Source organism: Somniosus microcephalus, chromosome 6 (genome assembly GCF_052327205.1).
Source record: "Somniosus microcephalus isolate GS21.2 chromosome 6, FLI_Smic_1.0, whole genome shotgun sequence".
NCBI lineage: Eukaryota > Metazoa > Chordata > Chondrichthyes > Squaliformes > Somniosidae > Somniosus > Somniosus microcephalus.
The window spans coordinates 8008094-8142403 of record NC_140992.1 but is presented as its reverse complement, the minus strand read 5'-3'; the positions used below and the strand labels follow the sequence as shown (position 1 = coordinate 8142403).

At 46.9% G+C, this 134310-nt stretch overlaps 1 protein-coding gene and 1 pseudogene across 2 annotated transcripts; one reads left to right on the top strand and one right to left on the bottom strand.

The window, feature by feature from the left end:
- The first annotated feature begins 37905 nt into the window (after positions 1–37905).
- Positions 37906–54734, top strand: LOC147115430 (membrane-spanning 4-domains subfamily A member 5-like; annotated as a pseudogene). The gene is made up of 6 exons (XR_015078622.1): positions 37906–38077; positions 38506–38616; positions 40373–40429; positions 45089–45235; positions 46927–47052; positions 53972–54734. The product of XR_015078622.1 is annotated as a membrane-spanning 4-domains subfamily A member 5-like (transcript).
- Positions 54735–81486: 26752 nt separating this feature from the next.
- Positions 81487–113490, bottom strand: LOC147115429 (membrane-spanning 4-domains subfamily A member 8-like). The gene is made up of 7 exons (XM_085989583.1): positions 113470–113490; positions 111561–111713; positions 105554–105688; positions 99006–99062; positions 85897–86001; positions 85681–85800; positions 81487–83374 (listed from the first exon to the last, which is right to left on the bottom strand). Exons 1-7 carry the CDS (start codon positions 113488–113490, stop codon positions 83249–83251), a joined length of 717 nt encoding a protein of 238 aa, XP_085845709.1. The 3' UTR covers positions 81487–83248.
- Positions 113491–134310: the final 20820 nt, after the last annotated feature.

Below are 134310 nucleotides of genomic sequence, written 5' to 3'. Positions count from 1 at the left end.
GGCTGCAGGGATCCGAGACCACCGTTCTGTCACAACCCCCGACCATCGCCCGTCCGTCCATTCTGGGGTCGGTAAACTGCTCTCATCTGTTATGTGTTGTTTGTCTATTATGTTTATCCTGATTGCGTTTTGTACTTAACTATATTTGAACTGTCTCTCCTTCATAAAATGACCTATGACTCCTAAGACCCTTTGGTGTGTGACCTGTGACCCAAATCTTACACGGTACACTAATAAGGGGATTGCAGAACATCTGGGGAGGTCCTCTCCACGATCTGATGGAGCAAAGTGTGCTGTTTAAAGAGGTTTCAGGCCCTTAGTTCTACTATAAAGAAGGAAAGAAAGACTTGCATTTAGCAGCGCCTTTTATGACCTCAAGACGTCCCAAAGCACTTTACAGCCAATTAAGTACTTTTGACGTGTAGTCAGTCACTGTTGTAATGCAGGGAAAGGCATTGATATACATCTCCATAAACTGAGATACCCAGGTGAAGGACTGAGGCCCCTAGAGCCCCAAGATTGAAAAGGGTGGGAGAGAAAACAAGATGAGGAAATTCATTGAGACAGGATGCGATCCACAATGTGTACATAGTCTGCTGACCCTCACTGTCTGCAGTCTCACATCAGAAGTTGTCATTTGAATGAGATATCAACACTCCTATCTTCCAGCATCCATCAGTATGTTGACTGAAACACCTCCCAGGGGTAATGTTTGTCCAACGTGATGAATGTCCTTCACTTCTTCCTGTACTGGAAGAATTGTAACAATTATTAAACACATTCAGTTGAATCACAATCAGAGTGGAGTCTTCACCTGAACACAGCTTCAAAGAACTAAAGAACTTGCATTTACCACCTATTCCTCTTCATTCGAATGATGTGTCAACATAATTCTTTTTCAAAACACAAAATGCTGTCGTGAATAAAAGGGATGAATTCTCAAGAATCAAATTTCTGAGCTGCGTGATATACACTGACTCCATTCCTCTCCCTGACCACTGTCTGAATCTGAACCAGATGGTTCGCAACCTCAGCAACCCGGAGCTGAGCTGTGACCCCATATTCTCTCCATCACCAACACCGCCTATTTCCACCTCCACAACATCGCCCATCTCCACACCTACCTCAGCTCATCTCCTGCTGAGACCTTCATCCATGCCTCTGTTACCTCTAGGCTCGATATTCCAATGCTCTTCTGGCTAGTTTTGAACCTTGCACCCTGCATAAAAATGAGCTCATCCAAAACTCTGCTGCCCGTATCCTAACTCGCACCAAGTTCTGTTCACCCATCACCCCCTGTACTCGCTGACCTACATTGGCTCCCAGTCCAGCAACACCTCGATTTTAACATTCTAATTCTTGTTTTCAAATCCCTCCATGGCCTCGCCCCTTCCTATCTCTGTAAACTCCTCCAGCCCCACAAAGATCCGAGAGCTCAGCGCTCCTCCAATTCTGACCTCTTGCACATCCCTGATTTTCTTTACTTCACCATTGACGGCCGTGCCTTCAGCTGCCTGGGCCCTAAACTCTGGAATTCCCTCCCTCGACCTCTCTGCTTCTCTACCTCTTTCTCTTGCTTCAAGATGCTCCTTAAAACCTCCCTCTTTGACCAAACCTTTGGTCACCTGTCCTAATATCTCCTTACGTGGCTCGGTGTCAAATTTAGTTTGGTAATCGTTCCTGTGAAGCACCTTGGGACAATCCACTGCACTATTTCGAAGAACAGCAGGGGAGTTCTCCCCGGTGCCCTGGGCCAACAGCCCTCAACCAACACCACCAAAACAGATTATCTGGTCATTATCATATTGCTGTTTGTGGGAGCTTGCTGTGTGCAAATTGGCTGCATTTCCTACATCACAACAGTGACGACGCTTCAAAAGTTAACTGGCTATGAAGCGCTTTGGGATGTCCTGAGATTGTGAAAGGCGCTATATAAATGCAAGGTCTTTCTTTTTAAATTACAGAACATGGAAAGTCTCGACTCTGATTCAGGATAGGAGTTCTGTTTATCTTTATCTCCCCATTTTTCCTCCTCCTCTGAAGGCGCTGACCTTTGTTGGGTACATTGGCCACCAGCAGCCCTCCAGTACCGAGTGGACATTCCTTGTGGAAATTTCAGGACAGTATGTTTGTTGCTGGACAACAGGCTGTCATCAGGCTATTCAGTCATGGGGGGCGGTTTACTGTGGCCGAGCCTGATTATTCCCTCAGCAAATGAAAACAGAAGTCCAGGTTCTCTCGCACTGACCGCTGCTGGAAAGTCTACATGTGTGGACATGGAGGAGGTCCTCTTAACTTTCGTCAATTGCAGAAAACAGGCGATATCAGATTGACCGCCCGTTATACACCCCGTCCCATCGGACAGCGAGTATAATGGACGGCTGGTCCACTACCACCCATTATTCACCCCCACCGATGTTGAATTTTACCCCCAGCCCTGAATGAGGGGAGGGCTGGGCTCAGTTGTGATGCTGTCCATGGTCAAATAGCATGTGTCAAGATGTGACAAAAGGGCGACTTGAGTGAAGAGCATCTGTGCACCTGTACCCCAAGATTGAGTCGAATAGAAAGACTCGCATTTCTCCAGCGCCTTTCACACCCTCAGGATGTTCCAAAGTGCTTTACATCCAATGAAGTACTTTTGAAATAACAGAGAATGCTGGAAATACTCAGCAGGTCAGGCAGCATCTGTGGAGAGAGAAACAGAGTTAACGTTTCAGGTCGATGACCCTTCGTCAGAACTGGAAAAAGCTGGAGATGGAACAGGTTTTTAAGCAAGTGTGGGGGGCAGGGAAAGTGGGGAGGGGAGGAAAGAACAAAAGAGAAGGTCTGTGATAGGATGGAAGACAGGAGAGATTAACTGACAGAAGGGATGATGGTGCAAGGCAAAAGGAGATGGTAATGGGACAAGTTAAGAAACAAAGATGGCTCTAGATGAAGTGTAAATGGCAGGATGATCGACAGCGGCCATGTGAGAGAGAGAAAAAAATAAATGGAAGAAAAGATTGGGGCCGAGGTTATGGTCTGAAACTGTTGAACTCGATGTTGAGTCCAGAAGGCTGTAAAGTGCCGAATTGAAAGATGAGGTGCTGTTCCTCGTGCTTACATTGAGCTTCATTGGAAAAGTGTAAGACGCCAAGGACGGTGAGATCAGAGCGGGAGTGAAGCGGAGAATTAAAGTGACAGGTGACAGGAAGCTCGAGGTCCCCCTTACGGACTGAACGGAGGTGTTCCGCAAAGCGGTCACTCAATCTGCGTTTGGCCTCCCCAATGTAGAGGAGACCGCATCGTGAGCAGCGAATACAGTATATTAAATTGCAAGAAGTACAAGTAAATCGCTGTTTCACCTGGTAGGGGTGTTTGGGGCCCTGGGCAGTGGGAAGGGAGGAGGCAAAAGGGCAGGTGTTGCATCTCCTGCGCTTGCATGGGAAGGTGCCTGTTGTGTATGTAATATGTGTGCTACTTTGAACCTATGGACAGGACTGCACTACTTGTTGGGCATAGTGATACGCAGTACCACTCCTGGCCATAGGGGTATAAATAGTACTGTGGGTACTGATCCCCCTCAGTTCCCGCCTGTGGGCATGAAGTAAAGACCTACGTGTAGTCCCTACCTCCAACCAGTAAAGACTTGTTTTATTGTTACTGATTAAGTCTGAGTATTAATTACTTGAACAACTCACAGATTTAACACTGGCGACGAGTCTGATTCGGACCCTGCGGCAGTCACTCCACGGCAGCTTCGTCCACAGCCAGGACGTTGCAGAGAGGTTTCCACCCTCTCCACCCCACTGGAAGACACCCTGACCTCGGAGCCTCCATCGGCGACCGTCAGCTTCTTCTCCAGCTTGGTGGTGGGTAAGCCGTTGTCTGAGCCGGGCAGCGACGCGACAGGCAGTCGACCGCGTTGGCCGCACGAACGGGGCTGGGGGAGCTGGAGGAATAGGGTGCGAGAGCCGCTTCGAGCGGGAGGCGTTTCAACAGAGCGATCGCATCTCCTGATAAGAGCCGAGAGCCGCTTCGCGATCCAGCGATCGCATCCGCTGATAAGGGCCGCTGAAGGGAGACGGCGTTGGGGGACGGGTGAAGACCGCCAAGCGCGGGAAAACCGCCATTTTGTGGGCGGAGGACGACGGCAAGAGCGGGAAGCTGCCATCTTGGATAGCAGTAAAAAAAAAAAAAATCTGAGAAATTGCAAATCTGATAAAGTACTACAATGCCTAAACACGGGAATATTAGCAACTTTGATAGTGACATCGAAGATTGGGCCATATATGTTGAACGAGTTAAAAATTATTGTAAGGCCAATAAAATTCATGAGGCTGATAAAGCACTAACATTATTAAATTTAATGGGTGCGAAGACATACGGGCAATTGAAACACCTGTTATCACCAGATGAACCGGCGGATAAGACGTTCGATGAGATTGTTACTGTCCTGAAAGATCATCTAAACCCCACACCGCTGATGCTAGCGGAACGATTTAAATTTTACGACAGAAGGCAGCTACAGCATGAAAGCAATGCTGATTATTTGCTGGAATTGCGTAAATTAGCGAAATATTGCCAGTTTGGAACGGGACTGACAGAGGCACTTCGAGACAAATTTGTGTGTGGTTTATTTAAACAGGATACACAAAAGCGACTGCTCGAGGAGAATGAGCTGACGCTTGAGAAGGCGGTCACTATGGCAGCAGCACATGAAGCCGCAGCGAGAGGCACGGCAGTAATGCAGCTACGGTCACCGGAGCTCAGTGCACACAAATTGGGTGGGAGTTCTGGCAAATGTTATCGTTGTGGAAAGACAACGCATGATCAGAACCAGTGTTGGTTTAAAAACCAAGAATGTAGAACTTGTGGTAGGCTTGGACATATAGCTAGAGTATGCAGGTCAGCGAAGAAGACCAGCAACAAGAAGTCACCGCAAGGAAAATACGCAAAGGTACACAAGGTGACCGAACAGGAGTCCGATTCAGACGCTAGCAGTAATGAACTGGCTAGCTTAAGAGTACTCAACGCTGGTAAGGGTGCAGACCTCCAGACAATTTGGGTCACTCTTCAGATAGAAGGAGTCCAAGTAAAACTGGAATTGGACACTGGATCGGCATTGACGGTCATAAATAAGAAAGATTACGGAAAGTTATTACAACATATTCCCCTACAGGATACGGGGATTATATTGGAAACATACACGGGGCAAAGAGTGTACCCCATCGGGAAAATAGAGGTTGCAGTGGTCCACAAGGGCGAAGACAGTCAAATAATGGACTTATATGTGATATCTGAAGGAGGTCCTCCACTACTAGGACGGGAGTGGATTAGGAAAATGAATATGGACTGGCATTTCCTACAAACAATAACGAGTGAGAACTCGGTGAAGATAGTCGGCCCAGACTCTGGAACGGATGATGGTAAGCCCAACTCAGGTGCAAAAGACAAAGTTTCAGCACAGAATTCCACTGAGCAACAACAACATAGTTTAACTGTGGATTCTGAGTCTGGCAAGTCTACTGATGTGCCCATTTCTGAGGGACACCGGGCTCGAACTCAACTCCATTTCAAACTACAACAGCAATTAGAACAAATGCTTCGCCGTTGTGAGCAAGAGTTGAATGCAACGAAAGAGTTCTTTGATATAGAGTTGGAGAATCTGGAAAGACAACAGAAGCAGCTGATGGAGAAAATGGAGCAGGAGCACACAAAACGTCTGACGTCAGAGGAGTTAACGGTCAGCCAACTCCTGCATATGCTGAAGGACAGGACTCTGAAATGGGAAAAACTTGAACACGAACTTCAATATTCAAACGAAAGGGGTTCGGAGCTCTCAAAGGTTATTGGAAGAGCTGAGGTGGCAACACAGACTGAGATGACTGCAACAGAGCAGCCCTTGGATGCCAAAAGTACGCTGACTCACGTCAACATAGAACAACAGACCGCTGAAACAGCTGCTCCGGTAGAGGGATTGAATAGTCCGATCAATCAATCTCCAAAAGAAGTTGAAGTAGTAAAATCTCAAATGAGGTCATTAGTAAACGACTTGCTGAAAGCCCAGAAAAAGCTGGATGAAGAGGTACGCATGAAGAAGTCTCTTCAGGAAAGATGTCTGGACTTGGAACAAAAGCTGGCTAACGCCCAGCTGGGTATGGAGGAAATAGAAGACCCTCTCGCTGGCCTAGATCAGGACGACACCGAATATTACTATGTCCTGTCCTGCCCAACTTGTAACTTCGACTCCCACCATACAGAAATCATGGAGGAGCACCGAAAGTCTACGGAACATCGGGAGAAGGTGGCTCTACTACGGAAAAAGGAGGGAGAGAAGGAGGAACTGCGCATGCAGCTGGCAGCTGACAGTGGAGCCCAGAGAGTCTCCAAGAAGCAGAAAAGGAAAAGTCGAAACAGAAGATGACCCATCTGAACCATTATTACCTCTACCAGATCACACACGTGGTCCCTCCGAACGGAGCCAATTCAGTTCGGAAGTTCAAACTGTTAAATCCATGGAAGGACTATTGAATGAGTCACTCCAGCAACGTGAACCGACTCCACCACAGAGATTGAATCTGTGAACTGTTTTCCGCAGAGACTGAATCTGTGATCTGTTTTGACATGAAGTTATCTATGTATCTATGTTATTCTGTTATGTAAACCTGAAGTTATATATGTATATATGTTATTACGTTATGTTAAATGGGGAGATGACTGTAAAGCTAGGAAGGGAGGAATGTTGTGTATGTAATATGTGTGCTACTTTGAACCTATGGACAGGACTGCACTACTTGTTGGGCGTAGTGATACGCAGTACCACTCCTGGCCATAGGGGTATAAATAGTGCTGTGGGTACTGATCCCCCTCAGTTCCCGCCTGTGGGCATGAAGTAAAGACCTACGTGTAGTCCCTACCTCCAACCAGTAAAGACTTGTTTTATTGTTACTGATTAAGTCTGAGTATTAATTACTTGAACAACTCACAGATTTAACAGTGCCGTGTGGAGAGGAAGGGGTGTTGGGGGTGATAGAGGAGTGGACCAGGGTGTCGCGGAGGGAGCAGTCCCTTCGGAATGCTGAAAGGGGAGGTGAGAGGAAGATGTGTTTGGTGGTGGGATCATGCTGGAGGTGACGGAAATGGCAGAGGATGATCCGTTGAATGTGGAGGCTGGTGGGGTGAAAGGTGAGGACCAGGGGAACCCTATCGTGGTTCTGGGAGGGAGGGGAAGGGGTGAGAGCAGAAGTGCGGGAAATAGAACGGACACAGCAACTGTGTCCGGCTCCGACTTACTCCACTTGGATTCCAACTGAAATTCCACCCTTCGTGTTTTGGATCCACCCAGGACTACAGATATCTCTGAGATATTCAGCGTTCCTCGAACCACTGCTCTTGCCATATCCTGAGATCCACGCTGAATGCCAAGCGCCGCCACATGAACACTCTCGACCTCTCTCTTCAGCAGCACCAACTCACTATCTCAAAGCTGTCCTGGTCCGCAGTTCCATTTCATCCTTCGCCTCATCCGGCGCTTTAACAAAAAGCTTTTTTTCTTCCTTTCAGGTGTCAAGATTCGCAAGCTTCAACAACTCTTGGACACCAATGCCCCTCCGGAACATCCTTCCCCTTCACTTTCCTCTGACCCCATCCCTTCTTCCATTCTCACCCCCTGCCATGTTTTCACTATCACCTCTGACCTTCCCCTCTCTGACCCCGAACGTTCAGTCCTCAGCAAAGGCCTGAGCTTCATCCCCTTACGCCCCCACCTCAATGAATTTCGAGCTCAGCATGACACTGAGCTCTTTTTCCGCCGCCTTTGTCTCCGTGCCCACTTCTCTGGCCAGGAGTTTTCCCCCCGCACAACTGACCCTTTCTCCCGCTTTCAGAATTCTCGTTCTGCCTGGACCCCTCCCTCTGGCCTCTTACCCTCTCTAGATCTTTTGTTGCAAACTGCTGGTGTGACATCGGCCGTCTCCATTTCTCTGCTCCCCTCACTCACTCCAACTTACCTCCCTCTGAACTTTCAGCACTCCATTCTCTCAGATCCAACCCCAACATTGTCATTAAACCTGCTGACAAGGGTGGTGCTGTTGTTGTTTGCTGAACCGACCTCTACCTAGCGGAAGCTGAACGCCAACTCTCCAACACCTGCTCCTACCTCCGCCTGGACCATGACCCCACTAACGAACATCAAGCCAGCGTTTCCAAGACCGCCACTGACCTCATCTCCTCTGGAGATCTTCCCTCCATGGCCACCAACCTGATAGTTTCCCAACCCCGCACAGCCCGCTTCTACCTCCTTCCCAAGATCCACAAACAGGACTGCCCTGGTAGATCCATCGTTTCAGCCTGTTCTTGCCCCATGGAACTTATCTCTTCCTATCTCGACTCTATTTTTTCTCCCCTTGTCCAGTCTCTTCCCACCTACATCCACGACTCTTCCAACGCCCTCCGCCACTTTAACCGTTTCCGGTTTCCTAGCCCCAACTGTTGCCTTTTCACTATGGACGTCCAATCCCTCTACACCTCTATCCCCCACCCAGATGGCCTGAGGGCGCTCCGCTTCTCCCTGGAACAGAGACCCAACCAGTCCCCATCCACCACCCTCCTCCGCCTGGCTGAACTTGTTCTCACATTGAACAACTTCTCCTTTGACTCCACTCACTTCCTCCAAATTAAAGGTGTTGCTAGGGGAACCCGCATGGGCCCTAGCTATGCCTGCCATTTTGTGGGATATGTGGAACATTCTTTGTTCCAGTCCTACTCAGGTCCCCTCCCTCACCTCTTTTTCCGGTACATTGTTGACTGTATCGGTGCTGTTTCCTGCTCTCGCCCTGAACTAGATAATTTCATTCACTTTGCTTCCAATTTCCACCCTTCCCTCACCTTCACATGGTCCATCTCCGACTCTTCCTTCCCTTCCTCGACTTCTCTGTCTCCATCTCTGGGGATAGGCTATTGACAAACATTCACTACAAACCCACTAACTCCCGCAGCTACCTGGACTACACTTCCTCCCACCCCGCTTCCTGTAAGGACTCTATTCCATTCTCCCAGTTTCTCTGTCTCTGCCACATCTGCTCTGATGATGCCACCTTCCATACTAGTGCTCCCGACATGTCTTCCTTTTTTCTCAACCGCGGATTCCCCTCTACTGTGGTTGACACAGCCCTTGACCGTGTCCGTTCTATTTCCCACACTTCTGCTCTCACCCCTTCCCCTCCCTCCCACAACCACGATAGGGTTCCCCTTGTCCTCACCTTTCACCCCACCAGCCTCCACATTCAACGGATCATCCCCCGCCATTTCTGCCACCTCCAGTGTGACCCCACCACCAAACACATCTTCCCCTCACCTCCCCTTTCAGCATTCCGAAGGGACCGCTTCCTCCGTGACACCCTGGTCCACTCCTCAATCATCCACAACACCCCTTCCCGTGCAAGCACAAGAGATGCAATACATGCCCTTTTACCTCCCCCTTCCCACTGTCCAGGGCCCCAAACACTCCTTCCAGGTGAAATAGCGATTTACTTGTACTTCTTGCAATTTAGTATACTGTATTCGCTGCTCACGATGTGGTCTCCTCTATATTGAGTAGACCAAACGCAGATTGGGTGACCGCTTTGCGGAACACCTCCGTTCAGTCACCAAGCATGACCCCGAGCTTCCGGTCGCCTGTCACTTTAATTCTCCGCTCCACTCCCACTCAGACCTCTCCCTCCTCGGCCTCTTACACTGTTCCAATGAATATCAACGTAAGCTCGAGGAACAGCACCTCATCTTTCAATTAGGCACTTTACAGCCTTCTGGACACAACATAGAGTTCAACAATTTCAGACCATAACCTCTGCCCCTATCTTTTCTTCCATTTATTTTTTTATCTCTCACATGGCAGCTGTCTTTCATTCTGCCATCGCCATTTACACTTCATGTCGAGCCATCTTTTGTTTCTTAACTTGTCCCATTACCATCTCCTTTTGCCTCGCACCATTGTTTCTTTTGTCTCTTAATCTCTCCTGCCTCCCACCCTATCACAGACCTTCCCTTTTGTCCTTTCCTCCCCTCCCCCCTCTCCCTGCCCCTACACTTGCTTAAAAACCTGTTCCATCTCCAGCTTTTCCCAGTTCTGACGAAGGGTCATCGACCTGAACCATTGACTCTGTTTCTCTCTCCACAGATGCTGCCTGACCTGCATTTTCTGTTTTTATTTCAGATTTCCAGCATCCGCAGTATTTTGCTTTTGTATCAGTACTTTTGAAGTCTGGTTACTGTTGTAATGTAGAAAACACAGCAGCCAATTTGTGCACAGCAATGTGACAATGCCCAGATAATCTGTTTTAGTGATGTCGGTTGAGGAATAAATATTGGCCAGGACCAACATTTCCTCTAAGCTGTGCGGCCACCCAGCTCACTGCCAGTCCTGCGTAGCTCGGGACCTGCTTTTCCAATGTTAAACTTCACACATGTGTAAAATTGTGAATGGGCTGTGCAGCCCCTTAAAGGGACCGTGCACCCAAAAAAATATTAGGGGGCACTTCGGCCAGGATGGTAGGGGAACATGGGAAACATAGTTACGTGGGAACAGGAAGAGGCCATTCAGCCCCTCGAGCCTGCTCCGCCATTCAATTAGATCATGGCTGATCTGTATCTTAACTCCATCAACCGCCTTGGTTTCGTAACCCCTAATACCCTTACCCATCAAAAATCTATCAATCTCAGTTTTTACATTTTCAATTGCTATCCCAGTCTCAACAGTTTTTTTTAGGGGGGAGAGAGTTCCAGAGTTGAATTCCAGGGAAAAAATTAGAAGGAAACATTTCAGGACAAAGAGATCTGAAATACGATAGACATGTTGCTGGGATTGTGCTGTACATTTTTGGAAATTAGCAAAATAAAGGTAATTAATAGTAAAGAAACATCAGGAGGAATAAATTATTGTGAACTTTATCACGGAGGCACAACACGTTATAAAAAATATTGTCAGAAGAGTTGAAGTGAGATTAATTGAAGCTTATTAATTAAACAACAGGGCTTAAGGAAATAAATGAGGTGGTATTGGAACAGCTGGGTCCCCATCAGAGTGTCAATCTTTCTTTTAAAAAAACAATAATTTAATCAGCATTAACACTTAAGTCACAGGTGCTGACAACAGACAAACAGGAAACTCTGAAGAGTTGAACAAAATCTCACAGCGAGTGCCCCCCCCAAGCAAGTATTGAACTGATAATTGGAATTGCATTGGGAATCTTTAATTAATTTGCCCTTTCCTCTCTTATTTAATGTCTCTGCTTTGTGGAGTGTGTGATTAGAAGCGGATCAACTTATTAAGCTGTGGCAGTCAGGATATTTGAATCATGAAATGTTCGGGCGCAGTGAACAGTAAAAACAACAGCCCGTGTGTCAGATTGACCTGATGTAAAGGTGCCTCGGGTTATATGTGAAATCATACAATAACAGTGGAAAAGATGTGACGGTCGAATGGTTCTGTAAGGTATCAGTTTAAGACCAACAATTTTTTAGTGTGATTGTCAGCAGGATACTTCTCCGAGCTGGTACCACAGCTGAGACCACATCCTGTCCTCACTCGATACACACACAAGCTTAGTTATGGTCAGGTGCGGTGGTTTCCCCTCTCGATAGACCAGTAGAGAGAGAAAGAAAGGAAGGAAAGAAGGAAATAAAGAAAGAACCTTAAAACCTCTCTCTTTAACCAAGCTTTTGTTCACCTGTTCTAATTGATAATTGCTCTTGTGCAGCACCTTGGGACATTAAAGGCACTATATAAATACATCTTGTTGTTGTAAAGGCCCTGGGTGACCTTGTCACTATATTTAAATCCAGAATTTTTCTGTAAAATATTTATATTGTAAACTATAAATTCTCAAATCTGATTTACTGATGTTAAGGAGATTGCTTGGTGTCAATTGATCGGAAATTGCATAAAACTTCTGCTTCAATCCTGTTAGAAATTAAGCAGGAGATGAGTCTGTACTGTGTTGAGTTGAACAGTTTCTGCTGGGAGGTGTTCAGCGAACTCCATCTAATGGAGCAAAAGAGAACTGCAAAGCACAATGAACCCAACATCTATTTCAGAGGGAGCACCACTCTCTGTGGGTTTAGAGGGGTCGATGCCCAATCCCAGATGGGCCCCATTCTCTGTTTTCTTTCCCTCGAGATGATTTTCCGTCCTTGTTTCTCATCCGGGTAAACGGGCAGCAACAGGCTGCAAAATCTTGGCACCGTAAATATCCATGGCCGCGATTTTGAACCTTTTTTTAAATTGAAGAAACCAAGCTTGGTGTCACCTAATGCTAAAAGAGAGAAACAGAAGAGAGAATAACAGAGAGGAATGGTGGGGAGAGATGGAAGGAAGGCAGAGACAGAGAACAAAGAGAAAAACTGAAGGACAAAAGCAGAGAAAAACAAGTGGCGGAAAGACAGAAAGGGAGAGAAACAGACATGTACAGAAAAACTGAGACACATCGACGCTAAGCGTTACACATTCTTCATTACTGTACCATTACAATTTATAATTGGTGACAGATACATGCAGATACAGTCAGACACAAATACAGTAGCAGAAACACAAACTCCGACACAGTGACAGAAACTGCTGTGCAAATTGGTATGGGCCTCTGTACTGCCAAATTGGTTATCGTTGCACCCATTTTGGTGCCCTTAAAACAAGTGCAACAATAACAACAACAACTTGGATTTATATAGCGCCTTTAATGTAGTAAAACGTCCCAAGGCGCTGCTCAGGAGGATTATAAGACAAAAAATTTGACACTGAGCCACATAAGTATAAATGAGGGCAGGTGACCAAAAGCTTGGTCAAAGAGGTAGGTTTTAAGGAGCATCTTAAAGGAGGAGAGAGAGGTAGCAAGGCGGAGAGGTTTAGGCAGAGAATTCCAGAGCTTAGGGCCCAGGCAACAGAAGGCACGGCCACCAATGGTTGAGTGATTGTAATCAGGGATGCTCAAGAGGGCAGAATTAGAGGAGCGCAGATATCTCGGGGGGGTTGTGGGGCTGGAGGAGATTACAGAGATAGGGAGGGGCGAGGCCATGGAGGGATTTGAAAACAAGGATGAGAATTTTGAAATCGAGGTGCTGCTTAACCGGGATCCAATGTAGGTAAGCGAGCACAGGGGGTGATGAGTGAACGGGACTTGGTGCGAGTTAGGACACGGGCAGCTGAGTTTTGGATGACCTCAAGTTTACGTAGGGTGGAATGTGGGAGGCCAAGTCTAGTCTAGAGAATAGTCAAGTCTCGAGGTAACAAAGGCATGGATGAGGGGTTCAGGGCGGGGACGGGCATTAAATTAAATTAAATAACATTAAATTTAGATGCCATTATTTTTAAAGGTACAAAATTGCACCAAACTGGCGGGGGTGTAAACCTGGCAGCAACAGATCGAATGGGTGTTTGACGGGCTGGCAATCTGATGCCGCCGGTATTTTGCCCCACTGAGTTGAAAATGAACCCATATGCGTCAAAATTAAAATCTTTTGTTGCTGGGGGCTCATGCCCTAGAATCTCCCCTGAAAATAAATTGCATGCAGTCACACAGTCAATTCTACAGCTACCACTGCTGCCAACTCCACTTTGGGTGCTTTGGTTGTTTACCCTGCAAAACGGTGATTGGATGCCAGCTACCCAACCAGCCTGTGTCCCACTGCACTTTCAGTCTAACTCCTTGCCACCAGGTGTCCGATGGCCTATATGTCGGGCTGTTTGAGTGATTTATTAAGGTGTGGGCTTGTTTTGAAGCTGCTAGTCAGATTTTGTCAGGGCTCTAGGATGGCATTTATGGGTTCACAGAATGTTAGAATCATACAGCACCGCGTGAGGCCATTCGGCCCATCGAGTCTGCGCCGGCTCTTTCGAAGAGCAATCCAGTTAGTCCCACTCCCCCGCTCTTTCCCCAGATCCCTGCAATATTTACTCCTTCAAGTATTTATCCAATTCCCTTTTGAAGGCTACCACTGTATCCACCGCCCTATCAAGCAGTGGGTTCCAAATCCTAACCACTCGTTGCGTAAAAAAGTCTTTCCTTTGGTTCACTCAGTCAATCTCATTATAATCTAACACTTTAGGTTTGAAGATCAATCTTGAGCGAGTCCATTAAGATCTCCATTTGGACTTTCACCGTGTGATAAACACATTTGCAGCTTCACGTTAGACTTCTTTAACAGAGGTGTTCAAAATTACGAGGGATTTTTTGTGCACGTTCAGTCCAGCTAGGTGTCTGTGGAACTTTGGGTAACACTTAGCCCGGGAGGGGGTGAAACAAGTTAGTTGCTCGTACACAGGGATCTGTATGATAGAGGTGCGTTTGAGTTACACCCCATCACTGAGCTCTGCTAAGGATCAGTCAGACCCTCTTGCACCTGTTCAGCATTCGCTTGGGTCAGTCGAGTTTGGAGGAGAAGCAACAGATGGAGAAGAGTGTCAACCAGAGTCTGCCGGATCTGCACAACCCACCACTGGGAGCGTCGACCCTGTAAGATTTGCGAAATTTTCATTAAATAATCACGTAGGAAAATAGGGTTAATAAAACAGCTTTATTGACCAAAAGAAGCTTTAACAGAGAAACCTTTGATAAAAGGGCACACAAAATGGCCGCCAGACCTCGTGACCAGCTTCTGGGACCATTTGAATTTCTGTTACTGCAAGTCAGACAGGCTTGTGGATTGAGGACATTAAAAGCCCACGAAAACCAGTTTCGGGAAGCCGAAACTCATGGAACTGAGCATACATATTGATTAGATTATAAGTACAGGACAGATTTGGGTGGCAGGATGAGACCCATCAAGAAATGGGCGGACAATTGAACGAACGCTTAAACCCATTACACTGTACAAAGAGAAGCCGTTTAACAGCCATCCAGGGCAATCTCCAGACCGATCAATATACAAACCAAGTTACGGGAACAAAGCAAAGACATTATCGGCCCAGGAAGGCCAGTTAAGCTATCACCGACTCCCGTTATGAAGACAGAACACCCCTGCAGAGAGTTCTGCCCGCCAAAATTATTACAAAGACAGGACTATGATTTGGCGGGAGATAAGAATGTTCCAAAAAGGTATAACTGTGGATTGAGTAAGGTCCATCGGTACGCTTCGGGACAGAGTCCATCAGAACTACAGACTCTTCGGTTAAACAGCACTTCGGTTCAGAACGTGTTTGGTGTTCGGCCAGGCAAGGCCTGGCCACGACGAAAAGACGACGAGAAGAATTCGGCTTGGAAGCCAGCTCGGCCAGGCAAGGCCCGGCCACGACGGGAAGACGACGAGGGAGGCCCGAGTACTTTTGTCGGGAGATCATCGACGACCCAGGCCGGAGAAGAAGACACTCAGGTCCTGGAGCCCAGGATCCAGTTCTTCAACATCACATCGGAAATGGATCCATCCGTGGCGAGCGCTCACCAAGGCTGTACCGGCTGCCTACATCGCAGGAGAACCAAGAGGAAAACAAGCTGCGCCAGAAGCTTCCAAACCCACGTGACGACGGAAAGCTGTGTCGAAAGGCTGCAAAGCCTTTTTTCGCAATTCTTAAAGTGGTGAGCATGATCCCGAGTCCCTCAAATCGAAACTTAGTTAGGTTTAGGGGAGGGGGTTAAGGGTAATTGTAATGTGTTACCCCTTTTACGATGTGCCGTGTGTTCCCCATTTCTATAGAGTTAAGTTTATAGATGTGTGCATGCTTGTAGTTGCTTTAATCTGTGCATATGACATGTATTTTATAATGCTGCAAACTGTTCAATAAAGGCATCCATTTCGTGCTATTCGACCTGGTCTATTGAGTTTTTCTCTGCACTACAGCTCCCTGCACCTAAGTCCAAGGTCGAGAACCGTAGGGGCGAGTGGGTCGAACCACTCACGGGTAATTATTGCAAGAAGCCTGGCAGGAGACCAGAGCAAGGCAAGAGAAACCCCCTACAACCCTCATCTGTGTGAATTCCTGGAGACCCGCTATCTGGATGAACAAGTGAAGATGACCAAGAAGCTTGTAGAGACTGGGACCCCTGCCTTGTAGACATGAGGGCTTGTGACTTTGTACAAAGAGCTGAATGAGCTCTGGAAATGTGATTTACTGTAAAATGTTCCATTTTAAAATAAAAAAAACCAGTAGCCTATAAACAGCTGCATGTGATACTAGTGGATGAATACTTACTCCAATGGTGTGACATTTAAACAGAGGTGCTGATGCATTTAAATAGAGATCCACATTCGCTAATCATTCGTCCATTGACATCACAAGTGGTCTATTTTCTAGGCTGTGGTTTACAAAATATTGAGACGGAGGCTTGAGACGACTGCCTTTAGCACCGAGGTTATTTTAAAATACAAGTTTATGGTTACCACAGCCGAGACATCACTGCACTTCAGGATTTACTGCCTGCTATTCTACAGCTGCAAACGTAGCTTCTAACTATCAACTGGATGCACGCAATGGTAGAATTTGCATAGGGCTCTGTTGCGTCCTGATGTTGTTAATTATCATTCCTGATCAGGGAGCATTTGTGGATATAAACCTTTGAAAGGCTTTTGATCAATGCCACATAATAGACTTGATGGCAAAATTGAGCCCATGGGATTAAAAGGGCAGTGGCTGTGTGGATACGTAAGAATATAAGAACATAAGAATTGGGAGCAGGAGTCGGCCATACGGCCCCTCGAGCCTGCTCCGCCATTCAATAAGATTATGGCTGATCATCGACCTCAACTCCACTTTCCCGCCCGATCTCCATAGCCCTTGATTCCCCTAGAGCCCAAAAATCTATCGATCTCAGCCTTGAATATATTCAACGATTCAGCATTCACAGCCCTCTGGGGCAGAGAATTCCAAAGATTCACAACCCTCTGAGTGAAGAAATTCTTCCTCATCTCAGTCTTAAATGGCCGACCCCTTATCCTGAGACTATGCCCCCTAGTTCCAGACTCTCCAGCCAGGGGGAAACAACCTCTCAGCATCTACCCTGTCAATCCCCCTCAGAATCTTGTATGTTTCAATGAGATCACCTCTCATTCTTCTAAACTCCAGAGAGTATAAGCCCATTCTACACAATCTCTCCTCATAGGAAAACCTCTCATCCCAGGAATCAATCTAGTGAACCTTTGTTGCACCATCTCTAAGGCATGTATATTCTTCCTCAGATCAGGAGACCAAAACTGTGCACAGTACTCCAGGTGTGGTCTCACCAAAGCCCTGTACAATTGTAGTAAGCCTTCCTTACTCTTGTACTGCAACCCCCTTGCAATAAAGGCCAACATGCCATTTGCCTTCCTTATTGCTTGCTGTACCTGCATGCTAGCTTTCTGTGTTTCTAGTACGAGGACGCCCAAATCTCTCTGAACACCAACATTTGAAAATTTCTCACCATTTAAAAATATTGGCCTAGAAATTCGGTGGGCTGCGCCACCAGTTAGCGCCTAAAGAGGGCACTCAGTGGCTTTAGCGCCACTGGCCACGCCTCCCGCGATATTTAGCGGGGCGCTAATGGCGGCGTTGCCTGTTGCGCTGCGCCGCCACTGATGACCTCATCGGTGTGCGCAGCGCCCCGCTACCACCCCGATTGCGATATTTGTTAGCGCCCACCTCTGTAACGCCGGTCGCAAATCGCGCCCAGTTCACAGGGCCTACCTGTGGCGGCAGTGGCGCAAATTAAGGTGGAGGTGCGGGGCGGCCATTTTTTTCAGTGGCCACCTGCCAGCACCTCCGTCCCTGGCCTCCTGATCCTTCCCCGGGCAGTGTCGGCTGTGTCCTGAGAGCCCGGCACTTCTCCTCGGTGCCGGGCTCTTTTGCCGGCACTCGCGATCGCTCATCCTGCATGCTAGCTTTCTGTGTTTCTTTCACGAGGACACCCAAATCTCTCTGAACACCAACATTTGAAAGTTTCTCACCATTTAAAAAATATTCTGTTTTTCTATTCTTCCTACCAAAGTGAATAACCTTACATTTCCCCACATTATACTCCATCTGCCACCTTATTGCCCACTCACTTCATCTATCTATATCCCCTTGCAGGCTCTTTGTGTCCTCTTCATAGCTTACTTTCCCACCTAGCTTTGTATTGTCAGCAAACTTGGATACATTACACTCAGTCCCTTCATCTAAGTCATTGATATAGATTGTAAATAGCTGAGGCCCAGGCACTGATCCTTACAGCACCCCACTAGTGTATAAGACATGCGGAAATCGCCCCTCACCCCGTCCAACAGTTTATAGAGTTCAGACTCGTGGAGCAGACAACACAAGACCCAATGGGCTGGATTTTCATTGAGGAGGCGGGTAGGAGGCGGGACTACAACTTTTGGGGTTGTAGTTCCACCTCCATCGAGTTCTAGCCAACCCACGTGATTTTGACTTGATTGACCTTGTTGAGCTCACCCAGCGGGCTCAGCAGGCCAATTAAGGGCCACCCGGCGACAGGTGATGTCACAGATTGACATTTCATCTGTCAAGAGCTTTTGACAGATGAAATATCAGCGTTTGACAGCTGTTTGAAGCCATCAAACACTGACAATCTGTACTCCAAGTTAATTCCTTCCTCTCAGGATGATTTAGAGATCTCTCCAGAACAGAAAGCTGAATGCTGCAATATTTGACAGCTCGCGGCCATTCTGCTTTCTGTGCCGGTGAGATGAGGGACTCCCGAGACCTGAAGGAAGGAAGGCTGTAAAGGTTAGTAAAACTTCTTTAAACACTTTAAACACACCAAACACACTTACCTCTGCACTCATGCACCCATCACTCACCTGAACACCGGACATCTCGACCCCTCCAAGCCCTGCAGCCCGACGACCCGCCTCGCTAACTTAACTACCTGTTATCAGGTACTTAATTGGCACTAATCCCCTTCCCGCCTCGGGTAGGCGGGTCCCAGCGTGGGTCGGGTACCCGCCTCCTTTGAAACTGGCATGGAGGCGGGTTGGGGGCGGGATGGGTTCGTGACCCCCCCCGATTTCGGGATTTTAACCCCCCACACGCCTCCAATCCCGCCTCCACGGCTCAATGAAAATCCAAACTTCTTTTACTTAAAAATCAGCAAGAGATTACAAGTAAGCATCCGACAGTTATGTTGCGTATAATAATTCCAGATTATACTTTAGCGCACACAGGGCTATCCCTTTACTTTAAGATCAAGCGATAATAAGCAAAACACCACATACGTACTAACACCAGCGATTGGTCAATTCGGCGATGACTAGGCGTATGATTTCTCACAACTGACCAGGTTGCCTGGCTGCAGCTCCAAGAGTCTATTTACAGCATCTTTTATAACTTAAAACCTGGCCGCCCTCCCACTGCATACGTATCCCAAACTTATACAAAGAACAGTCAGTGGTTGTTTTTCTCTTCTTCTTATCAGTGGTCAGTCAGTCAGTCAGTGGTCAGTCAGTCAGTCAGTGGTCAGTCAGTCAGTCAGTGGTCAGTCAGTCAGTCAGTGGTCAGTCAGTCAGTCAGTGGTCAGTCAGTCAGTAAGTCAGTGGTCAGTCAGTCAGTCAGTGGTCAGTCAGTCAGTCAGTGGTCAGTCAGTCAGTAAGTCAGTGGTCAGTCAGTCAGTCAGTGGTCAGTCAGTCAGTCAGTGGTCAGTCAGTCAGTAAGTCAGTGGTCAGTCAGTCAGTCAGTGGTCAGTCAGTCAGTCAGCGGTCAGTCAGTCAGTCAGTCAGTCAGTCAGTCAGTGGGCCGCTAAGCCGGTTACATTCCAAAGCCTGAAGACATCCCTGCTTCGTACCAGTTGATAGTCTGTTCTTGCTCAAGGTCTGATACTCCCTTAACTGTGATTAATGACTTGATATCACAGCAGTTCTGTAATTTTAAACAAAGGTTCAACAGAAAGTCTCTTGGCCTCACGCAGCATGCATGGCCCATAAAATGTGGTCAACTTTTAAGGTTGGTCAAGTCACAGCAGAAGTTTTAGCAAATGGTGTGTTCTTACACTAGTTACAGCCTGCCAACCCGAACATTACCCATTTATCCCTACTCTCTGTTTTCTGTCTGTTAACAAAATTGGCTAAGCAATAGAAAGCAAGAGAGTAATGATGAAAGAACAACAGAAAACACTGGAAAAACTCAGCAGGCCCGGCAACATCCGTGGAGAGAGAAACAGAGTTAACGTTTTGGGTCAAAGACCCTTCGTCAAAACTGGAAAAAAACAGGAAAGGGGATAGATTTTAAAGCAAGTTTGGGGGCTGAGAAAAGGGGGAGGGGATGAAAGAACGAAAGGGAAGGTCAGTGATAGGATAGAAAGCAGGAGAGATAAAGAGAGATTGAGAGACATTAAGAGATATTCAAGGAATAAAGGATGGCTCTGGATGAAGTGTGAATGGTGCTGGCAGAATGAAGGACAGCTGCCACGTGGGAGGGAAGAAAAAAGCCCAGACTAAAGTGTGGATTAAAAAAAGAGAAAATATATATATATATATATGTGTGATAGGGGCCGAGGTTATGATCTGAAATTGTTGAACTCTATGTTGAGTCCAGAAGGCTGTAAAGTGCCTAATCGGAAGATGAGGTGCTGTTCCTCGAGCTTATGGTGAGCTTCCGTGGAACAGTGCAACAGCCCGAGTACAGTGAGGTCTGAGTGGGAATGGGTAATGATGAAAGGTTGTTTTTCAGACTGGAGTGAAGTGTGCAGTGCTGTCCCCCAGGGTCGGTGTTGGGACCACTGCTCTTATTGATATATAATAATGACTTGGGTATATAGGGCATCGTTTCAAAGTTTGCAGATGACATGAAACTTGGGACTGTGGTAAAGAGTGAGGAGGATAGTAACAGACTTCAGAAGGCAAAGGTACGATGGGCTGAATGGCCTCCTTCTGTGCTTTATCATTCTATCATTCTATGAACCTCAGACCACATGCATTACACACTGAAGGAAGCTCACACCACATGCATTACACACTGAAGGAAGCTCACACCACATGCATTACACACTGAAGGAAGCTCACACCACATGCATTACACACTGAAGGAAGCTCACACCACATGCATTACACACTGAAGGAAGCTCACACCACATGCATTACACACTGAAGGAAGCTCACACCACATGCATTACACACTGAAGGAAGCTCACACCACATGCATTACACACTGAAGGAAGCTCACACCACATGCATTACACACTGAAGGAAGCTCACACCACATGCATTACACACTGAAGGAAACTCACACCACATGCATTACACACTGAAGGAAACTCACACCACATGCATTACACACTGAAGGAAACTCACACCACATGCATTACACACTGAAGGAAACTCACACCACATGCATTACACACTGAAGGAAACTCACACCACATGCATTACACACTGAAGGAAACTCACACCACATGCATTACACACTGAAGGAAACTCACACCACATGCATTACACACTGAAGGAAGCTCACACCACATGCATTACACACTGAAGGAAGCTCACACCACATGCATTACACACAGAAGGAAGCTCACACCACATGCATTACACACTGAAGGAAGCTCACACCACATGCATTACACACTGAAGGAAGCTCACACCACATGCATTACACACTGAAGGAAGCTCACACCACATGCATTACACACTGAAGGAAGCTCACACCACATGCATTACACACTGAAGGAAGCTCACAGCACATGCATTACACACTGAAGGAAGCTCACACCACATGCATTACACACTGAAGGAAGCTCACACCACATGCATTACACACTGAAGGAAGCTCACAGCACATGCATTACACACTGAAGGAAGCTCACAGCACATGCATTACACACTGAAGGAAGCTCACACCACATGCATTACACACTGAAGGAAGCTCACACCACATGCATTACACACTGAAGGAAGCTCACACCACGTGCATTACACACTGAAGGAAGCTCACACCACATGCATTACACACTGAAGGAAACTCACACCACATGCATTACACACTGAAGGAAACTCACACCACATGCATTACACACTGAAGGAAACTCACACCACATGCATTACACACTGAAGGAAACTCACACCACATGCATTACACACTGAAGGAAACTCACACCACATGCATTACACACTGAAGGAAACTCACACCACATGCATTACACACTGAAGGAAACTCACACCACATGCATTACACACTGAAGGAAACTCACACCACATGCATTACACACTGAAGGAAGCTCACACCACATGCATTACACACTGAAGGAGGCTCACACCACATGCATTACACACTGAAGGAAGCTCACACCACATGCATTACACACTGAAGGAAGCTCACACCACATGCATTACACACTGAAGGAAGCTCACACCACATGCATTACACACTGAAGGAAGCTCACACCACATGCATTACACACCGAAGGAAGCTCACACCACATGCATTACACACTGAAGGAAGCTCACACCACATGCATTACACACTGAAGGAAGCTCACACCACATGCATTACACACTGAAGGAAGCTCACACCACATGCATTACACACTGAAGGAAGCTTACACCACATGCATTACACACTGAAGGAAGCTCACACCACATGCATTACACACTGAAGGAAGCTCACACCACATGCATTACACACTGAAGGAAGCTCACACCACATGCATTACGCACTGAAGGAAGCTCACACCACATGCATTACACACCGAAGGCATTTCACACTAAATTCATTGCACACCGCATGCGTTTGTAGTAAACAGGGAGGAGGATAGTAACAGACTTCAGGAGGAGATGGACAGACTGGTGAGATGGGAAGACCCATGGCAGATGAAATTTAACGCAGAGAAGTGTGAAGTGAAACATTTTGTTAGGAAGATAGAAAAGAGGCATATAAATAAAATGGTACAATTTTAAAGTGGGTGCAGGAACAGAGCGACCTGTGGGTGTACGTATGGAGTCTTTGAAGGTGGCAGGGCAGGTTGAGAAGGCATACGGGAACCTGGGCTTTATAAATAGCTGCATAGAGTACCAAAGCAAGGAAGTTATGATGAACTTTTATAAAACACTGGTTCGGCCTCAGTTGAGTATTGTGCCCAATTCTGGGCCCCGCACTTTAGGAAGGGTGTGAAGGCCTTGGAGAGGGTGCAGAGGAGATTTACTGGAATGGGACCAGGGATAAAATACTTCAGTTACTTGGAGAGACTAGAAAAACTGGGGTTGTTCTCCTTAGAGCAGAGAACGTTAAGGGAAGATTTTTCAAAATCACGAGGGTTTTTGATCGAGTAAATAAGGAGAAACTGTTTCCAGTGGCAGGAAGGTCAGGTAACCAGAGGTCACAGAGTCAAGGTAATTGCCAAAAGGACCAGAAGGGGAGGAGGATAATTGTCTGAACCTGCGGTGGTAGCAGATTCACTAGTAAATTTCAAAAGGTAATTGGATAAATGCTCGAAGGGCCACAGGGAAACTCAGGAGTGTGGGACAAATTGGAGAGCCCCTTCAAAGAACCGGCAGAGACAAGAAGGGCCGAATGGCCGCCTTCTGTGTGGTAAGATTCCACAGGTTGTCTCAATGTGGCCTGGGGTTCATCATAAATTGAGAAGGTAAGTTGAAGGGCCAAGGCCCAGAGTGCAGGACGCTAACGTGAAAGGAGAAAGAGGAGGTGGTTGAGGCGGTAGCTGGTCAGGTAACCCCCAAGTCCATGGACTGTAAGGGGAGATCGGGACAGACTATTTCAGTTCGATTCTTTGCAGTTGAAGCAATGTTTCACACGGCCGAGTGAGTGTTGTTCCCCCCCACCTTTCTGGGGGGTTTTACAATGCGGCTGGATGAAAAAAGCGATGTTCCATCTCCCAGCCCCACCGCAAGCGCCTCGAACCTCTTGCTCACCCCACCGCGCTCGCTGCCGCGTCTGCTCCGTGGGAATGTGGTCAGTCTCAAGGTGCAAATCGGGGGACAAGTCAAGGGGGATTTCTGAGGAGGGACTGGAAAAAGGGATCAGCGTGTAAATGCATTTTAAAACATCTAAAAACATTTAGAAATGTTTGTTTTGATGCAGATTTATAAAACAATAATTAAAAATGTGAACTGTCCCTTTTCTCTCTCGCTAGTTGCAATCTCACACATCAGAATACACAGAAATAAAAAGTCTTTGTTGTTAACCACTGCTTGTGCAAATCGGAAACGAACTGAACAGGACATTGTGCAGTGCTCTGTTGCCCAAGAAAATATATCTAAACGGTTGCACAACGTACAGCCCAAGACATCAATTATCACACGTCTAATGCTGCAGACAACTTTGAACACTCGTCCCCTCTGTGGCTCACGGAGTCTGTCCATTCACCAACTGGGACCACCCAAATCCAGGCTGGTTCCTTGGTCTGTGCTCAGGGGGCTGATTTGATAAAGCTGTTGAAGAAAAAATACTTTCGGGATCCTGGGGGGAGATGAGGTTTTTTACGTAGCCAGTTGTTGTGATCTGGAAAGCGCTGCCTGAAAGGGCGGTGGAAGCAGATTCAATAGTAACTTTCAAAAGGGAATTGGATATAGTTTGCCTATCGTGCAAACAGATCAAGGGAGGATGCAATCACAACTGCTCTACACTCGGCACTGAATCACCTAGATGGTAAGGAGACCTACATCAGAATGCTGTTCATAGACTACAGCTCAGCATTCAACACTATCGTCCCCAACAAGCTGGCCACCAAACTCCAAACTCTTGGCCTGAACACTTCCCTCTGCAACTGGACCCTGGACTTCCTAACAAACAGACCCCAGTCTGTCAAATTAGGTAACCACACCTACCCCCCCTGACCCTGAACATGGGGGCCCCACAAGGATGTGTGCTGAGCCCCCTCCTCTACTCCCTCTTCACCCACGACTGTGTGGCTGTTCATGGTTCCAACACCATCATCAAGTTTGCGGATGACACCACGGTAGTAGGCCAGATCACCAACAACGATGAGTCAGCCTACAGGGAGGAGGTCCAGCATCTCGTGAAGTGGTGCACCGATAACAACCTGGCCCTTAACACCAAGAAAACAAAAGAAATCATTGTGGACTTCAGGAAGTCCAAAGGCGGAAGTCACACCCCCATCCACATCAATGGGGCTGTGGTGGAAAGGGTGGACAGTTTTAAGTTCCTCGGAGTGCACATCACGGAAGACCTCTCCTGGTCCCTCAACACCTCCTCTCTGGTGAAGAAGGCCCAGCAGCGCCTATATTTCCTAAGGAGGCTGAAGGGATGTAATCTGTCACCCCTGATCCTCTCTAACTTTTACCGCTGCACTATAGAGAGCATCCTGACAAACTGTATCACAGTATGGTATGGCAGCTGTAGCTACTATGACCGGAAAGCCCTGCAGCGGGTAGTCAAAACTGCCCAATGCATTACCGGCACCCGGCTACCAACCATAGAGCACATATACCATAAACGCTGTCTACGGAGGTCACGGTCCATCATCAAAGACCCTACCCACCCCAGCCACAGTCTGTTCGCCCTCCTGCCATCTGGGAGACGCTACAGATGCATTCGCACCCGTACGACCAGATTTAGGAACAGCTTCTTTCCCAGGGCTGTCATCCTACTGAACTCCACAAATAAACTCTAAAGCCTGCACATCTGCCAATGCACTTTATTATGGTTATATTTATGTTAATATACTACAAGCCAAATGTATGTTGAATGTTTAAATGTCTTAATCCAAATGTACACTCTCGGGAGCCACAAGCCTACATTTCGTTGTTCTGCACTTGTGCACTAACAATGACAATAAAAGTTGATTTGATTTTTGATTTGATTTGATTTGATTTTGATTTGATTTGATTTGAAATACTTGTAAATGTCCCAGACTCCTCCATCACCATCCCAGGGTATGTCCTTTCTCACCGGCAGGACAGACCCACCAGGGGTGGTGGCACTGTGGTATACAGTCGGGAGGGAGTGGCCCTGGGAGTCCTCAACAATGACTCCGGACCCCATGAAGTCTCATGGCTTCAGGTCAAACATGGGCAAGGAAACCTTCTGCTGATTACCACCTACCGCCCACCCTCAGCTGATGAATCAGTGCTCCTCCATGTTGAACATCACTTGGAAGATGCACTGAGGGTAGCAAGGGCACAGAATTTACCCTGGGTGGGGGACTTCAATGTCCATCACTTAGAGTGGCTCGGTAGCACCTCTAGTGACCGAGCTGGCCGAGCCCTGAAGGACATAGCTGCCAGTCTGGGCCTGCGACAGGTGGTGAGAGAACCAACACGAGGGAAAAACCTACTTGCCTCGTCCTCACCAATCTACCTGTCGCAGATGCATCTGTCCATGACAGCCTTGGTAGCAGTGACCACCGCACAGTCCTTGTGGAGAAAAAGTCCTGTCTTCACAATGAGGGCACCTTCCATCGTGTTGTGTGGCACTACCACTATGCTAAATGGGATAGATTCAGAACAGATCTAGCAGCTCAAAACTGGGCATCCATGAGACGCTGTGGGCCATCATCAGCAGCAGAATTGTATTCCACCACAATCTGTAACCTCATGGCCCGGCATATCCCTCACTTAACCATGAACATTAAGCCAGGGAATTAATCCTGGTTCAATGAGGAGTGTAGAAGAGCATGCCCGGAGCAGCACCAGGTGTACCTAGAAATGAGGTGCCAAACTGGAGAAGCTGCAACATGGATCTACATGCATGCTAAAAAGCGGAAGCAGCATGCTATAGACAGAGCTAAGTGATCCCACAATCAACAGATCAGATCAAAGCTCTGCAGTCCTGTCACATCCAGTCGTGAATGGTGGTGAACAATTAAACAACTAATGTGAGGAGGAGGCTCCATGAATATCCCCATCCTCAATGATGGTGGAGCCCAGCATGCGAGTGCAAAGGAGAAGGCTGAAGCTTTTGCAACCATCTTCAGCCAGAAGTGCCGAGTGGATGATCCATGTCGGCCTCCTCCTGAGGTCCCCTCCATCATAGAAGCCAGTCTTCAGCCAATTCGATTCACTCCACGTGATATCAAGAAATGGCTGAGTGCACTGGACACAGCAAAGGCTATGGGCCCTGACAACATCTCGGCTATCGTGCTGAAGACTTGTGCTCCAGAACTAGCCACGCCTCTAGCCAAGCTGTTCCAGCACAGCTACAACCCGACAATGTGGAAAACTGCCCAGGTATGTCCTGTTTACAAAAAGCAGGACAAATCTAATCCGGCCAATTTCCACCCCATCAGTCTACTCTCAATCATCAGCAAAGTGATGGATGGTGTCGTCGACAGTGCTATCAAGCGGCACTTCCTCACCAATAACCTGCTCATCAATACTCAGTTTGGGTTCCGCCAGGACCACTCGGCTCCAGACCTCATTACAGCCTTGGCCCAAACATGGACAAAAGAGCAGAATTCAAGAGGTGAGGTGAGAGTGACTGCCCTTGACATCAAAGCAGCATTTGACCGAGTGTGGCACCAAGGATCCCTAGTAAAATTGAACACTCCACTGGCTTGAGTCATAACTAGCACAAAAGAAGATGGCTGTGGTTGTTGGAGGTCAATCATCTCAGCCCCAGGAGTTCCTCAGGGCAGTGTCCTAGGCTCAACCATCTTCAGCTGCTTCATCAATGACCTTCCCTCCACCATAAGGTCAGAAATGGGGACGTTCACTGGTAACTGCTCAGTGTTAAGCGCCATTCGCAACTCCTCGGATAATGAAGCAGTCCATCTCCGCATGCAGCAAGACAAGGATGACATTCAGGCTTAGCCTGATAAGTGGCAAGTAACATTTGCACCACACAAGTGCTCGGCAATGATTATCTCCAACAAGAGAGATTCTAACCACCGCCCCTTGACATTCAACGGCATTACCATCGCCGAATCCCCCACCATCAACATCCTGGGGTCACCATTGACCAGAAACTTAACTGGACCAGCCACATAAATACTGTGGCAAAAAGAGCAGACTTTCTGTGGTGACTGTCTCACCTTCTGACTCCCCAAAACCTTTCCACCATCTACAAGGCACAAGTAAGGAGAGTGATGGAATACTCTCCACTTGCCTGGATGAGTGCAGCTCCAACAACACTCAAGAAGCTCAACACCATCCAGGACAAAGCAGCCCGCTTGATTGGCAACCCATCCACCACCTTAAACATTCACTCCCTCCACTATCGGCGTACCGTGGCTGCAGTGTGTACCATCTACAAGATGCACTGCAGCATTCGCCAAGGATTCTTCGGCAGCACCTCCCAAACCCGCGACCTCTTCCACCTAGAAGGACAAGGGCAGCAGACACATGGGAACACCACCACCTCCAAGTTCCCCTCCAAGTCACACACCACCCTGACTTGGAAGTATATCGCTGATCCTTCATCGTCGCTGGGTCAAAATCCTGGCACTCCCTCCCTAACAGCACTGTGGGAGCACCTTCACCACACGGACTGCAGCGGTTCAAGAAGACGGCTCACCACCACCTTCTCAAGGGCAATTAGGGATGGGCAATAAGTGCTGGGCTTGCCAGTGACACCCACATCCCAGGAACAAATAATTAAAAAAAAATTACAGTTCACATGAAGATTGAGCCTGCTGGGGTAGAATTCTGAATTGAGTGGCAGTTCTAGACAGGCGGAGGAGTATCGTCCGTCCCCAGCCCCCACCACCTCCTCGCCCTCTTCAGCATAACTGCCCAAGACAAACTTTTACCCCACTGTTTACTGAAAGAGAGAAAAAAAATGGAATAAACCTGAAAAGTGCATTTGGTGGATCAAACTGTGTCATTCCAGAGGCCACATAAAATTTAGTCTCCACTGGCTTGAGTCATACCTAGCACAAAAGAAGATGGCTGTGGTTGTTGGAGGTCAATCATCTCAGCCCCAGGAGTTCCTCAGGGCAGTGTCCGAGGCCCAACCATCTTCAGCTGCTTCATCAATGACTCTGCACTGTCCTCAGGAAATCATAGAATGATACAGCACAGAAGGAGGCCATTCAGGCCATCGTGCCTGTGCCGGCTCTTTGAAAGAGCTCTCCAATTAGTCCCACTCTCTTGCTCTTTACCCACAGCCCTGCAAATGTTTCCCCTTCCAGTATTTATCTAATTCCCTTTTGAAAGTTATTACTGAATCTGCTTCCACCGCCCTATCAGGAAGTGCCTTCCAGGTCACGACAACTCGCTTGATTTAATTCGATCTCTTTGCAGAATTCAATTTTGGTCCAATCAGCCACCGTTCAGAACTACCCAGCCCAGGAACCTCAGGATACGGACTATGAAACAGCCTTGACTCACTTTTCCGATTATCAGGCCCTGAAATTTAAGGGATTTGTCTAATTTCAGGCCGGGAGGATCAGGATTCGCAAATCCACACTTGAAACATCCTTGATGTCATCTCAATATATATATTTCCAGCTTGGAATAAGAAAGAAGAAAGGTAGACTTGCATTTATATAGCGCCTTTCGTGACCTCAGGACGCCCCAAAGCACTTTACAGCCAATAAAGTACTTTTTGAAGTGTAGTCACTGTTGTAATGTAGGAAATGCGGCAGCCAATTTGCACACAGCAAGCTCCCACAAACAGCAATGTGATAATGAAATAATCTGTTTTTGTGATGGTGATTGAGGGATAAATATTGGCCAGGACACCGGGGAGAACTCCCCGGCTCTTCTTCGAAATAGCACCATGGGATCTTTCACGTCCACCTGAGTAGGCAGACGGGGCCTCGGTTTAATGTCTCATCTGAAAGATGGCACCTCCGACAGTGCAGCACTCCCTCAGTACTGCACTGGACTGTCAGCCTAGGTTTTTGTGCTCACGGCTGACTCGTATCAATGTGTAGAGCTCCATACTAATCTGCTCACACCGCAGTCCGACTATTTGGCATGGCCATCAAATTGGCCCCAGGCACATCCGCGACAATACGCTCAGATTTTATTTCCTCTCAGAGATAAGACTATCAAATGTGACAAGGATTTGCACCATTAAATAGCAAACGATCATTTCAAATCTATAATCTGAAGGGAGCGACTCATTGTTGAGGTACAGGTACATGGAGAACCCACAATCCTCTACTACCTCCCCCAACTTGGACTTTTCCCATAAGTGAGTATGGTGCGGTGAGAAATCGAGGCACTTGGTGATTACATGCCAACAATTTGAAGTATGAAATTGCAAAAGAATCAGAATTGAGCCACGCTAAAACATGCTTGCACCATACTGCTTGACCACTTTACAAATTGTATTTCCTGTTTCTATTGCATTTTTCTCTCATCAATGAGTCACATTAAAAATTTAAAAACTTCTACCATTGCATGTTTTTAAATGTAGAATCCTTGGGCTAAAAATTGAGTAGCGCCCCCTTTGGGGCACTAACTTCGCCAGGGCGATACTTTTAGCGCCCCGGAAAAATTAGCACCCCCGCAACGGAAATTGAGTGGTAGCGCCCCAAGAGGGAGGTGCGCCGCTTCCAGTAGCGCCCCAAGAGGGACGCAGGGTGCTACTGGAAGTGGCACGCCTCCCTCTAGGGGCGCTGCGAGGGAATATCACGGCATTATGTGCCACAACGCCACCAGCTGCGACACGTCGTGCCGCGGTATTGCAGGCCTTCCTCCCCTTCTTAAAGGGGAGGGGCCTTGCACAGCACGACCCGGGGCCCAGCTGGGCCCCCGGGGATCGAGAGTGCCGGCAAAAGAATCCGGCACTCAACAGAAGTGCCGGGCTCATGGAGCGCAGCCAGCACTCTGCAGGGGGTGCGGGTAAGGAGGCCAGGGATGGGAGCGGAGGCAGGTGCTAGCAGGCGGCCAGCAACAAAAATGGCCGCCCCTCACCTCGCCTTTAAATAGCGCCTCCCCGGCCACTGGTAGGCCCCCCTGACCCCGTCGGACATAGCGTCCGATGATAAGTCAGGGGGCGCTCCCAAAGATCGCAGCTGGGGTGCGAGTGGGGCACTGTGCCTGCCAATGACACCATCGCCAGCGGCGCAGCGCCGCCGCTAACCTCCCACTGAATTTTGCGGGAGGTGTTGGCGGCGCCGCGCCCGATCGCTAGTTGCTTTGCGCCCCATTTGCACCATCTAAGAGCACTAACGGGAGGCGCAAAGCAACCAAACTTTCCCCCCCTTGAATGATACAGCACAGGAGGCCGCCATTTGGCCCATCGTCCCTGTGCCAGCTCTTTGAAAGAGCTGTTCAATTAGTCCCACTCCCCCTTCTCTTTCCCCAAAGCCCTGCATATTTCCCGACCACATATTTATCAATTCCCTTGTGGAAGTTATTGTTGGATCTGCTTCCATCAGCCTTTCAGGCAGTGCATTCGAGATCATAACAACATGCAGCGTAATATTTTCCCCTTCATGTTGCCTCTGGTTCTTTTGCCAATTCCCTTAAATCTGTGTCTTCTGCTTATCAACCCTCCTGTCACTGGAAACCGTTTCTCCTTACTTACTTACTTACTCATCAAAACCCTTCATGCTTGTGAACATCTCTATCAAATCTCCCCTTAACCTTCTCTGCTCTAAGGAGAGCAACTCCAGTTTCTCTAGTCTGTCCATGTAACTGCAGTCTTTCATCCCTTCTACCATTCTAGTCAATCTCCTCTGCACCCTCTCTGATGCCTTGATATCCTTCCTAAAGTGTGGTGCCCAGAATTGGACACAGTACTGCAGTTGGCTCCTAACCAGTGATTTATAAAAGTTTAGCATAATTTTGCTATTATGTGGTACTTTATCAAAAGCCTTTCGAAAGTTCATATACACAAATGCTCCCTGATCAGGAAGTATAATTAAACAACATCAAATTTCTATGCAAATTCTACCATTGAGTGCATCTAGTTGAAAGCTGGAAACTGCACTGGCAATTGTAGAATTGCAGGAAGTAATTCCTGAAATGTGGGGATGTGTCAGTTGTGGAGACCATTAATTTAACAGTCGTCACAAGCCTCTGTCTCAGTACCTGTAAACCACAGCTTACAAAAGATCACTAGTTAAGTCAGCGGCCAACATTTAGCTAACTCGTGTCTGTATTTAGATGGTTTGCACCTCCGTTCAAATGTCACACCATTGGGTTAAGTATTCATCCACTCGTATCACATGCAGCCATTGATAGGCTACCATTGCTTCTCCTCCAAGCTCAACTGACCCAAGGAAATGCTGAATGTATACAGGAGGTTTGACTGATCATTGTCAGAAGTCAGTGATAGGGTGTAAGTCAAAAACACCTCTATCATACGTTCCCTGTGTACGTGCAACTAAGTTGTTTCAACTCCTCTCGGGCTAAGTGTCAGCTAAAGTTTCACAGATACCTGGCTGGACTGCAAGTGCCCACAATTCCATACAAGCATCTATAATCCAGGTAAACTATCATGATTTCACACAATGTGCCAAGCTTGTTTTGATCACTCTGTTATGTAAATAGATATTTAATATTATATTATGCATTATGCTGTGTCATTATTCTGCAGTAGCTTTTTAAAATTATTTTCATAATTTGTTGCATCTGCACATACAGAATATTTAAAGTTTAATTAAAACTTAAGTCATTATATACAGGCGAAAGTAAAGGGAAGAAAGACTTGCATTTCTATAGCGCCTTTCAGGATCTCAGGGCATCCCAAAGCGCTTTACAGCCAATTAAGTACTTTTTTGTAGTTGCAGTCACCGCGGCAGCCAAATTACGCACAGCAAGCTCCCAGAAACAGCAATATGATAATTACCAGATTATATATTTTTTTTAGTGATGTTGGTTGAGAAATAAATATTGACCAGGACACGAGGGGACAACTCCCCTGCTCTTCTTCAAAATAGTGCCTATGTGATCTTTAACATTCAACTGAGAGTGCCTAATGGTGCGTGAACATTTATCTAATAGTGATCATAATATGATCGAGTTCAATGTAGTGTTTGAAAGGGAGAAACGCAAAACAGCTATTAAGATTTTAGATTTAGGTGAGGCCGACTTCAATGCAATGAGACAGAGACTGTCCACAGTAAACCGGGCAAATCTGTTAATGGGGAAAACAACAGAAGATCAGTGGGAGGTGTTCAAAAAAGAATTTAACGTGATACTGAACCAGTTTATACCCCTGAGGGGCAAGAGCTCTACTTGGCAAAAAAAACCCAGCCATGGACGACTAAAGAGGTAAGGGAAAATATAAAACTAAAAGAAAAAGCATACCAAAATGCAAAACTAGCACAGGTACTGGCAGCTGGGAGAGAGACAAAGTACAACAAAAGGTGACAACACAGATAGTAAGAGATACAAAAAAGGAGTATGAAAAGAAACTTGCAAGGGATATCGAAATCAACATCAACATTTTTTGCAATTATATTAGGAAATGGAGGGTGTTCAGGAGCAATGTGGACCCCTTGAAAACTGATAATGGTGATATTGTCAATGATAATAAGGAAATGGTGGACATGTTGAGTAATTACTTTGCATCAGTATTTACAGCAGAGGAAGAGGTCAGCTTGCCAGAAATCCCAATGAAACTAATATTGAATCAGGGATGGGGACTCAGAAAAGTAACATAAGCAGAATAACAGTAAGGGAGAAAATAATGGCACTAAAGAGTGACAAATCCCCAGGACCAGATGGTTTCCATCCCAGGGTTTTAAAGGAAGTAGGTGAGCACATTGCAGATGCCGTAACTATAATCTTATGAATTTCTCTCGATTCAGGAACCGTTAGATTGGAAAATTGCACATGTTACTCCGCTATTTAAGAATGTCGAGAGGGGGAAACCATGGAATTATAGACCAGTTAGCCTAACCTCTATTGTGGGGAAATTGCTAGTATCTATAATTAAGGATAGATTGACTGAACACATTGAACATTTTCAGCTGATCAGAGAGAGCCAGCATGGATTTGTAAAGGGTAGGTCATGCCTGACAAACCTGGTTGAATTTTTTGAAGAGGTGATTAAAGTAGTGGACAATGTCTCTGGATGTTATTTATATGGCCATCCAGAAGTCATTTGATAAAGTCCCTCATAAGAGATAGTTAGGTGAAGTTGAAGCTCATGGAATTGAAGGCAAATTATTGACCTGGTTTGGAAATTGGCTGAACGGCGGGAGACAGAGAGTAGGGATAATGGGCAGGAACTCTAGTTGGCAGGATGTAACTAATGATGTCCCGCAAGGATCTGTGTTGGGGCCTCAACTATTAACCGTATTTATTAACGACTTAGATGATGGGATAGAAAGCCACATAGCCAAGTTTGGCGACGACACAAAGATAGATGGTATTGTAGGCAGTGTAGATGGAAGCATAAAATTAAAAAGTATTAGTAGATTAAGTGAATGAGCAAAACTGTGGCAAATGGATTTCAATGTAAGCAAATATGAGGTCTTCCACTTTGGACCTAAAAAGGATAGAACAGGGTACTTTCTAAATGGTGAATAGCTGGAAACAGTGGAGGTCCAAAGAGACTTAGGGGTCCAGGTACATTGATCATTAAAATGTCATGGACAGGTACAGAAAATAATCAAAAAGGCTAATGGAATGCTGGCCTTTATATCTAGAGGACTAGAATACAAAGGGGTGGAAGTAAATGGCCTACTCCTGTTCCTTAGCAGAGCTCAGTGATACGGTGTAAGTCAAACACACCTCTATCATACAGTTCCCTGTGCACGAGCAGCTCAGTTGTTACAACCCCTCCCGGGTGAAGTATTACCCAAAGTTACCCAGAAATCTAGCTGGACTGAAATTGCCCACGATTCCATACAAGCATCTATAATCCAGGTAAACTATCATTTCACACAGTGCGCCAAGCTCATTTTGATCACTCCATTATTTAAGTAGATATTTTATAATATTTAATATTATATTATAAATTGCGCTGTGTCATTATTCTGCAGTAGTTTAAAAAAATTCATAGTTTGTTGCATCTGCACATACTTTTTAAAGTTTAAATAAAACTTCAGTCTTTATATAGAGAAAAAAAGACTTGCATTTCTACAGCGCCTTTCACAACTTCAGAGCACCCCAAAGCTCTTTACAGCCAATGAAGTACTTTTTGAAGTGTGGTCACTGTTGTAATGTAGGAAATGCGGCAGCCACTTTGCGCACAGCAAGCTCCCACAAACAGCAATGTGATAATGACCAGATCATCTGTTTTTTTAGTGATGTTGGTAGAGGGATAAGTATTGGCCCAGGACACTCCCCTGCTCTTCTTCGAAATAGTGCCAAGGGATTTTGTATGTCCACCTGAGAGGGCAGACGGGGCCTCGGTTTAAAGTCTTATCCGAGACGGATCTGAAAGCAGCTCTGATGTGCAATAATTGTCAGCTGCAGGTCTAAAGATACAATACCGCTGGACATCCTTTGTGCCTTTAAATTAAATTATATCCTCCATATTGGCTGGTTATATATTTGAAAACTCTGATAATGTCTGCTTGGGTCAGTTGATATCACTCTCGCCTCTGATTCAGAAGGTTGTGCTTCTAAGCACATAATGTAGGGTGACAGTCCAGTGCAGTACTGAGGGAGTGTTGCACTGATGGAGATTAGATGTTAAACCAAGGTTCCAACTATCTGTTCCGGTGGAGATAAAAAAATCTATTTGAACAAGAGCAAGCGAGTTTCCCTGGTGTCCTGACCAAGATTTACCCTTCAATCAACACCACCAGAGACAGTCATCGATCTCTGCTGTTTGTGGAACCTTTCTGTGAGCAACTTACTGCCCTGCTTGCCAAAATAACAGTGACTACTCTTCCAAAGTACTTCATTGGCTGTGAATCACTTTTGTTAGATCACATGGATGTGCAAGGTGCTATATAAATGCAAGTTCTTTCTTCTTTCCCTGATCCATACAGAAAGTGTGATGAAGATTTGCCATTTATATATTTTTAATATGATTAGGGAAGATGAGAAATCTCCCTGTGATCTCTAAAATATCAGTAACATGTGCCCGTTTGCAATATAATAAGACCCATGCTTAATGCATTGGCGGAACTTTGAGCTGTCCCGTATTCAAATGAGAAGGTAAACCACTTAGTTCAAATGGGCAAACATCAATATTAAAAAAGGGGGCAGAGGAATTTGGTAGGAATCTTCCACCCTCCATGAACTGGAGGTCATCCAAAACTCTACTGCCCCTATCCTAACTCGCACCAAGTCCCGTTCACCCATCACCCCTGTGCTCACTGACCTACATTGGCTCCCAGTCCAGCAACACCTCGATTTTAAAATTCTCATCCTTGTTTTCAAATTCCTCCATGGCCTCGCCCCTCCCTATCTCTGTAATCTCCTCCAGCCCTACAACTCTCTGAGCTCTCTGCATTCCTCTAGTTCTGACCTCTTGAGCATCCCTGATTATAATTGCTCCACCATTGGTGGCCGTGCCTTCAGCTGCCTAGGCCCTAAGCTCTGGAATCCCCTGCCTAAACCTCTTTGCCTCTCTACCTCCCTCTCCTCCTTAATACCTACCTCTTTGTCAGTCCTAATATCTCCTTATGTGACTCGGTGTCAAACTTTGTTTGATAACGCTCCTGTGAAGCACCTAGGGACTTTTCACTATGTTAAAGGCACTATATAAATGCAAGTTGTTGTAGTTACCTTGTTTGCAACTGTTCAATGCAGATTAGTTTACTATTTCACCAGAGAGGTCCAACAGAGGAAATCTTCAGAAACCCATTTCTGATATATTACACAAAGTGACCAGAAGAATTCTTACGTTAAGCTGCCAATTTGAAAACATCATTCCACAAACATTGTTGGACACCTGTCGTATCTCTGGATGTTTTGGGGCCATTTTTTAACGGCTGGGTTTTAGTAATGAGTTATTTTAAAATCGCAGGAACTTTCAGCGTAAGCCAGGGTGTAAAACCCGTTGTACACCCCACCTGACTTTCCTTGTGGGCAGAGTGTATAAAGGGTGGCCGATCCGATCTTGACCGGTTTATGCCTGCACCATAGTTGAAAGTTTTATGCAATGTGTTTTGAGTTATTACCTGATTTAAGGAGGTTAGTTTCTCAGGACAGCCCATGGTGAGTTGTGAACCCAAATCAGAAGAATAGTGGTTAGTATGCTAATTGGAAATCGTTTTTCCCAGACACCAAACAATAAACAATTCAGAAGCTCGTCAATAAATTACAATTTGATTAAAAACATAGCTTCCACTATTTACTGTCATTATTCACTGCCTGTTTGAATTTAACGTCTGTAATTACACCCTGATAGTATGAATTTTGGTCTGCTGTAAATGCCTTCTCTGGTTCAGAAGCATCGGCCACTCCTGTAAGAGACCTCAGTGTCTCACTTTCATGGGAGTTGACTCACACTGCCCTAGATCTACTTGTACAGTAGCAGGACCCGACAGGGTACCAATGAAAGTCCCTTGTGACTAGGATTGGATCTCTGTGTCTCTCACACGTGTACTTTTTCAATCTCTCAGAAGCTGGACCAGGTTAGCACACTGAAGGGTTTTGATAGAGTAACTAAGGAGAAACCGTTTCCAGTGGCAGAAGGGTCAATAACCAGAGGACACAGATTTAAAGTAATTGGCAAAAGAATCAGAGGCAAATGCATTACACGCCAAAGGCATTTCACACTAAATGTATTAAGCACCAACGCAGGTTTCTTACTAATATTGGACAGTGTGACTTCGACATCCTGAATGGCCGTTTAGTGACTCTGCTGGAAAGTGCAACTGTGTGGGCAGTGGGTGAGAAATGGATCCACTCTGGCTCTGGCACACCCACTATAAAACTATCTGCCGACTGTCCAGCTTCGGCCATGAATAATGGCAACTTGGATGAGGTGGGGGGGGTGAGCATAAGCATGAGTTGACTCCTTCAGGCGAGGAGGGAAGAATGTTGGAGCGAAAGGAAAGTAAGGTCAGAATGATTATCAATGTTCTTTCAGAGCGTTTAATATTTGCACTGTGTTATAAAGAATTTAACTCGTACTGTTGGGAAAAACTCAGACAAATACTAACAGCGTTTTTGTATCATTACATGAATATATAAGTTGTATCAATTGAACTCATGGTTATTTCTGGCAGATTTTTCAGTCTTTACGTAGGCGATGGCTGCTTTAACCGGTAAAAGTGGGAAACTTCTGACGAATCCTATTGACCCCAAACTGAATGGACGGGACCTCCCAGTAAGACGGGAAGCACCTCGCTCCCATCCAGGAACCGCGGAAATACCCAAACAAAGCTATCCAAAAGGACAACGAAAGGCTCTCGGTGTAAGATTTAACAATTTCTGTCACAGAATTTTTTTTTGCAGGGCTGTGGGGAAAGAGTGGGGACTAATTTGATAGTTCTATCAGAGAGCCAGTACAGGCACGATGGGCCGAATGGCCTCCTTCTTTGCTGTGTGATTCTAATGCTAAATAATCTTACCTTATACTCAGTGGAGTACTTTTTACTTTGATTTTTCTGCACCCAATCGCATTAAGTCATCATCTCTGTTAATTAACTGCAGCAAAATCATTACCATGCTTGGGGACATTTCATCTGCAACTAAACAGGAGTTTTGAGAAATGTTCTACTTTTTCTCCAAAGCTCCTGCTCTCTCTCTCTCTCTCTCTCTCCATCTCGCCCAGGACTATTTTGGCAGAATCTTCCTCTGCGATTGTTTTTTATTCTCATGCAATCTCTCTCTCTGTTCCAGGTGGCCCAGGTTATGTTGGGATTGGTTTTTATAGCATTCGGGGTTCCGTTAATTCTGAGTCCGCAATCATTCGCAGCGGGAATAGGAACGCCCTGGTGGGGCGGAGTGCTGGTGAGTGTCAGCAACACAAAACAGGGATAACTGATCAAAGGGCAAGAACTCCTCTCCTCACTTTAGGGGAGTTTTTCCACAATGGCACTCTTGGCTCGAACAGCGCTTGTCTGGAGTGTGAATCATTGCGCCGGGGTTGCTGTATGTGTAAAGAAAGACTTGCATTTTCTACAACGACTTTCACGACCTCAGAACATCCCAAAGCGCCTTACAATTAATGAAGTACTTTTGAAGTGGAGTCACTGTTATAATGTAGGAAATGTGGCAGCCAATTTGTGCACAGCAAGCTCCCACAAACAGCAGTGTGATAAAGACCAGATAATCTGTTTTTGTTACATTGAATGAGGGATAAATATTGGCCTGGACACCAGGGATAACTCCCCTACCCTTCTTCGAAATAGTGCCACGGGATCTTTTACATCCACCTGAGAGAGCAGATGGGGCCTCGGTTTAACGTTTCATCCAAAAGACGGCACCTCCGACAGTGCGGCACTGCCCTGGGAGTGTCAGCCTAGATTTTGGTGCTCAAGTCTCTGGAGCCACCCACTGAGCACTCTTGTCTCTGAGTCAGAAGGTTGGGAATTCAAGTTCCACTCCAGGGACTTGAACTCACGGGAACTTTATACATATGTTTTTGAAGATTTTCCTCTTTTAGAACTGGGTGTAGAGCATTGCATGGGTGAAGGGGCAGGCCGCATGCTCCGAAGGCTGCCTACATAATTTTCTTTGTCCGTTCAAAGTAAGGGACAGAAAATCAACCGCAGTGGGTGAGCTTAAGTAGAACATTTCTTCCCCAGCTTTACAACATCGGTAGAAGCATTGAGCAAAGAAATCTTCACAAGTGCTCTTAGAGTGTGACCACACAGAGGAGCCAGGCCGCACTTGGTGATTTTCTACTGAGCCCGTCTGCAGCACGGGAGTCTGCATCAGTGATGCGAAGCCTCAACAATTTCCACCCCACATTTACAATCTTGCATCAAGCAGGCAAGAGAAGAACGTCCCCCGGCTATTTCTGCATAGGCTATCGCAGAGTGACCAGAGGAAATTTTCCTCTCCTGTGGTTATTATTCAACAGATCCTTGAGGCTAGAGGTCACTGTTTAAGATAGTAGGGGTGCAACTCTTAACACGTGGCCTGGTAAGACCGTCTGCTGTTTCAGCGAGGGGCTGCCAACCCTCCAGAATCGAGTCTCCAGGAATTAAAGATTAATTTTAATTCAGTGACTGTGAGCAAGGGAAAAAGTAAATGCCTTTTTTTCATTTTCGTCCAACATTTTCATTCACGAGTTATAAAAGTATTGGAGATGGAGAAATAAGGCAGTTTCACTGTCAAGATTCATGCAGTGGTGTTGGCAGGCGGTGTGCTGTGGGGCTGGATGTGTTGAGCGACCAGTGACTGGAGTGTGGGGGCCGTGCGGTTCCAGGCGGGAGTTCACAGGATGGAACCTCCAGGAATATGTCCAGCCAGATTTGGCAACCCTGGTTTCAGCGTCGGAGTCAACCCATTCCAAATGAACAAGCCTTCAGCAAAACAGGGGACAGGGAAATGTACAGAGGTACGGGGTTAAATACTCATTGTCACTGCCCCAGTCGTTTCTAACCAGTTTATGGAGAGCTTTATTTGGACAAAGATAATGTAGACCAAGCATTGCTGACTATAAATGATCAATAAAGAAATTATACTTGTTTTAGTGCAGTTTGGATGCATATATATTAATATTCTACTCTCACTATTCATTTCTGATATTCTTTTCCAGTTCATGATTTCAGGAATCATGTCGATTGCTGCTGAAAGAAAACTAAACAAAACTGTCGTAAGTCTCTCTGTATGGTACGCTGCATGAGGTGGGGGGGTGGAATTTTAGCCTAATTGGCCGGAAACCCATGGGTTGGGGGATGGTGCGCAGGTCAATGTTCCTGCTAATTGTTTCTGGGTGTGCATCCCCTTTAATGGGTCACGCGGCCCATTCACATTTCTGCGCCAGCGCGGTTTTTCCATTTAAAAGCCACCGAAGCGCCTGATCTCCAGACCGCTGCGCGGCCGCGCAGTTAGAGGCAACAACATTGATGCAGGTTTGACACCTTGCCCAATATTACGCTCCACTGACTTAAAAAAGAGAGTAAAGTCAGGGTAAGGTGCGAAACTGGCATTACACCTGATCCCGTCAGTCTCCCCAGGGACAGCACTGCACTGGGAGCGTCAGCCTAGATTTTTGTGCTCAAGTCTCTGGAGTGGGACTTGAACCCACAACCTTCTGACTCACGAGACAAGTGTGCTATCCACTGAGCCCCGGCTGACACCTAATGAAGCTATTCTTCTATTCGGTACTTTGTAGTCTTCCGACCTTAATGTTGACATTAGTAACTTCAGAGCTTAACTAGAGCTCCCACCAACAGGAGATTTTTTTTGGAGGGAGGGGAGAGGTTTGTCACTTGGGGTAAAGACCCTCTTGTTGAAACGCTGTGCTAACAGGGCAATCTTAGACTGGTGGGTCCTCATCTACTTTGCCAGCTACTCCTGTTTCGATGTCAGACTTGTCTCACCCTCCCATATCCCTCCACCCCACCGCCCACCGCCTCAGCTATTCACAGGTTCTCTGGAGGTGAAATTGGTCTGTGGTGAAAGCGAGAAATGGGCGAGAGAAACTCGGCAGTTGGTTTAACATCCCGCTTGACTTTCCGTTCTGTTGACTTCAATATAAAAGAAATCGGCTGCGGTGTTATATGGGCTGCCAATTTGCTCCCGCCCATATCACCCCCTCTATGTCTCTTAAATGCCTCTAATTTCTCTTAACATGCTTCTTCCTATTGTCTCCAGTTACTAACACTTCAGTTATTTAGCTTCAGTAATGATTCTATGAGTATGATTTAACCATCTCCTCTTTTCCTTTAAAGCACTTTACTGCTCATTCTATCTCTCTCATGCGTGCGTGTTTTTGTCCTCCCCCTTCCCTGTGTTCTGTTCATTTTTAAATGCAGTTCATCTTCAAATTTTAGTCTAGTTCTGATGAAGTGTTAGACATAAAATGTTAATGTGTCTGTTCTGTCTTTTTGTACTTAATCATCTCTAACAGGTACGGGGTTACATCTTGCCCTACTCTGCACTGACTGCAATAACAACCAACCACAACAACTTGCATTTATATAGCACATTTAACGTAGTAAAACGTCCCAAGGCGCTTCACAGGAGCGTTATAAAACAAAATTTGACACCGAGCCACATAAGGAAATATTAGGGCAGGTGACCAAAGGCTTGATTCCCACTCGGACCTCACCGTCCTTGGCCTCTTGTATTGTTCCACGGAAGCTCAACGTAAACTCGAGGAACAGCAGCTCATCTTCCGATTAGGCACTCTGCAGCCTTCCGGACTCAATATCGAGTTCAACAATTTCAGACCATAACCTCGGCCCCTATTACACATTTTTTCTTGTAATTTTTCCACTCCTTTCCCCCCCCCCCCTTTCCTTTTGTTTCTCTCTCACACCTGGCAACTATCTCTTGCCCTGCCAGTACACTTTACACCTAATCTCAGCCCATTACCATCTCGTCTAGCTCTTTTGTTTCTTTCACTTCTTTTGTCCGATCGCAGCCCTGCCTTCGATCTAATTTCTTTTCTTTCCAGTTTTGAAGAAGGGTTCGACCCGAAATGTCAACTCAAATTTCTCTCCACGGATGTTGCCTGACCTGCTGAGTTTTTCCAGTATTTTCTGTTGTTATTTCGGATTTCCAACATCTGCAGTATTTTGCTATCGTACTAGGTTTTAAGGAGCATCTTAAAGGAGGAGAGAGAGGTTTAGGGAACGAATTCCAGAGCTTAGGGCCCAGGCAGCTGAAGGCATGGCCGCCAATTGTAGAGCAATTAAAATCGGGGATGTGCAAGAGGCCAGAATTAGAGGACTGCAGATATCTCGGGAGGGTGTGGGGCTGGAGGAGGTTAGAGATAGGGAGGGGCGATGCCATGGAGGGATTTGAAAACAAGGATGAGAATTCTCCATAAATAAATAAAACCTTGGTTACGTCCCATTACAATGTATACTTAATCCTCTCTATGTGATTACAGCTTCAATAGTGATTTGCAACAGTCTTGTTCAATAGTAATAGTGCTACCTCTTTCAACTGTACAACAACTATTTGCACACAAGATCCTACAAACAGGACCTTTGCTTGACGGCTCGCTTGAAGGATGGCACCTCAGGCAATGCAGTACTCCCTCACTACAGCACCATAGTGTGAGAAGAGGCATTCAATAAGGTGCAACCCAGGACATTCACAGAATCACAGAAACCCCACAGTGCAGATAGAGGCCATTTCGGCCCATCGAGCCTGCACCGACACATATCCCACCCAATCCCCGTAACCCCTACATATCCCACCCTATCCCCGTAACCCCACGTATTTAATCCCCCTAACACTAAGGGTCAATTTTATCATAGCCAATCAACCTAACCCGCACATCTTTGGACTGTGGGAGGAAACCGGAGCACCCGGAGAAAACCCACGCAAACACGGGGAGAATGTACAAACTCCACACAGACAGTCACCTGAGGCCGGATTCGAACCCGGGTCCCTGGCGCTGTGAGGCAACAGTGCTAACCACTATGCCACCATGCTGCCATTGTTACACAAGATTAGGGCTCATGGGATTGGGGTTAATATATTAGCATGGAATGAGGATTGGTTAATGGACAGAAAACAGAGAGAAGGAATAAACGGGTCATTTTCGGGATGGCTGGTGTAACTAGTGGGGTGCCGCAAGGATCAGTGCTTGGGCCTCAGCTATTCACAATCTACATCAATGACTTAGATGAGGGGACCGAGTGTAATATATCCAAGTTTGCTGACGATACAAAGCTAGATGGGAAAGTAAGTTGTGAGGAGGATGCAAAGAGGCTGAAAAGGGATATAGACCAGTTAAGTGATTGGCAAAAAGGTGGCTGATGGAGTATAATGTGGGGAAATGTGAAATTATCCACCTTGGTAGGAAGAAAGGAAAAGCAGAATATTTTTTAGAAGGTGAGAGACTCAAAAATGTTGGTGTTCAGAGGGAATTGGGGTCTTTGTACACAAATCACAGAAAGTTAACATTCAGGTACAGCAAACAATTAGGAAGGCAAATGGTATATTAGCCTTTATTGCAAGGGGGTTGGAGTATAAGATTAACGACATCTTGCTGCAATTATATAGGGCTTTGGTGAGACCACATCTGTAGTACTGTGTACAGTTTTGGTCTCCTTACGTAAGGAAGGATATACTTGTCTTAGAGTGCAATAAAGGTTCACTAGACTGATTTTTGGGATGGGGGGATTGTCCTATGAGGAGAGATTCAGTAGAATGGGCCTATACTCTCTGGAGTTTAGAAGAATGAGAGGTGATCTCATAGAAACATATTAAAGCCTTAGAGGACTTTGCAGGGTAGATGTTGAGAGACTGTTTCCCCTGGCTGAAGAGCCTAGAACTAGGGGACATAGTCTCAGGATAAGGGGTCGGCCATTTCGGACTGATGAGGAGAAACTTCTTCACTCAGAGGGTTGTGAATCTTTGGAATTCTCTACCCCAGAGGGCTGTGGAGGCTCAGTCATTGAGGATATTCAAGGCAGAGATTGATAGATTTTTGGATTCTAGGGAAATCAAGGGATATGGAGATCGGGCGAGAAAGTGGAGTTGAGGTTGAAGATCAGCCATGATCTTATTGAATGGTGGAGCAGGCTCGAGGGGCCGTATGGCCTACTCCTGCTCCTATTTCTTATGTTTTTGTTATGTTATGTGCTCAATTTCTGGAGTGGGCCTGAGCGCTATCCACTGAGTGAAACTGACATTCGGGAACTGGGGAGCACCCCTGTAACACCTTCGGGAATGGTTGGACTGAATGAACATAAGAACATAACATAAGAAATAGGAGCAGGAGTCGGCCATACGGCCCCTCGAGCCTGCTCCGCCATTCAATAAGATCATGGCTGATCATCGACCTCAGCTCCACTTTCCTGGCGATCTCCATATCCCTCGATTCCCCTAGAATGCAAAAATGTATCGATCTCAGTCTTGAATATACTCAAAGATCAGCATTCACAGCCCTCTGGGGTAGAGAATTTCAAAGATTCACAACCCTCTGAGTGAAAAAATTCCTCCTCATCTCGGTCTTTATTGGCGTACCCCTTATCCTGAGACTATGCCCCCTAGTTCTAGACTCTCCAGCCAGGGGGAAACAACCTCTCAGCATCTACCCTGTCAATTCCCTTCAGAATCTTGTATGTTTCAATAAGATCACCTCTCATTCTTCTCAACTGCAGAGAGTATAGGCCCATTCTACACAATCTCTCATCATAGGACATCCCTCTCATCCCAGGACTTGATCACATCAGTAATATATTGTCTCTATAGTGCCATTTTAGAACAGTGCATAAGATATGAAAATACCACTTCTTATTGATGCTAATGTATAACAATAACCTTGCTCTTGTAACCTCGTTAATAGCTCCGGACTTGTGCGGTTTTTAATCTGTTGAGTGCCAGTGCTGCCCTAGGTGTCTTCCTGTTGTTTTCCATTGATCTGCGGCAGTGGGTTCCCTACCTGGTTTGTCACAATCGCACGCCCTGTGAATCTGATGAAACAGCTCTTTCTGTGAGTACAAACCATAATTACTGCAAAAAATAATACGATTTTGGTAATAGTTGTAAGTAGGCACCAGGAGAGCAATATCCTTTTGAGCTGATGAAATAGCCGATACTGAGGTGCTTGAGTTACACCCCCGAGCGCTACCACTCTGGGCCTGGAATTCTAGGCTACTCAGTCTAGTTTCCAGTTATATTCTGCTTTGTCCTGTTTAGATTTCGTGGGCTTGGAGGTTTGGAAAGTACTGCTTTTAACACTGATGCCACATTGATGAATAAATGCTAAATTAAGACAAGCTTTGTTTGTTTCTATGATTTGAAATTTGTGCTAAGTAATGAAAATATGGATTTAAACACTTTTGCCCTCACCACGCATCTATGGGTATATACGTTCGGACACCCCTGTGATACAACATTTCCCAAATATTAGTTGGCCAATTATCATAGGATCATAGAATAGCACAGTACAGACGGAGGCCATTCGGCCCATCGAGTCTGCGCCGGCTCTTTCGAAGAGCAATCCAGTTAGTCCCACTCCCCCGCTCTTTCCCCATATCCCTGCAATTTTTTCTCCTTCAAGTATTTAAGCAATTCCCTTTTGAAGGCTACTATTGACTCTGTATCCACCGCCCTATCAGGCAGCGCATTCCAAATCCTAACCACTCGCTGCGTAAAAAAAGGTTTTTCCTCATGTCGCCTCTGGTTCTTTTGCCAATCACCTTAAATCTGTGTCCTCAGGTTATCGGCCATTGGAAACAGCTTCTCTTTATTTACTCTCACCAAACCCTTCATGATTTTAAACACCTCTATCAAATCTCCTCTTAGCCTTCTCTGCTCCACGGAGAACCTGCCTTGTCCCACTCAGCTTTGTCAGGCACAGAGTAGAGGTTGAACCTGGAATCTCCCTGGTCAATATGGCTCACCTACTCATTACATGGAATTATATAGAAATTACAACTTTGAAAGAGATCCTTTGAGCCAGTAGTCTTATTCCCATGTACCTGGAAAACCTTTAAAAAGTGGCTGATCATCGCTGTTTTTAATGGTAGGGTCAAGGTCAATCATACAGAACAAAGTTGAATAGAGCAAGAGGAAAGACAAGCTTATTCATGAACCAGTCGTCATGTGACATTAAACTTGGTTGCGAAAGCCTGTAGATGGCACTAAAGACAGGGCGAGCTGAGAAGATTCATGGATCAGGTCTTGGGAGTGAATGGGGTCGATTTCCAATTTGCCACCCAGGTATAAAACACACAGCTGCTCGTTATAGAAACCACCTCATTTTCCTTTCAATTAGAATCAATCGGAAGGGCCGGTTTTACACCTGGACAGCAAGTTGAAAATTTATCCCAATGAGGTTTGAGCAGGAGAAGGTGTGATGAGTCTTGCCTTGTTGCCACCTATTTCCTTGTTAATTAGTGTGTCCTAAAGCTGAATTTCTAGTTGAGATTTACCTTGTTAAATTTGTTAACAGGACATTACCGTTCAATGCTAAAAGTTTCAGCTTTGAATCTCCACTATTTTGATTTAATTTAAGAATCCTTTTACTTTGTTTCTTGTTAAGTTACAGTCTTTATTTGTTGTGCCCCCTTTAAAAAAAGGGGGCATGTGCTTAACTTTAAACAGACAACAGCCTGTGATAAAGGAAGATTCAGCTTTGACTCTCCACTGTGTTGACCAGCTCTTGCCATTCAATCCCAGGAATCTCAATTCAGTCTGAGGATCATTCTCCTCATTTTTGCAGTGATGGAACTGGCAATATCAATTGCTGCTTTGACCATCGGGTGGAAAGGAGTATGGGACTGTTCTAGAACAAATAAAACTGAGGTAAGTAAAAATAGGTGGAAATTAATTAATTACTGTTGGTTTAATTCTTTGTGCTTATCAAGGTGAAGGGTGGCAGTGTTAGGGAATAGCATCTCAGGCTCCCAATGTCATGGGCTGGATTTTCATTGAGGAGTCGGGTAGGAGGCGGGACTACAACTTTCGGGATTCTAGTGCCGCCTCCATCGAGTTCTAGCCAACCCACGCGATTTTGACTTGATTGACCTTGTTGAGCCCGCCCAGGTGGTTTCTATAACGAGCAGCTGTGTTTTATACCTGGGTGGCAAATTGGAAATCTACCCTATTCACTCCCAAGACCTGATCCATGAATCTCCTCAGCTCGCCCTCTCTTTAGTACCATCTAAGGATAAGGCCTTTTAGGACAGAAATGAGGAGGAATTTCTTCACCCAGAGAGTGGTGAACCTATGGAATTCTCTACCACAGAAGGCAGTAGAGGCCAATTCATTAAATATATTCAAGAAGGAGTTAGATATATTTCTTAAGGCTAAAGGGATCAAGGGGTATGGGGAGAAAGTAGGGACCGGGTACTGAACCTGGATGATCAGCCATGATTGCATTGAATGGCGGAGCAGGCTAGAGGGGCCGAATGGCCTACTCCTGCTCCTATCTTCTATGTTTCTGTGTTAGGTGACATCACAGATTGATATTTCATCTGTCAAGACCTTTTGACAGATGAAATATCAGCGTTTCACAGCTGTTTGAAGCTGTCAAACACTGACAATCTGTACTCCTTCCTCTCAGGATGATTTAGAGATCTCCCCGGAACAGAAAGCTGAATGCTGCAATTTTTGACAGCTCGCAGCCATTCTGCTTTCTGTGCCGGTGAGATGAGGGACTCATGAGATCTGAAGGAAGGAAGGCTGTAAAGATAAGTAAAGGTTAGTAGAACTTCTTTAAACACTTTACACACACCAAACACACTTACCTTTGCACTCATGCACCCATCACTCACCTGAACACCGGACATCTCGACCCCTCCAAGCCCTTCATCCCGACGGTCTGCCTCGCTAACTTGGTGCAGTTTGGAGCTGTCGGGAATCCCACACTTCAACATTAAAAATAGGGATTAGGCTAAAAACTGCCTGTTAACTACCTGTTAACAGGCAGTTAATTGGCACTAATCCCCTTCCCGCCTCGGGGAGGCGGGTCCCAGTGTGGGTCGGGTACCCGCCTCCTTTGAAACTGGCATGGAGGCGGGTTGGGTGCGGGGCGGGTTCGTGACCCCCAATTTCGGGATTTTAACCCCCCACAGGCCTCCAATCCCGCTTCCACAGCCCAATGAAAATCCTGGACATCACAGGCCAAGGATAGCATAGGCTGGAGGTAGAGTAAGCACCTTGTACAATTCTCCACAGAACGCTCCCAGGTCAGATATAAATCAAAACTTACTTCTACCCTGGCTGATCAAGCCATCTGAGGTATAGCATAGGTTAGATAAAGAGTAAACCCCCTCCACCCTGTCTATTCAAGAACCCCCATACGTGGTCCAACATGGAATAAATATAGAGCAAAGCTTCCTCTACTGTCCCATCATAGAAACATAGAAGATAGGAGCAAGAGTAGGCCATTCGGCCCCTCTAGTCTGCTCCACCATTCAATGCGATCATGGCTGATCATCCAAGTTCAGTACCCGGTCCCTGCTTTCTCTCCATACCCCTTGATCCCTTTAGCCTTAAGAAATATATCCAACTCCTTCTGGAATATATTTAATGAATTGGCCTCAACTGCCTTCTGTGGTAGAGAATTCCACAGGTTCACCACTCTCTGGGTGAAGAAATTCCTCCTCATTTCTGTCCTAAAAGGCGTACCCCTTATCCTTAGACTGTGACCCCTGGTTCTGGATTCCCTGACCATTGGGAACATCCTCCCTGCATCTAGTCTGTCCAGTCCTGCCAGAATTTTATAAGTTTCAATGAGATCCCCTCTCATTCTTCTAAACTCCAGCGAGTACAAGCCCAATCGACCCAATCTCTCCTCATACGTCATTCCTGCCATCCCAGGTATCAGCCTGGTGAATCTTCGCTGAACTCCTTCCATGGCAAGAATATCCTTCCTCAGATAAGGTGACCAAAACTGCACACAATACTCAAGATGTGGTCTCACCAAGGCCCTGTACAACTGCAGCAAGACATCCTTGTTCTTGTACTCAAACCCTCTCGCTATGAAGGCCAACATACTATTTGCCTTCTTAACCGCCTGCTGCACCTGCATGCTTACCTTCAGCGACTGGTGCACAAGGACACCCAGGTCTCGTTGCACTTCCCCTTCCCCCAATCTATTGCCATTCAGATAATCTGCCTTCCTGTTTTAGACACCAAAGTGGGTAACCTCACATTTATCCACATTATATTGCATCTGCCATGCTTCTGCCCAATCACCCAACCTGTCCAAATCATCCTGTAGTTTCTCAGCATCCTACTCACAGCACACACGCCCACCCAGCTTTGTGTCATCTGCAAATTTAGAGATATTACATCTAGTTCCCTTGTCTAGATCATTAATATATATTGTGAATAGCTGGGGTCCATGGACCGATCCCTGCAGTACCCCACTAGTCACTGCCTGCCACTCAGAAAAAGACCCATTTATTCGTACTCTTTGCTTTCTATCTGCCAACCAGTTCTCTATCCAAGTCAATACCATGCCCCCAATCCCATGTGCCTTAATTTTACATGCTAATCTCTTATGCGGGACCTTATCAAAAGCCTTCTGAAAGTCCAAATACACCACATCCACTGGTTCTCCCTTATCTATTTTACTAGTTACATCCTCAAAAATTCCAGTAGATTAGTCAAGCACGATTTACCTTTTGTAAATCCATGTTGACTTTGTCCAATCCTGACAGTGTTTTCCAAGTGCTCTGCTATTACATCTTTTATAACGGACTCTAGCATTTTCCCCACTACCGATGTCAGGCTTACCGGTCTGTAATTCCCCGTTTTCTCTCTACCACCTTTTTTTTGAATAGTGGGGTAACATTAGCTACCCTCCAATCCATGGGTACTGTTCCAGATTCCATCAAATGTTGGAAGATGATCAGTAATGCATCTACTATTTCTAGGGCCACTTCCTTAAGTACCTTAGGATGTAGATTATCAGACCCTGGGGATTTATCGGCCTTCAATCCCATCAATTTCCCTAACACCATTTCCCTACAAATACTGATTTCTTTCAGTTCCTCCCTTTCATCCAACCCTATGTTCCCTGACATTTCTGGGAGGTTATTTGTGTCCTCCTTTGTGAAGACAGAACCAAAATATGTATTTAATTGGTCAGCCATTTCTTTGTTCCCCATTATAAATTCCCCTGATTCTGACTGCAAGGGACCTACGCTTGACTTCACCAATCTTTTGCTCTTCACACATATCTATAAAAGCTTTTACAGTCAGTTTTTATGTTCCCTGCAAGCTTACTCTCATATTCTATTTTCCCTTTCTTAATGAATCCCTTTGTCCTCCTTTGTTGAATTCTAAACTGCTCCCAATCCTGAGGTTTGCTGTTTTGTTTGGCCAATTTATATGTCCTCTCCTTGGATCTTATGCTATCCCTAATTTCCCTCGTTAGCCACGGTTGAGTCACCTTTTTTGTTTTATTTTTATGCCAAACTGGGATGAACAAATTCTGTAGTTCATCCATGCGGTCTTTGAATGTTTGCCATTGCCTAACCACCGTTAACCCTTTGAGTGACATTCCCCAATCAATCCTACCCAATTTGCGCCTCAGACCATCGTAGTTTCCTTTATTTAAATTCAGGACCCTAGTCTCTGAGTCAACTACTTCATTCTCCATCTTAATGAAGAATTCGATCATATTATGATCGCTCCGACCCAAGGGGCCTCGTACAACAAGATTGCTAATTAACCCTTTCTCGTTACATAATACCCAATCTAAGATGGCCTGATCTCTGGTTGCTTCCTCGACATATTGGTCCAGGAAACCATCCCGTAAACACTCCAGGAATTCCTCCTCCACAGTATTGTTACTAATTTGGTTAGCCCAATCTATATGTAGATTGAAGTCACCCATGATAACTGCTGTGCCCTTTTTGCACGCTTCTCTATTTTCCCTTTTAATGCCATCCCCAACCTCCGCATTACTGTTTGGAGGTCTATATACCACTCCCACTAATGTTTTCTGCCCCTTGGTATTTCTCAGTTCTACCCATACAGATTCCACATCATCAGAGCTAATATCCTTCCTTACAATTGTGTTAATCCCTTCTTTAACCAGTAATGCTACCCCACCTCCCTTTCCTTTTTGCCTATCTTTGCTGACTATTAAATACCCCTGGATGTTCAGTTCCCAGCCTTCGCCACCCTGGAGCCATGTTTCCGTAATCCCAATCAAATCATATTTGTTTACCTCTATTTGCGCAGCTAATTCATCCACCTTTTTACGAATGCTCCTCGCATTAAAACACAAAGGCCTAGAAATTGAGTTGACGCCGCGCCAGGGCTTTAGCGCCGGAAATTTAGCGCCGGCGCTAATTCCCTTGCGCGCGCCAAAAATTCAGTAGCGCCGCGCCCAGACGGCTGCCGGCGCTACTGGCGGGCGTGAGCGCCTCCCAATGGGCGCTGAGTGCCGAATTGCGGCGCTAATCCGGCGCTGCGGCACCCGATGCGGTGCGGCAGGCTGGGGAAGTGCAGGCCTCCTCCTTCAGTTAAGGAGGAGCTGCCTGCACCCACCCGCTGTCCGTTCAAATATTGAAAAAATGAGCCCGGCACCTCGGACAAGTGCCGGGCTTGCAGGCCAGACGCATCTGTTCCGCGGGGGGGGGGTGGAGGAGTCCGGGGAAGGAGGTGCGGGCAGGCAGCCGACGGGAAAGCGGCCGGCCGCCGCGCGACCTTAATGCGCCGGCGCTAACTCGGGGAAGACTCGGTTGCCAGAGTCTTAGTTGCGGCTGCCACGGGCGAGGCGGCCGGAACTGAATTTCGGCGCTGGGGCCCGTCGGCATGGCAACCGGGACGCTGCGCACACCGATGACGTCATCGGTGCCGGCGCAGCGCTACCGGCTTAACGCCGACGGAAGGGCCCCACTCAATTTCCCAACTGGCCATAACTCCGGCGCTAGGCCCTCTAGCGCCTCAAATGCGGCGCTAAGGCTACTCAATTTCTAGGCCAAAGCCTTCAGGCTTGTTTTTTTAATGCTCTTAGACCCATTAGAATTATTATTTACTGTGGCCTTGTTTGATTTAAACTGTTGATTTCTCTGACTGCCACTTTTGTTTTTCTCCTTCCTATCTTTTGCTTTTACCCTTGTTTCCCTTTCCTCCACTCGCAGACCAGTTATGGTAGAAGTTAGATGCTGAGTAAAGTTCCCTCTACAGTGCTCCAGTAAGTGACTGAAATGCTAACCTCTGAATAAAGCTACCCCCTACTACAGCAATATAACATTTTCTATTCCTGTATGAGACTCCGGAAACCCGGCAGCTCAAGGGAGGTGAGGACAGCTTCGGGGGAAAGGGAAGTGCCCTGACAGCACTGCTGGTGGGCCAGCAGCTGCAAGACTGCGTTCTCCCAGTCCACCAAGCTTCCCTGACATCGGAACCCCCCATCCCACCATCGGAGACTGCCTCATCCAAAGACCTACCTTGGATCGGGGATCCGGCCCCACCCTGGGATCCGACCCTACCCTCCCCCCGGGATCAGGGACCTGACTCCACCCCCATGCACCCACTAATGCAGCCGCCGATTTCTGATCTGCTGCTGCGGTCTCCTCGAGATTGTTGCCCACCTGAGCCAAGCCTGTCAATCAGGATGGTTTCCGGGCGGGGATTCTGTTTTATTTTAGAAGGACGTACCCTTTGGCAAAGCCGGACTTCTCCGCCTCCCGTCTTTATGCAACCTGTCCTTGAAAATATCGGGGCCATTGTCTCTGATTTCCAGGCACTGATTTTCTGATGAGCCACATACTGAATAGAAGGAACCCTCAGTGGTGAGGGGCCTTGGGGAGGAAATTTCACCAACCGATTCTAGATTTTTTTTTTTTAAATTTCCTTTGAGATGTGGGCTTCGCTGCCAAAGCCACCATTTATTGCCCATCCCTAATTGCCCTTAAAAAGGTGGTGGTGAGCCATCTTCTTGAACCACTGCAGTCCGTGTGGTGAAGTTGCTCCCACAGTGCTGTTAGGGAGCAGGTTATTGGTGAGTAAGTGCTGCTTGATTGCACTGTCAATGAGTAAGAGCCACTTGATGATTGAGAGTAGACTGATGGGGCGGTAATTGGTCAGATTGGATTTGTCCTGCTTTTTGTGAACAGGACATACCTGGGCAGTTTTCCACATTGTCGGGTAGATGCCAGTGTTGTAGCTGTATTTGAACAGCTTGGCTAGAGTCGTGGCTAGTTCTGGAGCACAAGACTTCAGCACGACAGCCGGGATGTTTTCGGGGCCCATACCCTTTGTTGTATCCAGTGCCCTCAGCCATTTCTTGATATCACGTAGAGTGAATCGAATTGGCTGAAGACTGGCTTCTGTGATGCTGGGAAACTCAGGAGGAGGCCGATATGGATCATCCACTCGGCACTTCCGGCTGAAGGTGGTTGCGAATGTTTCAGCCTTGTCTTTTGCACTCATATGCTGAGCTCCGCTATCTTTGAGGATGGGGATGTTCATGGAGCCTCCTCCTCCTGTTAAATGTCTAGCACGATTCACGACTAGCTGTGGCAGGACTGCAGAGCTTTGGCCTGATCCGTTGGTTGTGGGATTGCTTAGCTCTGTCTGTAACATGCTGCTTCTGCTGTTTAGCTTGCTGCATTGAGGCAGAATTGTTCTATATGGATACTGCAGTGACTTGTTGTTCCAGGCACAATTACATGGCAATTACACCAGGGTTTGCCTGTAGGCTTGGCACTGAGGCCTGGCAAAGTGTTGGTTCTTAACTTTTGTTGTTTTTTTTCAGCTTCCGATGGACCTTTCGAATCCTGATCCCACTTATGAAAGCCTGTCCCTTCATGATCCGACCTACATGCCCATGCGTGCTATTAAAAAATTGGAAATTTCGATGGTTACGAAATGAAGAGTAAATAAGAAAAGACTTGCATTTATGCACCACCATTCATGACCTTAAGACGGCCCAAAGTGCTTTACAGCCAATGAAGTACTTCTGAAGTGTAGTCCCTGTTGTAATGTAGGAAATGCGACAGCCAATTTGCGCACAGCAAGACCCCACAACCAACAACATGATAATGGCCAGATAATCCGTTTTAGTGCAGTTGGTTGAGGGATAAACACGGGCCAGGACACTGCGGAGATTTCCCCCGCTCTTCTTTGAAGTAGTGCCAAGGGATCTTTTCCGTCCAGCACAGAGGGCCTCGGCTTAACTTCACATCCAAAAGATGACACATGTGACAGCGCAGCACTCCCCCCCCAGTAACACACTGGGAGTGTCGATCTAGATTTTGTGTCCTGGACTGGGACCTGAACAAACAACCTTCTGACTCAACAGTATAGAATGCTACCCACTGAGCCACAGCTGACAATAAATAGCTTCAGTTCTTACTATGACCGTCTTTGCTTACTCCACTCAGCAGAAACATGCTAGATGAAAACAGCAGCATTAAAGCCAAGATATTGCTCAGTAGATCAAAGGATACTTTAAGACAAGTTTTTTTTTCATTCATTATTCATTTTTATTCTTTGCGAATTAAGGTGAGGCATGTAAATACAGGGGAGTGAATCACCTTTCTTAGCAAAGAGTGGTAGGAATGTGGAACTCGCTACCACAAGGTGTAGTTGAGGCGAATAACATAGATGCATTTAAGGAGAAGCTAGATAATACATGAGGGAGAAAGGAATAGAAGAATATGCTGATAGTGAGATGAAGAGGGGTGGGAGCAGGCTCATGTAGAGCATAAGCACCGGCACGGACCAGTTGTGCCGAATGGCTTGTTTCTGTGCCATAGGTTCTACGTGATCAGGTACCCGGAGGCAGGTTTTAGTGTTTGCATGTTAAATATGGCGTGGGTGGAATGAATATAACAGTGTGGAGAATCATACAGCATTAAGGCAGCCTGCCTTGATTTTACGTAAGTTAAGTGACCGAAAACCGTTAGGTTGTATTACAGGCCTCTGATCTGCCTTGTCCAACTTTACAATATATTTTTTCATCCTGGGATGTGGGCGTCGCTGGCAAGGCCAGCATTTATTGCCCATCCCTAATTGCCCCTTGAGAAGGTGGTGGTGAGCCGTCTTCTTGAACCGCTGCAGTCCATGTGGTGAAGGTGCTCCCACAGTGCTGTTAGGGAGGGAGTTCCAGGATTTTCACCCAGCGACGATGAAGGAACGGCCGATATATTTCCAAGTCAGGATGGTGTGTAACTTGGAGGGGAACTTGGAGGTGATGGTGTTGCCATGCGCCTGTTACCCTTGTTCTTCTAGGTGGTAGAGGTCCAATATGTGTTCTACCCAATGGGGTGTCATGCGTCTGAACACTAACGAGGAAAATCAGTCACTGCCAACATCAAACATTGCCAGTCAGGTGTAGCACAGCTAGTTGCAAAGTACAGCTCCTGCTGCTCATCCCCACTGTGCCTCGGTCCCCACCTCAGAAGAGCACTCTCTCTACCCCACCAGTCTGGCAAATTTACCATTTCCCATGCCAGCCATCAAAAGGGTCATCTGACAGGCATTGCCAATTAATTCTGAATTAGGGGCCCCCGAGGAAATGGATTAAAAATGCCCAAATCAATTTCACATAGAACCCTGAAGGCCAAAAGTAAAAAAAAATTACTTTAATCCCGTCAGTTATTAAGGGGTGGAAAATCACAAAAAACATGTCCTGTATACAGCAGGCAGTGGGCGGAAATAATTAAGTTAAAGTTTTAAAATTCTAAAATTCTCATATTTTTCTTTTCAAATCCTTCCATGGCCTCTCCCCTCCCTATCTCTGTAACCTCCTGCAACTCTACAACCTTCCGAGATCTCAGCGCTCCTCCAATTCTGGCCTTTTGCAAAGCCCCTATTTTAATCGCTCCACCATTGGTGGCCGTGCCTTCAGCTGCCGAGGCCCTTAGCTCTGGAATCCCTCCCTAAACCTCTCTGCATCTCCATCTCTCCTTCCTGCTTTTAAGATGCTCGTTTAAAAACTACTTCTTTGACCAATCTTTTGGTCACCTGTCCTAATATACTCAGTTTCAACCTTGGATAATGATCCTGTGAAGCACCTTGGGACGTTTTATGATGTTAAAGGCGCCATATGAATACAAGTTGTTGTTATTGTTTGATCCAGGTGTGACTGAATCTATTGCAGATTGCGATTGTGCCAAACCGTTCAGACCCAAGTTATGTATATCTGGTCTTCTCATCCCACACTGTAGCAGCAGATCTAAGGGCACTTTAAGGAAGAAAGTGATGGTTGATCATTTGGCAATAGGAGATAATAGTGGGGCTGGGATGGTGAACCAAAAGCACAGGCAAAGATGGAGGTTCTGAGAAGATTTGTGAAGAAAGGTGGCAACTTGGAGTGAAGTAGCCAGAGAGTTGCAGAGAGCAGCTACCAATGGTGGAGTGGAGTGTATTATATCATGGATTCCACATATCTCTTGTTCTCTCCACTCCACCATTGCTGGCTGCTCATTTCCCACTATGGTCCTGCCCTCTGGAACGCCCTTTCTATTTCTCTCCAACTTGCCACCTTCCTTCCACCCTGCTTTCAGAAACCTTCTCAGAAACTCCATATTTGCCTCTGCATTTGATTTACCACCCCAGCCCCTCTCTTATCTCCGATTCCCGCATTCAATGTCTACCCCATCCTTTTCCTCCTCGCTGTAAAATGCTTTTGGATCTTCCTGTATTGAGGAGCAATCTATAAACATCAGAACATAAGAATTAGGAGCAGGAGTCAGCCATTCGGCCCCTCAAGCCTGCTCCACCATTCAATAACATCATGGCTGATCTACCTTGTGATAAATCCATGTAGTGAGACAAGGACTCGAAGAGGCGATATCGTAGAATTAGCACGAGTACTTTATTAACAAACAGAGTAACAAACATCATGCCTGTATCCTGGCATTTCACCTTTGCTGACCTTGACAGGAAGCAAACCTCTGACCTTAACAGGAAGCAAACCTCTGACCTTAGCAGCAGAATTGGCTACAGCACCACCTGGTGGATAACCTTAATCATAACATCCCAGATTACTATATCCCTCCTCCCTTAAGATTTCAGTATGAATTTCTTAACAAACAACCATTCCTGAGGGTCACATAAAGAGTCTCCATTCATCATGTTCCATACTTGATGAATCTAACAGTTCAGCATCAATCTCTCTGGTGGCTTGCGAGCCCTTTGTGAACGTCTAACAGTAAAGTCCCTGCTTGTTTGTGGTGAAGCCACCAGCTGCTCCTGAGCAGTGCTCAGAGTATCTGACTCTGCAACGATGATTTCCTCTTGACGAATAGGTTCCTGTGGAATTGGCTCTGTCACTGGTGGTGGCACCACAGATGCACTTGGATAACTGGGGGCAACTCTGTCTTCAGTTATTGCATCTGGAACCTTCATTTCAATTTCCCCTTGTCTGGGAAGTATCTGATCTACATGTCTGCGTACTACCCTACCATCTCACAACATGACCTTGTATGATACTGGACCTGTCATTGAGTCTATGAAGCCAGGAATCCACTTTGGTCCATAACTGAAATTCCTGGTAAGGACCGCATCTCCTTCTCCAAAACTTCGGCTCTTTGTTCTTTTGTCATGGTTCTCTTTTTGTTTGTTTTGTCTGTTTTCCATTTTCCTTTTTAGGTCTGGGTGGACAAGGTCAAGAGTGGAGCATAGTCTATGACCTAATAACACCTCAGCAGGAGAGAGTCCTGTGGTGGATTGAGGTGTTATTCTGTAGCTGAACAGAACCCGTGACACTTTGGCTGCTAAACTCCCTTCTGCACTTTTTTTCATCATCTCCTTAAATGTTTGTACGGCTCTCTCCGCAAGTCCATTTGAGGATGGATGATATGGAGCTGAGGTCACCTGCACTATGCCATTTTTTCTCAAGAACTCTTTTGTCTCTGTACTCACAAAACAAGTGGCATTGTCACTCACCACGATCTCTGGTAGCCCTTGATTACTGATGCTCCGACGCAGGCAGTCTATAGTAGTAGTGGCTGAAGCAGAATTTACAGGATAAACATCCATCCATTTGGAATGTGCATCAATGATTATGAGGAACATCTTCCCAATGAATGGACCCGCATAATCTAAGTGCAATCTTCTCCATGGTTTATCCGGCCACTCCCAGGGGTGGAGAGGAGCCGCTGCTGGTGCCTTCCGGTGTTCCTGACAAGTGCTGCATGTCTTGACTAGATTTTCTATCTCCTCATCTAGCTTTGGCCACCACAAGTAACTCCTAGCCAAGGCTTTCACATGCGAGACCCCAGGATGACACTGATGTAGTTGCTCTAGGACAGACTGTCGTGCTGGCTGTGGAATAATCACTCGTGCTCCCCACAACACGCAACCATCCTGCACACTCAGCTCTGTTTTCCTGACACTGTAGGGTGTGAAGTCAGCCCCTTCCGGATGCTGTGGCCATCCCCTCACCACATATTCTCGAACTCTAGACAGTACTGTATCTTTACCTGTCCATGTTCTTACTTGCTCTGCAGTCACAAGTGCCGTGTCAGTGTCCTCCAACATCAAAACTCTGTCCGCTGGAGCTGCACGGATAGGTGTGCCTGGCAGTGGAAGACGGCTCAAGGCATCTGCGTTCCCATGGTACTTGCCCACCTTGTAGACGATGACAGACTCATATGCCCTCAACGTCACTGCCCACCTCTGGATCCGGGGTGACACCATCTGTGGAACTGCTTTCATTTCATTGAAAAGAGAGAGAAGAGGTTTATGATCGGTGCATATGGTGAACTTCCTGCCATATATGTACTTGTGGAACCACTGTAACCCAAACATTACTGCTAACCCCTCTTTGTCTAACTGGGAATAGTTTTTTTCCACTGGTGTTAGAGTTTGGGACATAAACCCTATTGGTCTTTCAGTTCCATCTTCGATGCAGTGTGAAAGAGCTGCCCCCACCCCATAAGGTGAAGCGCCACAAGAGAGAATGATGTCTTTCTCTGCATTGTAGTGAACCAGCACATCCGACGACAGCATCAGTTTCTTGGACTGTTCAAATGAAACCCCCTGCTCCTCTCCCCACTGCCACTGTGTCTCCTTGCACAGTAGTTTGTGAAGAGGTGCTAACACAGTTGACAAGTTTGGTAAAAACCTGTTATAATAGTTCAGCAGTCCCAGGTAAGCTTTTAACTCAGCCACATTTGTAGGAGCAGGGTCATCCTGCAGTGCTTGTACCTTCTCCTTGAGTGGATGGAGCCCGGTGGCGTCCACTCTGTGTCCCAGGAACACTGCCTCATTCCCCAGGAAAGTGCACTTACTCCTCTTGAGCCAGAACCCTGCCCTCTCCAATCTCTGTAGTACCTCTCTGAGTGCTCAGATGCTCCTGGTCGGTTCTTCCCGTCACCAGAATGTCATCCAGATAGATGGAAACATGTGGAATCCCTTGCAGTACACCTTCGATTGTCCTCTGGAAGATCGCTGGACTAGATGAGACACCAAATGGTAAGCGGTTATATGTATACAAGCCCTTGTGTGTATTTATGGTGACATACTTCTTTGATTCGTCATCCAGTGTAATCTGCAAGTAGGCATGACTCATATCCAACTTTGTGAATTTCTTTCCTCCAGCCAGGTTTGCAAAGAGATCCTCTGTTTTGGGAATCGGATACTGCTCTAGTTTGGACACCCGATTGACTGTCAATTTATAGTCTCCACAGAGTCTTACCGAATTGTCCGGTTTTAAAACAGGTACTATGGGAGCTGCCCATTCCGAACATTTCACTGGCTCCAGTATGTTCTCTCTCAATAGGCGGTCAAGCTCAGCCTCTACCTTTGGCTTCATGGCATAAGGCACAGGTCGTTGTTTAAAAAACCTTGGCGGTGCCTCCCTGTCTACAGAAATCTTAGCTGGGGGGCCATTAAATGTGCCAAGTTCCTCCTTGAACACATTCTCATGTTCACTCAACACTTCTTGCAAAGTCAACTGTTTGCCCGCATCTATTTGATGTACTGCTCCCCAGTCTAATTTAAGTTCTTTTATCCAGCCCCGACCTAACAGGTTTGGTCCGGTACCCGATACTATAACTACAGGTAGCTGTTCCACTGTGTCCCTGTGTTGCACAGTTACATTAGCTGTACCTAATGTCGCTACTCGTTCACCTGTATATGTTTTAAGATGCAGGGAGCAAGGTTTTAACTCTGGAACTTTTGCACGGTTCCACAATTTTGAGTACTCTGCCTTGTTCATTATGGTCACGCTGCACCCTGTATCCACTTCAAAGTTCACCTTAGAGTCATTTACTGTCAGTTGCAATGTGATAGGAGCCACTTTTGGAATGTTCTCTAACATGCTATACATTATGAACATGTCCTCTTCTTCCTCAGCTTCCCCGCTGATGTGGTGTGCTCCATGTTTTTTCACTTCTTTCCCTTGGTTTTGCTGTCCTTCCCCTTTTGGTTTGGATTCCTCCACAGGTGGTTTCACCCTGCAAGGTCATTTTATGTGTCCTTGTTTCCCACACTTGTAGCACTTTTCCTCCAGAAACCAGCATTCACTCGCCAGGTGATCGCCCTTGCATCTATAACATGCCTTCACATGCTCACGTTGTGGCTTCTGATGCATGTTCAACTTGTGCACAACAACCTGACCTGCAACTTGCGTAGCATTAGCCCTGTCTGAATCCTGTATTTCTTTTACATCTCGGTTCGCTGTCTCTATGGCTTGAGCAAGTTCCAATGCTTTTTCATAAGTACGCCCAGTCTCAGATAATAATCTACGCTGCATTCGGTCATCCATAATTCCGCAAACTGGCCTATCTCACAGCATTTCCTTCAGGTTGTTCCCATAATTGCAATCTTGTGCTAATTTACGCAACACCGCTACATAGTCCATTACGCTCTCTTCCTCTTTCCTGTTCCTTGAATTAAACTTGAACCGCTGTACCATCTCACTAGGCTTAGGGTTGAAATGTTCTTTTAGCAAGGCCACTAATTCAACAAATGATTTGTCTCCAGGCTTTTCAGGACTGAGCAGATTCCTCATCAAACTGTAGGTCTGGCTTCCCACTGAACTAAGCAGAATGGCTTTCCTTTTTCCGGCATCATTTATTTCATTTGCTTCAAAAAAATAACCCAAAACTTCACAGTATTCTTCCCAGGTTTGTGCTTGAATATCAAAGGCGGAAACCATTCCTACCGTGGCAGCCATGCTCTCTTCCAACTGGTAGCTAACCGTAGCTCGTAATTTTGTTGTTTAAACATCCTGGCAGACTTCTCTTCTTTAATCAGGGTCCTTTTAGTTACCTCGTCGCCAAATGTGATAAATCCATGTAGTGAGACAAGGACTTGAAGAGGCGATATCGTAGAATTAGCACGAGTACTTTATTAACAAACAGAGTAACAAACATCATGCCTGCATCCTGGCATTTCAACTTTGCTGACCTTGACAGGAAGCAAACCTCTGACCTTAACGGCAAGCAAACCTCTGACCTTAGCAGCAGCATTGGCTACAGCACCACCTGGTGGATAACCTTAATCGTAACATCCCAGATTACTATATACCTTATCTCCACTTTCCTGAACTATCCCCATATCCCTTGATTCCCTTAATATTCAAAACTCTATCGATCTCTGTCTTGAATATACTCAACGACTGAGCCTCCACAGCCCTCTGGGGTAGAGAATTCCAAAGATTCACCACCCTCTGAGTGAAGAAATTTCTCCACATCTCAGCCCTAAAAGTCCCAGCCTGGGGAAACATCCTCCCTGCATCTACCCTGTCAAGCCCTGTAAGAATTTTGTATGTTTCAATGAGATTGAAATGCACAGGCAAATATGGGGTTTCTGAGATTCCTCTGCTGAAATTTGACAGCAAGATTGGAAAATGCAGATTGTTGCTTATATCTCCCGGTGCACAGCCATAAATGCACCTTATCATGTTCTATCTTTGCTGAGAAAACAGATTCCAAATTATTCTGAGAAACAGTTCATGTCAAGTTTCTGAAGAAGTCGTCAAAGTTTTTTGCCTTTTTTTAAATTAACACGCTTGTGAGCGGATTATAGACCTGTAGTGCTTTATTGAACTATTTAATAATTGGCCTGTACTGTTCCGTTTTGTGAATATTTCTATTTCCAAGTAAACTTGTTTAATAAATTTAGCCTGTTAAGTGTCTGGTGTGGCTGATATTATCCATCATCTAAAGTATTGCGAAAGCTAATGGAATCCTCCGTGCTATTCAGTTGTGAGTGTTCAATCAACAAGGAGAATTGCCTTGTCCTGGGGCTAGCTTAATGCATACGATTAGATTTCAGATCATAGGGAGCATAGGCTCACCCATTGAGCTAAGTTTTGCAATGAGAGAGAGAACAACGTTTTGGGAGCAAGCCTAAATTGTATTAGTCCCTGCTGTGTTGTGGTGAGCAGCCTACTCCAAGTGAGACCAGAATAATACCAAGCACAAATTTACTAAAATTAACTGGTTTAAAAGATTTAAATTATGAGGACAGGTTGCAAAAACTAGGCTTGTATTCCCTCAAGTATAGAAGATTAAGGGGTGATCTAATTCAGGTGTTTAAGATGATTAAAGGAGTTGATAGGGTAGATAGAGAGAAACTATTTCCTCTGGTGGGGGCATGCTGAACAAAGGGGCGTAACCTTAAAATTAGAGCCAGGCTGTTCGGGGTGATGTCACACAAAGGGTAGCAGAAATCTGGAACTCTTCCCCCCAAAAAAAAAGCTGTTGAGGCTGGGGGGTCAATTGAGAATTTCAAAACTGTGATTGGTAGATTGTAGTTAGGCAAGGGTATTAAGGATTACAGAACCATGCGGGTAGATGGAGTTAATGTACAGAGATGCCATGATCTTATTGAATGACTTAACAGGATTGAGGGGCTGAATGGCTTCCTCCTGTTCCTACTATCACTTCCTGAAATTGTATGCTATGAGGATAGGTCTTAGGCTGTATACTCATTGCCTAATTGAGTTCAAGGGGAAGGAACATTGAGCAGGCTGTATAAAGGGCGACCGATCCATTGCAGCCTATTTTGCTCCTCAGCTGTAGTTGAATTTTACCCCCTATATCTCTGAGTATACACCCTAAGACCCTTAACTAAATAAACAACTGTCTTTGTCTTCCGCCCCCACCTCCCCAACTTTCATGATCACCTCAGTGTTTTCAGACTGCCGATCTGACATCATGTCATCGATGAGTGAGAATTCAATGTTTAAACACTTGGTAGACCAAATCCATCTTATTCAGCAAGGCTTTACAGCCTTCTGGACTCAACATTGAGTTCAACAATTTCAGATCATAACCTCTGCCCCCATTTATCTGGGCAGCAGTTGATGAGGATTCTGCTATTTCCATTTACTCCTCTAGACCCATTTTTTTTCTTTACTTGTCCCATTACCATCTCCTTTTGCCTCGCACCATCATCCCTTGTGTCATTCAATCTCTCCTGTCTTCCACCCTATCACAGACCTTCCCCTTTGTTCCTTCCTCCCCTTCCCCCTTTCCCTGCCTCTGCACTTGCGTAAAACCAGTTACATCTCTTAACTTTTTCCACTTCTGATTAAAAGTCATTGACCTCTCCACAGATGCTGCCTGACCTGCTGCGTATTTCCAGCATTTTCTGGTTTTATTCCACCTTATTCAGCTCCCGTCAAAAACTCAGTATACCTGCTTCAAACTCCACCCTTTTTCCTGCTGCTCATTCAGCCTGAACCAATGGTGTGTAAACTAGTGTCCTGTTCAATCCTGAATCTAAATTCAAAGCCCATATTGTATCCATCACAAAGACCCACTTACCTCGATCTCTACAACTTTGCCTTTACCTCATGCCCACTGATATGAAGGCTGGCCTTCCCTAATACCCTTTATGGTCGCCTCTCTAAGCTTCTTATGCACAAACCTCTTCCACCATCGTTCTGTCATAACTAAGTCCCACTGTCTCAACACCCAAACCCACACAATGTACAATCCTACCATCTTTTTTGCCTCCAGCAGGAGATTACATGGCTGGTGGTGGGTGTGGAACATGAGGGCCATGATGCTTAGTTGCAACATGATTGTATGGGACTTGCTTGATGGATCAGCTGCTCATTTCCTGTCTATCAGTTTCACATATACTTTAGTGCTGAATGTTCATAATTGTGTGTCATTGGCGACGGCACCATAAGTGCAAGTTGACTGCGAGTAAGTGATTGGTTCCTTCTTTGGTTAATCCCCAACAGATCATTGTGAGATGGGTAATCACACCCACTGCCCTCTATCCACAATTATAAATGGGTGACAAAAATTGTATCAATGGGGATGTACTACTCGCATTTATCATAATGGGCAATGACTGTTTTTAATGTAGATGAATGTGTAGCTATCATTGTCAGCAATATCCTGGAAGTTGAAATTGGACAAATTAGAACTGATTGTGGGGAAAATGTTGGTCCAACCATGAATGGTGTTGAAATCGGAAAGAAAAGAAAGAACTTACCTTTATACAACAGCTTTCATGACCTCAGGATGTACCAAAGCGTGTTAATGCCAACGAAGTACTTTTGAACTGAAGTCACTGTTGTAATGTAGGAAGTAGCCAAGGATGAAGCTGAGAGAGACCTACGTGTCTCTTTGGACTCAAACATGTCGGGGGAGAATCTCCGCAGGGTTCTGCCGATGTCCTGTTGTTATGTCAGCAGAAGCCCTGGTGAAACGGTGTAAATAGCTGTTTCAACCATTTCCCCAGGAGGTTCCACTGATCTCTCGCTGGAGAAGCTCAATGGAAATTGCAAGGCTGCTCAACCAATGCAGAGCAGCAATCAGCAAAGCACCTGCTGAGGTTGAATGTTGAGCTGCATAGCCAAAACAATAGAAGGTAAGTCAGAGGAGATAGTGATCAAACTTTCTGGTGCTCTAGTCAGACCGCCTTGAGTACTATGGCCAGTTCTGGTCCCCAAGAAACAAGAGAGACATTCAAATACTGGAGGCAGTGCAGAGAAGAGCTACAATGCAGATTCCTAGGCCTCGATTTTCATTGGGCCGTGAGGCGGGCTTTGAGGGGTTAAAATCGCAAAAAATGGCGGACCCCCCCTCCGCCTGGTTTCTGATGCTGAGCAATTTTAATTCGGGCATGTCTGATGGTCCCGACTCCGTCCCGCATCCAACAGGCGCGACTGGTCTTTAAGGCCCTTAATTACCACTAAATGGTCTCTATAATCCTATTTTAACAGGCCCTTGCAACTTTAACCCTTTTTCCACATAAAACATGCCTGGTGGGAATCACGAATGTGAAACCTGGCGGGAGCACTATTGCATTGGTGACTTTCAACTGCAGGTCAACCATTAAAGTTGAGATTTGATCAGCCATGATTTGCAGGTGGCAGGACTTTGTTGTCTCAGGTCTGGGGCAACTTTTACCAGGCTTAACCACACCTGTGGAAGGTTGGAGCCTGACACCCATCTCCATTGTGACCTCCTGGGAAACCCCTCTTGCCACCTTCACTCAGCGCTTCCTCAACGGAGGCATATACCGGAAGCATGGGAGCCATTTATTTCCTTCCCATCTGAGCGTTAGAGGAGCTCGAGCACCAGCCGTGGCAGCAGCAGATCCAGGAACAACAGCAGCAGCAGCAGAGGGTGCGCCAGGCTGCTGCTCACCCACCTGAAGCTGCACAGGCCAGAAGGGGCCTGCGCTTGGAAGCCCGTCGGCGCAGGAGATACCTCCCAAACAGGGTCTACAGACGCAGGGTCAGCTACCTCAAACTGTCTGAGCAGCAGTGCCAAAGGCGGCTCCGACTTTCGCGAGAGGTAGTGACTGACATCTACGCAATGCTACAGCAAGACCTGCTGCCCAGAGGGCCAGGTGGACAACCATTATCAGTGACCATCAAAGTCACCACCACACTCAACCTTTTTGCGTCAGGCTCATTCCAGGGATCAGCAGCAGACATCAGTGGCATCTCCCAGGCAGCCACACACACTTGCATTACGCAGGTAACCGATGCCCTCTTTGCCCTCGCGCACAATCACATCCATTTCACCAAGGATCGAGCAAGTGTCACGGTGCAAGCGGTTGGATTAGCTCATCTGGCAGGCTTCCCAAGGGTGCAGGGCATCGTTGACTGCACACATGTGGCCCTTAGGGCACTCCATCACAAACTAGGTGTTTTTGTCAACCGCAAGGGCTTCCACTCCCTCAACGTTCAGCTGGTGTGTGACCACAAGAAGGAAATTTTGCATGTTTGTGCCATGTACCCTGGCAGTTGCCATGACTCCTTCATACTGTGCCAGTCTAGTGTGCCTCCGCTATTCAGTCCACCAGACCAACTTAACGGATGGCTACTTGGAGACAAGGGCTATCCCCTGAGGACGTGACTAATGACGCCATTGAGGAGGCCAGCCAACAAAGCTGAGGAGCGCTACAACTCCAGCCACATTTCCACCAGATCCATTATCGAGCAAACCATCGATTTGCTGAAGATGCGCTTCAGATACCTGAATAGATCAGGTGGAGCCCTACAGTACTTGGCAGCCAGGGTCTCCAGAATTGTCGTGGTTTGCTGTGCACTTCACAACATGGCACAGCGTCGTGGCTCGCAGATTCCTGAGGACCAAGTGGCTCCTCACATATCCTCCTCCTCAGAGGAGGAGGAGAAGGGCGAAAATGAAGATCCTGCAGAGGCCCATCAACCAGCGGCAGCATTACACGAGAACATTGCTGCCCGGGATGCAAAGAACGCACTCATCCTGGCCAGATTTGCTTAGCCTAGTTAATCAAGCACTTTTGCTTCACAGCTTCTTACCTGAGCATCGACAATGGCCAAGACTCTGCGGATTCCTAGCTATTTGACCAGCATACTGACAACTGCAAGTAATCCTAAGCCCTCAACGTGAAAGTCCCATTTGCGAAATGACACACGCCACAACTGCAACAGTTGCCATTAGAATTTTTATGTACAAGAACCAACTGATGGCATTTTTACAATAAACACATTTCACCCAAGTGACTACCCTTGTGACTACTTGTGCAGAACTTTCCTCTTACACGTGCTCCTACGTAGTGCTTTCCCTGTGGCTTCAGCAGATGTGGAGGCCCCTTGCTTACTTTCCTGCTGCTCCTGTCTTGACACCTTTGGCGGGCGTCTTCTGGGGTTGCGAGCCTGTGAGGGCTCGCCAGCAGTCTGCTGCTCCTGCAGCTGTGCAGGGGTTGAGACGTCTATCTCACTTGGGTGTGGACTCCGGTGGGGCACTGACTGAGGGCTCTGCAGTGGTATGGAAGTGTGAGCGCGTGGAGAGAAACCCCCACTTCCTTGATGTCTGCCACCAACCTCCCTCTCATGGGTCAGGTCCCCCTCAGTGCCTGCAAGTGGCTGGAGAGCACCTTGCTTCACCTCAGGGGGGCCATGGGGACCCGTATCTGCAATGGCAGTCCTACTCAGAAGGACATCCATGAAGGTCTGGTTTCTCTGTTCAATAGATGCCCATCGCTTCTCAAGAGATGTCATTCTATTCTGAACAATGACCATGTTTTCCATACCCTGGCGACTAAGCTCCTCCATGGCCGTAGCCCTCCTCTCCTCTACCGTAGCCCTCCTCTCCTCTACCGTAGCCATCCTCTCCTGCACGGTAGCCAGCCTTAACATGGAGGTAGCCATCCTTTCCGTGTTGATGCGTTTATGTGCCAATGACTCCACAAGGGCTCTGCTTATGTTCGCTATGGACTCCTCCATTCGCTCCACACTCGCAGCGACCCTAGAGAAAAAACCTGCCAGAGACTCCTGCATCTGTGCATGGAGTTCCATCACCTCTGATCTTATGGATGGACCCAGAGGCAGAGGGTCGACATGCAGCTGAGCTGAGCTGGCAGAGTCCTGCACCCTCTGACGAGGACTCTCCACTGCTGTCCCTGTCTCCACAATCTGCTGATGCTCACTTGTGAACTGTGATACACCAGATAACAACACTACTCTATGTCCCGAAGGTCCCACCGAGGTGTATCTGCACTGGTGCAGGGTGCGCTTATTTCTGCTGACGCTGCACCCTCAGAGGTTGCAGCTTCCTCTGAGGAGTCTGGAAGCTCAGGCTCTTCCTCCTGGACAGTGGGGACAGGGGCTCTCGATGGTCCTGTGGGGGAGTAAAGGAGTTAGAGATGTGAGGTCAAGGTTACATGCACATTGCATATTGCAGATGATCATAAGTCCATCTGTTATAGCTTCAGAATCATTATCAGCGACTCATGCAATGTCAATGAGAGAGATGGAAATCTATTCTGTCACCAGCTTGCTGTGATGCACCCATCTGTCCATCCCCAATGTGCGCATCTTTTTCAACCCCGACAATTTCCAGGACAGCTTCCTCCCAGAGGGTGAGCTGGGCTAATGATGGTGGGCCTCCTCCTGTCCTGGCTCTTTCCCTTTTATTGTGAGCTCTCTTCTCTTGCAATGAGGGAGACAAGTGGAGGTTGAGTGAGAATGAAGGAGTGAGTGTAGAGATTGCATAGCATAGATACTTAGAAGGAGACAAAGATGGAGTGAGGTTGCAAGACCAAGGGCCCTCCCTGTGTGTTGTCAGTTGTGTTCAAAGCATCAGAGTGATAGGGAGTGTGAGTGCTGCATGGTGGAATATTTATGTGATTGTGAGCATAGAGAGAGAGGGAATGGGTAAGGGTGCATGGATGTGAGTGTCAAGTGGGATGTGGAGGAAGAGATTGCTAAAACTGAGTGCTGGTGAGGAAAGGCAATGGGGATCAGATTGAGGGTGATGGGAACTTCATACTTACTTTTCCAGTGCGTTGAAGGTCATGGAATCTTTTCCTGCACTGCATCCAGGTGCACCGTGTGACCCCCAAGGAGTTGACCTCCCCAGCCACCTGTATCCACACAGCCTTGGTCTGACTGGGAGGCCTCTTCCTCCCTGATGAAGGGAACAGGACCTCCCTGTGGGCCCTAGCCCCATCCACCAATGCCTGTAGTGCTGCCTCATCAAACTTAGGAGCTGCTCTTGGCCTCCCGCTGGCCATTGTTCCTGCAGGTTCCTGTGCCATCAAATGGAGAAAGCTTGGCAGTCTGCAGAAGCAGCAAGGCTTGCTGTGGACCTTAAATGCAGCAGCAATGATGACGTCATCGGAGGGGACTTTCAGTCATGAGGAACCCATTTGCAAAGACTTCCCACACGTTGGAAATCAATTGGCCAATTGAGATAAAATTGCATCAATCTCCCACATCCATTTAGATTCGTGCGGGAAACACAAAATTTGGGGAACACGCCAACAGCCCGCACCTGAGTTAAAATCGAGGCCGTTGACTCTGTTTCTCTCTCCACGGATGCTGCCCTGGCCTACTGAGTTTTTCCAGCGTTTTCTGTTGTTATTTCAGATTTTTAGCATCCGCAGTATTTTGCTATGATATATAAGAAAGGAGACTGGTGCAATCTGCAGACAGTCCTTTCAGTGCCGAGATAAGGCTAACAGTGCGGTGCTTTATGTCCCCTTATAACCAAATCGAATCAATCATCGCTCACTGAAAGTCTGTTATTTCATTCAGTACTTTCAAAGTACAACAAATGAATATTGTAGCTTAGTGTAAATTTATTATACAGCACAGCAATAGTTACATCCGAAAACCCTGGCTACCTAATACATAGAAGTAATCATTTGAAGAGGAAGCTCGCCATTAGACACCCTTTTACATTGAGTTGATTGAAAATAACATTAATTTCTAAAACCTCCATTTCTCACTTTCCATCTCTGAATATTTTGTCTTTTAAGGATGGAATCATGATAATGTGGCAAGGTGACGTGAATTAGGGAGCTAGTGAATCTTAACACAAGCGATCTAATTGCTAAACGACTTGAAAAACTGCAGATTAAAATAACCTGCATGTACTCTTTTATTGGGTATTTAAACAAATTTGACTGTGAATTAAACAAACTTCAAATGAAACTTAAACAAATTAAATTAGAATTTGATTGTCCGGGTTGATGATGCACTCCAGTCCCCGCGGTGCCCACCGGTCGCGGAAATACTCGAGCGCGCCGGCGGGCACCGCGTGCTCCATCTCCAGGGCCACCCGGGCGCGAACATGGCCGCGGAAGAGAGGCAGGCAATCCGGCTGAACGACCCCCTCGACCGTCCGCTGCCTGGATCAATTGATGGCTTTTTTAGCCAGGAGCAGGCCTACAAGGAGGATAACCTGCGTGTACTCTTTTGGATTGGGTGGTTAAACAATTGGTCTGTAAATTAATAAAACTTTAAATAAAACTTAACAAATTAAATTAGAATTTGATTGTCCGGGTTGATGATGCAATCCAATCCCCGCGGCGCCCACCGGTCGCGGAAATACTCAAGCGTGCCGGCGGACACCACGTGCTCCATCTCCAGGGCCACCCGGGCGCGAACATGGCCGCGGAAGAGAGGCAGGCAATCCGGCTGAACAACCCCCTCGACCGCCTGCTGCCTGGACCAATTGATGGCTTTTTTAGCCAGGCCCAGGAGCAGGCCTACAAGGAGGATAGCCTGCGTGTAAAGCTATTGCAGCACCAACTTTTGTATTGTATTGATTTGATGCGCTTGATACAAGCCTCCCTGTGCTATTGCAGGTTAATGTGCTCGTAAAATTATCGGTGCTCCATTTATTAACATGCTCAGATGATTGTGATTTGCGGTCAGCGGCGAAACAAAGACGCTTGCCGCTGGCCCCGAAGTAAGCTTCGCACCAGGATCTCGCGATCTCTGTGGTGAGAATTTCCGGTTTTGTGACGTGCAATTGAAATCAACGCAAGATAATGGGGATTCTCAGCGAATCAAAAGCGAATCTAAGCAGCCAATCAAAACGCAGAAATTCTCACAGAAGTGGGTAAGTCCTTTGATTCTAACTTTTTACAAATGTTAGCGGGAGAGCAAAACAAAGATTGGGGCTCTCACATGGGGAAAAGGCAAACCTGAAATAACGATGAACAAACATTAAAACAAATTTTAATGATTTTTTTTAAGTTTCTTAAAAAAATTAATTATTAAATTGGATAAATTTGACTCTCTGCAAAATTGAAATTAGTTTTTCAGGGCCATGAGCTTTGTTTAGCAGTCAACATGCTGTTAAAACCCCAGTTACACCGAATCCAAAAGGGTCGCACTTTTAATGGGGTATTTAACACTGGTATTCCTGCGGAAGAGCCAAAGTTTTCGTACAGTTTGAATGACTGAACAGATTTCACCGATTGCCGGGGGTGGTGCGGGGGACACAGCGCAGCCGGTGTCGGAGCAGTGAATGACAGACCGCAACTTCAGGATTTCTGCGTTAGATTGCACATGCGCTAAATCCTGAAGTTGCGCTCAGTTTCAAAGGCGAAATGATGACAAACGCTGCCAGTTCATCGTCATCCCGACCGCAAATTCCGGGCTTTGTGACATGGGTGCTGTTGGATTTTATATTTTATTCGTGTGTTTGGGTGACACTCTGCTATTTGTTGGTGTGTTGGGCCGTCACTGTGTGCTATGGGTTGTGTCATTTGACTGAAATTCATCTGTTACCACCGGTGAGTGAAATCGCTTTTGTGTTATTTCCCAATACATATGGGTGAACTTTTTACTTGTTTAGGTACCATTTCTGCGTGCTAGTTGTGTGGTAAACCACTGTATTGTATATTGCCACCTCTGGGTGGCGCTGTGTATGGAGGCATGCCTCAGCTGACTCCACCCACCACTGTGTGGGTTTCGTTCAGACTTGTTCAGTCACTCACGAAGAAGCATGGTCTCTTCTTAGCTAATAAAAGCCTTATTCATCTCTTCTTTCGACTCGTCATCTCTTCTTCGACTCATCACCTTTTATGAAGTAATTGATAAGCGTATCAATTTTATTAGCTAAAAGTTAAATGGCGACACCTGAGGAGCAACAACAGCAACGGATACAGCAGACATTGCTGAGAGCCCTCAGACCACCACGCCTGGACCTCGACCCTCAAGAGGTGGGTGCATCAGCCAAGTTTGAACACTGGCTGAGCTGCTTTGAATCCTTCCTCGCAATCTCACAGGTTACAGAGGAGGATCACAAACTGAAAATTTTGACCGCCCAGGTGAGCCATCAAGTATATATGCTAATCCGGGACTCTAATACGTACGTGGCGGCCCTCGAGCTACTAAAAGGGCAATATACGCGCCCAGTGAACACAATTTACGCCCGACACCTCTTGGGATCCCGCAGGCAGCAACCGGGAGAATCGGTAGGGGCATTTGCACGGGCGCTACTGGCACTCTGCAGAGACTGCAATTGTAAAGCGGTAACGGCTGTGGAGCACGCGCAGGGACTCGCCTGTGATGCCTTCGTCAGGGGCCTCCAGTCAGACCACACCCGGCAGAGACTACTAGAAAGCAAGGAACCCGACCTGAAGACGGCCATTGCCCTTGCGCTCTCGTTAGAGGAGGCCCACCGAAACCTCGAGGCATACCCCCGTAACGGCGCCGAGACATGGCAATCGAAACCGTGGGACACGGGACCGCCGCCCCCGGCACCAACCGCTGCAGCGACCCAACCGAGACAGCAGCCTCCGGTAAGAACTGCTTCGATGCCCAGTAACCAGGCCCAAAAATGCTATTTCTGTGGCCAGTTAAAACATCCCAGAGCGCACTGCCCAGCTAAGACAGCTACCTGCTCGGGCTGCGGGAAGGCCATTACGCTAACGCCTGCAAGGGGAAGCCAGCCAGCAGCGCAGCGTGCGGGCCGTGGGAGCAGCCATCTTATCCGCCATTTTGTGTACCCCCGGCCGCATGGCATCCGCCGCCATCGTATCCAACGCACTCAACCGCCATTTCGTCACCGGAACCGACCACCGTCTCGGCGGATGACTATAGTGACTCACTAAGCCACATACTGGCCTCCGTGACGCTGGATCAAGCCCTCCCTCACCATCTATCCAGCTCCATGATGGATATCGCGGTAAACGGCCGCGCCACCAGTTGCCTGATCGACAGCGGGAGCACAGAGAGTTTCGTCCACCCCGACACGGTACGTAGCCACTCCCTCACGATTCTGCCAACGCACCATCGCATTTCTATGGCGTCCAAGTCCCAGTCAATGGACATCAGTGGCTACTGTGTGGTGACCCTGTCAGTAGGGGGCACTGAATATAAAAAATTTAAACTGCTAGTCCTGCCCCGTCTTTGCGCTGCCGTCCTGCTAGGGTTGGATTTTCAGTGCCACCTTAAGAGTGTCACACTAGCATACGGTGGATCCCTCCCCCCACTCACAGTCTGCAACCAACAACTTTTAAATCGCCCGCTGCAAACCACCTGCAGCCTTTCCACATTAAAAGTCCCCCCCCCCTCCCCTGTTCGCTAACCTCACCCGCGACTGTAAACCCATCGCTACCAAAAGCAGGCGGTACAGTGCCGGGGACAGAGCTTTTATCAGCTCTGAGGTGGAGCGGCTATTGAAGGAGGGCATTATCGAAGGTAGCACTAGCCCCTGGCGAGCCCAGGTTGTAGTTGTTAAAACCACTGCAAAACGCCGCATGGTAATCGACTACAGCCAAACCATAAACCGGTACACCCAGCTGGACGCGTACCCCCTCCCTCGCATATCTGATATGGTCAATCAGATTGCGCAATACAAAGTATTCTCCACCATCGACCTTAAGTCAGCGTACCACCAGCTGCCCATCCGCCATGAGGACCGCCAGTATACTGCCTTCGAGGCAAACGGCCGCCTCTACCACTTCCTTAGGGTCCCCTTCGGCGTCACCAACGGGGTTTCGGTCTTCCAAAGGGAGATGGACCGAATGGTTGACCAGAACGCGCTGCGGGCAACCTTCCCCTATTTGGATAACGTCACCATCTGCGGCCACGACCAGCAGGACCACGACGTTAATCTAGCAAATTTCCTCCGTACGGCCCAACGGCTGAACTTAACGTACAATAAGGAAAAATGTATGTTTCACACCAAGCGCCTGGCCATCCTCGGCTGCGTGGTGGAGAACGGAGTCATCGGGCCCGACCCCGACAGAATGCGCCCCCTAATGGAGCTACCCCTTCCCCACTGCCAAAAAGCACTGAAGAGATGCCTGGGGTTTTTCTCCTACTACGCCCAGTGGGTGCCCCTCTATGCAGACAAAGCCAGGCCCCTCATCAAAGCCACCTCCTTCCCCCTGACACCAGAGGCGTGTGCAGCCTTCACTCTTATCAAGAACGATATCGCGAAGGCAGCAATGCACGCGGTGGATGAGTCCATCCCCTTCCAAGTGGAGAGCGATGCCTCCGACTTCGCCCTAGCCGCGACCCTTAACCAGGCGGGCAGACCCGTGGCCTTTTTCTCAAGGACCCTCCAGGGCCCCGAGACATAGAAACATAGAAACATAGAGATAGGAACAGGAGTAGGCCATTCGGCCCTTCGAGCCTGCTCCGCCATTCAATGAGATCATGGCTGATCTTCCTCTGAGATCTTAGCTGATCTTACCAGTTCAGTACCCCGTCCCCGCCTTTTCTCCGTAACCCTTAATCCCCTTAGCCTTCAGAAATATATCCAATTCTCTCTTGAAAATATTTATTGAATTAGCCTTCACAGCCCTCTGTGGCAGGGAATTCCACAGGCTCACCACTCTTTGAGTGAAGAAATTCTTCCTCATCTCTGTTTTAAATGATTTGCCCGCTATTTTTAGACTGTGGCCCCTGGTTCTGTGCTCCCCTGCCATTGGAAACATTCTCTCTGAATTCAGCCTGTCCAGGCCTGCCATAATTTTATATGTTTCGATGAGATCCCCTCTCAATCTTCTAAACTCCAGTGAGTACAAGCCCAAACTATTCAATCTCTCCTTGTAGGTCATTCCCGCCATTCCAGGTATCAGCCTGGTGAATCGCCGCTGCACTCTTTCCATGGCAAGAACATCCTTCCGCAGATGGGGCGACCAAAACTGTACACAATACTCCAGATGCGGTCTCACCAGCACCTTGTACAGCTGTAGTAAGGTATCCCTATTCCTATACTCGAACCCCCTTGATATGAAGGCCAACATACCATTTGCCTTCTTAATCGCCTGTTGCACCTGCATGCTCTCCTTCAGTGACTGGTGCACAAGAACACCCAGGTCCCTCTGCACTTCCCCATCTCCCAATCTATTGCCATTTAGATAATAATCTACCCTCCTGTTTTTACCCCCAAAGTGGATAACCTCGCATTTATCCACATTATAGTGCATCTGCCACGTATCCGCCCATTCTCCCAACCTGTCCAAATCGCACTGTAGCCTCCTGACATCCTCATCAGAGCCCACCCCTCCTCCTAGTTTAGTGTCGTCAGCGAATTTGGAAATATTGCATCCAATTCCCTGATCCAGATCATTTATATATATTGTGAACAGCTGGGGTCCCAGGACAGATCCTTGCGGCACCCCGCTGGTCACTGCCTGCCACTCCGAAAACGAGCCGTTTATTCCAACTCTCTGTTTTCTATCCGCCAGCCAGTTCTCTATCCACGTTAATACTTTGCCCCCAATCCCATGAGCCTTAATTTTGCATGATAATCTTTTGTGTGGAACCTTATCGAAGGCTTTCTGGAAGTCAAGGTACACCACATCCACTGGCTCTCCCCCATCTATTTTACCAGTTACTTCCTCAAAAAATTCCAGCAGGTTAGTCAAACACGATTTACCCTTTGTAAATCCATGTTGACTCTGTCCGATCCTTTCCCCATTTGTCAAGTGCTCCGCTATTTTATCCTTAATAATGGACTCTAGCATTTTGCCCACAACCGATGTAAGGCTTACTGGTCTATAATTCCCTGCTTTCTCTCTACCCCCCTTTTTAAATATTGGGGTAACATTAGCTACCCTCCAATCCACGGGTACTGTTCCCGAGTCAATGGAGTTCCGGAAGATGATCCTTAGAGCATCTGCTATCTCCAGGGCCACCTCCTTAAGTACCCTAGGATGTAGTTTATCAGGCCCCGGGGATTTGTCGGCCTTCAGTCCCCTCAACTTACCCAACACCATATCCCTAGAGATACTAATTTCTGTCAGCTCCTCCCTCTCATTAGTCCCTATGTTTGCCGATATTCCTGGGAGGTTATTTGTGTCCTCCTTTGTGAATACAGAACCAAAGTATGAGTTTAATTGGTCTGCCATTTCCTTATTCTCCATTATATATTCTCCCGAATCGGACTGCAAGGGACCGACTTGGGATTTTACCAGTCTTTTCCTCCTGATATACCGATAAAAGCTTTTGCAGTCTGTCTTTATGTTTGCTGCAAGTTTACTTTCGTATTCTATTTTCCCCTTCCTGATTAATCCCTTTGTCCTCTTTTGCTGTATCCTGTACTGCCCCCAATCTTCCGGTCTGGTGCTTTTTTTTGCCAGTTGATATGCCCTTTTTTTTGATTTTATGCTGTCCCTAATTTCCCTCGTTATCCACGGTTGAGCCACCTTTTTAGGTTTATTTTTATGCCAAACCGGTATAAACATGTTCTGGAATTCTTCCATTCTATCTTTGAATGCTTGCCATTGTCTATCCACTGTCAATCCCCCCAGAAACACCACCCAATCAATCTTACCCAATTCCCGTCTCATACCCTCGTAATTCCCTTTATTTAAGTTCTGGACCTTAGTCTCTGATTCAATTTCCTCACTCTCCATCTCGACTGAGAGCTCGATCATATTATGATCGCTCTGACCCAAGGGGCCTCGTACAAGAAGATTGTTGATAAGTCCCTTCTCATTGCACAATACCCAGTCTAAAATGGCCTGATCTCGAGTCGGCTCCTCGACATATTGGTCCAGATAACCGTCCCGAAAACATTCCAGGAATTCCTCCTCCTCAGAATTTTTACTAATTTGGGTAGTCCAATCAATATGTAAATTAAAGTCACCCATGATGACAGCTGTGCTCTTATCGCACGCTTCTCTAATTTCCCTTTTTATGCCTTCCCTCACCTCCATATTACTATTTGGAGGCCTATATATCACACCCACTAACGTTTTCCTCCCCTTGCTATTTCTCATTTCTACCCATACAGATTCCGTTTCATCCGAGTTAATATCCTTCCTTTCCATTGCATTAATCCCCTCCTTTACCAGCAATGCTACCCCACCTCCCCTACCTTTTTGCCGATCCTTCCTAAATATTGTATATCCCTGGATGTTAAGTTCCCAGCCTTGCCCACCCTGCAGCCACGTTTCTGTAATCCCAATCAAATCATACTTGTTTACCTCTATTTCCACAACTAATTCATCCACCTTGTTCCTAATGCTTCTAGCATTAAGATACAAAGCCTTCAGGCTTGCTTTTTTCACACTCTCATTATGAATTAGTTTGGCCCTTTGTGTTTCTCTCCTTTGCTTATTGCTTCTCACCTTTCTACCATCTATTTCTGACTTCATATGACTTCCCTCTTTTCCACTATCTAGGTTCCCATCCCCCTGCCAAATTAGTTTAAATCCTCCCGAACCGCCCTAGAAAATATTACCCCGAGGACATCGGCTCCCTCACAGCTCAGGTGTAGACCGTCCCCTTGGTACAGGTCACTCCTCCCCAAGAACTGGTTCCAATGCCTCAAGAATTTAAATCCCTCTCCCTTGCACCACTGCTCAAGCCACGTATTTAGCTTATCTATCTTACTCTCTCTAAACTTATTAGCTCGTGGCACTGGTAGCAATCCAGAGATTACTACCTTTGAGGTCCTACTTTTCAATTTAGCTCCTAACTCCCTAAATTCAGCTTGTAGGACCTCCTCCCTCTTTTTACCTACATCGTTGGTACCTACATGTACCACGACAACTGGCTGATCCCCCTCCCCCTTCAGAATGCTCTGCACCCGGACGAGACACTCCTCCGTCGAAAAGGAGGCCCAGGCTATTGTAGAAGCGGTGCGTCACTGGAGGCATTACCTGGCCGGGAAACGATTTACCCTGCTCACTGACCAGCGTTCAGTAGCTTTTATGTTTAATAATAAGCAGAGGGGTAAAATCAAGAACGACAAGATCTTGAGGTGGAGAATCGAACTCTCCACCTACAATTATGATATCTTGTATCGGCCAGGGAAACTCAATGAGCCCCCAGATGCCCTATCACGTGGTACATGCGCCAACGCGCAGAGTGATAGGCTGCAGTCCCTCCACAATGACCTCTGCCACCCGGGGGTCACCAGGTTTTTCCATTTTATCAAATCCCGTAACCTGCCCTACTCCATCGAGGAGGTCAGGACCATGACCAAGAGCTGCCAAATCTGCGCCGAGTGCAAACCGCACTTCTATAGGCCGGACAGAGCAAGCCTGATCAAGGCCACCCGCCCCTTCGAACGCCTGAGCGTCGATTTTAAAGGGCCCCTCCCCTCCGCTGACCGCAATGTGTACTTCCTCAACATAGTTGATGAGTACTCCCGTTTCCCCTTTGCCATCCCTTGCCCAGACATGACCAGTACCACGGTCATCAAGTGTCTGAATGACATCTTCGCTCTGTTCGGGTTCCCCAGCTATATACATAGCGACAGGGGCTCATCGTTCATGAGCGACGAACTTCGGCAGTACCTGCTAACAAGAGGTATCGCCACGAGCAGGACCACCAGTTACAACCCCCGGGGGAACGGCCAGGTGGAAAGGGAGAACGCGACGGTTTGGAAGGCAGTCCTCTTAGCACTAAAATCTAAGGGCCTTCCGACCTCCCGCTGGCAGGAGGTCCTCCCTGCAGCGCTCCACTCCATTCGGTCACTGCTTTGTACTGCCACTAATGCGACCCCTCATGAGAAAATGTTCGTTTTCCCCCGGAAGTCTACATCGGGAACCTCGCTACCGGCATGGTTGACTTCTCCTGGGCCCGTCCTACTGCGGAGGCACGTGAGGACGCATAAAACGGACCCCCTGGTCGAGCGGGTGCACCTCCTACACGCCAACCCCCAGTATGCCTGGGTGACATACCCAGACGGGCGGGAGGACACGGTCTCCATACGAGATCTCGCACCCTCGGGTACCCCTGAATTACCACCGTTATCCCCCTTACCACCGTTATCCCCCTTACCACTGTTATCCCCCACCACCCCTCCCAACCCAACCCCTGCAGACGGCATGCCAAAGCCCCAGGAATCTTCGCCAACCACCCAGACACCAGACCCGACGTCGGATGCTGCAACACCACCGCCGCCACCACGACGATCAGGACGTCAGACAAGGCCTCCTGATAGACTTAACTTGTAGTACCCTTCACCCCGCCGGACTTCACATTAAACAAGGGGTGAATGTGGTAAACCACTGTATTGTATATTGCCACCTCTGGGTGGCGCTGTGTATGGAGGCATGCCTCAGCTGACTCCACCCACCACTGTGTGGGTTTCGTTCAGACTTGTTCAGTCACTCACGAAGAAGCATGGTCTCTTCTTAGCTAATAAAAGCCTTATTCATCTCTTCTTTCGACTCGTCATCTCTTCTTCGACTCATCACCTTTTATGAAGTAATTGATAAGCGTATCAAGTTGCTAACACACTAGCTTGTAATTCCTCCGTGCTAAAATGTTCAGCTGCCTTTCCTGTTGATGCAATTTCTTAACACGTTTGAGTGAAATTGCTTGGTAAACAATTTTCAACAGACCGCCCTGGTAATGGAGAGGAAAACTGACCAGTTTCTGTAATGGACGGCCAATTCGCAACACCAGTTTGGCTGACGTTGTTAGTTATTTTGTAATATGGTTAATTAAATTTAAACAGATGAACAATGTTTCCAAGATGCAGAACTGTTAAGTGAACACCTTTTTAAAAAAAACAAACAAAAAAAAAAAATCGGGGTGTCTGGGGTTGATCTTGACTTTGTGTGATAGTGTGAAACTGGCGATATCGAGTTGGCAGCCCGTTTTACATCCCTCCCGATTTTTATTTCCAGTGACTTCAAAGCAGGAGAGATGTAAAACGGTCTGCCGACTTGCTATCACCCGTTGTACACCATCCCACAAAACCTAGCACAGACTGTCCCTTTAGTTCCTTCCTCCCCCCCCCCCCCCCCCCTCTGTACCTGCTTAAAACCTGTTACATCTCTAACCTTTTCCAGTTCTGATGAAGGGTCATCGACCTGAAACGTTAACTCTGTTTCTCTCTCCACGGATGCTGCCTAACCTGCAGAGTATTTCCAGCATTTTCTGTTGTTATCCTCACGGCGGGGTTTGCGAGTACTGTTGGGGAGGGTTTAAACTAGCTTGGCAGGGGGATGAGAACCCGAGAGTAGATTCAGAATGGAGAGAAGCAAAGCTGCAAATGGAAGGCAGAGAATTGGTAAGCGAGTTTGGTAGGCAGAGGAAACAAAGGCTAGAAAATGGACAAGAAGGGAGTTTGGCAGTGCTAAATGGTGTATACTTTAACGTAAGGGGTCTGGGGAATAAAGCAGATGAGCTGAGGGCACAGATAGACATGTGAAAGAAGGGCAGGAATGGCAGCTCAACATTCCTGGTTACAGGGTTTTCAGACAAGATAGAGAGGGGGATAAAAAAGGAGGGGGTCGCAATATTGATTGAAGAATCAATTACAGCAGTGAGGAAGGAGGATATCTTAGAAGGATCATCAAATGAGGCCATATGGGTTGAACTGAAAAACAAAGGAGGGGCAGTCACACTGCTGGGAGTGTACTATAGACCTCCGAACAGTCAGAGGGAGATAGAAGAGCAAATATGCAGGCAAATTTCTGAGACGTGCAAAAATAAGGCAGTAATAGTAGAGGATTTCAACTTCCCTAATATTAACTGGGATAAAATTAGTGTGAAAGCTATAGAGGGAGCAGAATTCTTATAATGCATTCAGGAGAACTGTTTTAGCCAGTACGTAGCAAGCCCACCAAGAGAGGGGGTGGTTCTGGACCTAGTTTTAGGGAATGAAGCTGGGCAGGTGGAAAGGGTATCACTGGGAGAGCATATTGGTGGTAGTGATCATAATTCAGTTAGATTTAGGGTAGTTATGGAAAAGGACAAGGATAGACCAGGAATAAAAGTTCTCAATTGGGGAAAAGCTAATTTTACTAAGCTAAGAGGAGATTTAGCCAAAGTGGACTGGAAACAGAAACTTGAAGGTAAATCAGTGTCAGAGCAGTGGGAGGCATTCAAGAAGGAGATAGTGAGGGTTCAGAGCAAGTATGTTCCCTTAAAGAAAAAGGGTGGGACTAACAAATCTGGAGCTCCCTAGATGTCAAGGGGCATACAGGGTAGGATAAAGAAAAAAAGGAAAGCTTATGACAGGTACCGAGGGCTCAATACTGCAGAAAGCCAAGAGGAGTATAGAAAGTGCAGGGGTAAAATTAAAGAGGAAATTAGGAAAGCAAAGAGAGGGCACGAAAAAATATTGGCAAGTAAAATCAAGGAAAACCCAAAGATGTTTTATAAATACATTAAGAGCAAGAGGATAATTAAACTAAGAGTGGGGCCTATTAGGGACCATAAAGGTAACCTGTGTGTGGAAGCAGAAGACGTGGGTATGGTTCTTAATGAATACTTTGCGTCTGTTTTCACAAAAGAGAGGGATAATACAGACATTGCAATCAGGGAGGAGCAGTGTGAAATATTAGATGAAATAAACATAGTGAAAGACAAAGTATTGTATTAAGGGGTTTAGCATCTTTGAAAGTAGATAAATCCCCAGGCCTGGATGAAATGTATCCCAGACTGTTAAGAGAAGTAAGAGAGGAAATAGCAGAGGCTCTGACCATCATTTTCCAATCCTCTCTGGCTACAGGTGTGGTGCCAGAGGACTGCTAACGTGGTACTGTTGTTTAAAAAGGGAGAAAGGGATAGACCGAGTAATTACAGGCCAGTCAGCCTAACCTCAGTGGTAGGAAAATTATTTGAAAAAATTCTGAGGGTCAGGATAAATCTTCATTTAGAAAGACACGGATTAATCAGGGACAGTCAGCATGGATTTGTTAAGGGAAGGTCGTGTCTGACTAACTTGATTGAATTTTTTGAGGAGGTAACAAGGAGGGTCGATGAGGGTAGTGCATTTGATGTAGTCTATATGGATTTTAGCAAGGCTTTTGATAAGGTCCCACATGGCAGACTTGTCATGAAAGTAAAAGCCCATGGGATCCAAGGCAAAGTGTCAAGTTGAATCCAAAATTGGCTCAGAGGCAGGAAACAAAGGGTAATGGCCAAAGTGTGTTTTTGTGACTGGAAGGCTGTTTCCAGTGGGGTTCCGCAGGGCTCAGTACTGGGTCCTTTGCTTTTTGTGGTATATATCAATGATTTGGACTTGAATGTAGGAAGTATGATTAAGATGTTTACAAATGATACAAAAATTGCCCATGTGGTTGATAATATAGAAGAAAGCTGCAGACTGCAGGAAGATATCAATGGACTGGTCAGGTGGGCAGAACAGTGGCAAATGGAATTCAATCTGGAGAAGTGTGAGGTAATGAATTTGGGGAGAGCTAACAAGGCAAGGGAATACACAATAAATGGTGAGAAGTGCAGAAGATCAGAGGGATCTTGAAGTGCATGTCCATAGATCCCTGAAGGTAGCAGTTCAGGTAGATAAAGGTGGTTAAGGAGGCATATGGGATTCTTTCCTTTATTAACCGGGGCGTAGAATACAAGACCAGGGAGGTTATGCTCGAACTGTATAAAACACTCGTTAGACCACAGCTAGAGTACTGCGTACAGTTCTGGTCACCACATTACAGGAAGGATGTGATTGCACTAGAGAGGGTACAGAGGAGATTTACGAGGATATTGCCAGGACTGGAGAATTTTAGCTATGAGGAAAGATTGGATAGGCTGGGGTTGTTTTCTTTGGAACAGAGGAGGCTGAGGGGAGACCTAATTGAGGTGTATAAAATTATGAGGGGCCGAGATAAAGCGGATAGGAAGGACCTATTTCCCCTAGCAGAGAGGTCAATAACCAGGGGGCATAGATTTAAAGTAATTGGTAGAAGGATTATAGGGGAGTTGAGGAGAATATTTTTCACCTAAAGGGTGGTGGGGGTCTGGAATGCACTGCCTGAAAGGGTGGTAGTGGCAGAAACCCTCATCGCATTTAAAAAGTGCTTGGGTATGCACTTGAAGTGCTGTAACCTACAAGGCTACGGACCAAGAGCTGGAAAGTGGGATTAGGCTGGATAGCTTTTTTTCGGCCGGCACAGACACAATGGGCTGAATGGCCTCCTTCTGTGCCACAAACCTCTATACTTCTATGGTTCTATGATATGCATTTTCCATCACTGTCACGCAGTAGGGAGTCGGATCATCACTGAACTGCAAGGAGGGATTTGGTTGTACAGGTGGTTTGTCGTACACCACAATGATTGCCTGAAAAAGAAAATATATAGAATTTTAAAAGCTTTCACGCAGAAAGAGGCCATTCAGCCCATCGCGGCTCCGCCACCTCTCCAAAACAGTTGGACCCATTCCCCTGTCACTTTCCCCATTTGGCCCATAACGCCTGTGCTGGCTCTCTGCCAGAGCTATCAACATTTATTCCTCAACCAACATCAATAAGAGACAAAATAACAACAGAAAATGCTGGAAAAACTCAGCAGGCCAGGCAACATCCGTTCAGTCCGTAAGGGGGACCCCGAGCTTCCGGTCGCCTGTCATTTTAATTCACCGCCCCATTCCCACTCAGACCTCACCGTCCTCGGGCTCTTGCATTGTTCCACGGAAACCCAGTGTAAGCTCAAGGAACAGCACCTCATCTTCCGATTAGGCACTTTACAGCCTTACGGACTCAATATCGAGTTCAACAATTTCAGACCATAACCTCGGCCCCTGTTATATTTTTATATATATTTTTTATCCACACCTTTGTTTTGTGCCCTTCCCCCTTTTTCTCTCTCCCACATGGCAGCTGTCTCTCATTCTGCCAGCGTATTTCACACCTAATCTAGAGCTGTCTTTTGTCTCCACTAGTCCTATCACCATCTCGTCTGGTTTTGAATACCTCTTAATGTCTCTTCACTTCTCTTTTGTTCTCTCCCAGCCTGGCCTTTTAATATGTTTCATTTCCTGTGTTTTCTCAGTCCTGACGAAGGGTTTCAACCTGAAACGTTGACTCTATTTCTCTCCCCACGGACGTTGCCTGGCCTGCTGAGTTTTTCCAGCATTTTCTGTTGTTATTTCGGATTTCCAGCATCCGCAGTATTTTGCTATTGTATCAATAAAAGACAGATTATCTGGTCATTATCACATTGCTGTTTGTGGGAGCTTGCTGTGTGCAAAATTGGCTACCGCATTTCCCACATTACAACAGCGACTGCACTTCAAAAAGTATTTGATTGTTTGCGAAGTGCTTTGGGACGTTCTGAGATCATGAAATGTGCTATATAAATGCAAGTTTTTCTTTAGCTCCATTCTCCTGCCTTTATTCCCTCAAGTATTTACCACATTCCATTTAAAATCTATCATGGACTCTGCTTCCACCATTGCTTTAATGGCCCAATAACCATCTGTATAAAATAACATCCCAAAGTTCTCCCTTTATTCCTGGTGATCTGCAATTTTGCCCTTTGTTTAAAGTGTCACTGACAAGTGGAAATAATTTTCCCCAATTTACCTCATCAACACCTCACATCATTTTGAACCTTGTCATCAAAGCTCCTCTTAACCTTCTCTATAATGTGACACTAAGTAACGAACTCTCGGGTTCAAGGAAGTCTGTAGTCCAGGAGAAGTTAGTGAAAACTTAACCATCCAGCACACAGCAACACACACAGATAAACACAAAGCCCGTTAAATATTCACAGAAGCACCAAAATACACATAATTCACTGAATAGCAAACAGGAGTGAAGAGGTCAGAAACAATATTTGCATAGGAATTCTGTGCTAAAAACCATTGTTGATTTGTTTTACAAGGGAATTAGAAAGAAAAAGAATAAACTTGCATTTATGCAGCACCTTTCACAACCCCAGGACGTTCCAAAGCGCCAATTTGCGCAAAGCAAGATCCCACAAATAGCAATGTGATAATGACCAGATAATCTGTTTTAGTGATAATCATTGAAGGATAAATATTGGCCAGGACACTGGGGAGAACTCCCTAGCTCTTCTTCAAAATAGTGTCATGGGGTCTTTTACATCCACCTGAGAGAGCAGACGGGGCCTCGGTTTAATGTCTCCTCTGAAAAGACGGCACCTCCAACAGTGCAGCACTCCGTCAGTACTGGCAATGGGAGTGTCAGCCTGGATTTCGTCCTCAAGTCTCTGGATTGGGGCTTAAACACACAACTTTGGGGCTGAGAGGGCAAGAGTGCTTCCAACTGAGGCACAGCTAACACCTGATGAGACTGCGATTTGAAAAACGGGAATATTAAAAAAAAAAGAGTATCGGGACCGAGTGGGATTAGACAATGGGAGACAATAAAAATTGTGGGAGGTCAATTTTAGCTGCTTGTGCCAGGCGGGAAGCGGGCACAACACATTGGCCACTTGTTTAATGCCTCAGCTGACTTGCTCCTCCATTCAGTCGGGTGGGGCATGTAACAAGTGTCGACATCCTGTTGCCCAACAGTAAAAATCAACCCGGGCATGTTTTTCTAAAATGGGAAAATGCGCCAATATACATGTGTACATACAGAGTGGCGGCAGAGTCTTCCATCAATTCATTAGTTAGCTTACCACTGGTGATGAGTTGCAACAAGGCACACCTTTACAGTTAAAGCTTGAAATTGCAATGGATATTGCCACACTGAGCAGTGCCAGCACCAGAAGTATGGCCAAACATGGAACTGTGAAATCCTGTAAAGTGTGAAACACAAATAAATTAAGTTGGACAGCAAGCATTTAAAAATATTGCTTATTTATGGCAGAGTATCAGCATAATTTGACACTCACCGGATAGCAGTAATAGGGCAGAATAAAAATGTTTATAGCATACATTATTACAGCTGGTAAGCAGAAAATGGCACTGATGATGTTCATTGATAAACAACCATTGATCTGGAAATAAAGACATTGCAGAACACATGAGAAAACATGGAAAGAGGAAAAGGCCAATTGGCCCATCAAACCTACTCTTACGCCAGCCTAGTTACCATCTACACCTAGCATTGAACATATATAAACCCATTCAATGTCACACTTTAGGAAGGATATCTAGGCCTTTGAGAGGATGCAGAAGAGATTTACCAGGGATGAGGGACTTCATTTAAGTGGAGAGACTAGAGAAGCTGGAGTGGTTCTCCTTAGAGCAGAGGAGATTTGATAGAAATGTTCAAAATCATGAATTGTTTTGATAGTGTAAATAAGGAGAAACAATTTTTAAGTGGCAGAAGGCTAGGTAACCAGAAGGCTAGGTCCAAAAATGTGCGGGTTAGGTTGATTGGCTATGATAAATTGACCCTTAGTGTTAGGGGGATTAAATACGTGGGGTTAGGGGGATAGGGTGGGATATGTGTTGATGTAGGGGTTACAGGGATCGGGTGGGATATGTGTCGGTGCAGGCTCGATGGGCCGAAATGGCCTCTATCTGCACTGTGGGGTTTCTGTGATTTCTGTGATACAGATTTAAGGCGATTGGCAAAAGGGTGGGATACAGAGTGGAGCTATAATAGGGGGTGATGTACAGCCAAATAGAGAGGAAAAACCAAGTCAGCCTGGAAGGCAGAGCAAATATGTAACGGCACAAGGGAGTAGGGCAAGGCTGGATGGCATTTATTTTAATGCAAGGAGTCTTGCGAGTAAGGCAGATGGATTGAAGGTGTTGATGAACACATGGGAGTATGATATTGTTGCTATCACGGAGACATGGTTGAGGGAGGGGCAGGACTGGCAGCTCAATATTCCGGGGTATAGAATCTTCAGGCGAGACAGAGGGGGGTGTAAAAGAGGAAGGGGTGTCGCAATATTAATCAAGGAGTCAATTACTGCTGTAAGGAGGGATGCTATCTTAGCAGGTTCCTCTAATGAGGCCATATGGGTAGAACTTAAAAACAAAAAGGGGGCAAGCACTTTGCACAAAAAGTCAGGGGAAGATAGAGGAACAGATATGTAGGCAAGTCTCAGAAGTGTAGAAATAATAGGGTAATAATAGTGGGGGATTTCAACTTCCCCAATATTAACTGGAATAGTCAGAGTGTGAAAGGCTTAGAGGGTGCAGAATTCTTAAAGTGCATCCAGGAGAGCTTTTTGAGCCAGCATGTAGAAAGTCCTACAAGAGAGGGGGCGGTACTGGACCTAATTCTAGGGAATGTAGCCGGGCAAGTGGTAGAAGTGTCAGTAGGAGAGCATTTTGGTGACAGTGACCATAATTCAGTGAGATTTAAGGTAGTCATGGAAAAGGACAAAGATGGACCGAAGATAAAGGTTCTAAATTGGGGGAAGGCTGATTTTAATATGAGGCAGGATCTGGCCAAAGTGGACTGGGATCAGCTACTTGTAGGAAAATCCACATCAGAGCAGTGGGAGTCTTTCAGAAACGAAATAGAGTACAATGCCAACATGTTCCCATAAAGGTCAAGGGTGGGACCAACAAGCCCAGGGAACCCTGGATGTCAAGGGATATATAAGAATGGATTAGGAAAAAAAGGGAGGCTTTTGGCAGATACAAAGGACTAAAAACAATGGAAGCCCTAGAAGAGTATAGAAAGTGCAGGGGGGGATTTAAAAAAGAAATTAGGAAAGCGAAGAGGGGGCATGAAAACACACTGGCGGGCAAAATAAAGGAAAAACCCAAGGTGTTTTATAAGTACATTAAGGGCAAGAGGATAACCAGGGAAAGTGTAGGGCCCATTAGGGACCAAAGTGACAATCTGTGTGTAGAGCCGGAAGATGTAGGTGAGGTTTTAAATGAATATTTTGCATCTGGGTTCACTATAGAGAAGGACGATGTAGGCATAGAAATCAGGCAGGGGCATTGTGATATACTTGAACAAATTAGTATTGAGAAGGAGGAGGTACTAGCGATTTTAGTGGGCTTAAAAGTGGATAAATCCCCAGGCCCAGATGAGATGTATTCCAGGCTGCTGTGTGAGGCAAGGGAGGAGATTGCAGGGGCTCTGACACAAATTTTCAGAACCTCTCTGGCCACAGGGGAGGTGCCAGAGGACTGGAGAACAGCTAACGTAGTATCATTATTCAAGAAGGGTAGTAGGGATAAACCAGGGAATTACAGGCCAGTGAGCCTAACATCAGGGGTAGGGAAATTATTGGAAAAAATTCTGAGGGACAGAATTAGTCTCCACTTGGAGATGCAAGGATTAATCAAGGATAGTCAGCATAGCTTTGTCAGGGGGAGATCATGTCTAACCAATTTGATTGAATTTTTCGAAGGGGTGACTAGGTGTGTGGATGAGGGTAGTGCAGTTGATGTAGTCAACATGGACTTCAGTAAGGCTTTTGACAAATTCCCACATGGGAGACTGGTCAAGAAAGTAAGAGCCCATGGGATCCAGGGCAATTTGGCACAATGGATCCAAAATTAGCTTAGTGGCAGGAGGCAGAGGGTGATGGTCGAAGGTTGTTTTTGTGACTGGAAGCCTGTGTCCAGTGGTGTACCGCAGGGATCGGTGCTGGGTCCTTTGCTGTTTGTAGTGTACATTAATGATTTAGATATGAATGTAGGAGGTATGATCAGTAAGTTCGCAGATGACACGAAAATTGGTGGAGTCGTAAATAGCAAGGAGGGAAGCCTTAGGCTACAGGACGGTATAAATGGGTTGGTTAGATGGGCAGAACAGTGGCAAATGGAATTTAACCCTGAAAAGTGTGAGGTGATGCATTTTGGGAGGACTAACAAGGCAAGGGAATACACAATGAATGGTAGGACGCTAGGAAGGACAGAGGATCAGAGGGACCTTGGTGTGCATGTACATAGATTCCTGAAGGCAGCAGGACAGGTAGATTGTAATGTATGTGCCTTTAAGTCAGAACTACTTTTACAGCTCCTGTATACTGTAGTACCGGCAGTGACCACACCGGTATATAAGCTTTGTGCTTGCCTCTGTACCCCCTGTTTTGAGACTACCCTCCTCCAGTAAAGACCTGTTTATTGTTAATGTACAGCATCCGTGTGATTATTTAATAATAGCATATCCACTGAACCACAGATCCAACAGTGGCGACGAGTGTCGATTCGAATCTACCTGCAACATAATAAAAAAAAATAGTCGAGGCCAGGAACACAGGCGTCGACCACGAGCAACCGCCCAGCAGTCAGGCAGAGATTGAACTTTGCAGGGGAGGCTGTGGAGAGCCGGGCTTGGTTCCCCAGCCATGACGAGCAGTAAGAGACCGATGACAGGTCCAGCGCAGACCCTTCCCGAGCAGCGGCGGCTGGAGCCGACCGACGGCGGAGAGAAAGCCGAGCAGCGTCGACGGGGTAAGACAGAGGGTGAAGAGCGCCGGGCGCAGCCGGGGGTTGAACACCGGGCGGCGTCGAGAAAAAGAAAACAAACCGGAGAGAGGGTAAAGAAACAGCCGGGTTCTAGACTGAGTGGCGTCTAAAAATATAAGAAGAAGAACGCGCAGAGCACAGCCAGGGCTCACGGGCTGAACAGGGTCCGCGGGGCGAAGAAAGGGGAGCGCGGGAGATGCCATTGAGCCACGGAGAAGGAAGAGCGCGGGAGGCGCCATTTTTACAAGCCGCAGCGGAGAAGGGTGAGCGCGGGAAGGAAGGAAAGTGCGGGAGACGCCATTTTGTGCCAGCGGAGAAGAAGGGGAAGCGCGGGAGGCGCCATTTTTGACAGTTAACTCACACCCAAGGATGCCGAAGAGTGGCAGTATCTCTACGTTCGACAATGAAGTCGAAGATTGGGCGACATATGTGCAATGTATTGAGGTATACTGCAGGGCGAATGAAGTGCCAGATGCTAATAAAGCACTGGTTCTGTTAAATTCCATGGGTGCAAAAACTTATGGGTTACTGCAAAATCTAATAACCCCAGAGAAGCCGGTAAACAAGAGTTTTGAAAGCATAGTAGAAATCCTACAGGACCACTTAAACCCCACACCGCTACTGATAGCGGAACGATTTAAGTTCCATAAAAGGAACCAACACAAAGACGAAAGCAATGCTGAGTACCTAATGGAACTGCGCAAGCTATCGAAACACTGCCAGTTTGGAGCGGGACTAGCAGATATGTTAAGGGACAAGTTTGTGTGTGGGCTACAAAGTGAAGGAACCCAGAAACGGCTTCTATCAGAAAAGGACCTTATGCTGAACAAAGCTTTCAGTATGGCAGTATCACACGAAGCAGCCGCAAGGGGCGCTGCAGAGATACAACGGAGACCGCAAGAATATGGCACCAACGAAATGTCCTATGGAACAGGGAAGTGCTATCGCTGCGGCAGAACAACACATGATCAGAAAGATTGTTGGTTCAAGGGCCAAGTGTGCAGACAGTGTGGGAAAGCAGGACACATAGCAAGAGTCTGCAGGTCTGGGAAGAAAACCAACAGTAAGAAATCTCCACAGGAGAATTACAAAAAGGTACACCAGGTGATGGACAGTGGTTCAGACGAACAGAAAAGTGACACAGACTCCGGAAGCAAGGAGCTGGGTTGTCTGAAACTACATAAGGCAACAGAAATGGAGGATCACCAGACTACCTGGGTTACACTCAAGATAGACGGAGTCCAAGTGGAAGTGGAATTGGACACAGGGTCAGCTCTAACAGTCATAAATCAAAGAGACTACAAGCGGCTATTTTCACACATACCCTTGAAAGCTGCAGAGATTGTCTTGAAGACGTATACGGGGCAAAAAGTCTACCCCAAAGGAAAAATAAGGGTGAAAGTGACATATAAAGGCCAGGAAATATCTAAAATGGATATATATGTATTGCCAAATGGAGGACCACCACTGCTAGGACGTGAATGGATCCGGAAGATACAATTAGATTAGCATTCCATACAGGCACTGAAGGTTGAGGCCAAAAAGGATGACGACGTCACACCTGGATGACTGTCAAAAATGCTAACTGATGCAAAAGAAGTGTTCCAGGAGGGACTAGGAACACTAAAAGGAATAACAGCAATGATTAAAATAGAGGAAAATGCAAGCCCAAAGTTTCTGAAGACCAGACCAGTGCCTTATGCGATCAGACCAGCTGTTGAAGCAGAGCTGGAAGGGTTGGAACGTTCAGGAGTACTGTCCAAAGTGGACTGGAGCGAGTGGGCTACACCCATCATTCCTGTAATGAAGAGGTCGTTGAGTAATACGCCTGGGGAACCAAAGAAGGTCCACATCTGTGGGGATTTTAAGGTGACAGTGAACCCGGTCCTTCACACGGTGCAATATCCGCTTCCACGAATTGAGGATATTTTCGCCTCGCTATCTGGAGGTAAACGCTTCACCAAAATTGATCTAGCCCAGGCATACTTGCAAATGGAGGTAGAAGAAGCTTCGAAACATTACCTTACGATCAACACTCATAAAGGTCTCTATCAATACAACCGGCTGATGTTTGGAGTAGCCTCGGCTCCGGCTATCTGGCAAAGGGTGATGGATCAGGTCCTGCAAGGGAATCCAGGGACCCAGTGTTATTTGGACGACATCTTGGTCATGGACGAAAATGACGGTGATCACCTCGCCAACTTGGAGAAGGTGCTCACCAGATTAAAGGAGTACGGGCTACGAGCTAATCGCCACAAGTGCGAGTTTTTCCAGAAACAGATCTCGTATTGTGGCCATGTCATCGATGAAGAGGGGTTACATAAGTCCCCTGACAAAATTGAGGCAGTAGTCAAGGCTCCAGCACCGGAAAATGTGTCACAACTGAGGTCATTCCTCGGGCTGGTAAACTACTACCACAAGTTCTTACCAAATTTGTCTACAGTATTACACCCACTGAACACCCTACTGCAAACAGGGGTACCATGGAAGTGGGATGACGAATGTAGACGAGCTTTCCAGAAGTGTAAAGAATTGATCACATCAAAAGAGGTGTTGGCCCATTTCAACCCAGCACTACCAATTCGTTTGGCATGTGATGCATCACCCTATGGTATTGGAGCGGTGCTGTCGCACAAATTCCCAGACGGGTTGGAGAGGCCAGTAGCCTTTGCGTCTCGGTCACTAACCTCAGCCGAGCGCAACTACACCCAGATTGACAGGGAGGCCCTCAGCCTAGTATGGGGAGTAAAAAAAATTGGGAGTAAAAAAAATTCAACCACTATCTGCATGGGCAGAAGTTCACCTTGCTGACTGACCACCAACCACTTGTCTCCATCTTTAATCCTAAGAAGGGCATTTCAGTGATGACTGCACAGCGGTTACAAAGATGGTCCCTGTTTCTAGGGGCGAATCAATATGAAATAGAATATAAAGGCACGAAACAGCATGGGAACGCTGATGGGCTATCGCACCTGCCACTGCCTACTGTGGAGGAAGCACCAGCAGTGGACCCTATCGAGATATTTTATTCATCAATAATTGAACGATTGCCAGTAACAAACGCGGATATAGAGACCCGCAATGATCCGACGCTGTCGCGGGTATATGAATTGACGGTGAGGGGATGGCCAACACATGGCGACTCACTGTTGCCAGCATTCTCATCCAGAAGAGAACAGCTGTCAGTATGCCAGGGGACAGTGATGTGTGGATCCAGAGTGGTGATTCCACCCAAGTTAAGGGAGAGAGTGCTAAATGAGCTACATGAAGGTCATCTGGGGGGAGTGAAAATGAAAAGCCTTGCTAGGGCTTATGTGTGGTGGCCGGGAATTGATCAACAAATCGAAGACCTAACTAAGAGCTGCTTAGGATGCCAGAAGGTCCAAAATGCACCACCACATGCCTCTCTACACCCATGGGAGTGGCCCTCTTCTCCATGGCAATGGGTGCATATTGATTTTGCTGGTCCATTCATGGACTCAATGTTCTTCATAGCAGTGCATGCTCATTCAAAGTGGCCTGAGGTGATAAAAATGTCTTCAACCACTACAGAGAAAACGATTGCAGTCCTACAGACATATTTGCCAGAAACGGTTTGCCAGATCAGATTTGCTCCGATAATGGACCACAGTTTGTGTCCGACGAGTTCCAAAAATTTATGAGAAGGAATGGGGTAAGGCATTACACATCCGCCCCGTATCATCCAGCCACAAATGGATTGGCTGAGAGGTTCGTACAAACCTTTAAGAAGGCGATAAAGGCCATGTGCGATGATGAAATTCCACTACAGCATAAGATGGACAATTTCTTATTAGCCTACCGAAACGCGACACATGCAGTTACCAACCAGAACCCGGCCATGATGTTCTTTAACCGAAGGTTGAGATCTCGTCTGGACTTGCTCAGACCAAATGTGCGAAGAAATGTTGAGGACAAACAATTCCAGCACATCAATGAGAAGCTGACAAGGAGCTTCAATGTAGGGTAACCAGTCTTGGCCCGTGACTATCGAACAGAGAAATGGCAACCCGGAACGATACGTACAAGGCAGGGGCCATTAATGTACACAGTGGATGTCGGGGAGAACATTGTGAGATGCCACGTCGATCAGATCTTAGCGTCACAGGAACACGTCAACCCCATGTCTCGAGTACCTGGGGATGAACCCGACATACCGGTAGCATCTACTTCAGACCCAGTAGCAGTGGAACCCGATGAACTACCCGATGAAAAGGGGTCAGAATCGCCTCTGCACCAAGAACAAGAACCTCCAGAAAGGCGCTATCCCGAAAGGGTCAGGAAGCCGCCCCAAAGACTGAATCTATAAATGGACTTTTGTTGTTTAATGTACATGTTGAAATATTAATTGTTATTTGAATATTAGGGGTACTACTAATCTAAAAGGGGAGGAATTGTAGTGTATGTGCCTTTAAGTCAGAACTACTTTTACAGCTCCTGTATATTGTAGTACCGGCAGTGACCACACCTGTATATAAGCTATGCGCATGCCTCTGTACCCCCTGTTTTGAGACTACCCTCCTCCAGTAAAGACCTGTTTATTGTTAATGTACAGCATCCGTGTGATTATTTAATAAAAGCATATCCTCTGAACCACGGATCCAACAGGTAGATAAGGTGGTTAAAAAGGCATATGGGATACAGGAAACTTTGTTGGCCCAGTAATTCGGGTCCCAACGCGTGAGTAAGCACCGTTTACTCACGCGTGGGCCCGATGGAAGTGCCGGTTTTCAGCATGCACAGCGCATGCGTGGAAAACCGGCATTTCCTTTCCTCTGAACCAAGGGGTTCAGAGGTGGAATGCGTGCGCGCAGGAGTCTGCGCGCGCGCGCTGAAATTCCTTTTTTTTTTAAACAGGGTTGCCCGTGCGATAAGGCCTCCAGTTTTTACGCGAGAAAAAAGCAGACGTAAGTACGTAGTTTTAAAAAGTAAGTGGTCTATTAATTAAAGTTAGAATTTTTTTCCACAGGTTTATTATTTTTAAAGACTTTACAGTAAAGTAAGTGTATTTTTAGACCAGATTTTTAAAAAAATTATTTTTTTCAAAAATTTGAATAATTGTTTAAATTAGTTTTTTTACAGTTATTAATAGTTCATTTAATTAGTGGGATGTTTTTTAAAACTTTTATTTGAAGTTTAAGTACTGTTTTGGGCGCCCGGAGTTTTCATGAGTTTGACAGTTCTTACTATCAAACTCATGAATGAACTTTTGCAACCTCCGATTGGTTGCCCAGTGCTCACGTGATCCCAGCTGGCTCATCGAACTAACTACGCCGCTGGATCACGCAAGCACAGCGCGCCGGGAGCTGAACCGGGCCACTGACAGGAAATCCATGCAGGGCCAGGCTTCAACTGTCGGCGCGCTATGTAAGTGTAGGTCGGGGGCTTGCACCCGCGGGAAGCCCCCGACACCAATTTCTGGGCCGTTATATCCGGCACCGATGGGACTGAGCTGTTGCCGATCTATCAAAACTGCCGGACATACAAAGTTAATGTTGAAGCATACGGAGGTTTTCATCTCCGTATCTGACAACAAACACTGTTGCTTAGCAACAGCTTGTAAACAGTCGGCCCGTACCTTGGAAGCGTCTCTGTAGCTTAGCAACAGCTTCAGAGAGACTTTCCAGAGCCCGACTGTTGAAAACAAAGCCACGAGAAGAAAAAAAACCTAACAAAACGGCTCCTGATTTCTGCTGGTAGATCGAGGTTTCCGAACATACAACCTCCGGATAAACCAAAGTTTCCTGTACTTGCCTTCATTAGCCGAAGCATAGAATATAAGAGCATGGAGGTTATGATGGAGCTGTACAAAATGCTAGTTAGGCCACAGCTGGAATACTGTGTGCAGTTCTGGTCGCCGCACTATAGGAAGGATGTGATTGCATTGGAGAGGGTGCAGAGGAGATTCACCAGGATGTTACCTGGGCTGGAGCACTTCAGCTATGAAGAGAGACTGGACAGGCTAGGGTTCTTTTCCTGAATGGCCTGTTTCTGTGCCGTATATCCTATTTAATCCTATTTGTCTACACGGTAGAAGACACTAATATTATTCTAGAAATAGTGGGAACCAAGGGTCGAGCGAGAATGAGGAACTGAAAGATATTAGTATTAGTAAAACAGTAGCACTGGAGAAATTAATGGGACTGAAAGCAGATAAATCTCCTGGACCTGATGGCCTACATCCTCGGGTTTGAAAGACGTAACTACAAAGATAGTGGATGCATTGGCTTTGATCGTCCAGAATTCCCGAGACTCTAGGATTGTCTCCATGGATTGGAAGGTAGCAAACATAACCTTGTTATTCAAGAAAGGAAGGAGAGGGGAAACAGAGAACTACAGACCAGTTAGCCTGACATCAGTAGTAGGGAAAATGCTAGAATTTATTATTAAGGACGTGGTAACAGAGCACTTAGAAAATAATAATAGGATTGGGTAGAGTCAACGCAGATTTATGAAAGGGAAATTGTGTTTGACAAATCTGTTAGAGTTTTTTGAGGTTGTAACAAGCAGAATAGAGAAGGGGGAACCAGTGGATGTGGTGTATTTGTATTTTCAGAAGGCATTCGATAAGGTGCCACACAAGAGGCTATTAAACAAAATTAGGGCTCATGGGATTGTGGATAATATACTAGCATGGATTGAGGATTGGTTAACTGACAGAAAACAGAGAGTAGGAATAAACGGGTTGGCAGGCTGTAACTAGTGGGGTGCCGCAAGGATCAGTGCTTGGGCCTCCGCTGTTCACAATCTATATCAATGATTTGGATGAGGGAACCAAATGTAATATATCCAAGTTTGCTGATGTTACAAAGCTGGGTGGGAATGTAAGTTGTGAGGAGGATGCAAGGAGGCTTCAAGGGAATATAGACAGGCTAAGTGAATGGGCAAGTACATGGCAAATGGAATATAATGTGGAGAAATGTGAAGTTATCCACTTTGGTAGGAAAAATAGAAAAGCAGAGTATTTTTTAAATGGTGAGAGATTGGGAAATGTTGGTGTTCAGAGGGACTTGGGTGTACTTGTACACGAATCACTGAAAGTTAACATGCAGGTACAGCAAGCAATTCGGAAAGTAAATGGTATGATGGCTTTTATTACAAGAGGATTCGAGTATAAGAGTAAAGGCATCTTACTGCAATTATATAGGGCCCTGGTGAGACCACACCTGGAGTATGGTGTACAGTTATAGTCTCCTTACCTAATGAAGGATATACTTGCCACAGAGGGAGTGCAACGAAGGTTCACCAGACTGGTTCCTGGGATGGGGGATTGTCCTATGAGGAGAGATTGAGTAGACTAGGCCTATATTCTCTAGAGTTTAGAAGAATAAGAGGTGATCTCATTGAAACATACGAAATTCTTACAGGGCTTAATAGGGTAGATGCAGGGAGGATGTTTCCCCTGGTTGGGGAGTCTAGAATCAGGGGTCACAGTCTCAGAATAAGGGGTCGGCCAATTAGGACTGAGATGAGGAGAAATTTCTTCACTCAGAGGGTGGTGAATCTTTGGAATTCTCTACCCCAGAGGGCTGTGGAGGCTCAGTCGTTGAGTATATTCAAGACAGAAGTCAATAGATTTTTGAATATTAAGGGAATCAAGGGATATGGGGATAGTTCAGGAAAGTGGAGATGAGGTAGAAGATCAGCCATGATCTCACTGAATGGCGGAGCAGGCTCGAGGGGCCAAATGGCCAACTCCTGCTCCTATTTCTTATGTTCTCTAACCAGTGAGTGCTTCAAGAGGCGGTGTAAGGGATGCGCTATTGTAAACTTTAACACATTGCTGTGTGTGATGTATAGGATGCTGTAGATTGAGCTTTGAAGGTAAAATGCACTATACCTTTTCAGGGAGTGATTCATGTTGCTACTCCGTACCTGAATTGAAACATTTTCCGTTCAAAGCGCTTACACTCTTGTTGAATTTTGTGCTCATTAAGGTGAGGGATATGACTGCTGGGAAATGGAAGACTTTCTATTTCAGGAGTCCAGTGGTCCCATCAGGTACTCCTAAGTTATGCTCATCACAGGCTAGATGTAGACTAAAGCTCTCTTACACGGCCCCAAACACTCCCAGTCCAAGTACAGTAAAAGTACAGTAAAAGCTCCAACCTGATAGATCATCACTTTCCTCAGCCACAAGCTGTTTCTCAGTCCATTTCCATCACAGATTCTGCAGGCTTTCCACTTTCCATCCACTCTCATATCATTGGAAGAACTCGCTCACCATTGACAGAATGCTTCTGTCATCTCTACTTCACCTAACATCTATTCCATCAGCATGGGTGCCCTTTATACTGTCTCACTTTGGTCCTCAGAATCTGCCCACAAAAAGCCCCAACACCAGCAGGACCAACAACACCACCAACCTTCTCCGCAATCACCTGATGCTGCACAGGACAGAGGGCATCAGCACCCGAGCACATTGCTGCCCGGGAGGCCAAGATGGCCTCATCATGGCCAGGTTTACTTCACTTGAAGCTGAACACCCACCCTGGCTGCCACATGATGTGCCAGGTTGGCACCACCCCACACCAACACCATAAAGCATCTCAACAATGTCCAAGCCATTCCTTTCACACACCACCATTGCAGGGGGTACTGTTATGTCTCACCATTCACTGCAACTCATTAAGCCACTTCCAAAGGTGCAAACAAATCTGTCCAAGAACGAAAAGTGTTGAAAATAAAGGTTTCAATGTTTGACAGCACATTAACAGAAGCTTTACATTAACATTGGATAAAACACCCAAGTGGTTACCCTTGTGTGTTGTTAGTTGGTATGATTACACTAGGATGAGGGTGGGTGTGAGGAGTGGCTAGTGAGATGGGGATGTGATAATGTAGATAGACAGCGAGGGATGGGTGGAGGAGTTGGTGTGAGTAAGGGTGTGCAGGAGTAAAGTAGGGAAGGCAGAGTGATGGGGATGTGATGAGCGGCATCGGAGGATGAAGGTGAGTGTGGCTTTGTACTAATGTTTCGTGATCTAATGAGCTCATTGAAAGGTTTGCGCCACTGCACCCAGGTCCTCCTGATGACATCCCCGCTTGTGCCCTCCTGTGCAATGTGCAACCAGGCTGTGTTGATCTCTTGGGGAGGTCTCGTCCTCCCATGGGAGGGGAAGAGGACCTCCCTGCACGCTTGGACTCTGTCCATAAGCATATGGAGGGAGTCATGGGAGAACCTGGGTATAGCCCTGCACCTCTGTACAGTGATTGTCAGTGTTTCCTCACCTCCAATACTGTAGAACACTGACAGCACAAACCTCAAAAGAAAGTTGCCCATGACCCCTTTAAGGAAAGCGGCCGATGACGCGTCATGAATGAAGTCACCAGACCCGCTTCCTCTAATGGGCCGGGAAATGCGCTGGGCGGGCTTAACAAGCCCCATCAACGTAAGTTCATTTTCCAGAGCGGGATGGAGCCAGCAGTGGGGCCCCGACACCCCCCACCCCCGCTCCCACCGAGGTAAGGAAAATCTCAGCCTTAGTGTGACTTAATAAACAGTAACAACATCTTGCTGGTTTGTCATCTTGAATGACGATACTAATTGTAAACCAACAAAGTCAAAACCATTCGTTGAGCAAGTAGTTACCATAGAATCAGTTGGTGACTTCTCAACAGCTACAGCCAGTGACCCTGCAATAATAAACTTAAAAAAACACATTTCACATTAGTGAGCAAATTTAAATGAATTGAATAACCATTGAAATATGGGATTTTTGTCTTTTCTAAATTCTCATCCCCTCAAGGCTTTTGTTAGACTCTAGCTCCATACTGTCTCTACCTCCCTCTGGTTCCTCACTCAGATAGCCATTCTTCCTGTTTGAACCTTGAAAGAGAGTGAATGGAGGCAGTCCATTGGGCCATGGGTGTGGGGGACATCACAGCTGAGACTGATCCTGTTGGGACTTGAATATTTTTTCGGTTGCAGTCGATGAATAATTATCAGAAGGAGGAACCCAGGAGGATCTTCCCTTCTCTAGAGCTGAGTACTGAGGCCAGTCATCAGTGTGTGTCAGCCGTGGCTCAGTGGGCAGCACCCTCGCCTCCGAGTCAGAAGGTTGTGGGTCCAAGTCCCACTCCAGAGACTTGAGCACAAAAATCTAGGCTGACTCTTAGTGCAGTACTGAAGGAGTGCTGCACTGTCAGAGGTGTCGTCTTTCGAAGGAGACATTAAACTGAGGTCCCGTCTGCTCTCTCAGGTAAAAGCTGCCATGGCACTATTTCGAAGAAGAGCAGGAGTTATCCCCGGTGTCCTGGCCAATATCGATCTCTCAAACAACAGTCCTGATAATAAAGAACGAGATAAAAACAGTAGAGAGGAAAGGATCTTTGCTCGGAAAACCAAGATGTAGAATCAATTTGGGTGAGGCTAAGAAACAACAACGGGCATAAAACACTGGTGGGAGTTGTTTGCAGGCCCCCAAACAATAGTTGTAATGTTGGGCAAATTATAATTCAGGAAATTGGAGGTGCACATAAGAAGGGTAATACAGTAATCATGGGGGACTTTGATCTTCATATAGACTGGGCAAATCAAATTTTCAATTTTCAGTAATAGTGTGGAGGATGAGTTCCTGGAATGTATTCAAGATAGTTTCCAAGATCTGGATGTCGAGGAACCAATGAGAGAACAGCCTATTTTAGATCTAGTATTGTGCAATGAGAAAGGGCTAATTAAGGTAGTAAAGGAGCCTCTGGGGTGCAGTGATCATAACATGATAGTGTTTTATATTGAGTTTCTTAGGGGGAAAAATTCAGTTGTTTGCATCTCCCGTTAGCGCCTTAAGAGGGCGCTAATGGGGCGCAAAGCAACTAGCGTCCAGGCACGGCGATATCTGCGTCACTCGCGAAATTAACTAGACATTTTGCAGCGGCGCTAAACACTACCACCACGATCTCCTGCACCGGCAGATCGTGACGTCAGTCGAGTGCACAACGCCCCATTAGCGCCCCGGACCGGAAATTGAGTGGCGCCCCCTGCCTTACCACCTGCCGCTAGCAATGACAGGTCGAGGGGAGCGTTATGCTGTCAGAAAGGGACTAGGGGGGCGCTATTTAAAGGCGACCGCTTCCTGCCTTTTTTCGTTGGTGACATTTTTGCACCACACATTCTGAGAGAGAGAGAGAGAGATTTCTGGAGAGATTCAACGCTGTGTGAAGGAGTTTTGGGTACTGAGCAGCACTTTGCAGGTTCATTTGGATTTGCCCTTCCTTGTATCGATTTAGAAGAGACTATGGGGGCTGCACTCTGAGCTCTTTCCCTGGTTCTCTCCATTGTTCTTTCCAGCAGATTTGATGTACAGGTCTCTCCAGGCTGAGATCCAGGCCAAGATTCAAGGCTGCAATGAGCAGGATGTGGATGGAGAGCAAGATCAACCCTCCCTTTTAAGATAAAAACAGAAAATGCAGGAGAAACTCAGCAGGTCAAGCAGCATCTGTGAAGAGAGAAACAGAGTTAACGTTTCAGGTTGATGACCATTCGTCAGAACTCCCCTTTAAGAATTGGACGGCGCCAGTGTGTCTGTGTTCCATTGCTGACTGACATCACATGAGCTTCGCCAGCGCTCTGAGGTGGCGCCTCGCTCCTTGGCCTTTGCGCCTTAAGACAGGTGTGAAGCGCCTGATTTGGCGCTCCAATCACCTCTGGGGCGATAAAAGCCAAGTTTGCCGTCGGAGGCGATAATTAGCGCCAGGCGCTAAACTTTGCGCACGGCTGATAATGGCGCCCCAAACGGGGCGATACTGAATTTTTATCCCTTAGTATTTTATATTGAGTTTCAGAGTGATTTATTTAAGTCTGAAACTACGGTCTTAAATCTGAACAAAGCAAGCTATGTAGGTATGAGAGGTGGGTTTTCTAATGTAGATGGGAAACTAGATTAAAATATATGATTGTAGGTAAACAATGGCAAACATTAAAAAAATTAATCTATAATTCGCAACAAATATACATTCCCCCAAGGAATAAAAAACCCATGTGGTCCAACCATGGCTAAGAAGAGAAGTTAAAGATAGTATTAGATTAAAGGAAGCGGCTTATAATGGTGCCAAAAAAAGAATAGTAAACCTGAGGATTGGGAGGATTTTAGAATTCAACAAAGGAAGACCAAGAAATTGATAAAGAAAGATAAAAGAGAATGAGAGAGTAAACTAGCAAGAGATATAAAAACAGATTGTAAAAGCTTCTATAGGTATGTTAAAAGGAAAAGATTAGCAAATGTAAACATGGGGTCGCTTAGAGGCAGAGACAGGAGAAATTATAATGGGGAATAGGGAATGGCAGAGAAAATAAACAAATACTTTGGTATCTGTCTTCATGGTAGAAGACACAAAAACAGTTTGGAAATATAGGGAACCAAGGGTCTAACGAGAATGAGGAATGTAACAAAATTAGCGTTAGTAAAGAAATAGTGTTGGAGAAATTAATAGGAATAAAAGTCAACAAACCCCCAGACCCAGGCTGCATCTTAAGGTTTTAAAAGAGGTGACTACAGAGATAGTGGATACACTGGTTTTGATCTTCCTGAATTCCCTAGATAGTGGAATAATCCCAGCGGATTGGAAGGAAGCAAATGTAACCCTGTTATTCAAGAAATGAGGGAAGAGAGAAAACAGGGAACGAGAGACCAATTATCTGGACATCTGTTGGAGGAACAATGCTAGAATCTATTATTAGGGACATGGTAACAGGATACTTAGAAAACCATAATATGGCTCGACAGAGTCAACATGGTTTTATGAAAGGCAATCGTGTTTAACAAATTTATTAGAATTTTTTGAGGTTCTAACGAGTAGGATAGATAAGGGGGAACCAGTGCATGTGGTGTATTTGGATTTTCAAAAAGTTTTTGATAAGGTGCCACAAAGAGGTTATTACACAAAAGTAGGGGTCATGGAACTGGAGGTGATATAAGGGGGCAGTAATTCCTCCCCAAATGCGTGAGTACGGAAGGGGTACTCACGCGTCTGGCCGGAGGAAATGCCGGTTTTCAGCATGCACAGCGCATGCGTTGAAAACCGGCATTTCCTCTCCTCTAACCCAAGAGTTGAAGAGGCTAGTGCGTGCGCTGTAGGGGGCAGCGCGTGCGTCTTGGATTTCCTCTGTTTTGGGGGATTTGCGCATGTCTAAAGGCCTCTGGTCTTTACGCTTGTAAAAAGCACACGTAAGTATTTATTTTTACAGGTAAGTGGTGTTTTAGTGCAATTTAGATTTTTTTTCCCCACAGGTTTATTATTTTAAAGAATCTACAATAAGGTAAGTTTAGCTTTAGACCCTTTTTATTAAAAATTTATTTTTTCAAAAAAAAAATTGTTTAAATTATTTTTTTTAAACTTATTTATACTTAATTTAATGATTGGGATGTTTTTTAAATTTTTATTTAAAGTTTAAATAGTGTTTTGGGCCCCCGTAGTTTTCATGAGTTTGACAGTTCTCACTCTCAAACTCATGAATGAACCTTCCCCTCGCCTGATTGGTTGTACAGTGCTCACCTGATCCCAGCCGGCACATCGCACTAACTACGCCGCTGGATCAGGTAAGCACAGCGCGCCGACATCTGAACCGGGCCTGTGACAGGAAATGCAAGCAGGCCCGGGCTTCAGATGTCAGCGCGCAGGGTGAGTGCAGATCGGGGGCTTGCACGCGCGGCAAGCTCCCGATCCTAATTTCAGGGCCATTAGCATGGATTGAGGATTGGTTAACAGACAGAAAACAGAGAGTAGGAATAAACCTGTCATTTTCGGGTTGCCAGGCTGTAACTAGTGGGGTACCGCAAGGATCAGTGCTTGGGCCTCAGCTATTTATAATCTATATTAATGACTTAGATGAGGGGATTGAGTGTAATGTATCAAAGTTTGCTGATGATACAAAGTTAGGTGGGAAAGTAAGCTGTGAGGAGGAAACAGAGAGGCTGCAGAGAGATATAGACAAGTTAAGTTAATGGGCAAGAACATGCCAGATGGAATATAATGTAGAGAATTGTGAAGTTATTCACTTTGGTAGGAAAAATAGAAAAGCAGAATATTTTTTAAATGGTGAGAGACAGGGAAATGTTGTTATTCAGAGGGACATGGGTGTCCATTCTACAGGAATCACAGCAAGTTAACCTGCAGGCAAGCAATTAGGAAAGCAAATGGTATGTTGGCCTTTATTACAAAGGGATTGGAGTATAAGAGTAAAGAAGCTACAGTTGTACAGGGACTTGGTAAGACCACACCTGGAGTATTGTGTACGGTTTTGTTCTCCTTACCTGAGGAAGGATATAGTTGCTTTAGAGGGAGTGCAACGAAGGTTCACTAGACTGATTCCTGGTATGAGGGGATTGTCCTATGAGGAGAGATTGAATAGACTAGGCCTATATTCACTAAAGTGTAGAAGAATGAGAGGTGATCTCATTGAAACATGTGAAATTCATACTGGGTTTGACAGGGTAGATGCTGGGAGGATGTTCCCCCTGACTGGGGAGTCTAGAACCAGGGGTCACAGTCTCAGATTAAGGGGTCGGCCATTTAGGACTGAGATGAGGGTGGTGAACCTTGGAATTCTCTACCCCAGAGGGCAGTGGATGCTCAGTGATTGAGTATATTCAAGACAGAGATCGATAGATTTTTGGATACTAAGGGAATCAAGGGCTAGTGTGGGAAGGTGGACTGGAGGTAGAATATCAGCCATCATCTTATTGAATGGTGGAGCAGGCTTGAAGGGCTGAATGGCCGACTCCTGCTCCTATTTCTTATGTTCAGGCCTGTAACCAACGGGCCTCAAGCCTCAGTTGAATGCTTTTGATGAGCTGCTGGCGCCCATCGTGCCTCCAAGGGATTCATTTCGGGCCGCCTGCCTCGCTGGCAGAGGCGTTCAGGCAAGTGTCGGGTGATGGAGGGGGTGGAGGGGGGGCGGTGGAGGACAATGGGAGGGGGGCAGATGGCGGGCAGCAACAGACGTCAGTTGTGCTCCTGGAGCCAGGAGAAGCTCTGCTGTTCCTCCTGGTTCTACGTTAAGCTACAAAAAATTGTTGGTGGCGGTCGTTTGCTAGGCCACAACGGTGACAGGAACACCTGTTCTAAAACAGGAGCAATGCCCTCTCATTAACATATGCAAGGGGTCTAAAGCTGGTTTTACAGACTGACTATCCGTACAATTCTTTCTGGAAAGTTGCCAACACTCAATTGCTGCCGGATGTTCCTACTGAACAACAGGAAGACATAGAAACATAGAAGATAGGAGCAGGAGTAAGCCATTCGGCCCCTCGAGCCTGCTCCGCCATTCAATGAGATCATGGCTGATCATCCAAATTCAGTACCCTGTCCCTGCTTTCTCCCCATATCCCTTGATCCCTTTAGCCTTAAGAAATATATCCAACTCCTTCTTGAATATATTTAATGAATTGGCCTCAACTGCCTTCTGTGGTAGAGAATTCCACAGCTTCACCACTCTGTGGGTGAAGAAATTCCTCCTCATCTCTGTCCTAAATGGCTTACCACGTATCTTTAGACTGTGACCCCTGGTTCTGGACTGCCCCGCCATCGGGAACATCCTTCCTGCATCTAGTCTGTCTAGTCCTGTTAGAATTTTATAAGTTTCAATGAGATCCCCTCTCATCCTTCTAAACTCCAGCGAATATAAGCCCAATCGACCCAATCTGTCCTCATACGTCATTTCTGCCATCCCAGGTATCAGTCTGGTGAATCTTCGCTGCACTCCCTCCATGGCATGAACATCCTTCCTCAGATAAGGCGACCAAAATGGCACACAATACTCAAGGTGTGGTCTCACCAAGGCCCTGTACAACTGCAGCAAGACATCCTTGTTCCTGTACTCAAACCCTCTCGCTACGAAGGCCAACATACCATTTGCCTTCTTAACCGCCTGCTGCACCTGCATGCTTACCTTCAGCGACTGGTGCACAAGGACACCCAGGTCTCGCTGTACTTCCCCTTCTCCCAATCTATTGCCGTTCAGATAATAATCTGCCTTCCTGTTTTTGCCACCAAAGTGGATAACCTCACATTTATCCACATTATACTGCATCTGCCAATGTAACTGGTAGAATAGATAAGGGAGAACCAGTGGATGTGGTGTATTTGGACTTTCAAAAAGCCCTGCAATTTTCTGTTCTTGTACTCGTCAGTGGTACTTACTAGAATTCCAGTCCACCAGGGTGTCCCTACGATTAGGGAAAAGTCAATGCTGCAATTATAATCATCATCTGGGTAAAGGTTGACTTGTATCGTTCCAATGATTATGCTGATGATACCCGTCAAAATCTCCGTAATCTGCAAGAACCAGAAAATTGTGTCAAATTATAAAAAGGAAGGTGCGATAGAGTCTCACCTTGCCACCTTGGCGTGAAACTGGTACTGCAGATCACCCGCCCGTTCTGTGGAAAGAGTCCGATTTTCACGTCTATTGATTTCTACTTTGTGCGGTTTATACCACACGCTTGCAACTTGGAAATCCTGAATTTGAAATGATAATTTTCAGGATTTATCGAAGAAAACAACATTTAAAAAAGCAATAGAACAGAATAATTCATAGACCACTTCTCTCCTTTACAATTAATGTATGAATGTATTGTCAATGCTGTGGCTAAACTAGGAATACATGTTTGGTAATTGCTTGCGGTATGGAGGCGAAACTGATATTTTGAATGAAAAGTAAATGTTGAATTTATTGTGACACCTTTGCAGATTTTTGGCTGGGTGGAGCGAACAAAGGAAATTCTGGTGAGGAGGATCATATGGCGGTAACAGAACTCGCCTGATTCTCCTGCCATTGAAATATATACAAGGGAAAACTGCCAGCTTGTGAAAGGGATGTGTGATGACACAACTAGGTGTATTCTATAGGCCATCAACTAGTGGGAAAGATATAGAGGAGCAAATTTGCAGGGAAATTACAGAGAGGTGCAAGAACTCTAGAGTTGTGATAATAGGGGCCTTCAAATATCCTAATATAGACTGGGATAGTAATAGTATAAAGGGCAGAGAGGGGGAAGAATTTCTGAGGTGTGTTCAGGAGAACTTTCTTGATCAGTACGTTTCCAGCCCAACAAGGAAGGAGGCATTGCTGGATCTGGTTCTGGGGAATGAGGTGGGTCAAGTGGAGCAAGTGTTAGTTGGGGAACATTTAGGGAACACTGATCATAGTTTCATAAGGTTTAGATTAGCTATGGAAAAGGACAGGGAGCAAGCTAGAGTAAAAATACTTAGTTGGAGGAAGGCAAATTTCAGTGGGTTGAGAATGGATCTGGCCCGGGTATATAGGAATCAAAGATTGGCAGGCAAAACTGTAATGGAACAATGGGCTGCCTTTAAAGAGATGGTTCGGGTACAGTCGAGGTACGTTCCCATGAGGGGGAAAGGTAGGACAACCAAAGTCAGAGCTCCCTGGATGATGAAAGAGATAGAGTAAGATGAAGCAGAAAAAGTGGGCATATGACAGATGTCAGGTTGAGAATACAAGTGAGAATCAGGCTGAATATAGAAAGTTCAGAGGGAAAGTGAAAAAGAAGAGGGACAGAGAGTAGGAGAATAGATTTGCAGCTAACATAAAAGGGAATTAAAAAGTCTTCTATAGGCATATATATATAATATATATAGTAAATGGGTAGTAAGAGGAGGGGTGGGGCCAATTAGGGACCAAAAAGGAGACCTATGCATGGAGGCAGAAGGCATGGCTGAGGTACTAAATGAGTTCTTTGCATCTGTCTTCACCAAAGAAGATGCTGCCAAAGTCATAGTGAAAGAGGAGGTAGTTGAGATACTGAATGGGATAAAAATTGATGAAGGAGGTACTAGAAAGGCTGGCTGTACTTAAAGTAGATAAGTCACCAGGGTCAGATGGGATGCATCCTAGGATGCTGAGGGAAGTAAACGTGGAAATTGCGGAGGTATTGGCCATAACCCTCCAATCCCCCTTGGATACGGAGGTGGTGCTAGAGGATTGGAGAATTGCAAATGTTACACCATTGTTCAAAAAGGTGTGTAAAGATAAACCCAGCAACTACAGGCCAGTCAGTTTAACTCGGTAGTGGGGAAGCTTTTAGAAATGATAATCAGGGCCAAAATTAACAGTCACTTGGACAAGTGTGGATTAATTAAGGAAAGCCAGCAAGGATTTGTTAGAGGCAAATCGTGTTTAACAGAGAGAGTTGATGAGGGCAATGTGGTTGATGTGGTGTACATGGACTTCCAAAAGGCATTTCATAAAGTGCCACTTAATAGGTTTGCCAGCAAAGTTGAAGCCCATGGAATAAACGGGACAGTGGCAGCATGGATACGAAATTAGCTAAGTGACAGAAAAGAGAGAATAGTGGTGAATGTTTGTTTGTCGGACTGGAGGAAGGTATGCAGTGGTGTTCCTTAGGGTACAGTACTAGGACCACTGCTTTTCAGGAGATATATTAATGAGTTGGACTTGGGTGTACAGGGCATAATTTCAAAATTTGCAGATGACACAAAACTTGGAAGTATAGTTAACAGTGAGGAGGGTAGGGATAGACTTCAAGAGGACATAGACAGGCTGGTGGACTGGGCGGACACGCGGCAGATGAAATTTAACGCGGAAAAGTGCGAAGTGATACATTTTGGTAGGAAGAACGAGGGGATGCATCAACACAGGCATCTGGGGGTATATGTGCACAAATCATTGAAGGTGGCAGAGAAGGTTGAGAAAGTGGTTAGGAAAGCATACGGGATCCTGGGATTCATAAATAGAGGCATAAAGTACAAAAGCAAGAAAGTTATGATGAACCTCTATAAAACACTGGTTTGGCCTCAACTGGAGTATTGTGTCCAATTCTGGGCACCGCACTTTAGGAAGGATGTGAAGGCCTTAGAGAGGGTGCAGAAAAGATTTACGAGAATGGTTCCAGGGATGAGAGACTTCAGTTACATGAATAGACTGGAGAAGCTGGGCTTGTTCTCCTTGGAGCAGAGAAGGTTGAAAGGAGATTTGATAGAGGTGTTCAAAATCATGAGGGGTCTTGGCAGAGTAGATAGAGAGAAACTGTTCCCATTGGCGGAAAAGTCGAGAACCAGTGAACAAGATTTAAGGTGATTGGCAAAAGAACCAAAGGCAACATGAGGAAAAACTTTTTTATGCAGCGAGTGGTGAGGATCTGGAATGCACTGCCTGAAAGGGTGGTGGAGGCAGGGAATTGGATAAGTACCTGAAGGAAAAAAAATTGCAGGGCTACGAAGGGCGGGGGAAGTGGGACTAGCTGAAGTGCTCTTGCAGAGAGCTGGCACGGGCTCGACGGGCCGAATGGCCTTCTTCCGTGCTGTAACCATTCTATGATTCTCTCCACCAGATTTTCCTGGCAATCCTTAACACGCAGGTGGTAATGATGAACATTTCACCCACTGTGTATTTTATTACAGACTTATGGAACCACACAACAGAAGGAGGCCATTCAGCCCACTGTGCCTGTGCCGGCTCTTTGAAAAATGAGTCCCACTCCCCCTGCTCTTTCCCTGTAGCCCTGCATTTTTTTTTCTTTTCATGTATATATCCAATTGCCTTTTGAAAGTTAGTATTAAATATGCTTCCAGCGCCCTTTCAGGCCGTGCATTCCAGATCGTGACAAGATGTGAACATGTTGGCCTGGAATTTGCGGTGGGTAACAACAGCGAACGAAGAGTGTTATTACCCCTTTGAAACTGACCGCGCATTCTAACGTGGAAATCTTGAAGTTCGGGTCAGTCATTCACTGCTCTGACACTGGCTGCGCTGTGGACCCGCCATAGCCGGCAATCCGTGTAATCCGGGAAATCAGTGAAACTCATGAAAACATTTCTGCGGAAACAGCCCTGTTAAATGCCTCGTTAAATTTTAGACTGTGTTGGAATAGATGTAACTGGAGTTTTAACAGCATATTGACTGCTAAACAAACATTACAGCCCTGAAAAACGAATTTTTTAATTTTGTAGTGTAAAATTTCTCCATAAATGATGAAAATCACAATTTTTAAAAAAGTTTGTTCATATTTATTTCAGGTTTACCATTTCCCCATGTGAGAACCCCCAATGTTTCTTTTGCTCTCTGCAACATTTTTTTTTTAAATGTCTAAATAAAAGCAACTTCTTCACTTCCTGGTTCGCTGTCTGTGAGAATTCTGCATTGTGATTGGCTGCTTAGACAGCTTGTCGCCGTCACGGCAGCATCGCACTAGGGATTCCCCACTATTCCCCACTGATCTGACTGATGCGTTGCGAAAGGCAAACTTCCCTGTGGCAGCTTTCTTCGGGGCCAGCGGCGAACGCCTTCGCTAACCGCAAATTCCTTTTTAAGTTATTTTAGAGATGTAAAAATTTGGAAAGTTTACTTGTCAGAATATTTTTTTTTCCAATTGTCACTTCCTCTTCCACCACCCCAACTGACCTTTGATATGTGACCCACGTGACTGCACTTGTGTGCAGAGCAAGACAGTAACTGCAGCTAAGCTATTCGCCTCTGTTGGTATCACAGCCAAGCCCAATCCAGTCCTGACTCTACTTGCATATTGGCACATCTCACAGCAGGGGTCACTAAAGAGCCACCTGAATTTCTTTCCTTGCTGAGAATGCTGAACCCAGTTGGAGGCTCCCTGTTGCCATTTCAGCTGAGGACAGCTAACCCGTCATAGAGCGCAGATACCGAACCTGGGATCTTTCTGCTCTGCACAGCTGGGGAACGCCCTGTCTTACATCAAATAACAAAAGCCACCCAAGTCACCGTCAACACCATTTTAGAGTCATAGAGTCATAGAGTTTTACAGCGCAGAAAGAGGCCCTTCGGCCCATCGTGTCTGCGCCGTCCATCAATCCCTGTCCAGTCTAACCCCATTTTCCAGCATTTGGTCCATAGCCTTGTATGCAATGGCATTTCAAGTGCCCATCCAAATGCTTCTTGAATGTTGTGAGGGTTCCTGCCTCTACCACCCTTTCAGGCAGTGAGTTCCAGCTTCCAACCACCCTCTGGGTGAAAAAGTTCCTCCTCAAATCCCCTCTAAATCTCCTGCCCCTTACCCTGAATCTATGCCCCCTTGTTATTGACCCCCCTACTAAGGGGAAAAGTTCCTCTTTATCTACCCTATCTATGCCCCTCATCATTTTGTACACCTCAATCAGGTCCCCCCTCAGCCTCCTTTTCTCCAAAGAAAACAACCTCAGCCTGTTTAGTCTTTCTTCATAGCTGAGGCGCTCCATCCCAGGTAACATCCTGGTGAATCTCCTCTGCACCCTCTCCAAAGCAATCACATCCCTCCTATAGTGAGGCGACCAGAACTGCACACAGTACTCCAGCTGTGGCCTCACCAGCGTTTTGTACAGCTCCATCATAACCTCCCTGCTCTTATATTCTATGCCTCTGCTAATGAAGGCAAGTATCCCATATGCCTTTTTAACCACCTTATCTACCTGTTCCGCTGCCTTCAGGGATCTATGTACATGTACACCAAGGTCCCTCTGACCCTCTGTACTTCCTAGGGTCCTACCACTCATTGTGTATTCCCTTGCCTTATTTGTCCATCCAAAATGCATCACCTCGCACTTTTCAGGGTTAAATTCCATTTGCCACTTTTCCGCCCATCTGACCAACCCGTTAATATCATCCTGTAGCCTGAGGCTTTCCTCCTCGCAATTTACCACCCCACCAATTTTCGTGTCATCCGCGAACTTACTGATCATACCCTTTACATTCTCATCCATATCATTAATGTAGATCACAAACAGCAAGGGACCCAGCACCGATCCCTGAGGTACCCCACTGGACACAGGCTTCCAGTCACAAAAGCAACCTTCGACCATCACCCTCTGCCTCCTGCCACTCAGCCAGTTTAGGATCCAATGCGCCAAGGCCCCCTGGATCCCATGGGCTCTTACCTTCTTGACCAGTCTCCTATGCGGGACTTTGTCAAAAGCTTTACTGAAGTCCATGTAAACCACATCCACAGCATTTCCCTCATCCACACACCTAGTCACCCCCTCGAAAAATTCAATCAGATTGGTCAGACATGATTTACCCTTGACAAAGCCATGCTTTTATATTGCTACATTACCCCTTTGTGTTGGAATCGTTATTTGACTGTTTGGTTAGCAATGTTTCTTCTGAACCCTATTTAACTAAAATATAAACAATATTTCCCACATCGGACAATGCGCTTACACCCAGGGCCTTGAGTTTTCCTTTAAGCATCTCCTGTACACCAAACTTATTTTCAGCGACGATTGTAGCCAATTTTTTGTTCAGCTGTGGTGCAAACGGTGCAAGAACAATTTCACCGTTCTTTGACAAGTCAGCCATTTTCGTTGTGATTGTCTGAAAGACAAAACATAGTAAAATGAGCCTTTTCTGATTTGCAAACCAATCTTCTATTATATATATTGTATATCAATTCACAGTCAATAGCTACATCAGTGACATCCTGTGCAATAACTTGTGCACAATTCTGAATAAAACGCAGATACAGAGAAACAGAAATGCTTTTCTTTTATAAAACTTTGGGTAACTTGGGGTTCGGAGAAACGCGATCCAGGATAATTCTTCAGTTGGTCTCAGGATTGCAGGAGTGGGGAACACACAGTTATGAGGTGTGGGTGTCCAAGCAACATAAATTTAAGCAACATTTTTCCAGCAGGAGAATGAGGGAACTATGGAAGAGATTACCAATGAGGAGGTGGAACAGAAAACCATGGTAGGGTTAAAAAAAAGGGCTGGATGAATTCCTGTTAGAAAGCGACATTCATGGCTATTAGTGCTGGAATCACAGTAAGGCTGGGACGTTGGAAGGGAAGGCTAGATGGCCATTTTCCACCCAAAGCATCCCCATGTTACGATCTAAAATTCAGAACAATTCATTGAGATGCTTTCGTCACAGATCATCGGGGTTTTCGGACAAAGAACTTTGTGTCCTAACATTTTCTTGCTTATTTCTTTCTCCTCCCTCCAGACCCCGGTTCATTGCTGGTCTGTGTATAGCAAGGTTGCAGCAACACCCAGATAGCTAGCATCCATTTGAATGCCTGAACACAGAGGGCTGGATTTTAAGGAGGAGGGCGGGGGTTTGGTCGGAGGCCTCGTGAGAGGGCCTCCAATCGCGGCGGGTGTGTAGGTAGGTAAATCCAGGAGGTAGGTATAAAGGCACTTACCTCCTGGATCCAGCAGTCCCCGCCTTGCTGTAAGTGCCGAGTAAAACCCATCCACATGCAGTTAAAAACGAAATGGCTTCCAGCCTCGTTATAATATTTAAATTGACATCCCGCCTCCTGGCAGCGGGTTGGTTGGAGGCGAGTTCAGGTCGGGAATCCGATTTTTAAGAATTTAACTAGCCCCACACTCCAAACCCACCCGTTATTTTTAGGTTAATATTCCCCCCCCCCCCCCCAGAGTGTGGGCAGGACATTGGAACTTAACCCCTGGCCTCTCTTCATGGGAGACCTGGATCTGCTCATGTGCAGGTGTCACTGGACGGCCATCGGGAAAAAAAGAAAGACTTACATTTATATAGCGCCGTTCACGACCACCGGACATCTCAAAACACTTTACAGCCAATGAAACACTTCTGAAGTGTAGTCACTGTTGTAATGTGGGAAACACGGCAGCCAATCTGCGCACAGCAAGCTCCCACAAACAGCAATGTGATAATGACCAGATCATCTGTTTTTGTTATGTTGGTTGAGGGAGAAATATTGGCCAGGACACCGGGGAGAACTCCCCTGCTCCTCTGCAAAATAGTTGCCGCGGGATCTTTTACGTCCACCTGTTGGAGCAGATGGGGCCTCGGTTAAACGTCTCATCCGAAAGATGGCACCTCCAACAGTGCAGCACTCCCCGAGTACTGCACTGGAGTGTCGGCCTAGATTTTTGTGCTCAAGTTCCTGGAGTGGGGACTTGAACCCACGACCTTCTGACTCAGAGGCGAGGGTGCTACCCACCGAGCCACGGCTGACGGGACGGGCGAACTCGCTCAGCCAGAGGCAGTTAGGCCAGTCGTAGTGCCCCCGCTGGCTGCAATTCGCTAGTTCAGCGGACTGGGATTGGATCTGGTGCATTTCCGTGTGGCTCAGCTACTCACTGGATCAACTTGCACATCCATAGCATGGTGTCAATGACTTAAAAATCAAACAGACCTTTCCTGGATCTTATAATGATTGACTGAGCATTTGAGTAGCCTGGGGGCATAGAAACATAGAAAATAGGAGCAGGAGTAGGCCATTCAGCCCCTCGAGCCTGCTCTGCCATTCAATGCGATCATGGCTGATCATCAAACTCAGTACCCGGTCCCTGCTTTCTCCCCATATCCCTTGATCCCTTTTGCCTTAAGAAATATACCCAACTCATTCTTGAATATATTTAATGTATTGGCCTCTACTGCCTTCTGTGGTAGATAATTCCACAGGTTCACCACTCTCTGGGTGAAGAAATTCCTCCTTATTTCTGTCCTAAATGGCTTACCCCTTATCCTTAGACTGTGACCCCTGGTTCTGGACTCCCCGACCATCAGGAACATCCTTCCTGCATCTAGTCTGTCCAGTCCTGTCAGAATTTTACCAGTTTCAATGAGATCCCCTCTCATTCTTCTAAACTCCAGCGAGTACAAGCCCAATCGACCCAATCTCTCCTCATATGTCATTCCTGCCATCCCAGGTATCAGCCTGGTGAATCTTCGCTGAACTCCCTCCATGGCAAGAACACCCTTCCTCAGATAAGGCGACCAAAACTGCACACAATACTCAAGATGTGGTCTCACCAAGGCCCTGCACAACTGCAGCAAGACATCCTTGTTCCTGTACTCAAACCCTCTCGCTACGAAGGCCAACATACAATTTGCCTTCTTAACCGCCAGCTGCACCTGCATGCTTACCTTCAGCGACTGGTGCACAAGGACACCCAGGTCTCGTTGCACTTCCCCTTCTCCCAATCTATTGCCATTCACATAATAATCTGCCTTTCTGTTTTTGCCACCAAAGTGGATAACCTCACATTTATCCACATTGTATTGCATCTGCCATGCTTCTGCCCAATCACCCAACCTGTCCAAATCATCCTGGAGTTTCTCGGCATCCGCCTCACAGCACACATGCCCACCCAGCTTTGTGTCGTCTGCAAATTTGGAGATATTACATCTAGTTCCCTTGTCTAGATCATTAATATATATTGTGAATAGCTGGGGTCCAAGGACTGATCCCTGTGGTACCCCACTAGTCACTGCCTGCCACTTGGAAAAAGACCCGTTTATTCCAACTCTTTGCTTTCTGTCTGCCAACCAGTTCTCTATCCAAGTCAATACCTTGCCCCCAATCCCATGTGCCTTAACTTTATACGCTAATCTCTTATGCGGGACCTTATCAAAAGCCTTCTGAAAGTCCAGATACACCACATCCACTGGTTCTCCCTTATCTATTTTACCAGTTACATCCTCAAAAAATTCCAGTAGATTAGTCAAGCACGATTTACCTTTTGTAAATCCATGTTGACTTTGTCCGATCCTGTCACTGTTTTCCAAGTGCTCTGCTATTACATCTTTTATAATGGACTCTAGCATTTTCCCCACTACCGATGTCAGGCTTACCAGTCTGTAATTCCCCGTTTTCTCTCTACCACCTTTTTTGAATAGTGGGGTAACATTAGCTACCCGCCAATCCATGGGTACTGTTCCAGATTCCATCGAATGTTGGAAGATGATCAGCAATGCATCTACTATTTCTAGGGCCACTTCCTTAAGTACCCTAGGATGTAGATTATCAGGCCCTGGGGATTTATCGGCCTTCAATCCCATCAATTTCCCGAACACCATTTCCCTACAAATACTGATTTCTTTCAGTTCTTCCCTTTCATCAGACCCTATGTTCCCCGACATCTCTGGGAGGTTATTTGTGTCCTCCTTTATGAAGACAGAACCAAAATATGTTTTTAATTGGTCAGCCATTTCTTTGTTCCCCATTATAAATTCCCCTTATTCTGACTTTAAGGGACCTACGCTTGACTTCACCAATCTTTTTCTCTTCACATATGTATAAAAGCTTTTACAGTCAGTTTTTAATGTTCTCTGCAAGCTTACTCTCATATTCTATTTTCCCTTTCTTAATTAATCTCTTTGTCCTCCTTTGTTGAATCCTAAACTGCTCCCAATCCTCAGGTTTACTGCTTTTTCTGGCCAATTTATATGTCCTCTCCTTGGATCTTATGCTATCCCTAATTTCCCTTGTTAGCCACGGTTGAGTCACCTTTTTATTTTTATTTTTATGTCAAACTGGGATGAACAAATTCTGTAGTTTATCCATGTGGTCTTTGAATGTTTGCCATTGCCTATCCACCGTCAACCCTTTGAGTGACATTCCCCAATCAATCCTGCCCAACTCACGTCTCAGACCATCGTAGTTTCCTTTATTTAAATTTAGGACCCTAGTCTCTGAGTCGACTACTTCATTCTCCATCTTAATGAAGAATACGATCATATTATGATCGCTCCGTCCCAAGGGGCCTCATACAACAAGATTGCTAATTAATCCTTTCTCGTTACATAATACCCAGTCTAAGATGGCCTGATCTCTGGTTGGTTCCTTGACATATTGGTCCAGGAAACCATCCCGTAAACACTCCAGGAATTCCTCTTCCACAATATTGTTACTAATTTGGTTAGCCCAATTTATATGTAGATTAAAGTCACCCATGATGACTGCTGTGAAAGCAGATGTAATTAGTTCGACAGCTCGTTGTCCTCTGTTACTATGCGGAATGTTTAGTGGCGAAAGTATCTATTTAGTCACATCCACTGACAGTTCATTAAAATCCATGTGACATTGCTAACTGTGATCCGCTAGTACGCATCCTTCAGAACAAAGGGTATTCCAAGTCACACCGTTAACTAAATGCAATCCCGTTAAATCCAAGTTCCTATAACCTTTGTCTGACTCTCAGGTAGGTACCAGGAGAGCTCCAGCATCGAGTGTGTTAATATTTCTACTGCTGAACTATATGTGTCATGTGGCTGAAAATAATTAGCGTTATAAACCACATACAGTCGTGAATGGTGGTGGACCATTAAACAACTAACGGGAGGTGGAGGCTCCGTGAATATCCCCATCCTCAATGATGGTGGAGCCCAGCATGTGAGTGCAAAAGACAAGGCTGAAGCATTTGCAACCTTCTTCAGCCAGAAGTGCCGAGTGGATGATCCATATCGGCCTACTCCTGAGGTCCCCACCATCACAGAAGTCAGTCTTCAGCCAATTCGATTTATTCCACGTGATATCGAGGAACGGCTGAGCACTACTGGATACAGCAAAGGCTCTGGGCCCTGACAACATCCCGGCGATCGTGCTGAAGACTTATGCTCCAGAACTAGCCGCGCCTCTAGCCAAGCTGTTCCAGTACAGCTACAACACTGGCATCTATCTGACAATGAGAAAAACTGCCCAGGTATGTCCTGTCCACAAAAAGCAGGACAAATCCAGCCCGGGGCCAATTGCCGCCCCATCACTCTAAGCTCAATCATCAGCAAAGTGATGGAAGGTGTGATCGACAGTGCTATCAAGTGGCACTTACTCACTAATAACCTGCTCACTGATGCCCAGTTTGGGTTCCACCAAGACCACTCGGCTCCCGACCCGATTACAGCCTTGGTCCAAACATGGACAAATGAGCTGAATTCCAGAGGTGAGGTGAGAGTGACAGCCCTTGACATCAAGGCAGCATTTGATCGTGTGGCATCAAGGAGCCCTAGTAAAACTGAAGTCAATGGGAATCGGGGGGGAAAACTCTCCACTGGCTGGAGTCATACCTAGCACAAAGGAAGATGGCTGTGGTGGTTCAAGGTCAATCATCACAACCCCAGTACATCACTGCAGGAGTTCCTCAGAGCAGTGTCCTAGGCCCAACCATCTTCAGCTGCTTCATCAATGACCTTCCCTCCAACATAAGGTCAGAAATGGGGATGTTCGCTGATGACTGCACAATGTTCAGTGCCATTCACAACTCCTCAGATAATGAAGCAGTCCATGCCCACATGCAACAAGACTTGGATGACATTCAGGCTTGGGCTGATCAGTGGCAGGTAACATTCATGCCACAGAAGTGCCAGGCAATGATTATCTCCAACAAGCGAGAGTCTAACCACCTCCACTTGACATTCAATGGCATTACCATCACCAAATCCCCCACCATCAACATCCTGGGGGTATCCATTGACCAGAAACTTATCAAGACCAGCCACGTAAATACTGTGGCAACAAGAGCAGATCAGAGGCTAGGTATTCTGCAGCGAGTGTCTCACCTCCTGACTCCCCAAACCTTTCCACCATCTACAAGGCACAAGTAAGGAGTGTGATGGAATACTCTCCACTTGCCTGGATGAGTGCAGCTCCAACAACACTCAAGAAGCTCGACACCATCCAGGACAAAGCAGCCCGCTTGATTGGCACCCCATCCAGCATCTGAAACATTCACTCCCTCCACCACCGGCACACCATGGCTGCAGTGTGTACCATTTACAAGATGCACTGCAGCAACTCGCCAAGGCTTCTTCGGCAGCACCGCCCAAACCCGCGACCTCTTCCACCTAGAAGGACAAGGGCAGCAGGCGCATGGGAACACCACCACCTCCAAGTTCCCCTCCAAGTCATACACCATCCTGACTTGGAAATATATCGCCGATCCTTCATCGTCGCTGGGTCAAAATCCTGGAACTCCCTCGCTAACAGCACTGTGGGAGCACCTTCACCACATGGACTGCAGTGGTTCAAGAAGGTATAATTTATTATTATTTATTACTGTTGTTTTATTTATTATTATTGTATTTCTATTAGTATTTTTATCATTGTTATGCCATATTTATTCCAATGTCGGGAGGACTCGTAAAAATCAACATTTCATTGTGCAGTACAAACGTCTGCTGCATATGTGAGAAATAAAATTGAATTGAAGGTGGCTCACCACCACCTTTTCAAGGGCAATTAGGATTGGGCAATAAATGCTGGCCTTGCCAGCAATGCCCACATCTCATAAAAACGAATTAAAAAATAAAAACATAAAAACACCCCAAAAACCTTATGTTGCTCGACCCCTCCCCACACCTGCCAGAACAGAAATGAATCAGTTTCGATTCTCAGTAGAAGTTGAGTTACCTGATGTCAGAAGGGCTGATAGCTGGGGCAATATATTTCACAGAATTGTACAGCACAGAAAGAGGCCATTCAGCCCATCGTGCCTGTGCTGGCTCTTTGAAAGAGCTATCCAATTAGCCCCACTCCCCCCTGCTCTTTCCCCACCATCGCTGGGAATGCTGGCAGTGAATATCAGAGGAGGGCAGTATGTCAGACATCTTCAACATTCCCTGGGAATAAGAACATAGGAACATGGAAACAGGAATAGGCCATTCAGCCACTCGGGCCTGAGCTGCCATTCAATTAGATCATGGCTGATCTGCACCTCAACTCCATTTTCCTACCTTTGCTCCATATCCCTTGACACCTTTGGCTGCAAGAGCAGGTCAGAGACTGGGTATTCTGCAGCGAGTGTCTCACCTCCTGACTCCCCAAAGCCTTTCCCCCATCTACAAGGCACAAGTCAGGAGTGTGATGGAATACTCTCCACTTGCCTGGATGAGTGCAGCTCCAACATCACTCAAGAAGCGCGACACCATCCAGGACAAAGCAGCCCGCTTGATTGGCACCCCATCCACCACCTTTGGATGATCAGCCACTTACGTCAGACTGTTGTTCATTGACTACAGCTCTGCATTTAATACTATTATTCCCTCCAAGCTGGTCCTGAAACTGAGGGACCTAGGCCTCGGCACCCCCATCTGCAATTGGATTCTGGATTTCCTGACTGGTAGGCCTCAAGTGGTGAAAATAGGGAACAACACATTGTAATGTATGTACCTTTAAGGGGGGGAACTACTTTTTACAGCTCATGTATACTGTAGTACCGGCAGTGACCACACCTGTATATAACGTTGAGTAGTAATCTGTACAGATCAGTTGCAGTCTGAGCCACATTTAGTAAACACCGTTTGTACCATTCTCCGCAGTCTGTGTCTGATTATACACGGACGTAACATTGGCGACGAGGCAGATTCGAACCTACCTGCAACTCTGCATCACCTCCCAGGGATTCGCTCCTGGAGAACAGTGGAAGAAGGTCGAGTCCAGAAGCACGGGCGTCGACCACGGGCAACCGCCCAGTCATCCAGCGGAGATTTGAGCATCGCAGGGGAGGCTGTTGAGAGCCAGGCTTGGCTTTCCAGTCATGGTGGTCCAGCGAAACAGGCTGGCAACAGGTACTGCGCAGACCCTTCCTGGACTGGGGCGGGCTAGAGCCCGACCGAGCGGCACAGAAAAAGGCCGAGTAGCGTCGACGGGGGAAGAGAGAGAGGGCAGAGTGCACAGGGCGCAGCCGGTGTTCAGGACCGAGTGGCGTTAACGGGGGAGAGAGACGAGAGAGAGCAGAGCACAGCCGGTGTTCAAGGGCCGAGCAGCGTCAACGGGGGAGAGAGGCGCGCAGGAAAACGCGAGGCGCTGCCATTGCCACGAGGACTGCAGAGAGCGGCATTGGCAGCAGCGCAGGAGCAGCGCACGAAAGCCACAGGGCATCGCCATTTGCCACGAGGACCGCTGAGAGCGGCATTGGCAGCAGCGCGGGAGACGCCATTTTAAGCCGCAGCAGGGAAGAAAGGAAAGCGCGGGAGACGCCATTTTAAGCCAGTCTAACCACACCCAAAAATGCCGAAGAGCGGCAGTATGACAGCGTTCGACAATGAAGTCAAAGATTGGACGACATATGTCGAACGCATAGAAGTGTACTGCAAGGCGAATGAAGTGCCAGATGACAAGAAAGCGCTGGTATTGCTGAATTCAATGGGTGCAAAAATGTATGGCTTACTACGAAACCTAGTAACCCCAGAGAAGCCAGTAGAAAAGGATTTTGAAAACATAGTGTCAATCCTATAGGACCACTTAAACCCCACACCGCTGCTGATAGCAGAAAGATTTAAGTTTCACAAAAGGAACCAGCATAAAGATGAAAGTAATGCTGAGTATTTAACGGAACTGCGCAAGCTATCGAAACACTGCCAGTTTGGAACGGGACTAGCAGATACTTTAAGGGACAAGTTTGTGTGTGGGCTTCAAAGTGAAGGAACCCAGAAACGGCTTTTATCTGAAAAGGACCTTACGCTGGAAAAGGCTTTCAGCATTGCGGTATCATATGAAGCAGCAGCACGGGGCGCTGCAGAGATACAACAGAGACCGCAAGAATATGGCACAAACGAAATGTCATGTGGAACAGAGAAGTGCTATTGCTGCGGCAGAACAACACATGACCAGAATGATTGCTGGTTCAAAGACAAAGTGTGCAGACAGTGTGGAAAAGTAGGACGCATAGCACGAGTCTGCCGGTTGGGAAAGAAAACCAGCAATAAGAAACCGACCAAAAGAAAGTACAAGAAGGTACATAAGATAACGGAGAATAGTTCAGATGAACAAAAGAGTGATAACGACTCCGAAAGCAGGGAACTGAGTTGTCTGAAACTACATAATGTGATCACAACAGAGGATCACCGAACCATTTGGGTCACTCTCAAGATAGCAGGAGTCCAGGTAAAGATGGAATTGGACACAGGATCAGCCCTAACAGTCATAAACCAACGGGACTATGAGCGGCTATTCTCACACATACCCTTGAGAGACACAAAAATTATTTTGAAGACGTACACGGGGCAAAAAGTTTACCCCAAAGGAAAAATAAGGGTGACCGTTATATATAACGGTAAGGAAACACCAAAACCAGACCTGTATGTATTGCAAGATGGAGGAACACCATTACTGGGACGTGAATGGATCCGGAAAATACAACTGGATTGGCATTCCATACAGGCACTGACTGTGGCTGACAAAAAGGATGACGATGTCACACCTGGGCGACTGTCAAAGATCCTAACTGATGCGAAAGAAGTGTTCCAGCAAGGACTCGGAACACTAAAAGGCATGACAGCGATGATTAAAATTGAAGAAAACGCAAGTCCAAAATTTTTTAAGGCCAGACCGGTACCTTATGCGATCCGCCCAGCCGTCGAAGCAGAGCTGGAGAGTCTGGAATGTTCAGGTGTACTGTCCAAGGTAGACTGGAGCGAGTGGGCTACACCCATCGTCCCTGTGATGAAAAAGTCATTGAGCAGCACGCCTGGGGAACCAAGGAAGGTTCGCATCTGTGGGGACTTTAAGGTAACAGTGAACCCGTTCCTCCACACCGTACAATATCCACTTCTGCGGATTGAAGATATTTTCGCCTCGCTATCTGGAGGGAAACACTTCACGAAGATTGATCTGGCCCAGGCGTATCTGCAAATGGAGGTAGAAGAAGCATCAAAAAAAATACCTCACAATCAACACCCATAAAGGTCTCTACCAATACAACCGGCTGGTATTCAGGGTAGCATCAGCTCCGGTTATTTGGCAGAGGGCAACGGAACAAGTCCTGCAAGGGATCCCAGGGACCCAGTGTTATTTGGACTACATCCTGATCACGGGCGAAAATGACAGTAATCACCTTGCCAACCTGGAGCAGGTGCTCACTAGATTGCAGGAATATGGGCTCCGAGCTAACTGCCCCAAATGCGAGTTTTTTAGAAAACAGATCTCGTATTGTGGCCACGTTATCGATAAAGAGGGGTTACATAAGTCCCCAGAGAAGATTGAGGCAGTAGTCAAGGCTCCAGCACCGGAAAATGTGTCACAACTGAGGTCGTTCCTCGGGCTGGTAAACTACTACCATAAGTTCTTGCCAAATTTGTCTACAATACTACACCCACTGAACACCCTACTGCAAACTGGGGCGCCATGGAAGTGGAGTGATGAATGTAGACGAGCTTTCCAGAAGAGCAAAACACTAATCACATCGAAAGAAGTATTGGCCCATTACAACCCAGCATTACCAATTCGGTTGGCATGTGATGCGTCACCCTACGGCATTGGAGCGGTGCTGTCGCACAAATTCTCGGACGGCTCAGAGAGGCCAATAGCCTTTGCGTCACGATCACTAACCTCAGCCGAGCGTAACTACGCCCAGATTGACAGGGAGGCCCTCAGCCTAGTGTGGAGAGTGAAAAAGTTCAATCACTATCTGCACGGGCAGAAATTCACCTTGCTGACTGATCACCAGTCTCTTGTCTCTATTTTTAATCCAAAGAAGGGCGTTCCGGTGATGACTGCGCAACGACTACAAAGATGGTCACTTTTTCTAGGGGTGCACCACTATGAGATTGAATATAAGGGCACGAAACAGCATGGAAATGCTGATGGGCTATCACGCCTGCCACTGCCTACTGCGGAGGAAGCACCAGCAGTGGATCCTGTCGAAATATTCCATTCGACTATAGTTGAATACCTACCGGTAACTAATGCTTGTATCAAAAAGGAAACCCAAAATGACCCGACACTGTCTCGGGTATATGATTTGACAGTGAAGGGATGGCCAGCACATGGCGACGCAATGTTGCCAGCGTTCTCGACAAGGAGAGAACAGCTGTCAGTGTGCCGTGGGACCTTGATGTGTGGATCCCGAGTGGCAATTCCACCCAAGTTAAGGGATAGAGTGCTCAATGAGCTTCATGAGGGTCATCTGGGAGGGGTAAAAATGAAAAGCCTAGCCAGGGCTTATGTGTGGTTGCCGGGAATCGATAAACAAATCGAGGACCTGACCAAGAGCTGCTCAGGATGCCAAAAAGTCCAAAATGCACCAACACAGGCCCCTCTACACCCATGGGAGTGGCCCTCATCTCCATGGCAACGGGTGCATATTGATTTTGCTGGCCCATTCATGGACTCAATGTTTTTAATAGCCGTGGATGCGCACTCGAAATGGCCTGAGGTCATCAAAATGTCCTCCACCACCACGGAGAAAACTATTGCAGTCCTACGGACCATTTTTGCCAGGAATGGCTTGCCAGAACAGATTTGCTCTGACAGCGGACCACAGTTTGTGTCCGAAGAGTTCCAGAGGTTCTTGAAAAAGAATGGGGTAAGGCATTACACATCCACCCCGTATCATCCAGCCACAAATGGATTGGCTGAGAGGTTCGTACAAACCTTTAAGAAGGCAATAAAGGCTATGTACAATGACAACATTCCGCTGCAGCACAAGGTGGACAATTTCCTGTTCGCCTACCGGAATGCGACACATGCAGTCACCAACCAGGCCCCAGCCATGATGTTCTTTAACCGAAGGTTAAGATCTCGCCTGGATTTGCTCAGACCAAACATACGAAGAGATGTTGAGAGGAAGCAATTCCAGCACATCCATGAGAAGTCAACAAGGAGCAATGTAGGGCAACCAGTCTTGGCCCGCGAGTACCGAACAGAAAAATGGCAGCCAGGAACGATATGCACACGGCAGGGCCCACTAATGTACACAGTGGACGTTGGGGAGAGCATCGTGAGACGCCATGCTGACCAGATCCTAGAGCCACAGGAACAAGTCAACCCCATGCCTCGCCCATACGTACCTGGTGATGAACCCGACGTACAGGTAGCATCTACCCCAGGAACAGTAGCATCGGAAGCTGATGAACCAACCGACGACAGGGGGCCAGAATCGCCTCCGCACCGAGAGCAAGACACTCGGGAAAGGCACTATCCAGAAAGGATCAGGAAACCTCCCCAAAGACTGAATTTATAAATAGACTATTTTCAGCTAATGTTGCATTTTAAAAGTGTTAATTTTAATGAGTTTGATATTTAATTGTCAAATGAGTGTTATGGTATTGTTAATCTAAAAGGGGAGGAATTGTAATGTATGTACCTTTAAGGGGGGGACTACTTTTTACAGCTCATGTATACTGTAGTACTGGCAGTGACCACACCTGTATATAATGTTGAGTAGTAATCTGTACAGATCAGTTGCAGTCTGAGCCACGTTGAGTATACACCATTTGTACCGTGCTCCGCAGTCTGTGTCTGATTATACACGGACATAACACACCTCATCCACTCTTGTCCTCAACACCGGAGCACCACAAGGCTGCTGCCTCAGTCCTTGGCTGTACTCTCTGTTTACACATGACTGTACAGCCATACACAGCAACAACCGGATTATCAAGTTTGCCGACGACACCACAGTAATTGGCTTGATAAGCAATGATGACGAGACGGAGTACAGAGATGAGATAGTCCAGCTGATGAGATGGTGCAATGACAACAACCTTGCCCTGAACGTTGGCAAGACTAAGGAGCTCATTGTGGACTTCAGAAGCCACCGAGGGAACCATCGCCCCATCAGCATAGACGGGACACCAGTGGAAGTCATCAGTTGCTTCCGATTCCTGGGACTGCAGATCTCTGATGACCTGGCCTGGAACCATAATACTGAGGCTATGCTGAAGAAGGCACACCAGCGCCTCTACCCTCTACGGTGTCTGAGGAAATGCGGCATAAGCACACAGTGGCTTGTGAACTTTTACCGTGGCACCATAGAGAGTGTCCTGACGAGTGGTGTCAATGTGTGGTATGGTAACACCACTGCACAGAACAAGAAAGCCATCCAGAGAGTTGTGAATACGGCAGAAAAGATCATTCGGTGTGCACCTCCGTCCATCAAGGAGATCTTCCAGACCAGGGGCCGGAACAAGGCCCGCTCCATCATCCAGGACCCCAATCACCCTGGGCACAAACTGTTCTCCCTCCTGCGGTCCGGATGTCAGTACCGCAGCATCCGAACCAGGACCAGCAGGTTTAAGAACAGTTTCTATCCACAGGCAGTGCACCTACTGAACTGCTAACCGCACTGCCCCATATATTATAGTTATATGTTTATGTAAATATATATATTATACTTATATTACCATATATTTATCATATTACATTACTATTATTTCCAGTGGTAATTGAGGCTTTTTTGCACTATTCATCATTGTGGTGTATGTACCTTTAAGAGCCCCTGTGTACTGTAATGCCGGTAGTGGCCACTCGGGCTATATAAGTCTGTATAGTGTCTTGTATCTTTTAGTTCACCTCCAGAATTTGTTCAGTAAACACCTGTAAACCAACTCCTGCATTCCGTGTCTCCATTAACACACGGATACAACAGTGGTGACGAATTGGAAACGGACTTACCTGCAATTCGGCAGCACCTCAAGGAAATCGATTCCTCAGACGAAGGTCGAAGAGAAAAAAAAACTGTGGGTTCACCAGCTAGCCGGGCTGGTGGCAGGTACTGCACTAATCCTTCCTGGGCGGCGGGCTGGGGCTCGATTGGGTGGCTCTGCAGCGGGGCCAAGCAGCGAGTCGGAAGGCGGAGGCAAACAGAGATGGAGGGTGGAGCACTCGGGAGACAGCCGGCGCTGCAAAGCAGGTCGGCGTTCGGACCAAGCACAGGGAGGGAAAAGTTCCAGAGAGTCCGGCGGGAACGAGTCTCCAACTATTAAAATTATCTGTGTAAATAAAAACCGCGGAGAACAGCGTTGTCAGCAGCGGCAGCGGTGGGAAAGCGCGGGAGGTGCCATTTTTCTTTTCTCGGCAGGGAAGAAAGGAAAGCGCGGGAGGCGCCATTTTTGATTTTCAGGATGCCTAAGACTGGCAATATTACTGCTTTCGATAGTGATGTAGAGGATTGGACCACATATGTGGAAAGAGTGGAGGTATATTGCACAGCGAATGAAGTAGAGGATGATAAAAAGGCATCGGTACTTCTAAATCTGATGGGCGCGAGGACATACAGGCTGTTACAAAACTTAATCACTCCAACCAAACCGATGGACAGGAATTTTAAGGAGATTGTTGATACCCTACACTGCCAATTCGGGGCAGGACTGGCAGATTCTCTACGAGACAAATTCGTCTGCGGTCTCCTAAGTGAAGGAACACAGAAAGGGCTGCTTTCGGAGAAAGATTTGACACTGGACAAGGCTTTCAGTGTGGCTGTATCATGCGAAGCAGCAGCAAGAGGAGCTGCAGAGATACAGCAGAAGCCACAGGACTTCGGCTGATGCTACTCCGAAAACCAGTCGATTGTACTGGTACAGGCCTTTGTGTGTGTTTATCGTGAGATACTTTAGAGGCCTCCTCAACCTCCATCTGTAGATATATGCCTGTGCCAAGTCAATTTTGGTGAAACGTTTCCCTCCGGATAGTGAGGCGAAAATATCTTCTATCCTCGGAAGAGGATACTGTACCGTGTGAAGGACCGGGTTTACAGTCACCCTGAAGTCCCCACAGATGCGAATTTTTCTCTGTTCTTCAGCTTTATCATTATTCAATGTTTTCTTCATGGGTGTTGCCCACTCGCTCCAATCTATCTTGGATAACACGCCTGCCTTTTCCAAATTCTCCAGCTCTGCTTCGACTGCTGGACGAATTGCGTATGGCACCGGCCTTGCCTTAAAAAACTTGGGAATTGCCGTATCTTTCACTTTTATTGAGGCGGTGACGCCTTTCAAGGTTCCTAGTTCCTGTTGAAACACTTCTTTGGCGTTGGCCAAGATGTTTTTAATTGTTCAGGTTTGACGTCATCATCATTTTTTTTCTCACTGGTCACCGTCAGTGCCTGAATGGAGTGCCAGTCTAAACATATCTTCCTGATCCATTCACGTCCCAACAGCGGTAGACCACCATCTTGCAGAACGTATAAATACAACTTCTGTATTTCCTTGCCGTTGTATACAACAGGCACCCTTATTTTCCCTCTGGGGTATACTTTCTGCCCCGTATATGTCTTCAAGCTGATGGATGTGTCTTTCAAAGGTATATGCGGAAATAGCCGCTCATAATCCCGTCGACTTATGATGGTCAGAGCTGATCCTGTATCTAGCTCCATTTTAACTGGGGACCCCGCTATCGTGAGGGTAACCCAAATGGTCTGGTAATCTTCTTTGGCAATTACATTATGTAATTTGAGAGAGCTTAGTCTCTTGTTTCCGGAGTCGCTATCGCTCTTCTGGTCTTCGGAGCTACTGCCCGTCATCATTTGTACCTTTCTGTACTTTTCCTTATTGATTTTTTTTCTGTCAGTGGATTATTTTTTTCCAGATCGGCATACACGTGTAATGTGTCCCATCTTCCCGCATTGCCTGCATGCTTTGTCCTTGAACCAGCAGTCCCTCTGGTCATGGGTGGATCTGCCGCAGCGATAACATCTCTCGAAACCCCGTGTCATTTCATGAAGAGCTATGGAGCAAGTCCTGCAAGGGATTCCGGGGACTCAATGCTACCTAGACGACATCCTTGTAACAGGAGAAAACGACAACGAGCACCTTGCCAATTTGGAGCAGGTGCTCACTAGGCTGAGAGAATGGGGCCTACGAGCAAATCGCCCCAAGTGCGAATTTTTCCAGAAACAAATATCATATTGTGGCCATATAATTAACGAAGAAGGGTTGCATAAGTCACCTGAAAAAATTGAAGCGGTCATAAAAGCCCCAGCACCTGAAAATGTCTCACAATTAAGGTCATTCCTGGGATTGATAAATTACTATCATAAATTTTTACCGAACGTGTCAACTGTTCTGCACCCTCTTAACGCACTGCTACAAATGGGAGTAATTTGGAAATGGAGCGAAGACTGTAAACGTGCCTTCCATAAATGCAAAGGCTTGATCACGTCCAAGGAAGTGTTGGCTCATTACAACCCATCGCTGCCAATCAGACTGGCATGCGATGCATCCCCTTACGGCGTAGGAGCGGTATCGCATAGATTCCCTGATGGCTTGGAGCGGCCGATAGCTGAGTTTAATGAGCATGACGCAAAAGCTGAGTGTAACTATGCCCAGATTGACAGGGAAGCACTCAGCCTGGTATGGGGAGTGAAGAAATTCAACCATTACCTACACGGACAAAAATTTACCTTGTTGACTGACCATCAACCCCTCGTCTCCATATTCAACCCTAAAAAGGGCGTTCCCATTATGACAGCGCAAAGGCTACAGAGGTGGTCCCTTTTCCTAGGGGCACACCAATATGACATAGAATACAAAAGATCAAAACAGCATGGGAATGCTGACGGTTTATCGCGCCTACCGTTGCCAACGGTAGAAGAGGCACCTGCAGTGGACCCAGTGGAGATGTTCCACTCAACCATAGTGGAATGTCTACCAGTAACAAATTCTACCATTGAAAAGGAAACGAGAAATGACCCGACTCTCTCACGAGTCTACAATTTAACGGTGAAGGGATGGCCAGCACATGGTGAACCACGGGTGCCAGCATTCTCACAAAGAAGAGAACAGCTGTCAGTGTGCCGAGGAACCTTGATGTGTGGATCCAGAGTGGTGATTCCACCCAAACTCCAGGATAAAGTGCTAAAGGAGCTTCACGAGGGGCATCTGGGTGGAGTGAAAATGAAGAACCTAGCCAGAGCGTTTGTGTGGTGGCCAAGTATCGATGGAGACATCGAAGAAATGACCTAGAGCTGTCTAGGATGCCAGAAGGTCCAAAACGCCCCACCACAATCCCCTCTACATCCATGGGAGTGGCCCTCATCTCCATGGCAAAGGGTACACATCGACTTTGCTGGTCCATTTATGGACTCAATGTTCTTAATCGCGGTTGATGCACACTCCAAGTGGCCGGAGGTAATAAAGATGTCTTCCACCACCACGGAAAAAACCATCACAGTATTAAGGACCATATTTGCCAGGAATGGGCTGCCTGAAGAGATCTGTTCTGATAATGGACCGCAATTTGTGACCGAAGAATTCAGAAAATTCTTAAAAAACAATGGGGTTAAGCACTACACGTCCGCCCCATACCATCCCGCCACCAATGGATTAGCTGAAAGGTTTGTCCAGACCTTCAAGAAGGCCATAAAGGCCATGGGTAATGAAGACATAAATCTTCAACATAAGGTAGATAACTTCTTGTTTGCATACAGGAATGCAACACATGTGGTTACAAACCAAACTCTCGCCATGATGTTTTTCAATAGAAGACTAAGATGCTGGCTGGATTTGATCAAGCCAAACATCAGAAGGGACGTAGAGAACCGGCAATTTCAAGGCATGAATGAAAGGCCAACTAGAACCTTCCAGATAGGTCAACAAGTTTTGGCCCGGGACTACCGTACCGAGAAATGGCAGCCTGGAACTATTTGCACATGACTAGGACCGCTGATGTATACCGTGGACATTGGAGAAAGCATAATAATGCGCCATGCTGACCAGATCATAGAGTCATCCAAAAAGGGACAACCTACACCACAACTCTATACGCCTAATGATGAAGTAGAGATACCCATAGTATCTACCTCTGATCCGGTGATACTGGAACCAGATGAACCCGACACTGGCATTCAAGCCGAATCGACCTTGCCAAAAGAACCTACTACACCACCAAAAACTACTACACCACCGAGGCGTTATCCGGACCGAGTCAGGAAGCCTCCAAAGAGACTGACTTATAATTGATTAACTGCAGCAAATGTTATTGTTCTTGTAAACATGTTAATTAATGATTACTTAAAATGTTATGTACTGGTTGTCTAAAAGGGGAGGAATTGTGGTGTATTTACCTTTAAGAGCCCCTGTGCACTGTAATGCCGGTAGTGGCCACTCGGGCTATATAAGCCTGTATAGTGTCTTGTATCTTTTAGTTCACCTCCAGACTTTGTTCAGTAAACACCTGTAAACCAACTCCTGCATTCTGTGTCTCCATTAACACATGGATGCAACAATCATATCCTGCAACTTGGACTGTTACTGCTATACTTTCTGCTTATTTGCTTATTGTTTTTACTTATACAGGTAGACTATCCTTTATCCGAAAACCTCGGGACCAGCCGAGTTTCGGATAAAGGAGAATTTCGGATTTCGGAAGGTGGGTCGGCGGGGGGTCGTGCGCCCGACTTACGCTGACGCTCAGCGTAAGTCAGTCGGGGTCGGCGGGGGTCGGGGCCGGCGGGGTCCGCGGGGGGGTCGGCGGTTGTCGGGGTCGGCGGTTGTCGGGGCCGGCGGGGTCCGCGGGGGGGTCGGCGGTTGTCGGGGCCGGCGGGGTCCGCGGGGGGGTCGGCGGTTGTCGGGGCCGGCGGGGTCCGCGGGGGGGTCGGCGGTTGTCGGGGCTGGTGGGGTCGGCGGTTGTTGGGGCCGGCGGGGTCCGCGGGGGGTCGTGCGCACGACTTACCCTTTATCCGAACTTCCGAAACCGGAACCCTCTAAAAACCGAAGGTTTTTTCGTTCGTACGCACGACTTATGCTGAACGAAAAAACCTTCGGTTTTTAGAGGGTTTCGGTTTTCGGAAGTCCGGATAAAGGGTAGTCTACCTGTACTTGTTTTTATTTTTTGCTTTTATATTTATATGCTAGTATTGTGGGAGTGAGTGGGGAGTAAGCATTCCATTGTACTAGTTACATATGGCAATAAAATGATCTTGAATCTTGAATCTTGATCTCATTGAATGGCAGAGCAGGCTCGAGGGGCCGAATGGCCTACTCCTGCTCCTATCTTCTATGTTTCTATGTTAAACATTCACTCCCTCCACCACCGGCGCACCATGGCTGCAGTGTGTACCATCTACAAGATGCACTGCAGCAACTCGCCAAGGCTTCTTCTGCAGCACCTCCCAAACCCGTGACCTCTTCCACCTAGGAGGACAAGGGCAGCAGGTGCTTGGGAACACCACCACCTCCAAGTTGCACACCATCCTGACTTGGAAGTATATTACCGTTCCTTCATTGTCGCTGGGTCAAAATCCTCATCCTCCCTCCCTAACAGTACTGTGAGGCACACATCATCCCGAGCCACTCTCTTACTCTTATAATGGCCCAAAATGGGCGATCGGAGGCTTCCTGGATGCCTCCGACCTGTAAAATATCTACAAATTTACCTGGTGGTCCGGGAGGTACGGAGATTCGCGCTCCTGGGCCTCTCCAGGTACCCGTGGGTGGAGTCCCACTCCCCCCAGAATCCGCTAGTAGGGAGTGTACAAACCGGCGTGGCGGCTTGATGGCACGGCCGGAACGGCTCTTGACGGTTGGTGCCGGGAGCGGGGTGGTCGGACGCGTCGGGCTCTTAGGCGGTCTGCCCCGTGGTGGGGGTTGGCCCACTTGAACGGGTTCGTCGGGCTCTAGGTGTGCCAGCTTGAGCCGGTCGACCGACACCTTGTCAGTTCTGCCGCCCACTTGGAGGAGGAAGAACTTGTTCCCCGTCTGGAGTACCTTGTAGGGTTCGTCGTATGGGGGCCATAGAGGTCCACGGTGGGCGTCATGGTGCATGAAAACAAATTTGGCCATGTGCAGGCTAGGTGGTACGCGGGTTGCTGGTTCGCCGTGCCGGCCGGTGGGGACCGGAGCGAACTGTTGTGCTCGGTTGGCGAAAGCGCGGCGTTGCTGGTCAGCCGACCAGGGGGTCATGGCGGTGGGCAGGAACTCTCCGGGTGCGCGCAGCGGCTGGCCGTACACGAGTTTCAACGCCGAGGCTTGCAGGTCTTCCTTGACCGCGGAGCGTAGGCCAAGTAGCACCCACGGGAGGCGGTCGATCCAAGCCTCGTCCTCGAGGCTGGTGCGGAGGGACGCCTTCATGGACCTGTGGAATCGCTCGCACAGTCCGTTGGCTTGGGGGTGGTAAGCTGTGGTGCAGTGAACGGCCACCCCGAGGTTTCGGGCGATGGCAGCCCACAGATCAGAGGTGAACTGCGGGCCTCTATCCGATGTCATGTCAGAGGGGACGCTGAACCGAGCGACCCAGGTCTCGATGAACGCCCTCGCGATGTCAGCGGTGGTGGTGGACGTCAGTGGAATGGCCTCGGGCCAGCGGGTGGTACGGTCCACGATTGTCAGCAGGTGCGTGTGACCTTGTGATGGCGGCAGGGGGCCGACGAGGTCGATGTGGATGTGGTCAAACCTTCTTTCTGGCACGGTGAACTCCTCGAGTGGGGCTTTGATGTGCTGGTGGATTTTGGCATGCTGGCAAGCTATGCAGGATCTGGACCAGACGCGCACATCTTTGCGCAGGCCACGCCAGACAAATCGGTTGGCCACCAGTCTAATGGACGCGCGGGTGCCAGGGTGTGAGAGGCCGTGGATGATGTCGAACACCTGTTTTTGCCAGGACGGGGTTGCGCCAAGGAGGTGTCGCATTTGACTGTGACGGCGGACGGGCCGCAGGTGATGTTGGTCAGTCGCAGCCCTGGGAGGGTTGTGGGCGCGGAGAGCAGCTCGGGGTCGGTACGTTGCTCCACTGCCAGTTGAGCATAGTCCACTGCCAGGTGGGCGCCATGGACGGCGGGGCGGGATAGGCAGTCGGCCACCACGTTGTCTCAACCGGCGACGTGCCGGATGTCCGTGGAGAATTCGGACACCGCGGCGAGCTGGCGTGGTTGCCTGGCTGACCACGGGTCCGCAGATTTTGCCATCGCGAATGTCAGGGGTTTGTGGTCGACAAACGCGGTGAAGGGGCGGCCCTCCAGAAGAAATCTAAAATGGCGGACTGCCAGGTACAGTGCGAGGAGCTCGCGGTCAAAGGCACTGTATTTGGCCTCCGGGGGGCGCAGTTGGCGGCTGAAAAAGGCCAGCGGTTGCCAGGCCCCGTCGACCCACTGTTCGTACATGGCGCTGACTGCGTGGTCGGAGGCGTCTGTGGTGAGGGCCACCCTGGCGTTGGGTTGTGGGTGAGCGAGCATGGTGGCATTGGCTAGCGCCTTTTTGGTCGAGTCGAAAGCGGTCAACATGTCCGCCGACCACTCGATCGCCATTCTGTCTTTCTTACCCCGGAGGGCTTCGTATAGGGGTCGCATGAGTGAGGCTGCTCCGGGAATGAAGCGGTTGTAAAAGTTGATCATCCCCAAGAACTCCTGGAGGCCTTTGATGGTGGTAGGCCGGGGAAACTGCTGGATGCCTTGCACCTTGGCGGGCAGGGGAATGGCTCCGTCCTGTGTGATGTGGTGGCCGAGGAATTCGATCCTGCTGAGGCCGAATTGGCACTTGGCTGGGCTGATGATGAGCCCGTGCTCACTGAGCCGCTGGAACAGGGTGCGGAGGTGCTTGATGTGTTCCTGCTTGGAGGAAGTAGCTACCAGGATGTCATCCAGGTAGACAAAGAGGAACTTCAGGTCCCGGAGGACCGAGTCCATGAGCCGCTGGAAGGCCTGGGCCGCATTTTTGAGGCCGAAGGGCATTCGGAGGAACTCGAATAGCCCAAAAGGGGTGATTATGGCCGTCTTGGGGACGTCCGTGGGGTGGACTGTCACCTGATGGTAACCGCGCACCAGGTCGACTTTGGAGAAGACTGAGCGGCCGGCCAGTCTAGCTGAGAAGTCTTGAATGTGCGGTATGGGGTACCGATCCGGCATGGTGGCGTTGTTTAGGCGCCGGTAGTCCCCGCAGGGGTGCCATCCCCCGTTGGGTTTGGTGACGATGTGGAGTGGGGAGGCCCAGGGGCTGTTGGAGCAGCGGATGATGCCGAGCTGTTCCATTGTGGCGAACTCAGCCCGCGCGATCTCCAGCTTGGCCGGGTCCAGCCTGCGGGCGTGGGCATACACTGGTGGGCCTGTGGTGGGGATGAAGTGTTCTACCCCGTGCTTAGCAACTTTCGCGGAGAAGGTCGGGTTGGTGAGGGCTGGGAACTCAGCCAGGACTGCTGAGTAGTCGTCCGTTGAGCGGGCGCGGCACTGCCATGCCATTTCGGCGGGTTGGGGGGGCCATGGCGCCCGGGATAGGTGACATGGTGTTCATGTTCACGAGGCGGCGCCGAGGCATGTCGACCAACAGGCCGTGGGCGCACAGGAAATCCGCACCGAGGAGCGGGGAGAGCACCTTGGCGGTGATAAACTCCAAGTGGTAGCGGCGGCCTGCGAGGTCGATGGTGACGGTGCGGGTGCCGTACGTCTGGATGTCGGTGCCATTGGCAGCAGCCAGCACAGGGCCATGGCCGCCTCGCTGGATCTCGAGGGTGGACGCGGGGATGATGCTGCGCTGCGCACCCGTGTCGCATAGGAA

Coding starts and splice junctions, on each gene's coding strand:
- LOC147115429 (XM_085989583.1), bottom strand. CDS start 113,490: ATGGATGTGCAAGTTGATCCA. Junction 111,714..113,469: donor TGGATGTGCAAGTTGATCCA/GTGAGTAGCTGA, acceptor TTTGTCTTTCAG/ACAATCACAACGAAAATGGC. Junction 83,375..85,680: donor GTTGCAACTCATCACCAGTG/GTAAGCTAACTA, acceptor TTTCTTTTTCAG/GCAATCATTGTGGTGTACGA.